General features: G+C 32.1%; 9 protein-coding genes, 1 long non-coding RNA gene and 1 other non-coding gene across 16 annotated transcripts; 5 read left to right on the plus strand and 6 right to left on the minus strand.

Annotated features, from left to right (window-relative positions):
- Nucleotides 1-1,541: 1,541 nt before the first annotated feature.
- On the minus strand, nucleotides 1,542-1,614 carry TRNAR-ACG (transfer RNA arginine (anticodon ACG)). The gene has a single exon. It is a non-coding gene; the product is annotated as a tRNA-Arg (tRNA).
- Nucleotides 1,615-12,633: 11,019 nt separating this feature from the next.
- On the plus strand, nucleotides 12,634-20,705 carry LOC126723657 (annexin-like protein RJ4). 2 transcript variants are annotated; one of them, XM_050427261.1, is made up of 6 exons: nucleotides 12,634-12,771; nucleotides 17,376-17,521; nucleotides 18,696-18,914; nucleotides 19,749-19,961; nucleotides 20,180-20,269; nucleotides 20,356-20,705. In XM_050427261.1, exons 1-6 carry the CDS (start codon nucleotides 12,699-12,701, stop codon nucleotides 20,557-20,559), a joined length of 945 nt encoding a protein of 314 aa, XP_050283218.1. In that variant the 5' UTR covers nucleotides 12,634-12,698; the 3' UTR covers nucleotides 20,560-20,705. The 2 variants fall into 2 exon arrangements, with proteins under 2 accessions (XP_050283218.1, XP_050283220.1); XM_050427263.1 differs by having other exon boundaries at nucleotides 20,180-20,266; nucleotides 20,354-20,705.
- On the minus strand, nucleotides 16,415-55,627 carry LOC126723659 (uncharacterized). Its single transcript, XR_007654409.1, has 3 exons — nucleotides 55,490-55,627; nucleotides 55,214-55,351; nucleotides 16,415-16,548 (listed from the first exon to the last, which is right to left on the minus strand). It is a non-coding gene; the product is annotated as an uncharacterized LOC126723659 (long non-coding RNA).
- On the plus strand, nucleotides 55,503-59,462 carry LOC126723658 (annexin-like protein RJ4). Of its 2 annotated transcripts, none has more exons than XM_050427265.1 (6): nucleotides 55,503-55,655; nucleotides 56,172-56,317; nucleotides 57,431-57,649; nucleotides 58,485-58,697; nucleotides 58,917-59,003; nucleotides 59,093-59,462. In XM_050427265.1, exons 1-6 carry the CDS (start codon nucleotides 55,583-55,585, stop codon nucleotides 59,150-59,152), a joined length of 798 nt encoding a protein of 265 aa, XP_050283222.1. In that variant the 5' UTR covers nucleotides 55,503-55,582; the 3' UTR covers nucleotides 59,153-59,462. The 2 variants fall into 2 exon arrangements, with proteins under 2 accessions (XP_050283222.1, XP_050283221.1); XM_050427264.1 differs by having other exon boundaries at nucleotides 55,504-55,655; nucleotides 58,917-59,006; nucleotides 59,095-59,462.
- A 571-nt stretch (nucleotides 59,463-60,033) lies between these two features.
- LOC126722559 (uncharacterized) lies at nucleotides 60,034-60,827 on the minus strand. The gene is made up of 2 exons (XM_050425709.1): nucleotides 60,670-60,827; nucleotides 60,034-60,628 (listed from the first exon to the last, which is right to left on the minus strand). Exons 1-2 carry the CDS (start codon nucleotides 60,825-60,827, stop codon nucleotides 60,034-60,036), a joined length of 753 nt encoding a protein of 250 aa, XP_050281666.1.
- Nucleotides 60,828-62,016: 1,189 nt separating this feature from the next.
- Nucleotides 62,017-66,538, minus strand: LOC126723660 (pentatricopeptide repeat-containing protein At5g01110). Of its 2 annotated transcripts, none has more exons than XM_050427267.1 (5): nucleotides 66,347-66,538; nucleotides 62,929-65,447; nucleotides 62,760-62,821; nucleotides 62,574-62,666; nucleotides 62,017-62,402 (listed from the first exon to the last, which is right to left on the minus strand). In XM_050427267.1, the coding sequence occupies exon 2, from the start codon at nucleotides 65,217-65,219 to the stop codon at nucleotides 62,982-62,984; it is 2,238 nt and encodes a 745-aa protein (XP_050283224.1). In that variant the 5' UTR covers nucleotides 65,220-65,447; nucleotides 66,347-66,538; the 3' UTR covers nucleotides 62,017-62,402; nucleotides 62,574-62,666; nucleotides 62,760-62,821; nucleotides 62,929-62,981. The 2 variants fall into 2 exon arrangements, with proteins under 2 accessions (XP_050283224.1, XP_050283223.1); XM_050427266.1 differs by having other exon boundaries at nucleotides 62,929-65,431; nucleotides 66,347-66,537.
- A 4,974-nt stretch (nucleotides 66,539-71,512) lies between these two features.
- LOC126723661 (annexin D4) lies at nucleotides 71,513-75,794 on the minus strand. Its single transcript, XM_050427268.1, has 6 exons — nucleotides 75,666-75,794; nucleotides 74,846-75,018; nucleotides 73,823-74,041; nucleotides 72,523-72,747; nucleotides 71,998-72,069; nucleotides 71,513-71,896 (listed from the first exon to the last, which is right to left on the minus strand). Exons 1-6 carry the CDS (start codon nucleotides 75,709-75,711, stop codon nucleotides 71,687-71,689), a joined length of 945 nt encoding a protein of 314 aa, XP_050283225.1. The 5' UTR covers nucleotides 75,712-75,794; the 3' UTR covers nucleotides 71,513-71,686.
- A 4,621-nt stretch (nucleotides 75,795-80,415) lies between these two features.
- On the plus strand, nucleotides 80,416-85,548 carry LOC126723665 (annexin D3). Its single transcript, XM_050427275.1, has 6 exons — nucleotides 80,416-80,722; nucleotides 81,616-81,761; nucleotides 82,733-82,960; nucleotides 83,748-83,960; nucleotides 84,046-84,135; nucleotides 84,888-85,548. The coding sequence occupies exons 1-6, from the start codon at nucleotides 80,647-80,649 to the stop codon at nucleotides 85,089-85,091; spliced, it is 957 nt and encodes a 318-aa protein (XP_050283232.1). The 5' UTR covers nucleotides 80,416-80,646; the 3' UTR covers nucleotides 85,092-85,548.
- A 769-nt stretch (nucleotides 85,549-86,317) lies between these two features.
- On the minus strand, nucleotides 86,318-92,958 carry LOC126723664 (uncharacterized). 2 transcript variants are annotated; one of them, XM_050427273.1, is made up of 12 exons: nucleotides 92,832-92,958; nucleotides 91,638-91,709; nucleotides 90,963-91,352; nucleotides 90,660-90,874; nucleotides 90,100-90,429; nucleotides 89,714-89,927; nucleotides 88,756-88,848; nucleotides 88,562-88,653; nucleotides 88,122-88,239; nucleotides 87,887-87,972; nucleotides 87,060-87,111; nucleotides 86,318-86,942 (listed from the first exon to the last, which is right to left on the minus strand). In XM_050427273.1, exons 2-12 carry the CDS (start codon nucleotides 91,644-91,646, stop codon nucleotides 86,427-86,429), a joined length of 2,115 nt encoding a protein of 704 aa, XP_050283230.1. In that variant the 5' UTR covers nucleotides 91,647-91,709; nucleotides 92,832-92,958; the 3' UTR covers nucleotides 86,318-86,426. The 2 variants fall into 2 exon arrangements, with proteins under 2 accessions (XP_050283230.1, XP_050283231.1); XM_050427274.1 differs by lacking the exons at nucleotides 91,638-91,709; nucleotides 92,832-92,958 and having other exon boundaries at nucleotides 90,963-91,003; nucleotides 91,116-91,212.
- Nucleotides 92,959-97,749: 4,791 nt separating this feature from the next.
- Nucleotides 97,750-98,784, plus strand: LOC126722560 (uncharacterized). The gene has a single exon (XM_050425710.1). The coding sequence runs from the start codon at nucleotides 97,750-97,752 to the stop codon at nucleotides 98,782-98,784; it is 1,035 nt and encodes a 344-aa protein (XP_050281667.1).
- A 2,398-nt stretch (nucleotides 98,785-101,182) lies between these two features.
- Nucleotides 101,183-111,086, plus strand: LOC126723663 (CSC1-like protein At3g54510). Of its 2 annotated transcripts, XM_050427271.1 has the most exons (10): nucleotides 101,183-101,476; nucleotides 102,623-102,763; nucleotides 103,808-103,871; nucleotides 104,048-104,260; nucleotides 105,180-105,374; nucleotides 106,918-107,216; nucleotides 107,618-107,897; nucleotides 108,166-108,444; nucleotides 109,225-109,458; nucleotides 110,750-111,086. In XM_050427271.1, the coding sequence occupies exons 1-10, from the start codon at nucleotides 101,190-101,192 to the stop codon at nucleotides 110,909-110,911; spliced, it is 2,154 nt and encodes a 717-aa protein (XP_050283228.1). In that variant the 5' UTR covers nucleotides 101,183-101,189; the 3' UTR covers nucleotides 110,912-111,086. The 2 variants fall into 2 exon arrangements, with proteins under 2 accessions (XP_050283228.1, XP_050283229.1); XM_050427272.1 differs by lacking the exon at nucleotides 105,180-105,374.
- The last annotated feature ends 2,602 nt before the right edge of the window (nucleotides 111,087-113,688 follow it).

Below are 113,688 nucleotides of genomic sequence, written 5' to 3' on the forward strand. Positions count from 1 at the left end.
TCACCCTTCATCAAGCAACCAACCTCCATCAACCCACCATTGATTGAATAAGTGAACCATTTGTTTGGGTTTTTTTGGCTATCAAGTGGTAAAAGAGGTTGGGTCAAGCAGTGAGTTTTGTGTTTGGTTTAGGGTGGTGGTTTGGAATGAAGGAGAAGATGAAGAAACAAAGAAGGGAAAAAAAACAAATTGAGGAAAAAAAATTAAAGGAGAAGAGGAATCTTATGTGGAGAGAGAAAAAAAAATTATAAATAAAAAAAAAAATAAAAACCAAGGAGAAGAGATGGTATCTTGTATGCAGAGAAAGAGAGAAGAAGAAAGAGAGCAAGAGATATGATTATGGCAAGAAGAGAGAGAAGAAAAGGAAATTAATAAATAAATTGATACAAAGTTACAGTAACCGTATATATTTACACTATTACTATAGTCTATAGCTCCTTTATATATTTGCACAATTATAAACAAAGCTGATGTGGGTTCTTTTCATGCCATATTGTGTAAATTCTATTACTTTTTATCTTTTAGCAGGACTGATGCAATTGCTCTAAGAGTACTACTATGGTCATGCTCAGATAAAAAAATCACACTAGTTGCCCATTTTTAACGTTTCCTTTTTTTTTCCTAACAAAAAAAAAAAAAAAAAAAATCTCTAAGTAACATATTAGGGCCATTATGAACAAATTTCTTCTTGTAATTATATGATGTGTGTGGGATAGAGGACTACATACATAGAAAAATAATTAGGCTATCAAAGAACTCTGAAAGTATCTTAGGTTGAAAGGGATCCAAGAAAATGAAAATTGAAAAACGAAATTTAACCTAGTCTGTATATGAACATTTTATGGTCTGCACATCCCTAGTTAATGATTCTTAAAATAATTAATTAAGTTTGGTGCTAAAAAATACTACTAATTTTTTTTTTTTGAGAAGAAAATACTACTAACATGAATCCAAGTGTCAATATGATTAAAATTATTGATGTTTAATGTAAATAATGTCTTAGGTTGTACTTAATAGTTAATAGCATTTTTTTTTTTTTTTTTTTACATAGGTAAATAACATAGTTTTTTTTTTTTTTTTTTTTTTTTTTTTTTTTTTTTTTTTTTTAAGACAGGCAATGACACTGTATTTGATTATCCATTCATCATAGCATTTCACAGAAAAATCATTACATCACTAATCTCATCCAACAATCTAAACATAAAAAGGGGTTAAAACTTAAAAGCACTTGAAGAAATTGGTAAAATAATGACCACAGTGGGTCAAACCTTACAACTTTCTTTCAAACACCTTTTCTTTTTACCCTTGAGGATTAGATAAATTTGTTTTTGATGAAAAAAATAGTTCAATGAATGGGTAAATTGTTTGTGTAATTTTGTTGTGTCTTAAAAATTAAAATGGGTTTGGAGTGACAAGTTATATACGTAAAACGGTTTTTCTTTTGGGCCTCTCAGCTCACTTTATGGGCCTATTAAGTCTTTGGATTCGCAAAGAAGAAGAAAACGTCAAAAAAGAAACGCAGAAAAATGAGATAAAGAAAACGACTCCACTGGGGATCGAACCCAGAATCTCTGGTTCCGTAGACCAGCGCCTTATCCATTGGGCCATGGAGTCTTTGTTGGTACCAAATTTTGTAATGATTTATATAATGTAATGTCTACTTATTTTCATATTATGCATTTTAATATGTTTACAAATTATAACATTCTCGAGGGCCTTCAAAAAGACTTTTTAAGATTAAAAGGGGTTTTTTGAATTTGTAATGATATGTTTAGTTGCTAAGTGAATGAGTCATGCAATTCATATTCATACTATACCAACCTTTAACCTACCAATATTAATTTATTGGTTACAAACAAACAAAACCACTCAGCAAAAAATCAAATACAATGGTTCTCCTTTGATTACATCAAACTAGGATACGTGTCCATTCTTTCTACAACTAAAAAATAAAAAATGGGAAAAAATTCCCATTTTTTTTAATTCACATGGAACCCCCCAACCTCACTTTCAGTGAGACAAAAGGATATTTTTAAGTATACTATGAACTAATTTGCTGTTCACCTTTAGATACTACCATGTGGCAATATTAGCTTTCTCAAAAAAAAAAAAAAAAAAAAGTGGTATTATTAGTTTAATTAGTGAAGGCATATGATATTTGAACTTTATTTTGAACTTCGTTTTTTAGCTGGATTTATGTTTGAACTTGAAATACAAGAAAGGAAGAGATTCTCTAGGAAAGGTTTAATTTATTTTAGGTTAAAGCATGAAACATTGATTATAGTAGCTTTATCTCTCCTCTTTAATTTTGGGAGGATCAATGGATTGTACCATTATAGAAAGGGAGAACAAGGAGGTGCTTCTTGTATACATAAAGGGTATTTCTCACTGGAGTATTGCAGAGATGATTATAAATATTTTGGATTTTATAACGTGTTTTGAATCATACTTTCTCTTTTTCTTTTATATATAGAGTGGGCAATGTTCCAGCCCATTTTTTAGCCCAATGGGCTGCTTTTGTTAATTGGGTAGGGTCATTTCTCATCTCTAGTGTCTCTCTCTTGATTACTTAGGTTGTGAAGAAAAATGATGCCAGACTTTTCCTTTTTTTATACTCTAATGTTCATAAATAAAATTTTTATTCAGTAAAAAGAAAAAAAAAAGCACAATATATTGAACCTTTGGAAATCAATTTCCAAGTGATGATATTTAAAGAGCCATTTTTAGGTGTTAACTGATAATTATGTTCATACTTCATAGGTAAGTACGAAAGCTTAAATATAAGAAAGTTTCCTTGTCATTGATTTCCAACCAAACCTATACAGTACTAATGTCTCCTTGTCCTTTTTGCGGTGAGCATAAGAGGCCAGAGAGGTCAGTATCTTTGTTACTTATTTTATAACGTATATATGATGTTGCGATGACTCAGCATTAGACATTTGTTATGTTGTGAAAACCCTATATACCCTTCGTAGGGGTGTACAAAAAACCCACCGACCCGCCAAACCCAACCCAACTCAACCCGACCTGCCGGGTTGGGTCGGTTTTTAAGGCTTGGTGGGTTGGGTTGGGTTACAAAAAAAATTTTTATGGCGGGTTGGTTTGGGTTTGGGTCATAAAATTACAAACCCGCCAAACCCAACCCGACCTACCCATATTTAATATATATTTAAAATATATTTTTATATTTAATAATTTTTTTAAAAAATCAATTGTAGGGCACTTATGTGTGTGTATATATATATATTTAAATATATATTATATATTTAATAATTAAAAAAAAACAGTTGTAGAGCAGCATTTCCTTAATTCCTCCTACTAATACTAATTTAATATATATATATATATAATATTATATAATTAATAAATTTTTTTAAATAGCCAGTTCTTCCTATCTTATATAAAAACCAATTAGTTCACACAAATTCTAATAAATTACTATTGTTGTTTAGTCATTAGTGTTGTTTGCCTTTAAGGAGTTGTATTGATATTAATCTTTAGGTTTTTTTAATATTTTAATATATTTTTTTTTTCTACTCAATTTAATAATAATAAAAAAAAATTTCAAACCCATAGGTTCAACCCGACCCAACCCAACCCATGTGGGTTGGGTTGGGTTGGGTTGGTTGGACTTATGTGATGGGTTGGGTTGGGTTGGGTTTTTTTTGACCCACCATAGTGGGTTGGATCAAAAAATCCCTTCAACCCGACCCAACCCGACCCATGCACACACCTAACCCTTCGAAAGAGAGGGACGTAGCTGCCGTATGTACCTTTGGGCCATTTTGAGACATCTGCCCTAGTCATAGGAGTACGTGTCAATCCTAATAAGTTTAATAATATAAATTTTTTAATAATTTTTTTAAACTATTGACATAAATATGACTAGGCTGTTAGGAATGTATTGCGAGGAAATTGCAGTAATTTTTTTTTTTGAGGGAGTTTTTATAAAGAAATAAAAAACTGCAATTTTTTTAATAAAAAAAATTGCAATTCTGATATAGTTTTTTGTTTTTAAATTTTGTTAAATTATAGTTCTATCCTCATTTTTTATTTTTTAAGAGCCAAAATATCTAATTAAATTGAGGTATTTTGATAATTCGGAAAAGTGATAACTAACTTTTCAAATTTTCTTAATATATATAGAGATAAAAGCGGTATATATAGTAAATTTATGCAATAATGATATCATTTTAATCACAACTTATCACCATAATTTTATAGCTGCCTGCATGGCAAAATTTTTAAATCCCCTCATCTGTTGTAAAAAGAAAACATAATTATTTAATAAATCGTGAAAAGAGATGTGGGAAAAAAATTTTGTCTGACATTAATATTGCTTGTGTCAAACCCATTAACTTTTCTCATATATAAATTGTATCAACATTAATCGTGTCAATTTTATCAAGAACCTTAAGAAAACAAAGGTACTGAAAAAATCGTATCCCATTACACGTGTCAACTGCCAATCCTCTAAAAACTATGGGTTATTTCTTATAATATATATATATATATATATATAAATGCTTATAGACAGCAACCTTAGCTCATTAAACTCTGCTCACTGGTGGTGTAAAACACAATGCTTTGATAGACGTAAATAAATGTAATTAGCTAATCTTGCTGTCACAACAAGGACCAGTGTGACTAGATTATTGTGTGACAAGTATATAGTATAGTACTATATAGTAGTATATATATTGGAAATGATAAAATGTGACTACATATGTAATTAATAGTCCTACTTCTATATTTTACTCTAGGGCCAAGACACCTGAACTACGAGGTGATATATGGGGCATCATTATGTGAGGTGGAGATATGTGAAACTGTTATGCACAGTTTCAAATTATGGTTTTCTGCTATCATATTTCATATATTTATGAGGTTGAAGATAATTTTTTTTTAATTGGGTTTCTAGAAGGGCAAATATCTGAGTTCACACATTCGCGAAATGGCCTTTATTCAACAATCTATATGGTTCTTTTGATTTGGGCAATGACCCTCTCTGTATTGTATGTGTATCTGTAATCAGATTGAAAGCTGATTTGATCTCTTTATAATTAGTTTTGCTTTTGAATAAAAATTTACCGGTTCATTTGAAAAACAAAAGGTAATATTTTTTTGTCTATGATGATGATAATGTCATACGACTAGCTTATATGATTCTTTTCCCCCGGCTCATGGTGTGAACTCAACTCATAGATCATATTGGGTTTTGAGCAACATAAAACAAAAGAGTACAAACTTTAACGTAGCCACGAAGATAAAGATAATAATCAAAAGTCTAGTGGGGCTTATATAATAATTTATTTTCCCTTGTTTATCAGAAAAAAATGACTTAGTTTCCTTTATCCCTAGTGTGAACACATAGATTGTATTGGGCTTTGAGCATTGTAAAATAATTAAATAAAAGAGGTGATAGAATAATACCAACCTTCCTCGTACCATGTTGATTCGTTGGAAATTGCCACTATGTTTAAAATTGGGGTGTGCATGGGTTGGGTTGGGTTGGGTCGGGTTGAGGGGATTTTTTGACCCAACCCATCATGGTGGGTCAAAAAAAAATTCAACCCAACCCAACCCAACCCATCACATAAGTCCAACCCAACCTAACCCAACCCAACCCAACCCACATGGGTCGGGTTGAACCCATGGGTTTGAAATTTTTTTTTATTATTATTAAATTGAGTAGAATAAAAAAATATATTAATATATTAAAAAAACCTAAAGATTAGTATCAATGTAACTCCTTAAAGGCAAACAACACTAATGACTAAACAACAATAGTAATTTATTAGGATTTGTGTGAACTAATTGGCTTTTATATAGGATAGGAAGAACTGGCTATTTAAAAAAATTTATTAATTATATAATATATTATATATATATTAAATTAGTATTAATAGGAGGAACCGAGGAAATGCTGCTCTACAACTGTTTTTTTTTTAAATTATTAAATATATAATATATTTTTATATATATATATATATATATAAGTGCCCTACAATTGATTTAAAAAAAATTATTAAATATAAAAATATATTTTAAATATATATTAAATATGGGTGGGTCGGGTTGGGTTTGGCGGGTTTGTAATTTTATGACCCAAACCCAACCCAACCCGCCATAAAAAAATTTTTTGTAACCCAACCCAACCCACCAAGCCTTAAAAACTGACCCAACCCGACGGGTCGGGTTGGGTTGGGTCGGGTTTGGCGGGTCGGTGGGTTTTCTGCACACCCCTAGTTTAAAACTTTAAAGCTAAAAGGTAGATAGAAAATAAGAGAAATATATAAGTGGTTGTAGTGGTCTTTTATTTTTATTTTTAAGATACACTTTAGTTATAGTTTTTTTTAGATTTTTTAGGTGTAGTACATTATGCTATTGAATTAAAATTTAATATATAATTGCATTAAAATTAATAATTATTCCTAAAAATGATAACATTATTTTTTATTTTAAAAAATTTAACGAATATTTTAAAGATATTAGTTTAAGAAATATTTTTAAAATTTTTTGTGGGAATATGAAATATAACTAACATTTTTAACATATTTTTATTTTTCTTATTAAAATTGTATTAAAACTTTCTTAAAATTGTTCATTAGTAAATGTCCTAAGAACACCGATTAACTAATTTTTTTTTTTTTTTTTTTTTTTGTATTTTATTAGTCAATACAGTTGTAGAGGCCTTTTTTGTGTATGGTGTGTCAGGCTGGGCTGCCTTCTGCGGTGATGGGCCCGAATGTTTCTGAGTAAGGGAGTTGGGGCCGGTTCAATTGTAACTCAACTTGGGCCGGTTTGTGCACAAACTTATGCCTTGTCTGCCAGGAGTAAACTTACGGCAAATAGCACTGTTGCAGACGAGTTACGACAGACAGATATGATAATAATAACCAAAACAAAGACTATTTAAATAAATGGCTATGTAATCCCTACTTATAAAGCATGATTACAGTCATGATAATGTCAACCACAGAGAAAGTAAATAAAATAATATGAACTAATCAAATGGGCATAAATCAAGTTTTTAAATTTAGTCTGCCGAAGCAAAGCCAAAGAGGGGAGAACGCCTCTTCTCAATGCAAATAATCTCCCAGGAAAAGGATCCTACCGTGGGAATTAATGGTTTTGAGGGAGTCGGACCTGAATGGTTATTGCCCTAAAAAGGAGTCATTGTTTACATTTTGGAAGAGAGCAAGATTTGAAGGGGGAGTGAGGGAAACCGATCTATCGTGCATGCCCACTGTATTACCTCTCATTCTTCCTTAATTTTCTCTCTTTTTTTCTCTGTTTTATTTCTTATCTTTTTTCCTCTTCTTTTTACTCTGTTTTTCTTTCTACTCCGTAAATGCTCTATTTTTCGATCCCCTTTTCAGGGCACGGCAAGGGCCCTTTTATAGTGCCTGCTGTGACCAATGTTTTACCGTTTTGCTCCTTAACTGCCTTTGTCTAGTCTGGGCGTACTTGCCGACCACTAGGTCTGTGCGACATTCACCCTTGCCAGACAGAGACAGGTTTGTTTCGTTCTTTAGTATACCGTAACACTTCTTTCCTACCACGGTATAAATGCTTTCTCTCTCTACTCTCAGGGCATGCACCCAACGGTTCCCTCTCAAACTTGTCTCTTTTGGGTGGTCTATCATCCTAGCAGGATGTACCTCCCAAAAGGGCTTGGGTAGGAGCCGCAAAATAGATCTTTTCCCCTCTCCCCACCACCAAACCATACCCCCTTTACCTCTTACCTCTGGCCCATGGCCCCACCACGTCCTATATTGGTTGGGTATAGGCTGGTGGTGCCTGGGCCTTGCGCGTGCTTTCCTTTCAGATATGTCCAAGAGTCTACCTGCTGCTCATACGTCTGCTGTGATCTAGAGACTCTCCGTCTGTGTTTCCTGACCTTTCATGTGGGCTTTTCTTTGGTTTCCTGCTCCATTCAGGAGCTGGGCTTTGTATGATGATGGGCCTTACATTTCTTTGGCCCACTCTTGATTTTCTTTATTTCTTGCAACGTTGAACTGTTATTCCTGTCGTAATAACTTAATCCTACTGGACCTCTTTTGGGCCAGCCGTTTATCCCTTTTCTCAGTGGCCTGTCATGGGCACTGTTTTGCTTTTACTCATGGGCTCCTATGTCCCTTTGGGCTTTCCTTTGGGCATCCACGGCCCGATTGCTTTCTTTGGGCTTCCTCGACCTGTTTGCTAATTCCACACTCCCATGGGCTTTTTACTAACTTCATTAGGTTTTCCCGGCCCAATAACCTTATTCTCATCCTTGGGGTTCATGGGCCTGCCATAAACCCCTTACTCTCTTAGTTTGCATTGCCTTGGGCCTGCAGTGGCTCTTTCTCACTTTTCTACCTCATACACTGCCCATGGGATACTATTTCTTTCTTTCCTGGCTTCTTTGAGCCCGCTTGCCTCTTCAAGACCCATTTATTTATTTGTTGGGCTTGTGATCCATTATTCCTACCGCTTAGGCCTAATGAGTTTTTGCTATCTATTTTGTCAATTCTTTGTTGCCCTCATTATTGGGCTTTCTTTCTGTCTGCCTAGGCTTCCACAAATGGCCCTCAACAACAGTTATGTGTTAAAATTTAATTAGAAAAACTAAATGTATAACACCTAACAAACTATTTTTCTTATAAAATAAAAACAGTTTTTAAATTTTCTCTCATAGCACTATTAGTTACTACTTACTCGCACTACTGAAAAAAATTCTAGTGGGAAAGAAGAAATAAAAATTAAGCTTTGGTAGTATCCAGGGGCGGAGCCAAAAGTTTTTATTTGGAGGGGCTGATTTGTGTTGCTAATTTATTAGTCTATACAAACTTTTATACACATACACAAACACATGTATCTATACACACACACACAAAATTAAATGTTTCATAGAATTAAATTAATCTTTCACCATCTTCCATAGTGAAATCTTTACAATTTTCATTTTCAATATAAGTTACCAAATTGTCTACCGTTGTGAGTAAAAAAATTTCAATTGAATTTGTAGGGACTGAAATTGGATTGGATCCAAAATAGGATTGGGTTTTAGTCCAAGCAGCCCAAGCAATAAATTTGTAGAGCGTGGATGAAAGAACTAGATCTATTCCAGAAGAAAAAACGATTAAATTTGATAATTTAAGACTGGTAGACACAAGTAGGATAAGAAAATTTGTCCTCGGAGTAACTCTAAGAGTTTATCTTCTATTAGCTTGTTTGAACAATAATATTATACAAGAGTTCGCCGTCTTGTTCTCAAAAGAAAAGATCTTTTTCTCTTTTTCTCAATCTCCATTCTTAGTACATCTTTCCATGTTATATACTACAATCTTGGTATCATTCCTACCACACACGTGTAGGTTAAATTCGGGGAACTCCTTCCTGTCCCATCCAGCACCTCCCAGATCTATCAATTAGTAGCTGTAAGGTTGCTTGATCACTGTTTAGACATCACTTCCACATTAATACGGCCAGAGAGTTGGTTGGGAGTCATTTAATGCAGAGGTAACAGCTTTTTGAAGATATTTGTTGCCCTTCTCTTTTCTTATCCCTTGTCCAATGTTTAACTCTTAGTGGTAATGTAACTTCGAAGAATATCCATGATGATATGACACTCTTACTGACCATGGACACTTATTGCCGAGATGGCTTTTATCCTCAGACACTCATTGGACTTATCTCGTATTATCTCTACTCTTCTCTTTACTCCGTTCTCCTTATAACCTTATCTGGATCTCCTTGGATGGTCTAATGTCCTCGGATCGAGCCATAGGCTCAGTTAACAATGCCTTAACAGTACCTCCTGATTAATTGGCTTCCACAGAATTAATAAAGTGTTCAAAAACATAAATAATCCAAAATTTTAAAAAATATGAGAACACATTTTACCATAAAAAATGAATTTGAGAAACAATACGTTCTCTATAAATACTAGACAAATTGGACAACTTTTTTTAAGAACATTATTGGACCAACTCAAATTAAATATTTCTATATAGTAAAAAACAAAATTTCAAAAAGAGGGGGGGGGGGTGGGCGGGCATGGCCCCCACACCCTAACAGCTCCGCCCCTGGTAGTACCGAAATATACAGCAGCAACTAGCAAGAGATTCCATATATTGTACTATAAGGCCATGCCAAAAACGATTGTCTATGAAAATCAAAGTACAACATTTTTATTTTTTACGATTGCATGTTTGTCGTTATAAAGCTGTAAACAAATCAAGCCAGGTTGAGCACTAATATGTTGAAGTTTGGATTATTTATTTTATAATCAAATTTGAACCAAGATCCCACTACAAAAAACGCGACTTTAAGCCGTATTTTTTAGCCGCGTTTTTGCAAAACGCGGCTAAAGCTTTTCTTTGAGCCGCGTTTTTCATGAACGCGGCTCAAAGGAAAGGCTTGAGCCGCGTTTTTGGAAAAACGCGGCTCAAAGGGAAGGCTGGAGCCGCGTTTCTGGAAAAACGCGGCTCCAGCCTTTCCTTTGAGCCGCGTTCATGAAAAACGCGGCTCAAAGGAAAAGCTATAGCCGCGTTTTGTAAAAACGCGGCTAAAAAACGCGTTTTTGAGCCGCGAATGCGTTTTGTGATTTAAAACTGCGGCTACGGGTCACCTTTAGCCGCGTTTTTACATTGAAAAAACACAGCTACAGGTTACCTATAGCCGCGTTTTCTGAAAACGCGGCTATAGGTAGCGCTTAAAAAAAAAAAAAAAAATTTTCCTAAGCTTCCCACGTACACAACCTTTCACACCTGCACCCCACTTTCCCACCTACTCCCACTTGCTCTCTTTTCTTCCTTTTCCCTTTCTTTCTTCATTCATCAGATGGTTCGTTCTTTCTTCTTTTTTTTTTTTTTCTTTTTCTTTCTTCCTTCTTCACATCTGGGTAAGTCTTCTTCTTTTTTTTTTTTTTTTTTTCCTTCCTTCTCCACATCCAGGTAACTCTTTTCTCTTTTCTCTTTTCTTTTCTTTTTTTTTCCTTTTTCTTTCTTCCTTCACATCTGGGTACTGCGTTTTTTTTTTTTTTTTTTTTTGTTCCTTTTTCTTTCTTCCTTCTTCACAGGCTTGTGTTCTTTTTTGATTCTGAGCTTGTGCTTTTGTTTTATTGAATGGAATTAGTGTTAGATTTGGTTGGTTTTGTTGAATGAGAGGAGATTCATGGGTTTGTTTTATATTTTGGAACACGTTTTGTTTGATTTTGAATTTTTTCGTTGTGTTTGTATTGTGAGAATGTTGTGTGTGCTTTTAATTTTCCGGGTTTGTGTTTGATTTTGAATTTTATGGGTTTATGTTTGATTTTTAATTTTTTGGGTGCATGTGTTTGTATTGTGAGTATATTGTGTTTAATTTAAAATTTTCTGGGTGTGTTTGTATTGTGAGTATGTTGTATTTGATTTTGAATTTTCTGGATTTGTATTTGTTTTTGAATTTTTTGTATTTGTGTTTAATTTTGAATTTTTTATATTTGATTTTTCAATTTTGAATTTTCTGGGGAAAAATTTACCCAGAATTTTTTTTTGTTTTTTTAAAAACCTATAGCCGCGTTTTTTAAAACGCGGCTATAGCGTGATCAATGTTGCTGGGAAATAGCTATAGCCGCGTTTGAAACGCAGCTCGAAGCTGTCCTGGAGCCGCGTTTTTAGTAAACGCGGCTATAGGTCGAATCCTATAGCCGCGGTTAGAAAACGCGGCTCCAGGTCCGGTTTTAGCCGCGTTTTCAAAAAACGCGGCTATAGGCTTTGAGCCGCGGACTTTAGGCCGCGTTTACAAACGCGGCCATAGGAAACGCGGCTAAAAGCCTATAGCCGCGTTTTTGGGGTCTTAAGCTGCGTTTTTCAAACGCAGCTTTAGACCCTTTTTTTTGTAGTGTCCATTTTTTCAAAATTTTATGTTAAACTTAATTTGATGATTTCTTGAATTAGTTTGATTACAACTTTCATTGACTTAGTTTGGTAAACTAACTTAATAATATAAACCTTATTTAAAAAACCCTAAATTTTTTACTTTGTTAGACATATTAACTACCAAACTATGTTGTAAACTTTTTCTAATTTATTCATTTATACTAATTGTTTAATTTTATAAATCATGAAATAAAACTGCACTTTTATGAATTTTTTTTTAAAGGGTAAGTATTATTTATAGTTTTCATTAATATATAGAGCTGAGCTTGGGGTTGTTTAGACTTCTAATCTAGCTTTAAACTTGAGCTAAAGCTTAGCTAGTTTATTAAATTAACAAATGTGATTGAACGAATATTTTAACGAGACAAATTCAAGTCATTTGCAAGTAACATGATTCGTTTTATAAACCCAGACTACACACAATGAATTTTGAACCTATCATGAACTATCCTTCACTTTGTTGTAAAGGAAGAAAGTGTGGTTTGAGTTCCTATTTTTCTTTTAATTAATTATTGGTGGAATAAAGGATTGTCGAACCAATGTCTATTCTTTTTTTTCTTTTTTCTTTTATATATATATATTAATAGAACCAACGTCTATTCTCTCCACATGTAAAGTAATGTCCAAACATGATCATCGTGAGGTGGCGTTAATTTTAATGTTTAAGGCATAGTATATTATTATAAATAGGAGGCTCATGGTCATGTCTCCTTCACATTTTTATCATTTCCCTAGAGAGAGAGAAAAAAAAAAAAAAAAAAAAAAAAACAATTCTCAAACTGCTCAACAATGGCTACCCTCATTGCTCCTGAACACTTTTCTCCTGTTGAAGATGCTGAAGCTCTCAAAAAAGCCTGCAAAGGTAATCTTTAAACACAAGCATACACATATTTTTGCACGTATTAGTTTGTATAGATCATCATTTAAATCAATACATGTAAATATACTCACATACATTTGCTTGCAATTTCATTTCACTTCCTGACTGTAAGTGTGCCTTCAACTTAAAATTGGGTTAAGCAGTTATTTTCTTCTTCTTAACTTTATTTATTGTGATCATAATCTTTTTATATATATATATATATATATATATATTTTTTTTTTTAAGAAACACACAAGGGAAGGGAAAATAGATTCTAACATAAAAACACAATCTTGTTAAACTCATTTTGTGTAAAAGAATTCATGCAATACAAAAAAACCGGTCTAGACGCTTTAAAAACACCGCTATAGCTCTTGAAAGCTCCGGCATATGCAATAGAAAATGCCTTCTTGTTTGATGTTGACTACATTAAAAAAGGAAGACTACTCAGTTCTTTAATCAATGAAGGGCCGGTGATATTTGCTTAACAGATGAGATCATGACTAGTTCCTTGTTCCAGCTAAAATGAAGACATCTGTGATCTGTGCTTGTCACTTCTCTCGTGTCTTTTCTAAACCCTTGTATAGTTTATTATCACTCTCTAGCTTAAAATGATAATGATTCATAAGAGAAAAATATAAAATACTATGAAAAATTTTGTGGATCTGTTACCTTATAAATGTTGTTACCTTTTTTTTTTTTTTTTTGCTATTTAAGGATTGTTTGGGATGGGTTGAAATTTTTAGTTTATTTGCAATTTTAACTTATTTTTGTTATTATTTATAGGTCTCACTGTATTTTTTTTATTTTTTATATACTATTCATGAGTCCAATTGTATTATTTAGCTTATTTTTCAACTTATTTTTTTTTTTTTTTTTTTTTTACATTTTTAACAAAAAGTTTTTAGTTTCAGTTAAATAAACTGTTTTTAAACAAACCTTTATTATATTTTTTTTATAGACTACACTGGAAACAACTAGGGTCATGGCAGTCTTATATAATATAATATATTACTAGATTTATTTGGTAATATTCACCATTAAAGTATTAACGTTGTTGAGTTACTATGAGGCCCATTATATTACTAAATAATAATATATTTACAAGCATAAGTGTTTGTAGGGTGTGGAGGGTAAGGATCGGAGTTCAAGTCTCTAAAAGTGAGCTTCACACACATATATACACTTAGATTAGATTAGAATAAAATTTTTATCTTGTATCACCAAAAAAAAAAAAAAAATGTAGTTGCTCAAGATTTTCTTAGATCAAGCTAGAGTTCTAAAATTAAGAAATATTTTTCTTTTCTCCATTATCGTTGTCCTTTCTCAAAGTTTCTAAGTCGTGTTTAATTCCGTCAAAAAAAAATTTCTTCCAAAATCAAGTTGTTTTCAAACTTCCACCCTTAATTTTTCAAAGGGATAAAAATAGACTACAAAGTAAATACAATTTTGTATAATGTCATGAACTACCATAGTTTTGTAATACTATTGTAACCCAATATAAATAAATCAATTAGATCATGAAATGGGAATTATTTAAAAATTTCCACTCCTCTTTTTTTTTTCTTTTTTCTTTTTTCTTTTCCAATATTGTTTTTCTCACATCCAAAAGGTGAGACAACTGATGAGCCAACTTTTTGTATCACTAGATTTAAATCACACTAGAAATGCTGACATATTTAGAGAATCTCACTTACTCATACCTCCCTTTATATGATTAAAGAAAAATTATATATAAAGATTAGTGGAGATCACCTGTCTTTGTTCTGGATAATACCTACATTTGTTTTATCTTCCTGGTATGTATGTGTTTTTCACTGTATCTCGCTCTGATTTGAAGTTTTGAACTCTCTCTCCTGCCATTTTTTTATCAGAAAGAATAATTTTTCTATGGTTTGATAATGATTTTGTAGTTAGATTTTCTGACCATCCGATCAGCGCCTGTTTATTAGTCATAATTATGACAACAAATAATCAACTTTAGTTGAACAACCTAGAGCCATCTGTATATTTTAAAAACCATGCTTAAAAGTAAACTGTCGTTGAACAACCTAGAAACAAAAATATATTTTAAATAGCATGATTAAGTAGGTTAAGTAGTAAAGTTGCAAAAGAAGTTGGGTGTTTGGGTGAGTTTGAAAGTTCACTTATATATAGATCTCATCTTTCTTTTTCTTTTTTCTTTTTCTTTTTTTTTTCTCAAATTATTTATTTTTAAAAACAATATATATTGGGTGAGTTTGAGAGCTCGCCAATGAATCTCACCCTCTTTTTTACCATCTTAAATTACTGAGTAAAAAACATGAAAAAGAATCTGGGTGTCATTGTCCCTAGTTCATATCCAAGTTAATTTATTGTATGTCATTGCATGGAAGAAGTTGGCTAATTTTGGAATGGCAATAAAAGAATTAGGAAGTTTGAGAAATAAATAAGTTGATTATTTGAATGTTTTAGTACTTCATACCAATTTACTTAATTCTTCAAATTTTTTGTTATCGAGCTAATTAATTATACACAAATTAAGAGGGGGAAAATTGCATAGAATGCTTAGAAATATTAGCGAACAAATAAAAAAATTTCTAGCAAAATTCATTTAGTTTTTGTGCATGGGAAGACGCCAATTAAGTTACAATTTGAACCATGTTTTTCATTTAGTAATATGTTACAAGATTATTTCCAGTGGTATTTAATGGTTGAACTAAGGTAGCACGAACTATCAAAAGCACCTAATCCATAAATTGCTAAGACCTAACACATTAATTTAATTTAGATTAATCAAATTAAGCTAAGAGTCTAAGACCGAACACATTGATTTTACAATGAATCAAAGTCAACCAAAGCAGACATAGCTATGTACTACTATCTTTTTTGGTTGATTGAACTTTTATTTTTTTGAGAAAAGTTTTTTTTTTTTTTTTTTTTTTTTTTTTAAGAAATAATTACAACATGCTGCTAACCCCGCAGCTCGAACCCTTTCCCCCCTAGACCCCCAAGCACTTTGTGCATGGGGAGGTGCCAATTCAGCTATAAGGCCTTTGGCATGATGCTTTATTGAACTTGATTCAAGACATGTTAAATTTTTATTTTTATTTTGAGAAGATGTTAAGTTATGGCCCAAAAACAAAGTGTAAGGTTAAATAGTATATGATGCTTTTAATATTACTTTGATTTGAGCTTATCTTTTGTTTCTGAATATAATTTTTTTTGGCCTCTCTAAATATATGTTACTCCAAAATAGAAAATCAGCCTTCATGTGCGTTTTATTTAGTTTAAATGATTAACTTACGTTTTATAGAATATTATGAAATTTTAGGAAATGGACAGAATGCTTGGAATAATGGAAAAGACAAAAATGTGGGACAACCAAAAATTATTTAAAAAATCCTTCTTAGTTTTTTTTTTTTTTTGAAGAGCTTCTTAATTCTTACAAACGGCATTGTCAAACAAATTAATTATCTCACTGCATCTTAATTTAATTGATAGTAGTAAAGGCAAAATTGTGGACCAACTAATGTCTTAATCATCATTATTTATGTATGCAGTGAATTGAAATGGTTTGTGCATTCTTTCTCCAAAAAAGAAAAAAAGAAATGGTTTGTTCATTTGATTTGTCATTGCGAGTTGTCCATTTTTGCTTAATTGGGCAGAGAAGTAAATGGCTCAAAATTCAAAGTGTCTCATTTATGATTTAACCCATGTCCTTTTTATGTAAAGGAATATTTGTGCATTTGTAATCCATGCAAAAACAGAAGTGGAATAAATGTGTACTAGAAGAACCTATCAGAGAATGCCAACAATGGACACTGTAATTGTATGAGAATCCAAGCCAACTAATGCATATTAAGTCACATGTATTAGTGGGTAAACAAGTTTTAAAATGTCATTAATGATTCTTAATTCTTAAGTTAAACAAGGCCTTAATAAAAAAAATTTCGTAGCATTATAAATAGGATTGTCATTCTAGAGAAATTAAAATTATCTCTAGTGAAAGATTGAAGAGCTAAACAATGGCTACCATCATTGTTCCTGAAAATGTTTCCATCCATGAAGACGCAGAAAATCTCCAAAAGGCTTGTAAAGGTTAAATTGTTTGTTCTTTGAATATTGGTTTGATTATTAGTAAGTTTTTTCTATGCAAATAAATTGATCTAAAGGTAGCACTTTTCATTAATTTATATGATTTTTGTTGTTCTAATATGAGCACTTTTCATTGATTTGATTATTAGTAACTTATTTAATTTCCTATTTGGTGATTGGGAATACTTTTTTTTGTTGTTGAGAAAATGGTGATTGGGAGTACTAATTGTTCTACTTTTTAATTTTACATAATTTTGTAAGTAATTTAATGGAATATACAAATGGAACGAGAAGCGAATACAATAATACTGAGCCACAAGCCTCTTGAAGAATATATGCATATGTTGATTCCTTTAATTTTTTTTTTTTTTTTTTTTTTGTGTGTAAGTGTTAATATATGAATGTTAGTCTAAATTTTCTTTGCAAATAAAAACATCTAAAGGTTGCACTTTTCATTAATTTATATGATTTTTTTTGTTCTAATATGACTTTTTTTTTTTTTTGGTGTGTGTATGTTAACTTGTTAGGATGGGGGACTGATGAGAAAGCAATAATCAATATACTTGGACATAGAAATGCAATTCAAAGGAAGCAAATTAGGCAAGCTTATGAGGAGCTTTATCAGGAAGATCTCGTCAAGCGCCTTGAGTCCGAGCTCTCCGGGGACTTAGAGGTTAGATTATCATCATAATCATGATCATCTTCATATATTTTTTTAGTCAATGAAGAAATTTTTTGGGTAAAAAACAATGCTTAAGCATATAAATTCACATAATTGTAGCAATTATTTTTTTTTGAGAAAAATAATTGTAGCAATTAGAAACCATTGGTTTTGTCACAAATTATTTTCTAGTGGTCCAAGCGTTTTCATGCTATAAAATTGTCCTGTATTGAGAACAAGAGAATAGGTACAGGGGACAAAACAAAATTGTTTGGGGTCACTTGTATTTCCCAACCCCAACCAAAGGTTAAATGACGACCCATTGGAAATGGGCCCCCAGTAAATTATTAATTTCATTTGTCATTGTGATCTAAGCAACATTGAATCATTAATAATGAAAATTTTACCGAGCAGTCATCTTTTACTTTAATTTCTTTTCTTTTCTTTTTCAATGTTTAAAAGGCCAAGTTACACTTTTGGTCCTTTTATATTTGTTATAATTTATATTTAATCCACATACATTTAATTATATCAATTTTTTCATTCAACTTTCAAATGGTCAACTTTCGTTTCTCCACTTTCAATTTCAATTTAAATTTTCCCTTTAGGAATTGATTTGATTAAAGATATAATTGAGTTGATATTGAAAAACAAAGGACCCAAATTAACATAATTAATAATTCGATGAAATTGATAAAATTAGATGTATAAGAATGAAATTGAAACTGTCAAGTGTAGTTCGGCCAAATTTATAAAATATCATTGAATCGGACTATTTAAAATTGGAAAATTGTTATATTATATCATAGATTAAAATAAATGTATACAATATTATACATTTTTATGTAAATGTGTATAATTTTATATATATTTTGCAAATATGTATAATGTTGTACTAATTTGTTTAGTCTACAATATAAATCTTACATTGAAAATACAATGTAAACAATAATTTTCAATTAAAATTTTGCAATGCATATATGATCAATGAGGTTTATAATTTATTGTGTACACTTCACTCTTATAAATGTGATATTCTATTAAATCCACTTTAAAATGAGGTTTGTTTGATTCAAGTACTTCTCCTTGACCATCAATCAATGGAACATAATTCCTTCTTAATTTTTATTACCAATTGTTTTTGTGATTACTAAGTGAAGATTCCAACTTTTGTGAACACATGCAGAAAGCAGTATACAGGTGGATATTGGACCCAGTAGATCGAGATGCTGTTTTGGCTAATGTAGCCATTAAGAAAGCTGAGACAGAGTTTCCTGTTATCATTGAACTTTCATGCATCTACTCTCCTGAAGAGCTCTTGGCAGTGAGGCGTGCCTACCAAAGCCGCTACAAACGTTCTTTGGAAGAAGATGTGGCTGCACATACCACCGGGGATTTGCGCAAGGCATGTTGTTTGGCCCCTTTTATTTGTCCTTTCTCACTCTTTCTTTCCAAATTACATGATATATATTATATACATCATAGTTTTCTTCATCCAAAAAGAATATAGATTGTAAAGCTTTTATGTAGTTTAAGATAACCAACTTTATGCCGATGCTGTTAGGTCAATTGATACTTCTTAGTGTTTATAATGGAGACAATTAGGTTTGAATCTCCCTCCTCCAATTATTATAACATGTTTTTTTTTAATAATAAAAAGACAACTTGATTGAAAAATGTGGAGACAAAATACTCAAGAAAAGGGAAAAATATTTTATGCGCTGAACATATATGTGAGACCAATGTCTCATTGACATGTGGGTCTAGTGAGACATCAGTCTCATACGTCCAGCGCTGGAGATACTTTCTCTAAGAAAAGACTGATCACTGATGCTAAACAAACAGTCTCCTTATAAAGTTGCCTGTCTTCATCACTTTTGGTGGCATGATATACCTATATGCAACTTAGGAGCTAAACTTCATATAGTATTTTTATTATATGTTAAACTAGAAAAATGTAAATTAAATTTTAGTTTCTAAAATTTGGGGTAAACTCGACACGAAGGACCAAAATTAACAAGAAGGACCAAAATTGAACTTATATCAAATTTCATAGACGAAAATTATAATTTACCCATTAAAAAATTATTATCAAAACACCACAAAAAATGTATTGGGCTTTGTTTTTGGCAAAAAGAAAAAAAAATTAGGGCTTCATAGAATGAAAGAGTAAGATTTTAATGTGCCCTATATTAAGTTAAGATAATTTGGAGCTTTCTGACTTTCTGGACTGTTACAGTTCTTGGTTGGCCTAGTGACTACTTACCGGTATGATGGCCCTGAGATAAATGAAAGATTAGCAAAATCTGAAGCTGATATTCTTCATGAAGCTATCAAAGACAAAATATTTAATCATGAAGAAGTTATCAGGATCCTGACAACAAGGAGCAAGGCACAACTCAAGGCATCTTTTAACCGCTATAGAGATGAGCATGGTACTTCCATCACTAAGGTACAGATTGAAACCCTTCATTATATATTGAAATGTAAGAAAATGCATCAAACACCGTGATTAGATATGCAACAAGTTGTTTCTCAACACTATTAGTGCTTAAAGAAGCAAGTTACCTCAGAGTTCTATGAACTGTAAAAAGAGTCTAAACTTTAATGTTCACTCAAATATTTTAAGCTAATCATAATATTAATCAAGCACGAATTTTTTTCCCCCAGAAATTGTTGAAAGATGAATCTAACGTGCTCCAAAAGGCACTGCATGCTGCCATTCGATGCATTGATGACCCAAAGAAGTACTATGAAAAGGTGAAATTTCATATAAAGTTAGAAAATTTCTCACTTCTTCAGTAATGTAGTACTAGCTGGACTCAGCTTGAGTTGTTTTGCTATAGGTATTGCGCAATGCAATCAAAAGGTCTGGGACTGATGAGGATGAACTCACTCGTGTGATCGTTACGAGGGCAGAGAAGGACTTGAAAGACCTCAAGGAGCTTTACCATGAGAGGAACAGTGTAGCCCTTGATGATGCAGTGTCCAAGGAAACTGCAGGGGATTACAAGAAGTTCCTGCTCACTCTGTTAGGGAAGGAAGATTAAGGTTCTTTCCTATGGGGCATTTTAGAATTTATGTCATGAATGGTGATGTTTATGAGTTGGACTTTGTTGCTTCGAGTCTTTATTTTCCATGGTGTTGTCTTGAACTTCTATGTATTGTGACTATATATGTTATCTTGGCTTTTTAAGATCCCTACGGTTTAGTATGTTGCTTGGGTTTGAATAATTCCTCAGTTGATGCCTTAAATCATATTTTCAATTACCATTTGATGCATCCTTTATAATTAAATGTCCTTGACAACAAATTCCTTGCAAAAATATAGATCCTCCTTTTCCTTCTCCTTTCTCCCCAAAAGAAAACTAGGACATTAATTTCCTCAACAGAAACCTCCATTTCCTTCCCTTCTTAGTTCTTACCATTTGATGCATCTTTTTCCCCCTTATCCAATATTTTTCTCTTACACAACTAAACACCTCAAGGGATGAAACCTTTCCTTTGATGGAACTTGTCATTGAACTAGGGTCTCACGCAATTGAACATATTTACTCACATTAGGCCTAGTCACAACCGAACTCCCTATAATAGTTTCTACTGCCTAAATTTGCCATGATATATTTAAATTAACGTGGATCCACACTATGTCCTTTCAGAATCTATCCATGATGGATAGGAGGAGACCATTCAATCCAAGGTTGAGTGTGCAGAGATTGACTCCATTCCAACATGGACAAACCAACCAGTAACCTTACATACCTTTAATCACCTTAATTCCACTCGGTTATAATGTCACCTTCTTGACCACAGCACCAAACAAGAGCAAATGCTTTTGATGAAGCAGATGTTTGAAATTGCTTAAACAATAAGGTTTCATCTTTAATACTTTAGTAATTTTTGACCTTTCCTTCACCATCTCCACATTCAAACTAAGCCGTCGTAATAAAATTTCATAAGGAAAATAATTGTCTTATGGCATTTCAAAAAAGAAGAAGAGGAAAAGGGGGGGGGGGGGGGGGGGGGGGAAGTCCTAAACCGATGAAGTAGATAATGTTTACAAAAATAAAATTCATAAATGTTCATATCATCCAATTACAAGAGCAAAGAAGGTTGATGCAGATAATACCATTTGTTTTTATGAAGATCAGACATATAAGCAAAGAAAAAAAATTAATAAATGTTCATATCATCCAATTATAAGGCCGAAGAAGGTTGATGCAAATAATTTAGAGATCGTTTGGGATGGACTAAAATTTTCAGCTTATTTACAATTTTAGCATATTTTTGCTACTATTCATAGGTCTAACTACATTTTTTGATACTATTTATGGATCTCATTATACTATTTAGCTTATTTTTCAACTTTTTTCCTATACTTTTAGCAAAAAATTTTCAGCTTTAGCTAAATAAGTTGTTTTCAAACAAACCCTTATTATTAATTTTTTTTATGGACTACACTAGAAACAACTAGGATCATGCCGTCTTATATAATATCATATATTACCAGATTTATTTGGTAATATTCACCAAGTATTAACGTTGTTGAGTTACTATGAGGCCCATTATATTACTAAATAATAATATATCTACAAGCATAAGTGCTAGTGGGGTGTGAGGGGTAAGAACCGGAGTTCAAGTTTTTAGGAGGGAGCTTTACACACATATACACACTTAGATTAGGCTAGAATATAATTTTTATCTTGTATCACCAAAAAAAAAAAAAAGATGTAGCTGCTCAAGATTTTCTTATATTTTTACATGGTAATAGATCGAGCTAGAGTTCTAAAATTAAGAAATATTTTTCTTTTCTCCGTTCTCATTGTCCTTTCTCAAAGTATCTAAGTTGTGTTTTATTCCATCAAAAAAACATTTCTTCCAAAATCAAGTTGTTTTCAAACTTCCACCCTTAAGTTTTCAAGGGGATAAAAATTAATAGACTACAAAGTAAATACAATTTTGTATAATGTCATGAACTACCATAGTTTTGTAATACTATTGTAACGCAAGTATAATATAAATAAATCATATAGATCATGAAATGGAATTATTTAAAAATTTCCACACCTCTTTTTTTTCTTTTTTTCTTTTCCAATATTTTTTGTCTCACATCCAAAAGGTGAGACCACTGATGAGCCAACTTTTTGCATCACTAGATTTAAATTACACTAGACATGCTGACATATTTAGAGAATCTCACTTACTCATACCTCCCTTCATATGATTAAAGAAAAATTATATATAAAGATTAGTGGAGATCACCTGCCTTTGTTCTGGATAATACCTACATTTGTTTTATCTTCCTGGTATGTATGTGTTTTTCACTGTATCTCGCTCTGATTTGAAGTTTTGAACTCTCTCTCCTGCCATTTTTTTACCAGAAAGAATAATTTTTCTATGGTTTGATAATGATTTTGTAGTTAGATTTTCTGACCATCCGACCAGCGCCTGTTTATTAGTCATAATTATGACAACAAATAATCAATGCTCGGCTGCGTTATTATATGTAGGGTCATGTTAATGGGTGTTCTTAGAAAAACTATTAATAAATTATATTAGGAATGTTTTGTCATCACTTTCATGGAAAATATATATGCCTATCAACAAAATTTATTATTTTATCATTTTCCCATAAAATATTTCTAAAAATAGTTTTTAAACCAATGTTCTTGGGCATTCATTGACATTTTTCTTATAGGTACGTATAGCATGCACTCAACTTTATAAATTGTAACACATTTGATTTGAGCCATGTTAGTCTTAATTTTTTTCACAAAATATTCTACGACTTATTAAGATGATAAATTGTAGTTAGAGTGATATAGTTGTCACATGAGCTTACTATTAACACTATTTTAATTTATACACCATATATATATATATATATGTGTGTGTGTGTGTGTGTGTGTGTGTGTGTGTGTGTGTGTGTGTGTTTTTGAAAGAATTTAGATTGATCCATAGAAAGACAAAAAATTATATATGAAGAAAGATGAAGAAGAATCTCGAACTTTAGTTGAACAACCTAGAGCCATTTGTACATTTTAAAAACCATGCTTAAAAGTAGACTGCCGTTGAACAACCTAGAAACAAAAATATATTTTAAATAGCATGATTAAGTAGGCTAAGTAGTAAAGTTGCAAAAGAAGTTGGGTGTTTGGGTGAGTTTGAAAGTTCACTTATATATAGATCTCATCTTTTTTTTTTTTTTTCTCTGTCTCTTCTCAAATTATTTGTTTTTAAAAACAATATATATTGGGTGAGTTTGAGAGTTCGCCAATGAATCTCACCCTCTTTTTTACCATCTCAAATTACTGAGTAAAAAACATGAAAAAGAAGCTGGGTGTCATTGTCCCAAGTTCATATCCAAGTTAATTTATTGTATGTCATTGCATGGAAGAAGTTGGCTAATTTTGGAATGGCAATAAAAGAATTAGGAAGTTTGAGAAATAAATAAGTTGATTATTTGAATGTTTTAGTACTTCATACCAATTTACTTAATTCTTCAAAATTTTTTGTTATCGAGCTAATTAATTATACACAAATTAAGTGGGGGAAAATTGCATAGAATGCTTAGAAATATTAGGGAAGAAATAAAAAAAATTCTAGCAAAATTCATTTAGTTTTTGTGCATGGGAAGACGCCAATTAAGTTACACTTTGAACCATGTTCTTCATTTTGTAATATGTTACAAGATTATTACTAGTGGTACTCAATGATTGAACTAAGGTAGCACGAACTATCAAAAGCATCGAGAAGCATGAGAAACTCTATAGGCTGGCCACCAAGAAGTTGAGTGATGTGGAACTAGATCGAGAGGAGCTCTCTACAATGCTTGATGAAGCAAATCAAACCATTAGAGCTTTGCGGTTCAAGAACAACTTCCTTGCTGAAAGGACAAAGAAGCTTGAAGTGGAATTGTTCCAGGTTAGAGCTCAATTGGAGAGGACTTCCAGTGCAAAGCTCGATAAGATGCTAAGCTTTCAGAAAGCTGCTTCTGATAAAACTGGTTTGGGGTATGATTTCTCTTCTCCTAATATTGCCTCATCTAGTACAACTATGTTTGTCTTACCTGCTGATAATGTTAATTCTAAGAATAATGAATCTAAAATTGAAATAGTTAGTGAGAACATAGATAAAGACAAATCTATTCTAGGAGCACCCCCTAAGGTTGAAAAGAAAGAGACTAGAAATCCTAAGACTAAGAAGGTAAACAACAAAAAGTCTCAACCGAAGAAGCCACATTTCTGTCATCACTGTGGAGCTACAGGGCATACTCATCCAAATTGCTATAAGTGGTTAGTCACTCAACAAAGTAATAGTATGGTCTCATTTGGGAATCAGAATCAGTTTCCATCATCTCTTACTCCTCTTGAAGATCTTCTAAAGGCTCTCATGTTCCTTTCAAACTTGAAAGGTTTCAATTCTTCCCCCTCACCTTCGGATCAAAGATTCGCATAAAGGAAAGGTTCTTCCAAGGTGTGGAAAGAAAAAAGCTGAAAGTGATTCAGTCACTTTTTCTCTCTCTCCCTTTATGGTTATGCATTACTTGTTTGTCTTGCTTTCTTGTTTTGAGTCAGTCTAGTTTTATACTTTGTGTGTTTCTTCATGTTTTTGTTTGGTTGTTTTTCAATTTTTGCTTTTCATAAAAATAAATTTTTTTGAAAAATCAGAAAAATACAAAAACAGTGTGTGTTTATGTATATTGGTACTTGTGTACCTTTGATGGCCATTGAAACAAAGTTTTCTAAACTTTGTATCTTTTGTAGTTTAGATGAGCATCTCAATACACAACTAAGCAAGTGAGTTTTGTGGCTCGTGTTTGTGATGAGTACGATTAAGTAATCTCTTATATTTAACACTCATATCATTTTTTTTGACGGGAATGACTAGAAAATCCTAAGAGAAAGGCATAAATAATCATCTCACCACTAAAGCTCACCAATCATGAATAACATCTATGTGCTTTGGCGTAACAAAATTGTGATGTTTTGGCTTACATAATTGGGTACTTCTTCTCTCTCTTATATGCCCATGCATGATTTGTTCAAAAAAAAAAAAATATGCAAAGAAAAATAAAAGCAAAAAGAATTAAAATGCTTTTAAATATGGTTGCTTTTAGGAGAAGTAGGAGTTATAGGATGTACCTCGAAGGTGATAGTCCCCATCAAGCAGTTATGATTGTGTGTGAGTGTATTTAATTTTCTCATATCTCAAATCATCATAATATAAGGCACTCTTGCTATGTTTTCACACATAACACACAAAATTCTTTGCTACTTTTGATACGTGTGCAGGTATAATGTGACTTGGCTATCATAAGGAATGCATGTGTGAATATATGTTCACTAAACTGTCTTAACTTGTTCTTGAAATATAAAATAGGTTAGACTTGTTTAGTGTGTGTGTGTGTTTTGGATCTGAATGCTTTGCATAATTGTTGAGAGATGTTTTGAGAGCTAAATATGTTGATTGGATCTATGTTTAAGTAGCTTACTTGTTGCATTCATCTTTATGTGTTTTTCCCTTCTTGAAAAACCTTCTTTCTTCAAGCTTGACAGCTTCTCGATAGATCTTTGACAGATTTCATTCCATTGAGCCCTTCTTTATCCTTTTCTCGACAGATCTTGACGGAATTTCGATCCATCTAGATTTCTGGGTTTCTTCTCAATAAATTCTCAACAGCTTCTTTGATCCATCGAGCCAAATTTCTAAGCTCTCTGTCTGGCTGATAGATTCTCGACAAATTCTTGATCCATCGGGGTGATTTTGCCGTCGACAGATCCTCAACAGCACCTTGACCGATTCATTTGTGTTGAGATTTAGTAGTCGACAAATCTCAATAGATACCTCGATCCATCGAGCTGCGATTTCTATTTATAGGCTGAATGCAAATCAGATCTCATTTTTTCTCTTTCTCTCTCGACATAAAATCTTTTCTCTCACTCCAAACACTTCTCTTTCACTCCTATCTCTCTACCCTTGTGATTTTCGGCCTAGATCAAGCCTTAATCCTTTGGTAAGTGCTCTTAAATCCTCATTTACATGCAGTCATGCATTTTAGACCTAAGTTTTGGGGTTTTTGAGATTTTTGTGAAATTGTTGGGTTGGGTATTGTTGATTTGATGTTATATGCTCATACATTGCATTCTCATTGCATTTTAGCAATGTTTCATGCATTTTAGATGCATGTTTGATTATTGTTGAATGTGTGCTGGTAGGCTTGGATTGGGTTTTTACCCATGATGCCTTTAAATTTTGCACGTCACATGTTCATGCATACGTATTCTTTCATTCCTATTTTTGGTTTGTGATGTGTTCTCTCTCTCTCTCTCTCTCTCTCTCTCTTGTATAGACTGCACTATGGCACCCAAAGTGCGTAAATCCACTCTAACTCGAAATCCTCTTGGTTTCGAGTCGTCTTCTTCTGATCCTATTCCTTCTCTTCACGTTCGGTTTCGTAATGAGAAGGCCCAAAAGGACTTCTTGGGGAATTTTCAGAAACGTGGCGTTCATCCGGAGCACCAAAGCTTTTAGCTCGGCATTTACAATCACATTGTGGTTTCCTTTTACAATTTAAATGCACCTACTTGACAACTTCACTTGCATAATATATACGGCTACTGCATAAATACAAGAAAGACTAACAAAAACTCAAGGTATCCAAAAACTCTTAGACTGTCCACAGTACAAAAAGTATCAAATGTCGAAGTCCATTCATATGGGTCTTCAAAAATAAGAATTGATTAAACGGAGTAAAGCACACAATTATATATTATTTACATTCCACACTTGTAGAGAAAAATAGGCTATTGACCAGATTATAATCGCAATAAAAGGTAGAAAATATAGTTTGATGAGTTATGGATAAGACATTTGGAACAGAATTTGATAAAAGGGCTAATAAATTGAGGAATTTACCAATTGCAGTTAACTGTGCAGAGTACAATGAGCAGAGTTTTGGTACTGTGAAAACTCCCAAAAAACCTGAGGCAGCGAATATAGCAGTGTGTCAGACACTAAAAACAAAAAAGTGCAAACAAAATTATATACCAACACATTTTTTATTTTTTGGGATTTTACCGACACCGTAATTTTTTTACCGACAATCTTATAATTTTTTAAAATTTTACAATTCTACCAGTAATACTCATAAGTCATAACTATTCACTTTAACAACTTGAGGTACAAGTGTGGAATGTAATTATGTTATCCCCTTAAGCACGTGAGTCCAAATCCTAAGATCATCATTTGGAGCCTTTTTATTTTTATCCTAACAGAAAAGACATGAAAGACATACATTAATTATTTTATTCTTTCTGGTTGCAGCAAGCAAAAAGATACACTAACCACCATGTCCACACTACACAAATCTCTCTGGTTGGGTTTGATCCAATTGTCTTCAATTAGGGATTTGAATTCCTAATCCATAGAAGATCAAATTCTATCTGGGCTTTGTCTCTTTAAAGAATGGTTAGTGATATTTTTACTTTAATATTAGGATTTTTCCCTTACCATTATATAATTTTCCAATGTTCTTTCACTATCAGATTTTTATTACTGCAAGGGACCAGTTTCTAGTGTATGATTTTTTTGAAATTATATTGCATGGGTTGCTGCTTAGATCTAAACATTTAAGATTTTTTGTTTGGCTGAGGAGGGTCACTTTGTCAAGATTGTAGTAAATATGTGGTTCTAGACTTCAACCCTGTTTTCATTGCTTTTAATTCAGACTTGGAACAGTTTGAATTTGTTGGCTTTCTTTTATTTGGATTTAGGATTAAGGTTGGAAAGTGTATTTAATTGAGTCACTGCCAAAGATGTACTCTAGGTGAATCATCCAAATTTTTGCAGCAATGCCTGTTATAAAGTTTTGAAGATAAAATGGTTGAGCATAGTAGAAAGTTTTATGCATAGTAGGTGAATCATCCAAATTTAGAGCTTGATTTTTATTTTTTAATAACATTTATGATAAGTATTTTTGCTGTATGATATGTGTATCAAACATGTTTGAGGGGTGATATTGCCAAATTTCCATCTGAAGAACTTTGAAATCTTTGTGAACATGTGATTTTTTGCTTTGCCCTCCAGTCCATGACTGTGGCCAGTTCTTTTCATTTTTAGGATAAGGATTAATTCTATAGATTTCTTAGATCAATGCACAAGAAAGAGCCCCTATACATTTATGCTCAATGAGCTCAAAGAACTGATGTATAGTTGCATACATTCCTTTCACAACCAAATATTCAATTCTTATATTATTAGTACTTATCAAAGTAGATGTAAGAGCACTTTTATAGTAATGGATTTAATTAGATATGAATTGCATTCACGCAGCCTAAGTTTTTTGTGATCATTTTCAAGTAAACTAAATAATTTTAATATTTATTTAACATAAAAAGAAGTATTTCCCATATGTGAGTAGAGCATGAATTATACAGCACCGGCAACAATTTTTGCAGGGGTATTGATAATGGTAAGGAATATCTTGAGTTTTCATTCATTTTTTCATGATAACCTATGGTATTTCAGTTGAAAAAAAAAAAAAAAAAAAAAAAAAAAAAAAAAGAAAGAAGAGGGAATGAGCAATTGAGCATCAATGTTGAAGCTGTTATGACCTTCTGCAGAAATTTTATGTTTTGTTTGTTTGATTGCTAAATCCATAATTATTGCTGCTTCTCAACTAAATAAAGTGTTTTGTATCTCTGTTTTATTATAGGAATTAAAATTATATTTAGAATTTTTTTCAGCATGCTAAACACATCTATCAATTCATTAGAAATTGATAGTTTAACATTTATTGGATAATTGAGGATGTTAAGGATTGGAATCCTAATTTAAAATTAAATTTAAGTTTGATTGGTATTTTTCATGTAGTAATTTAATGTTTCATATCAACGATAAGAATTTATGAGATTGGAATCTTAATGTACAAAGAGAAAGAAACAAAGAACTATTTAAATCTTCATACGCAATAGCTTTTTCGTGCATTGTATGGGTTAACGACTAGTTCTATATATAAAAAGGAAAAACTTTCTCATACAATTAAGACTGTGCTGCCATGTACGAAAAAAACTCATCTAAGATTCTGCTATGTATAAGCTAAAAAATGAAGGGATATACTGTTTCGTCAACATCAAAACACAATTTTAATAGTAGTTTCTACTGATAAGACACCTATACCATAAACCAATTAAACACATGGTTAAAATACAGTTTGAAGAAAATGGAAAGGACACGAGAAAGACCCATCCACATTTTATTTTTAAAAAAACAAAAAACAAAGAGAACCCATAAACAGAGTCCTTCACCATTACCAGAAAGTTTTCCTCTTTGCTTTTTGGGTTATCGTTCACTGTTAGGCCTATTTCCTCCCAACGACTAGCCTCCTGCTACCATCCCTTCGGAACAACTACTGGTTAGTTTTTCTCTTGATTTGCAGTTCATCCCCATCCATTAGGCATAAATATGATCAGGTTTTTATAATTTGGCTGAATTGTTTCTTATTTAGCCCTTTGGGTAATATTTGCTTCTGATTAGAGTATTTGAATTAGATTTGGTTTTGTTTTTGGTATTTAGGCTAGACTGATGTGCGGGTATTTATTTATGGTGTCGGGTTCCCAGTCTCTTTTGGTTTTTTTGCAACAATTACTAAAGAAACTTCAAAGGTTCTTGCAATATATGTTTCGTTGCCTGCTGTTGTGTCTGTGTCTATGTCTATGGTGTTACTAAATGGGAGCCGATTTTAATTTTTGGGTTTTTTTGAATGCAGATGAAAATTTGCATTGTTCTGTATATTTTTTTTTTGGTATTCTATTGTAATTTGTTTTTATTGCATTCCACAAGTTCGATGAAATCCCTTTTACTTAATTAGTGATGATTGGATTCAATTTTTCCTGCCTTCATGTCGTGATAAATCTAAATAATTTATTCATTTATGAATAATGAATATGAACAAAAAAATTCAAGGATGAAGTCTTGAAGATATTAGCATGATGGAAAAAATGAATTATGAACCAAATGTGAGGCAATTGGTAGTATTACAGAGCACGTACATATATATTTTTTCATGGCTATGCATTTGGCTGGGAGGCTCTTCAATACTACCCCCCATAGCCCCACTACCAAATACATCCATATCTTGGTATCCACAATATATAAGGGCCCTAACTTTGATAATGACCCATGTAAAATTTGGATGGCAAAGAAAAGAATTTGAGTGAATGGAGTTATTGAAGCTCAAACTTTAGCACAAAATCAGAGTAAAAGAATGCTATTAGTCTTATTTTATTGGTTCCTTCTTGATGAGAAGCAAATGTAGAAGCCACAGAAACAGTTCCATCCTTGGTCTCCACTACTGAGAGATCAGCAAAATCTTAAGCAACTTGGAGTCAACAAGCCTACAGTTTTTTCTTTTATGTTCTTTGCTTTCATGTGTTTAAGTTTCAAGTTCTGTTTTTATTTATTTATTTATTTATAAGTAATTGTGTTTATTAAATCTGAAAAAACATAGAGCTACGGAAAACAAAAAGAGAAAGCTATTAATTCAAAAAAAATATTTCTTTAGTATTGTTATATATGCTTGCCCTTGGTTCTGTTGTAACGGAAAAGAATTTTGTTACCGTTAATTTTTTCTCTTTTTCTTATTTGTTTAATAACAAGCATATGTTGATTTTGAAATATTAGAGGATGACTTTGAAAGGACCAGAGAGCTTTGTCAAAGACTTTTGGACCAATTAAAGCTCCTGAAGGTATGTATAAGCTATACAAAGTTAGACTATAGTGTTTAAACTTTAGAATTGTTTTGTATAGTTTTTATTTTGCTGGGTTTTATGGTCTCTTTTGCTTGCTTGGGTGATACTAATTGATTACTACTCTTTGTTGAGGAAAAATTGTTGACAGGCTGATTACAATTTGGTATTTTTAATGCTTTTTTTTTTTTTCTTGGTGTTTGCATTTGGACCCACAATAAGTATGAAAGCTCAATAGTAGAACTACTAAATTGTTTTATTTTTCTTGAGGATTACATAAATTATAATATTTCTCTCTTGACTTAGAACATGCTTGATATTGTGGAGAAATATAGAAAGTGTGTATTGCATAACTAAGTGTATGAGCTATTTCTGATTTTGTATGAGTATGTACTAGTTTGTACATGTACTCATGAGTTAATTAAGAAATTGATATTTCTTATTTGTATACCCTCTATAGCTTAGTTGAGCACTGTCACACATTGTTATTGCATTTTATTCATTTAGCATAATGTATGCTTTTTGATTTTTGGTCATAACATAAAAACACGATTTTTTTTTTTTTTTTTTTTGGGTATTGCACACCACTAAGTGTGTAATTAAGGTTGACCACTGAAATTTACATTTCATGACTGTGTACCTTGCTTAGCTTTGATGAGTTACTTTTTGCAGTTTATTAGTTTGTGCTATTTAGTGCTTAATTGTGTGAGTTGTTTATAGTCTTTGAACAAATGATCTTGATTTTGATGTCATTTTTTTTATTGTTAAGACTAGAAAATCCTAAGAGAAAGGTATAAATAACCATTCACTCTTGAGGATGAGTAACTCTCTCTAACAAGGTGGGTGTTGTAGAAATCTCTCTCTTTAGGGTTTTCTTCTGAACAATCTCCTTACAATTTTGTGGATAATGAGAGTATATATAGTATGGGTGAAGGGTATAGCAGTCACACTTAAAATCCCAGCCATTAGTGCATCTCGCGAGTCATCTCGTGAGTTGGCCAAGTCGCGAGATAAGTCGTGAAACACACTGACTCTTCAGCTTCCAACATGTGCTTCTCATGTGACTTTCAACTATCTTGATCAAATCTTCACCACTTAACACTAAACCCATTATAATTAAATACCACAAAGTACAAGAAAATAAATTAATGCAATTACAACACTTTTTGTCATGGAATAAAGCCAATATAAACGTTATGTGAAAAACCATAACTGAACACATATGATCTGCTATGTAAATACATTTTTTTTTTTTGGGTTAGATTTTGAAGTTTAAATCTTGTGGTTTTAACTTCTTGACTGGATTTGATGTTTGCATCTAAGTGTCATTATGTTTTTAAAACTTTTCTAGATCATATGCATATGTATTGAGTCTTAAAAACTATTTTTTAAGTTGTTTTTCTGCATAAAATTTCCAGATTTTTAAGTTTCAAAATTTTTTACTGGTTCGATTGATCGAACAAGGTCCTCGACCAATTGAAATTGTCTAGTTTTTAGGCCAAAACTCTCTGCTTGACTCAATTAATGCTTGATTGATCGAAAATTTTTTCGATTCCTTTCAACTGATTGAAACTTGAAAATTTCAATTTTTTTAGTTCTTGATCGACCAGTCTTTTCATGCATCATTTGTAATTAGATTAACATGCATTACATTGTTTTCTTTATCTATCATGTATTTTTTATATAACTCATTGGTTTCATACACAACACGCAGACACTTTGCTAAATTGGGTACTCAACTTGATTTAAAAATTGATTGATTAATTTTTGTGTTCAATACATTTTAGTATATGCTATTTTACATGATGTGTGAACTATTGAAAATTGAAAATATATTTTTTTGAGAGATATGGTGGATTATAAAATGTGCAAATATTTTTTCTACTCTTAAGTTTGGTTTGAGTTCAAAACATCTCAACACATGAAAACACTTTGCATGCTGAATTTTTTCGTCATTGAGATCTATATTATATAGTCTTAACTAATTGTGCCTGGAAGTATTTGCATGCATCTGTTTATGGGTCTCATGCTGTCAAGTTTGCATATATTGAAAGAGAGAATATTTGTATTCATGTGTATCCTCAACTTATTTTTTAAGTTTGGTTTGTGTTTCTTTTCAGTTTTCCTCACCTCCTAAATTTTCTTCAAAACTATTTTTCCCAAAACTTGTTTTGTTTTTCCTATTTTTATAGGAGGAGAAAGCTATTTTTAAAACGTATACTGCTCATAGTGGGAGTTGTTACTCTTCATAGGAGGAGTTGTGTCTATTTTTTGTAGAGCTTTTTTTTTTTTTTTTTTTTTTTTTTTTTTTTTTTTAATGGTTCCTTGATTCTCTATTTTCTCTTGACCTTTGTTGTGTATGTTTTCTGGCTACATTCTACTTAGGTTGTTTTTGTCAATACATGACAAAAAGGGGGAGAAATAGATGAAATTTGTGAATCATGTTTAAAAGGTTTTTCAAATGTTTTTATTTAGGGAGAGATGAAATTGTTTTTGAGAGGGGGAGAAAATAAAAGTTTTTATGTATCTAACTCAGGGGGAGAGTTATTTTACATATTTGTTATCATTGTAATTCATATTGTTTATTTTTATTTATTTCCACACATGTGTTGATGTGCTCTTTTGAGTGTTTCAAGAAAGACAGATACATTCTGATCAAGACCTTTTGCCTCTTCTTGCAACTTCTGAATTAGAAGTACTAGATTGAAATTATTGATGTATTTAGGCATTTTATTGTAATTGGGATATTCTTGTATTTGAGCATTTCATTTTGTATGTAAGTGTTGTCATGGATTGCCAATGCCAAAGAGAGAGATTGTTAGGTTCTAAAAGTTTAGAACAATTGGCAAATCGTAAGCACAGACTTTTCTAGGTATAGATTATAGAGTCTATAGAGTATATTAGATAATGCTCAAGGTGCTACAAATTAGAATACGAGAATAAAGAAGCTACAGGTTTAGAAAATTCGAAACTTGCCAAGTTCGACCGATCAAGACATGAATTTGCAGAATTTAATTAAAGCCTAATAGCTTATTAAGCCTATTAAGTGATTAGGGTTTCAAATCTAATTCACAAAATATTTAAAGAAAACCCTAAGACACGTTTTAAAATGGATTTTTGGAGAGAGAGAGAAGAGTGCTTCTTATGCCTCCAATTGTAGATCTAGGGTTTTTGTACCCAAAACTGTTTAAAATATTCTACTAGTATTATTATTTGAAGAAACTCAAGATCCGGTGTTGTAGAAGTTGCTACCATCACTAGTCATCAAAGGTGCTAGAGATTTAAACCTTCAAGGATGGTCTTGGAGTCACAAACTGGAGAGTTTGTATTGATGATGTAAATCTTTGAGTGGGATCTCAAAGTCACAAACTTAAGTGTTTGTATGCAACAAATTCAAAATAGAAGAGTCCGTAGATTCAGAGCTGCGTCTAGTCATATGAGTAAGTATTACAAGAGGTAGCACTAGATTTAGGGAAAAATCTATTGTAAACACTTCTATTCTATTTAGTGAATTTGTTGTCTTGTAGATTGTTTAAGTTAAATCCTCCCCAAGTTTTTTATCTTGAAACTAGACGGTTTCATTGGTTTTCTTAGGTTTTCATATCGCTTGTCTTCTTTACTTTTTCTTTATTTTGATATGATTTATTATTGTTTAACCTCGATCTGAATAATTAATCTAAGTAACAACTTGGCTAATATAGTATGTTAAACAAACTGTGTTTACTGGGGTCTAAATAGCAAACAATAACTTTAAATATGTGGGTCTTACAAATATGTGTATAACTAATTACAAGAAATAATTCAGATAGGAAAATGTTAGAAATATTATAAATTTTACTTCAAAGCCTATACAAATTTATATGACAATTAATATGATTTGTAGACGTCAACAACCTATTAAATGTATTTATTTATTACTTTTGTAAGCCTCATGTTCTAAAATTTTAATATTCCTAACATCATTTATTTAAATACTTGTTTATTATCTTCTTAAAGTGCCACTAATTATAAACATTTATGAAAGGGTAGTTTTTTTTTTTTGAGAAAGTTATGAAAGGGTAGTTGGTTTAATTTAATTGTGACTTTGGTTATATCTGTTTCGACTGAAATTGATTTAAAAAAAAATATCTTTTACATTGGTGACTAAAATTTTTAGTTAACTAAAAATTATTTTTCAATTAACTGTAAAATAAAGATTTTTCTGGCAAATAATACTTCACACTTTCATTTCATTTCATTTTCGGTCTCATCCAAAACTAATCAATCAAGCCTCCAAGCCTGACCCCATTATCAACACCCAACTACCATCCACGACTAACGTGCTTGGAAGATGAGACAATACCGATCGAAAAGTAGTTGAAAATATATATTTTAAAGCATTTTCATAGAACGTGAGTCACATTTTGTGAATGAGAAATGATATACACATAACATTTTCACAATAAATTTTAAGTATCAGGTTGTTACAAGTAGTTATTGGTGGGGCAAAATAGTAATTTTAATGATAATTAAATTCAAATAATAACTAATAATAACTAACCACCTATGATTTATTTTGAAAATGTTATGAATGTATCATTTCTCTTTGTGAAAGGATCATTTCCCCTTCAACCAAATCACAACGACAAAGTTCCCCATAATCACGACCAAATTAATTAATTAACTGGCAATCTTCGTTTCACATTGTTGTAGTTGCAATAAGTAAGACCGGATTAAGATCAGGTGCAATATTTAGGGTATTGCACCTGATGCAATACCTATAAATGGTTGAGATTGATATTTGCAAAAAGCAACTTTTAATCTCAACAATTGATTCAAAAAAATTAAGAGAAGTAAAAAGTAAGAGTTAAAAAGGTGAAATGTGAAAATATTTGCAAAGAATTTGGGTGAATTGCCCCCTGGTGCAATACCCTAGGTATTACACCATATCCTAATTCAGTAGGACCAATTCTTTGTTTATTCACATGTTAGCATTTGATGAAAAAAACTGAGACAAAGAGGTGAGACTTGGGAGCAAATTTCAGCCACCCAACTCCCATCCATGATTAACGTGCTTGGAAGATGAGACAATACTGAAAAGTAGTTGAAATTATATTTTTTAAAGCATTTTCATAGAACGTGAGTCACATTTTGTGAAAGAGAAATGTTATATTTATAACAAATTTGAAGTGGTAGGTTGTTATAAGTTGTTATTGGTGGGGTAAAAAAGTAATTTTAATGATAAATTCAAATAATAACCAATAATAACTAATTACTTATAATTTGTTTGGAAAATATTGTTCACGGAGAATTTCTATGCGTGAAAGAATTGTTCCCCTTCAATCAAACGATAATGACAAAGTTCCCTATAATCATGATCAAATTAATAAATTAACTGGAAGTCTTCGTTTCACATTGTTGCAGTTGCAGCCAGTAGGACCAAGTCTTTGTTTATTCACATGTTAGTCTTTGTTTAATAATATTTGTTTTTGATATATTTTACTGTATAACGTACCAATTAATTATTATAGATCCTTTATGTGGATCAAGTTTTATAAAAAAAAAAAAAAAGAAAGAATATATTTTATATTTTATCAATGTCTTTTATGATTCCAAACATATAATATATATATATATATATATATATATATAAAAGAAGGGGGCAAAAGGAAAATAAAGTAGTATTTTTAATCTAAAAGGAAAAATACAAATAAATAAATAAAAGAACATTGCCACTACTTTTGAAAAATAAAAAACTTTGTTCTTGTTCTTCTTCAAGTGAGAATTTGTACAAAATCAATTAAATTAAATTAAATTAAATTATATATATATATATGTTTATTAATTTAGTTCTTTCGGTTTCTATATGTTAGTGATTGTACACTTTCTTATGTGATTATATATTTTCTTTGGAACCAATGTAATACTATATATATGTTGTGATATCTACTACATAATGATTGCTCTTTATCATTAGGTTAAGATATTAAAAAGCACTTTCACCTTCCCTTTAAATGCATTATGTGTGTATATAATTTGTTAATAAAAAAATTATATTAATAGTCTTACATCTTAATCCCGATTGTTCTTTGTTTATTTCTAATCCTAATAGTTCTTTTCAAGCGACAAGTGAGAATTATTGGTGATCCAATGATATTTATTATCTAAAAAGAACAATAAATTATTTAATACTAACAAAATCAATGCTAATTTGATATATTAAATAAATAAAACTTAATGACTTAATACTAATGAAACTAATGTTTATTTCATATAAATAGTCAAATATAATTCGTTAAACCATAAAAAATGATTTTTGAAGACATATTTTGAAAAGGAAAACTTTACAAGTTTTCGAAAAGTGTCACTTTTGAATTTTAAAAAGGAAGTTGGGTTTTTGAAAAAGGAAATTATCATTCAATTATTTGAAGGAGAGAGTGTTCTCTTAGATATTTTAAAAATCGCATGAATTTTTCTCTTTGAGATGATATTTTCAAAAGGGACCCAAATAATGATAAAACTTTTTTAATGGAAATGATACTTCGGAGAAAAAAAATGGAATTTTCGGAAAATGGTCTACAACTCATACTTATTTGAAAATTTGTATTTGAAAACAAGTTGGAAAACTAATTTTGAAAACTACTTGTAAAACTTGTTTTAATTTATGAGAATGTTTTTGGAAATTATTTCGAAAAATGTTTTCGAAAGAGAATGTGAATCAAGCCATTTGATGTAGGAAAATGGGATTTAAAATACTAGATAAAAAAAACCCATTACAAGATAATAACAAAAATAACAAAGGTAATAACAACATGCTAGTAAACATTAATCTAAAAAATGAGAATCAAATCAAGTAGCCAACATTATAAATTCCACATGCATATAAATATAAATATAAATAAATAAATAAATATATATATATATATATATACACACACATGTATGTATGTAAAATGGAAAGAATCTCATTCATAACCAATGCATCCAAGCATGTAATTATACGCTTATTCCGAAGTAATATCTCGTTAGAATTTTCTTCATTGACTAAATCTTTGTGTTTAAATTTACTTTTCACTATACCTTAGATTTGACAATTTTTTTTTTTTTGGGAGAAACAAACATACACATAAGGGAAAGGATAATGAGTTCTAACACAAATGCACATCACAATTCCACTCAAAAGCCATGGTAAGTTTTAAGGGAGGATGTGGCAAGTTATACTACACACAACACATTATTAATTGGACCAGTTCAATTGGATTAATTAACAACTTGGCTAATTAAACTAAACTGGGGTCTAAACATTTTTTTACAACACTTACTACATCCTAAGCCTACTCAAAAGATCATGGACCATGAATTACAACACTAAAAAAGTACGAATACCTTACATCTTGTTCTTATAATTTCCTTGTTCTTTATATTCTCTCTTTTTTATTCTATGTCCAAGAATATCAAAATGTTGACTTAACCAAGTTCATCCCTCAAGCCAATGATCCACTTCCTACCCCTTAGGTTGCCCCCATTGCCTTCTAGCTCGTTGGCCCCTTTGGCTCATCTAGATAAGGGTAAGGAGGTCGATCCTCTAATCAACCTTGTATCCCCTTTTGACCCTCTAACAAAGTTTGAGCATGCCCTAGAACATCTTGAGATGATTTTGCAAAAGATGGACTTTACACTAAGTTGGACCTCTTAGGTAATTACATTAATATATATATATATATATATATATATATATACCGCCTTATGTCTTTGACTAAATTATCAATTTATGACTTTTATAAGTTATCATCCTTGTTTTATGATTTTTCTCATCCTGTTTTCCTAGGTTCTAACTTTTACCAAGGACTAGTAGTACAATTTGTTCTCTTTTATTAAGAGAATTATTGTTCAAATTGACTCTCCATTATTATTACAATTGTATTATTAAAAAAAAAAAAAAAAAAAAACCTTGTCCTTGCAATAAATTTTGCATGCGTTAACTTGAGTAGTTAATTACTTTTTTTTTTTTTTTTAATTTATAATAAAAAGATATAGTGGAGGTGGGGAAGGTGGGGTTAAGTATCTATTTACTTCAATAATACTAACTTGCCACACCTATGATACACATTCATTCACAATAGAACCTATCATGTGTGGCAAGAATTTCTCTTATGGGACAGACTAAAGTCCTATTTCTCTTCTTATCACATAAAGACTGAAAGAAAGTGAAGACACGAAGCAAGTCAATCCTAACAACTGCAAGATTTTGACGTGTGGCCCTTCATATCTTAACTCTTTTCACTGGCTCTTCAGGAAAAAACAGACACAGGAAAGTATTCAGTCCTTGATGCTAATGAACTAATTAATGGCAAGTTGGTGAGATAATGGTATGTTTGTGATTGTGAGAATGACACAATTGCTATTACGTGTTTTATGCTTTACTTGTTTGAGAGAGAGTGATCTGGGATCACCCGATAAATAGGGGCTAGTGCAAGAAGATTTTAAGAATTTTTTAGGGAGTGTGTAATAATGAAAAGGGAAATGTTAACAAATGCCTTAAGGGCATTGAGTTATGAACCATTTTTAGAAATATTTTATAGAAAAATGAAAAAGCAATTAATTTGGTTGACATCTTTTTATATTTCTCATAAAAGTAGTATAAAAAATTTTCTATTATAGTTTATTAACAATTGCCAAAACGCACCCATTAATGTGACCCTTAATTAAATTACAAAATTTTTGTTTGATAGTTCTAGCTATAAGTGGAGAGAGACTCAGAGATTCTAATTAGTAGCCTTGCTTCCTTAGATATAATCTCTTGCCGATTGTGCTGTTTCTTGGGGTTAAGTATTCATGCATTTTTCTTTCAAATAAAACTTGAACCTTCTCCATCCCTTCACTTTTATATTTTTTGTTCAAATAGAGCCAAAAAAAGAAGGGTAAAAGTAGATATAGAATTATATCAAAAAAACAACTTATATCACTTCAATCTAATAAAGGATAAAGTTAACAAATGTCTTAAGTGCATTCTTTTAGTAATTATTTTTAAAAACTTTTTATGGAAAAAGAAAAAAGTAATAGATTTTTATTACAGCTTTTTATATATATATATTTTTTTATAAAAGTCGTATTAAAATTTGTAAAATACTAAAGTCACAAACTGCTGATATGGTAAGTGATTATTGATAAGTAAAAAATGATGTTAATGATGAGTTTAGATGAAAACCAATAAGAATTTGTCATATCAATAATTTGTAAAATAATTTATTCATGTAGCATTAATCTTAAAAGTTTCATAAAATTTGAGTAATTTTGTTTTAGTTTTTACAACACAAGGGCGAGTTTCTTGGGGGCACCTAGCAAGTTATCAATTCTATTCCCCAAGTCCTAGTTTTACTCAAAACTTTGGTCCATTCCATGGGATTTGGCATTTTTAAGTTGTTTCCCATCTCTAATATGTTTTGGTCAAATATTACATGTATGGGTTATACTAACGGATACCCTTAGAGCAATGATTAATAATTCATTTAAAAAAAAATTTAATAGGAAAAGAAAAAAAAAACAATTAATAACTTTTTTCATTTTTCATAAAAGTGGTATCAAAACTTTCCTATAATTAGCCCCGAACTTATTTTCTAAAGCATTTAGGTCGAATGATAACTTTATTTACTATATTAACTACTCCGTTAGAATCTCCAAAACATCCCCAAACAACTTTGCCACAAATAGACATGGCAAAACGGGTCAGAATTTTCTGACCCGACCCGACCCGACCCGAAAAATACCCGACCCGAACCCGATTTTTTTGACCCGAAGCAAAAACGGGTTGACCCGTGACCCGACCCGTGTTTTGTGCGGGTCAACCCGACCCAACCCGCGACCCGACCCGAACCCGAACCATTTTTTTAAAACTTTTTTTTTTTTGGGTAAAAAAAATAGTGAAATTAAGACAATATTAGTTTAATTGTTTATTATAAGTTTTAAGGAAACAATTGATACATTTACATAACTGCATGCAAATTAATTGAAAAATAAATGGTTGAGCATTCTGTAATGAGTAAAAAATTTTAGATATCAAATAGCAAAGTACATGCTAAGATAATCTGGTTACAGTAACGTTGAAAACAGATTTAAAATTGTAGATATGTGTGAGACACATTCACAAGTGTGAAAATAGTAAAACCAAAGTATCAAATTAGAATAAATTATGAATGCTTAGATCTATTTTTTAACAATTTATGTTCAAAATAAACAGCTTTTCAAAATAAATTATGATATTTCCTAGAGTGTGTGTTGCTTAACAATGATATGATCTTCATAAAAGAGACTAGGTATAAATAAGTAAGCAATCAAACTTTAATGTATATCTCAAATTGAAATAGAGTGTCAACCACAATTGATAATAGATTATAAAATTAATTTTTAAAATTGTAACTTTCTTATATGTTTTTATTCTTTATCAAATGAGTTATCCAATAAGTCATTTGTAATTTTTTTTTTTGGAATGTTGATATTGTGTAAAAATAAAACTTGTATATTTGTTTTACTTATCTTTGTGTTGTTTTGTTTTAGATAGCAATGTTAGGATTTGTATAATTTTAAAATTATTGAATAAATATTAATAAGTTTAACTAAGTTTATTCTTGATATAAGTAGTGAATTCAAAATAATGCATTTTACATCAAATAATATGTTGCATAACTATCCAAATGGCAAATACATATTGTTTTCTTTATAAAAAAAATAAAAAATAAAAAATTTCATGTGAAAAATACGGGTCAACCCGACCCAACCCGACCCGACCCGCAACCCGATTGACCCGAACCCGATTTCAACCCGTTTAAAATGACCCGTTTTTGACCCGTGACCCGTTTTTGACCCGTGACCCGATTAACCCGACCCGAACCCGACCCGACCCGCCCGTTTTGCCATGTCTAGCCACAAACGTTTCACAAGAACTAGTATTAATTTTTAGCAGCCCCATTAATAAACATCTCAACTACTCCGACTAAAGACTAAAGAGAGATTGATGACTTATTAAATGTTGTATTAATTGAGTGCCTAACTACTTCGACAATCCTAGCTAGTTAAGTCCAGCTATGGCACACATTTATTCACAATTAATGGGGCCAATCTCGTGGTACGCATGTGCAAAAATTCGTGTCTCTTATAAATGCGACAAGCATCTCTTTTTTTTTTGGTAGAAAAGGAATAACATTAAAAACTAAGGAATAACATTATAAATGCGACAAGCATCTCTCTTATTCTCATTGGACGTACTCGGGTCCTGTTTCAATCTTTCTGTGTAATAAGATGTAAATGAATCATATTAATAACTGAAAAAATTATCTGATTTCCTAAAGGTATTGATTTAACAAATAATTTTAGAAACTTTTTATGAAAAAAAAAAAAAGTAACTGATTTTTTTGACAGTTTTAAATATTTGGGTCATATTAATAGGTGCCCTAATGACTATGATACCTAAGGGAATCTCTCTCATACCAATTCCTAATATGTATCCCATTAGCTTTTTATTGTGATGTTTTCCTTGATTTTAGCAACATCGCCATCATGAACGGTTATGGGGACATAATTACCTGGTTACCTCTATCATGGCCAAGATTTAGAGCATGAAATTGATGAATCCACATTGTTGGTTACGGTCCCTAAACATTGCACTAGGCCTTTAGGTTCGAGGCTTCGAACTCGTCATCTGTGGTTGAGTGTATCTTTTGCACTTAAACTCTTTTGCTCAAACTCTTGCTCATCATCATTAATTTCTCGAGTGGTCCTAGAGTCCTAGTCCTCATTCGTCCAAACACGGACTTCATCGAGGACTGTTGGGAGATACTGTGGTTGCATTTTTATTAGGCTATCCTTGTTTGTGACAACATGTCCGAGCTCATTAGATCCGATTGGAGCCCCATTTGGGTTCCCTTTTGTACGTTTCAGGACTCTTGTGGAGAAGCACTGTGACTGTGATGCCCCTTGGTATCATGCTATGACAGCTTTGTCTCCGAAATTGTAGTTCTATGTATCTTAAACTTGATGCATAGTATGTCTACTTTCGTTTAGTAGGTTTATTCCTCTTATGAGTCAAGAAGACTGTTAGTGAGTCAGTGACCTCCGCTCGGATACTCAAGATTCTCAATCTGAGCCAGACTTGCATCTATTGGAAACAGTTTGAGCAAGAGTAACGCTAGAGACATAATAAAAAAATCATAACAATTTCACAATATTCTTAAATTAACATGTCAATTCATACATGGGTCAACTATATATATTAATCTTTACAAAAAAAAAAAAAAAAACTATAGTAATCTGCAATTTAATTTTTTTTAATGATATAACATATTAATTTCGAAATATTGTGAAATTATTTTAACTTTTTGTTAAGTTCATAGCATTACTCTTTGAGCAAATGCAAAGAAAGAATAGGATTGGGGACATGAATCTTATTTCATTGGGAATTTTAATTGCATGAAATAAATCTCAAAAGAAATTTTTTTTTCCTAGGAAGAAGTTGTTAGAATATATTATCATAATCATTTACTATCCCACAACAAAATGGATCGTGAGCTACAAAATTTTAACATCCACACAAATTTTTGATGCTAACCTTCGTGAGGATCATAAATTTTAACAACCACGTGATTGAGGATCTTAACTACTGTGACTAGGAAAGACATGAAGTTCCATTAAGTTTTGTGTTAACGAGTAGGACCTACCTTTGATAATCCCATCTACTAGTATTTATGATAATAATAAATAAATAAATAAATAAAAAACCCTTAACAGTATTAACTTAAGAATTATTTTTAAAATTTTTTTATGTGAAAATTAAACAAAAATCTTTTAGAGGCCTTTCAAAGCATTATTTTTTCTCATATTCGTCGGCAAAGGAACTCTGTAGCTCATAATCTTATTAGACATGCAAGACATGTTAATGGTTTGATAATGTAGATGGAGGATGTTCCATCACAACTTAATAAGATACTTGCAACTGATCTTTATTAATGAAAGCTTAGTTTTTCTTCTTAAAAAAAAAAAAAAAAAAGAATTACAAGGCACTTGACAATTATTACTCTTCCAGTCTTTGGCTATATTATTTCCGCTCTTGTGGATAAGACATTCAGAAAACCGCATAAATTAATAATTTGTGGTTTGAAATGAAAACCTTCAAGTCTATGTCATTCTTTAAGCCAATGATCCTACCATCTCAATAGGGGGTATATGTGGTAGTATCTGATTTGATATCCTTGTATTCCTCAGATTAATGACTAAAAGATTGACGTGTGACCCTTTTATATTATTATTAACTCTTTTCGCCAGCCAGGATGAGGGTGACACTAATCCTTCTTTTATCCAGTTGAGCATTATTGCATGTTGTGGCTTGACACGAATAATTATGAGAGAGTGAGAGAGAGAGCATATCTCATTTTTGAGGGAGACTCCATTAGAAAATGTGGTCATGTATCGTTTTATGAGTATGACAGAATCATAAATCACCACAGTTCCAATTAATACATATATTGATGTGATGATGTATCATTTCTTCCATATGCAAAGAATAATAACGCAAAATGAAAAAGATGAAAGTAAACTATTAATTTATCAGTTGCTTGAATTTGTAGAGAGGAACACTGAAATCCATTATATGTAGGAAAAAAAATTTGGTTGAAATTTTTTAATAATAAAATTTAGTTTTTGTTTAATAATATTTGTTTTTGATATATTTTACTGTGTAACGTACCAATTGATTATTATCGATCCTTTATGTGGATCAAGTTTTCAAAAAAAAAGAAAAGAAAAAGAAAGAATATATTTTATATTTTATCAATGTCTTTTATGATTCCAAACATATAATTTTATATAATAATAATAATAATAATAATAATAATAATAAGAGGGGGGCAAAAGGAAAATAAAGTAGTATTTTTAATCTAAAAGGAAAAATACAAAAAAATAAATAAAAGAACATTGCCACTACATTGGAAAAATAAAAACTTTGTTCTTGTTCTTCTTCAAGTGAGAATTTGTACAAAAACAATTAAATTAAATTAAATTATATAATATATATATATATATATATATGTTTATTAATTTAGTTGTTTTCGGTTTCTATACATTAGTGATTGTACACTTTCCTATGCGATTATATATTTTCTTTGGAACCAATGTGATAATATATATTATATATATATATATATATATATATTTATGTTGTGATATCTACTATATAATGATTGCTCTTTATCATTAGGTTAAGATATCAAAAAGCACTTTCATCTTCCCTTTAAATGCATTATGTGTGCATATAATTTGTTAATAAAAAAATTATATTAATAGTCTTACATCTTAATCCTGATTATTCTTTATTTATTTCTAATCCTAATAGTTCTTTTCAAGCGACAAGTGAGAATTATTGGTGATATTTGGTGATCCAATGTTTGTGGTCTAAAAAGAACAATAAATTATTTAATACTAACAAAATCAATGCTAATTTGATATATATTAAATAAATAACTTAATGACTTAATACTAACCAAACTAATTTTTATTTCATATAAATAATCAAATATAATTCATTAAACCATAAAAATGATTTTTGAAGACATATTTTGAAAAGGAAAACTTCACAAGTTTTGGAAAAGTGTCACTTTTGAATTTTAAAAAAGAAATTGGGTTTTTGAAAAAGGAAATTATTATTTGAATATTTGAAGGAGAGAGTATTCTCTTAGATATTTTAAAAATCGCATGAATTTTTCTCTTTAAGATGATATTCTCAAAAGGGACCCAAATAATGATAAAACTTTTTTAATGGAAACTTGTTTTAATTTATGAGAATGTTTCTGGAAATTATTTCGAAAAATGTTTTCGAAAGAGAATGTGGATCAAGCCATTCGATGTAGGAAAATGGGATTTAAAATACTAGAAAAAAAAAAAAAAAAAACCATTACAAGATAATAACAAAAATCACAAAGGTAATAACAAAATGCTAGTAAACATTAATCTAAAAAATGAGAATCAAATCAAGTTGCCAACATTATAAATTCCACATGCATATAAATATAAAGATAAATATATATATATATATATATATATATGTGGTTGCACGATTTTCCTGGCCCAACTTCTGTTGATCAGGCCTTGGCCCAAAGCACAACCCACAATAAATACTTGTAGAGAATGGGTTAAAGAACTTGGCCTCAGTGAAACTAGCAAGTCTAATGGATGTAGTGTACTGTTTGCAGAAAGGAAATAAGAACCAAAGAAGGATTCCTCAAGTCTGATTTTATTTCTTTCTTTTTCTCTCTTACCATTCTGCCGTCCCTTCTCTGAGGGACTTCATTACATTATATATTTTTCTTCTTTTCATCCCAGCCTTACACCTGTTAGTCATCCAAGCATCCACTCGAGCACCTGTCCCATCAGACGCCATCATCAGACCCTTTGTGAGTTGCAGAGGCCAATGCGGTACTGTTCAGGAGTCTTTTCCTCATTAATGCGGCCAAGAGGGTGGTTGGGGCGCAATTAATGTGGTGGTAGCCTTCCGTGAGATATTTCGAATTTAATTCGTTTTATATGTTGGGGAAGGTGAGCTGACATGGCTGAGCAGAGTTTCTCGTCTGGGTTTCGTGATGTCCGAGGACGAATTACTTCTCGGACGGGTTTCCTTGGAGCTGCTGGGATTGGGTAATGCTGCATACGAGGCTCTTCCTCGGATAGTACGCTCCTCGGACGGGCCTGAGTTTGGAATAGCCCATCATTTTTGGGCCGGCCCCCACAATATATATATATATATATATATAGAGAGAGAGAGAGAGAGAGAGAGAGAGAGAGAGAGAGAGATGGGTTCAAGAGTTACACTATTTATAGACTGTAGATTTATAATTGATCTAATAGTTAAAAAAATAGCATTAAATGCTAATTGACTTACACCTCATTCACTTAATTAATATCAATTTTGTTTCTCTCTCCTTATTTATTATTTAAAACTTTTTACATGTATTCCTTTTTTTTTGCCAATGACTTTAAAAATATATTTGCAATACTTTTTTTTTTTTTTTTTGAGTTCATACTACTTTTTTTTTCTTCTTTTAAGCTGGTCATACTCTTATAGTCTTATCAATTGTGAATATATATCCTGTTTCCTTAAAAATAAATAAATGGCTAAGTGTTGTTTAATGAGGTTTTAAATAAATGGAGGAAACAAAGAAGAAGAAGTAATTACAACAAATGAAGAATTAAGTACATATATAGTTCCTTTTGATTAAAAACAGTTTGCTTAAAATCTACGACTCTGTGGGAAAAGGCACTACTACAACACTTATGTACTTAGATTACCAGTGAAGAGTTGCATCAAACTATATCACTATGTTACCTGGGATCCTCGTCCTTTGTCTAAGTCCTTATGAACATGATTACTGATAATTTTTGGTCTCGTGTCAAAAAGTTGAACAAGTAAGTTTTAAAGAGTTCAAAAACCATTATTATAAAGAACAAATTTAAAGGAAGAATAAGATTGTAATTATGAGGATTGGCCTTGAATGAAGAGAGAGAATTCAGCATTGAACTACTTTATTGCCTAAAATGAGCAAAAGAATGAAAGCTTTCTCTGCTGTATTAAGTGTCTTAAGAAATTAAATTTTATGGTCTTCAATCAGGATTTCCCAAATAAGATTTTCCTAATTGCTTTGCATCCTGTGGAGGATCTTTCTTTCTCAAAAAAAAAAAAAAGTCCCAGCTTCCTTGCCTGTCCTCTATACCTTCAAATTGAAACTGGAAACAAAACACAAATAATATATTTGTAAAGTCATTGGCAAAAAAAGGAATATATGTAAAAGGTTTTAAATAATAAATAAGGAGAGAGAAACAAAATTGCTATTAATTAAGTGAATGAGGTGTAAGTCAATTAGTATTTAATGCTATTTTTTTAACCTTTAGATCAATTACAAATCTTCGGTCTACAAATGGTGTAACTTTTGTCAAGTTACACCAAGTGTAACTTGAACCCATCTCATATATATATATATATATAGAGAGAGAGAGAGAGAGAGAGAGAGAGAGAGAGAGAGAGAGAGAGAGAGAGAGAGAGAGAGAGAGAGAGAGAGAGAGAGTTGGGTTCACGTTACACCTGGTATAACTCTAAGCAATGTTACACCACTCAATATTTTTTAATTGGATGCAAATTTTGACAAATCTACTTTTAGATTACATTATCTTCGTATATTCTCCATGCTTGCAAAATTTCAATGTGATCAAAGATTAATAACTATGTCATCAATCAATTTTTTAAATTCAAGTTTTTCTAGTTTAAAATAATGCATAAAAGATGATTTTATAAATCAAATGGTAAATAACATCCAATTGACATGATTGTTAATATAGAACATGTAATTTAACGGTGCGATTTTCAAAATATAAATTCTATAACAAGTTATTAGGTGGTGTAACATTGTTTAGAGTTACACTGGATGTAACTTGAACCCAACCCATATATATGTATGTAACATGGGGAGAATCTCATTCATAACCAATGCATCCAAGCATGTAATTATACGCTTATTCCAAATAGAAAATCAATTCAATCATACTAACATCCAAACATGTTAATCATGCTTATTCCAAAGTAATATCTCGTTAGAATTTTCTCCATTGACCAAATCTTTGTGTTTAAATTTACTTTTCACTATACCTTAAAAGTGACAATTTTTTTTTTTTTTTTTTTGAGAAACAAACACACACATACAAGAAAGAGGAAAATGAGTTTTAACACAAATGCACGTCACAATTTCACTCAAAAGTTATGATAACTTTTATGGGAGGGTGAGACAAGTTATACTACATATAACACATTATTAATTTGACCAGTTCAATTGGATTAATTAACAACTTGGCTAATTAAACTAAACTGGGGTCTAAACATTTTTTTTACAACACTTACTACATCCTAAGCCTACTCAAAAGATCATGGACCATGAATTACAACACTAAAAAAGTACGAATACCTTACATCTTGTTCTTATCGTTTCCTTGTGCTTTATATTCTCTCTTTTTTATTCTATGTCCAAGAATATCAAAATGTTGACTTAACCAAGTTCATCCCTCTGGCCAATGATCCACTTCCTACCCCTTAGGTTGCCCCCGTTGCCTTCTAGCTCGTTGGCCCCTTTGGCTCATCTAGATAAGGGTAAGGAAGTCGATTGATCCTCTAATCAAAATCAACCTTGATCGCCTTTTGACCCTCTAACAAAGTTTGAGCTTGCCCTAGAACATCTTGAGATGATTTAGCAGAAGATGGACTTTACACTAAGTTGGACCTCTTAGGTAATTAGGTAATTACCTAAGAGGTCCAACACAGTATTATCTTTTTAGGCGCAACACAGTGGTAGTTTTTCTATTCATTTTGCTGCTATGGTCCCTCTGGTATACAACCACCGAGTCATGATTTCAGCACCTGCTTGTAATGTTTTATCTTTGGTCTGGTGACACACGGCCATACATGTACCTGATTATAGTTTCTTACATCAAATAAAGTTCTATCTATTACCTCAAAAAAAAGAAGGTAATTACCTAAAAAAATAATATTATCTCCGACAAAAAAAAAAAAAAAAAAAATACCGCCTGTCTTTGACTAAATTATCCATTTATGACTTCTATAAGTTATCATATATACTTGTTTTATAATTTTCCTCGTCCTGTTTTCCTAGGTTCTAACTTTTACCAAGGACTATTAATTTTAACAAACCCCATAAACAAATGCGTCAACTAGTGTAAACAAAGAGAGACTCATAGCCAAGTGGTGTGTAATTAATGTAGTAGTACAATTTGTTCTCTTTTATTAAGAGAATTATTGTTCAAATTCACTCTTCATTATTATTACAATTGTATTATTAAAAAAAAAAAAAAAAAAAAAAAACCTTGTCATTACAATAAATTTCGCATGTGTTAACTTGAGTAGTTAATTATTATTATTTTTTTTAATAAAAAGATATAGTGGAGGAGGGGAAGATGGGGTTAAGTATCTAATTACTTCAATAATACTAACTTGGCACACCTATGATACACATTCATTCACATTTCACAATAGAACCTATCATGTGTGGCAATAATTTCCCGTATAGGACAGACTCTAATAAGTCCTATTTCTCTTCTTATCACATAAAGACTAAAAGAAAGTGAAGACACGAAGCAAGTCAATCCTAACAACTAAATGATTTTGACGTGTGGCCCTTCATATCTTAACTCTTTTCACTGGCTCTTCAGGAAAAGACAGATAAGTACAGTCCTTGATATTAATGAACTAATTAATGGCAAATTGGTAAGACATTTGTATGTTTGTGATTGTGAGAATGACGCAATCGCTATGACGTCTTTTATGCTTTTCTTGTTCGAGAGAGAGTGATTTGGGATCACTCGATAAATTGGAGCCAGTGCAAGAAGATTTTAAGAATTTTTTATGAAGTGCGTAACAATAAAAAAAGGTAATAATAAAAAAAGGAAATGTTAACAAATGTTTTGGTTGTGAACTATTTTAAAAATATTTTATAGAAAAATAATAAAGTAATTAATATTTTATGAAAATACTAATGGATATTCTTGAAATAATGATTAACAATCCATTTAAAGAAAATTTTTATGAGGAAAAAAAAATTAATATTTTGGCAACTTTTTTCCTTTCTCATAAAAAGAGTGTCAAAACTTTCCTATAATTAGCCTTAAACTCATTTGCTAAAGCATTTAGGTTGAATGATAACTTTATTTACTATTGTAGGGACTCAATTCGTAACGACCCCAAGATAATATTGGGCTCATACGTAAAGAGAGCCCAAATAATATCATTTGTAGAGCGTGGGTTTGAAGGGTTAGGCCTTGATCACTGGTCGGTGGATAACCATGGTATTCATACAATAGTAGGCCATGTTCGCTTCGTGGAGTCTTTCTCCTTGAAACGGTCTGGGAGGCTCTGGTTTTTGGCCTTTTTTCCCAGCCCCTTCTCCGGATTGCTTGCTTCTCCTTTTATATTAGCCTGTATCCCTTATCCTACGTCCACGTATAGGATCGACTTTCCAGGACTGATACTTGTCCCATCAGCCCATACCCAAAGTGGTTGGGGGTGGTTGTAAAAACTGAAGAGCATGGGTCTATCAGGTGCAGAGTATTCAATGGCAGTAATGGCAGTTTTCCCTTTGTCCTTGGTCATTATACTACCCAGTGTTCCCTTCTCTATTAACATAGATATTTTAGATTTTTTTTCCAAAACTGTTCCAATATCGTCCTTGCCCTTTCTTTCAGGGGGACCTCGGATATGCCGATGACAGAATTATCCTCGGCTATGTCTCAAGACTACTTGGACTTTTATTACACGTCCTCAGCTATACCCCTCCTCGGCTCGGACCTTGGGCCCCAATGTAAAAATGGGCCAGGACCACAAATTCTTGGGCCCCACAACTATATTAACTACTTCGTTAGAATCTCCAAAATATATAACTAATAAGAATTTGTCATATCAATAATTTGTAAAATAATTTATTCTCTTAGGGTAATTGTTAATAAACCAAATTAGGAAATTTTTAACACCGCTTTCATGGGAAATATAAAAATTTGTCAAAAAAATTAATTGCTTTATCAATTTTCAATAAATCATTTTTAAAAATAGTTCCTAAACTAATGCCCTTAGGGCATTTATTAACATTTCCCTTAATATTTTTCATAAAACTGGTATTAAAACTTTTCTAACATTAACAAATGCCTGAAGACATGAGTTAACTGGGCCTTATTATTAATGAAAATATTAAGTGCAAGTCTTCATTTCATATAGCATAAGAATAATGCTAGTCTTACAAAGTATTATTTGTAATATACTTTCCATAAATTTTGATTTTTCATTGTTGATTTTGGAAATTAATCGTAAACATTTCTATTTGGGGATGTTTGGTTTGCCGCGATGTTACATTATACCGTAATATTATATTATTATAATCTTAAATTAATGTAATTTCAATACAAGAATGCAATATACATTGTTTAAGAATGTGATAAGATTAAGTTGATGTGATATATTTTGTAATTTTAGATTATGGTAATATTAGAAAAAAATAAAATAAACCAAAAATTCTAATGTTACATCATCGTAATGTGTATCAAATCAAAGACACATCATAGCAAACTAAACTTCCCATTTATGTTTGAGTTACGAGTGTATCTTCTTTTCTATTCAAGCTCTTGTTATTTATTTTTATTTTTTACTTCACTCTCGTCCGAGCTCATTAGATCCCATTGGAGGCCCATTTGGCTTCCCTTTTGTACTTTCAGAACTTTTGCGGAAGAGAAGCACTGTGATGCCCCTTGCTATGACAGTTTGTCTCCGAATTTTTGGTTCTACATATATAGGGTCTTTGTTCAAATATATCTTAAAACTTGATGCATAGTTTGTCTACGTTTGCTTAGTAGTATTATTCCTCCTACGGATACTCAAGATTATCAATCTGAGCCCAACTAGTCTTAAAAAAAAATAGATATGTTACAATGGTTAATTATATATAATTGAAACTGTTTGAGTAAATATACAAAGAATAAATAGAATTATTAGGGACACAAATCTTATTTGATTTGGAATTTTAATTGATTAATACATTCGAGTGAGTGACTAAATACATTCTAGAAATTTTATATGTAACAGCTAGAATTAATATATAAATATCATAGTCGTTTACTATCCCACAACAAACATGGACGTGAGCTAGTACAAACTTTTAACATTTGCACAAAATTTTGATGCTAACCTTTGCGAGGATCATAAATTTTAATAACTCCATGATGAGGGATCTCATCTACCAAGGAAAGACTTGTAGTCGCATTAAATTTTGTGTTAACAAGTACCTAACTTTGATAATCACAACTACTACTATTTATGATATTTCGTCCTCCTCCCCCTACTTTTTTTTGGTTTTATTTAGAGTATTTATTTAGATAATAGAGTTTTAATTTATGGTGTCCATTCTTGATAATTGTTTTTTAACATTAGGTTAAAACACTAATTAATTTTTGGTGTAAACGAGAATTAAATTCTGAATATCTTATTTGACAAGAAGAAATTTTAGGAATATCCCATTCTATTTACATTAATTTCGGATGTTCCATACCAATATTGTAGATAATTCTCCCTATAATCTACATTCATTCACATTGAAACCGATGATATGGTCATGTACTGTGTGTACCAACAGCCAAGTATACATTTTTCAGTGTTAGCTCAAGGTCTAGGCTTAGGGCTCCCATCACCAAAGAAAAATAAAACGAAGGTGATGTGCATATTTTTCTCACCCCAAAATGGCCTCCAAAATATTAGATTAGTAGAAACTCAATCCAATTGAACCCTAAAGAGTTTGGGGAAAAAAAATTCTAAATATGTCAAATCATCAACAATTGTTAATTTTCACTAAAAGCTTTAATTTTTGTAAATTAATATCCTACATAATCAAAATTAGTCAAGTAATCTTCCCGAAGGCCACACATCAAATAATCTTTATCTCTTTCTTAACACTAACATCAAAATTCAAAATTAGATTATAATTTTACTAAACTATGTCACCTTAACACCAACATCAAAATTCAAAATTATTCTTTTTGTTAATTTTATGCTTGAACCACGATATTTGATTCTCCATATGAAATTAACCTTAGTTTGATTAGTATTTTTTTAATTAAAAACTAGTTTGGTTAGTATTAATTCATGAAGGTATGTGTTTAATTTATCAAATTAGCTCTAATTATGTTAGTATTAAATAAATTTATTTGATTGAGATTCAAATATTAAATGTCCCACTTAAATTTATCGCTTTAGATCTCAAACTATATTGAGTCGGCTCTGCATCTCTCATGAGTGTCTTATGCATTTCTCTTATAAAATAAGCTTGGATGCTGCTTTTATGCAAATAAAATATATAGGCCTGTTTGTTTTAGCTTAAAACTCCAATTCATTTCATTACCATCTATTGTATAAGAAATTATTCAGTTTACTGGGAGGACAATGTTAGCAATGTTTGACGACCCACACACTCAATAATGTAAAACCATATGTTCAAGTTAATTGAGTCAGATCTTTGTCACATCATTATATAAATAATAAATAAAACAATTAAAAAAAAAATCCTTCAAAGTACCAACCCTCTACATCAGAGTTGTAAAGCACAGCCAACAAACCTAAACCCAATTTTTTTTTTTTTTTTTTGACAAGCTCTATACCTTCTCCTTCTTCATCCCAAAACTAAATTCATTAATGGAAATCATGTCAAGTTGGATTTGTACAGCATGGTTTTGTTGCAAGTTAGGGATTAAGGAGACTTTGGGATTGATCTTAAGGGCGTAGATTTGGTTAATGCATGAGCAAGTCGACAGATCTATATCTAGAATGGAAGCTTGTGTGTGAAAAAAAAAAACAAAAAAAAAACAAACAAACAAACAAAAAAGCAACGTCAGGAAAGAATAGAAAAAAAATTAATTGAACATGCGCATTTTTGTTCATTAAGTAACCACATTTTCTTCCTTTAGTTTTTCTCTCCATTTTGGAAATAAAACTTTTTGGTGGGCTCGAGAAGAAAACACTTAACTCATCATTTATTTTCCTTCCTCTCCACTCAATCAAACACACGTAAAAAAAGGTTTTCCTTCTCATTTCCTCTCCAAAATTTTTCATCCACCCTATTTCACCTCCAAACAAACACACCTTAAGTCTTAATAATCATTATTTATGTATGCAGTGACTTAAAATGGTTTGTGCATTCTTTCTAAAAAAAAATGTCTGTTCATTTGATTTGTCATTGAGAGTTGTCCATTTTTGCTTAATTGGGTAGAGAAGTAAATGGCTCAAACTTCAAAGTGTCTCATTTATGATTTAACCCATGTCCTTTTATGGAAAGGGATATTTATGTATTTGTCGTCCATGCAATGATGCAAAAGCAGAAGTGGAATAAATGTGTACTAGAAGTACCTATCAGAGAATGCCAACACATGGCACAGTGATTGTATGAGAATCTAAGCCAACTAATGCATATTAAGTCACATGTATTAGCGGGTAAACAAGTTTTAAAATGTCATTAATGATTCTTAATTCTTAAGTTAAACAAGGCTTTAATAAAAGGGTGAAGTTTGGGTTGAGTATCCAGTTGCACCGAACCCGTTGAGATTATAACACGTATCCACTTTTAAACATATGTCACTATCGGAACGAGTCCAGTGCACCATATGCACTGGACCTAAGCCTCACCCTTAGTAAAATTACATTTCTTAGCATTATAAATAGGAGTGTCATTCCAGAGAAATTAAAAGTATCTCTAGTGAAAGATTGAAGAGCTGAACAATGGCTACCATCATTGTTCCTGAAAATGTTTCCATCCATGAAGACGCAGAAAATCTCCAAAAAGCTTGTAAAGGTTAAATTGTTTGTTCTTTGAATATTGATTTTTTTTTTTTTTTTTGGTGACTCTTTGAATATTGATTTGATTATTAGTAAGTTTTTTCTATGCAAATAAATTGATCTAAAGGTAGCACTTTTCATTAATTTATATGATTTTTGTTGTTCTAATACAAGCACTTTTCATTGATTTGATTATTAGTAAGTTATTTAATTTCCTATTTGGTGATTGGGAGTACTAGTTGTTCTACTTTTTAATTTTGGTAGACATAATTTTGTAAGTAATTTAATGGAATATTCAAATTAAATGAAAACTGAACACAATATTATTGAGCCACAAGCCTCTTGAAGAATATATGCATATTGATGCCTTTAATTTTTCCTTCTTTTTATGTTAGTGTTAATATATGAATGTCAGTCTAAATTTTCTTTGCAAATAAAAACATCTAAAGGTTGCACTTTTCATTAATTTATATGATTTTTGTTATTCAAATATGAATTTTTTTTTTTTTTTTTTGGTATGTTAACTTGTTAGGATGGGGGACTGATGAGAAAGCAATAATCAATATACTTGGACATAGGAATGCAATTCAAAGGAAGCAAATTAGGCAAGCTTATGAGGAGCTTTATCAAGAAGATCTCATCAAGCGCCTTGAGTCCGAGCTCTCCGGGGACTTTGAGGTTAGATTATCAATATAATCATGATCATCTTTATATATTTTTTGGTCAATAAAGAAATTTTCTGGGTAAACAAACAATGCTTAAGCATATAAATTCTCATAATTGTAGAAATTAGAAACCATTGGTTTTGTCACAATTATTTTCTAGTGGTCCGAGTGTTTTCAAGCTATAAAATTGTCCTGTATTGAGAACAAGGGAATAGGCATAAGGGACAAAACAAAATTGTTTGGGGTCACTCGTATTTCCCAACCCCAACCAAAGTTTAAATGACGAGCCATTGGAAATGGGCCCCTAGAAAATTATTAATTTCATTTGTCACTGTGATCTAAGCAACCTTGAACCATTAATATTGAAAATTTGACCGAGCAATCATCTTTTACTTTAATTTCTAATTTTTTTTTATATAAAATTTTCAATGTTTCAAAGGCCAAGTTACAATTTTGGTCCCTGTATATTTGTCATAATTTACATTTAATTATGTCAATTTTTTTTTAGAGGAAAATTATGTCAATTTTATCATTCAACATTCAAAGTGATTAATTTCGTTCCTCCACTTTCAATTTCAAGTCAAATTTAACCTTTAGAAATTAAATGGATTAAAGATGTAAATGAGTTGATATTAAAAAAATGAGGTATAAAAATTGACATAATTGATAGTTGAGCGACAAAATTGATACAATTAAATATATAAGAACAAAATAAAAACTGTCCCATTATTGAAGGACTGAAAGTGTAAATTGGCCATAAATTTAAAATATCATTGAATTTGACTATTTAAAATCGAACATTTATTAATTTAAATTATACTATCAAGATAAAATTTACATTATAAACTAAACAAATATTGTACACATTTATTTAGTCAAAAATGTAAATCTTACATTAAAATTTTCCTAAAGATTTTTTAATGCATATGATCAATGAGGTTTATTATGTACACTTCACTCTAATAGATGTGATATTCTATTTGATGCACTTTAAAATGAGGTTTGTTTTGATTCAAGTACTGTTCCTTGACCAATATCAATCAATGGAACATAATTCCTTCTTAATTTTTCCCCATTTTTTTTTGTGATACTAAATGAAGTTTCCGACTTTTGTGAACACATGCAGAAAGCAGTATACAGGTGGATATTGGACCCAGTAGATCGAGATGCTGTTTTGGCTAATGTAGCCATTAAGAAAGCTGAGACAGAGTTTCCTGTTATCATTGAACTTTCATGCATCTACTCTCCTGAAGAGCTCTTGGCAGTGAAGCGTGCCTACCAAAGCCGCTACAAACGTTCTTTGGAAGAAGATGTGGCTGCACATACCACCGGGGATTTGCGCAAGGCATGTTGTTTGGCCCCTTTTATTTGTCCTTTCTCACTCTTTCTTTCCAAATTACATGATATATATTATATACATCATAGTTTTCTTCATCCAAAAAGAATATAGATTGTAAAGCTTTTATATAGTTTAAGATAACCAACTTTATGCCGATGCTGTTAGGTCAATTGATACTTCTTAGTATTTATAATGGAGACAATTAGGTTTGAATCTCCCTCCTCCAATTATTATAACATGTTTTTTTTAATAATAAAAAAACAACTTGATTGAAAAATGTGGAGACAAAATAATCAAGAAAAGGGAAAAATCTTTCATGTGCTGAACATGTGAGACCAATGTCTCATTGACATGTGGGTCTAGTGAGACATCAATCTCATACGTTCGGCGCCGAAGATACTTTCTCTAAGAAAAGACTGATCACTGATGCTAAACAAACAGTCTCCTTATAAAGTTGCCTGTCTTCATCACTTTTGGTGGCATGATATACCTATATGCAACTTAGGAGCTAAACTTCATATAGTATTTTTATTATATGTTAAACTAGAAAAATGTAAATTAAATTTTAGTTCCTAAATTTTGGGGTAAACTCGACACGAAGGACCAAAATTAACAAGAAGGACCAAAATTGAACTTATATCAAATTTCATAGACGAAAATTATAATTTACCCATTAAAAAATTATTATCAAAACACCACAAAAAATGTATTGGGCTTTGTTTTTGGCAAAAAGAAAAAGAAAAAAATATTAGGGTTTCATAGAATGAAAGAGTTAGATTTTGATGTGCCCTATATTAAGTTATGATAATTTGGAGCTTTCTGACTTTTTGGACTGTTACAGTTCTTTGTTGGCCTAGTGACTACTTACCGGTATGATGGCCCTGAGATAAATGAAACATTAGCAAAATCTGAAGCTGATATTCTTCATGAAGCTATCAAAGACAAAATATTTAATCATGAAGAAGTTATCAGGATCCTGACAACAAGGAGCAAGGCACAACTCAAGGCATCTTTTAACCGCTATAGAGATAAGCATGGTACTTCCATCACTAAGGTACAGATATTGAAACCCTTCATTATATATTGAAATGTAAGAAAATGCATCAAACACCATGATTAGATATGCAACAAGTTGTTTCTTACACTATTAGTGCTTAAAGAAGCAAGTTACCTCAGAGTTCTATGAACTGTAAAAAGAGTCTAAACTTTAATGTTCACTCAAATATTTTAAGCTAATCATAATATTAATCAAGCATGAATTTTTTTCCCCCAGATGTTGTTGAAAGATGAATCTAATGTGCTCCAAAAGGCGCTGCATGCTGCCATTCGAGGCATTGAGGACCCAAAGAAGTACTATGAAAAGGTGAAATTTCATATAAAGTAAGAAAATTTCTCACTTCTTTCCAATAATGTAGTACTAGTTGGATTCAGCTTGAGTTGTTTTGCTATAGGTATTGCGCAATGCAATCAAAAGGTCTGGGACTGATGAGGATGCACTCACTCGTGTGATCATTACGAGGGCAGAGAAGGACTTGAAAGACCTCAAGGAGCTTTACCATGAGAGGAACAGTGTAGCCCTTGATGATGCAGTGTCCAAGGAAACTGCAGGGGATTACAAGAAGTTCCTGCTCACTCTGTTAGGGAAGGAAGATTAAGGTTCTTTCCTATGGGGCATTTTAGAATTTATGTCATGAATGGTGATGTTTATGAGTTGGACTTTGTTGCTTCGAGTCTTTATTTTCCATGGTGTTGTCTTGAACTTCTATGTATTGTGACTATATATGTTATCTTGGCTTTTTAAGATCCCTATGGTTTAGTATGTTGCTTGGGTTTGAATAATTCCTCAGTTGATGCCTTAAATCATAGATTCAATTACCGTTTGATGCATCCTTTATAATTAAATGTCCTTGACAACAAATTCCTTGCAAAAATATAGATCCTCCTTTTCCTTCTCCTTTCTCCCCAAAAGAAACAAACTAGGACACTAATTTCCTCAACAGATGCCTCAATTTCCTTCCCTTCTAAGTTCTTACCATTTGATGCATCTTTTTCCCCCTTATCCAATATTTTTCTCTTACACAACTAAACACCTCAAGGGATGAAAAACTTTCTTTTGATGGAACTTGTCATTGAACAAGTGTCTTACGTAATTGAGCATATTTTACACACATTTGTGCAATACCTTCAAATGACTAGTCACAATTCAATTCCATATAATAGTTTCTATTGTCTGAATTTGCCATGATATATTTAAATTAACATGGATCAACACAATGTCCTTTCATTCCAATTTTTTAGCGTGGGATAGAATCCATCCATGATGGATAGGAGGAGACCTTTCAATCCAAGGGTTTTTTTTTTTTTGATAATCAATCCGTGATCAAACTTCATTAAACTGGGCCTAAACCCGAAGATACAATATCCATACAGATCTGATCAGCAATCATGGGTGGGGTGTCCTCAACCCATATTACACAGTCATCAATATTACAAGCATGCCTAGCAAGTAAGTGTGCTGCAAAATTACAGTGTCTACGCACATGGTTTGTCTTCCACTGCTTGAATGCCTTTAGTTTCGTTTGGGCTCCTTCCACAATCTTCTGAATTGAGCTTGGGGAGTGTTCAGGATTCTCGAGGGCAGATATTATTTCCCCAAGTCCCAGTTCCCTTGCAAAAATAATTCCTTCTTCTGCCGCTCTTGCTTCCACCTCTAGTGCACCTAACGGAAGTAGAATTTTCTTAGACATTGCTCCCATCAGTTGCCCTTTTTCATTTCTAACTACCACTCCAATTCTGCTCTGCCCTGTGTCTTTGTACACGGCACCATCTGTATTGATCTTGAACCATCCACGTTTCGAGGGACTCCAAGTTTCCCTATACTGCCCCCCAGGTCTGTGATTGGTGTCGTTGGGGTCATTGCTTTGACGAAACTCTTCCACAAAGTTGGCAGCTTCCCTTGCTACTGATTTGGCCAGTTTCCCCAGGCTGTGGTCGCAAATAACTCCCAATCAGTATCCAAAGCATACTCCCTCATCAACCACAAAATATCAATGAAGTCTCTCTGCGCTGAAACTCTATGAGGGATCTTGATACCCGATTCCTTCCACACTTCAGCAGCCTCCCTGCAATTCCAAAGAGTGTGACCTGATGTTTCTTTCTCTCCACAGTAAACACAACCATCCATTGTCCCCACTTTCCTTCTGACTAAACAATCATTCGTGGGCAGAATATTCTTGCAGGCCCTCCACAAGAAATGTTTAATTTTGCTTGGGCATTGCATCTTCCAAATTGACTTCCAAAAATTGGACATTCTTGAGATATCTGAGCTGTTTCCTGTGTCCCGGTTCTGCTGGCCTTCTTTGAGGACTTGAAGGGCTACACCATATGCACTTCGGACTGTGCAGAGATTGACTCCATTCCAACATGGACAAACCAACCAATAACCTTACATACCTTTAATCACCTTAATTCCACTTGGTTATAATGTCACCTTCTTGATCACAGCACTAAACTAAAGTAAATGCTTTTGATGAAACAGATGTTTGAAATTGCTTAAACCATAAGTTTTCATCTTTAATACTATAGTAATTTTTGACCTTTCCTTCACCGTCTCCACATCCAAACCAAGCCGTCATAATAAAATTTCATAAGGAAAATAATTGTCTAATGGCATTTCAAAAAAGAAGAAGAGGAAGGTGGGAAAGGTCGTAAACCGTTGAAATAGATAATGTTTACAAATCATCCTTGAATACTAAACTCTAAATGGTTTTAGAGTTTTATTTATTTATTTTTCATTCACATTCCAAAGCAATAATAAAATTCATAAATGTTCATATCATCGAATTACTAGAGCAAAGAAGGTTGATGCAAATAATACCATTTGTTTTTACGAAATCAGACATGTAAGCAAAGAAAAAAAAATCATAAATGTTCATATCATCCAATTATAAGGCTAAAGAAGGTTGATGCAAATAATACCATTTGGTTTTATGAAAATCGGACATATTGATAGCGCGATAATTTTTTTGATCAAACCATTAAAGATTGACTAATTCCCATCTTTTTTATCAGCAACCTCTTGCAATTTTCTTGGATAGAGGAACCCCAAATTGGCTATTGTATTCCTGTTTTAATATCCTTCATATCTATGTCTGCTCAGATTCTGATCAATCGAATCGGTGATTTTTGCTATTCTTATCTGCATCCTTCCTCAACGCTGTGTCTGACACCTTTTAAGGAAAATAAAATTGATATAAAAATTAAAACTAAAAAATAAAATAAAATAAATTTCAAATTTGATATCCTTGCACTGTCTCTCTTTACCACAATTCAACATCAAGATGCTAAACAAAAATATTGGTAGCAAATTAAAATGAGTGCTAAAACACTGACATTACTTTCAATAATTGAATATAAAAAATGGCATGTGTGAGCATATGTGCACCTCAGCACCTGCCTCTATGGACAAGGGACTACTATAAAAGATATTTGATAAAGCTCAAAATTTTCAACTAAAATTGTTGAGCTACAGAATCTAGAAAATATTGTCAAGTCTCAATCAGTATCCATTTTAGTTGAATACTTTAGGCTTTCTTGAAACTTTTCATGTGTGCACATGGTCATGAAACAAGCCCTTAGTTAGATCATAATTATTGCATGTTATCTTCAATGGTACATTTGTATCTCATGCATCAAGGCAAATTTCTGATCGACATTCCCCTCGCAAGTTGGCACTGCACAGTTGACATGGAACCAGACCCTGTCATATATATAAAACAAAAAACTTACTTCTTGCATAGATAAATATAGCAATAACAATTACGAAACTGAAACTGTGAGCCCATGCAAAATCACTTGCATCAGATAATTAAACATTGGAAGGGACAAAGACTGTAATCTAATATTTGGCAACAATGACAAAAATTCATACCTCTACAAATGCATGATTGTCAACTCTTCATTTCTGAGAGCAAGTCAATGTGATTGAATTCTCTAGTCCACCGTTCTTTTATCCAAAGTCCCCCTGTAGGACAAACTAAATGTGTAAATATTCAATATTTCAAATATTCATCTCTAAAACAATCATAAGGCTTATCCAAGACATGAGTAACCTCACCTTCATCATAAGCAATTACATGATGCTTATGTCCAAGGATTCCAATTAAGCTTTCTTACCCCCTGCAAAGACTCCTTGATCAATATTCAATACATAAACAAAAGAGATATATAGCCAAAAGGCTTCACAATAATGCAAGAATGAAGAATGTAAACAGAACTCATCCCACCTTCAGTATCTAACTGGCATGCAGCCAAATGAACTCAGTATGATATGATACAGTTAGAATTTATCATCAGGCACAAATCCTCTTTGTAACATTTCATCGTGGAACCGAAATGCCTCTTTCAGGTTGTCCTGGCTCACATGTCCATTTATCAATGAGGTGTATGTGAATCTATCAGGGTTTACACCTTTCTCAATCATCTTCTGCAATATCAGTTCTGCCTCTTTCATTCTACCTTGTCGACAAAACCCATTCAAAATTACATTATATGTAATAACATCAGGAAACAGCCCTTGTTTCTCCATCCTGTTAAGCAAAACAAAAGCTTTGTCCATATTCTCTTCTCTTACATAGCCATTAATTAGAGTATTATATGTAATGCTATCAGGAACAATTCCTTTTGACAACATTTTTCTCAAGAACTCATCTGCCTTTAATGCATTACCTGACCGGCAAAAGCCCTTTATTACAGTGTTGCAAGTCACCAGAGAGGGTTTGATACCTTTTTCAACCATCTCATCCCAGAAGCCGAATGCCTCAGATACATGGCCCATGCTACAAAATCCATTAATGACAATCCCATACGAAATGTGATTGGGAGTAATCCCTCTAGAGCTCATATCAACCCATAACTCCTTAGCCTTCTCCATTTCACCCACTTTGCAAAATCCATCAATTAATGTATTGTATGTCACTATGTCAGGTTTGAGATTCCTTTGAGTCATAGTCTCAAATAAGTTAAGTGCTCTATTCATATTCCCATCCTTACAATACCCATGAATGAGAGTGGTGAAAGTGTAGAAATCAGGAAATACACCTCTTTCCAACATCTCATTGAAGAACTGATCTGCATCAGCAAGCATCTTCTCCCTGCACAACCCATTCAAAATGGTGTTGTATGTAACCACATCCATAACACAACCCCGCTCTAGCATTTCATCCCGCATCTTCAAAGCCTCTGACATAATGCCATTTCTACAATACCCATCTATAAGAATAGTATAAATCACATTATCCGGAACCAAGCCAGCTTTCTTCATATTTCTAAAATGCACTAATGCTTGATCAAGATGCCCATTCCTCATGAAAACCCCAATAAGTGAACTAAAGCTAACTAAATCAGGAATAACACCACGATGCAACATTTCATTAAAAATCGCTTCAGCTTCCAAAATATTATCCTTCCTACAACTCTCGACGAGTAGTGTGTTGTAAGTAGTAGTATCAGGACTCAAACCATTCCACAACAACTCATCCAATACTTCCTTTGCTCTGGCATACTTTCCCTTCTTACATAAACCATTTATGATAGCATTGTAAGTGACAAGGCCTGGTTTCAAGCCCTTTCCTGGCATTGAGTTCATTACTTCAAAAGCTTCATCTAATAGCCCTTCACGACAATATGCATTGATTAATGTATTATAAGTTACAATATCTGGAAAAACCCCCTTTTCTTCCATTTTCAATAAGAAGATCTTCACATTATCAATTTTTTGGTCTTTACACAATGCATTAACCATAATATTGAGTGTATAAACATTCAAATCAATCCCACTTGTAACAACTTCCCCATACACGTCCCATGCCAAATCAACCCACCCCACCTTCACAAGCCCACCAAGAAGACTATTACAAGCATTGATAGAAACACAAAATCCTTTACTTCTCAACACACGAAATGCCTCAGACCCTTCTCTTAACTTCCTAGCTTGCACATAAGTCCTAATTAACAAATCAAAAACTAATGAACTCCACTCCAAATTATCACACATCGAAACCAAAGACTCAACAATCTCACCCCTTGATACTCCGCTCTTCCTAACCATTCTAAGAATCAACGATTGTGCATTTGACAGCCTCCGGCTACACACCAAAACATGAACCATTGCACTCAAAGATTGTGATGAATGTTTAAAGTTTGGACAATTTAACACAATTAAGTCAACAAATTTCTGACCCAGTTGCAAATTTTCACGGCAGCGACAAAGAACTTCAACTACAACTAAAGGGTTTAACCGAAAGAGATAGTTACGCAAAGGACTGGGATTACCTTGCTTTAAGCTGAAAAGAATCTTTTCCACCAAGAAAGAATCTGATACAGAAGGAGTTGATGAAGTTGGTTCTTCCTGGTTTTGGAGGGTTCTAAGGTCATGGTTGGAGTCAGGCTTTGGAGGAGAAGAGAGGGAGAAAGGACTGTGAGAATAAGCTTGGGCATGGAATGAAGGTCTTGTGTAGGCTGTGAAGGTTCTGACTCTGAGAAAGGGTTTTTGGAAAAGCAGCCGTTGAGTCGCCATTTGGAAGTGAAAGATTTGCTAGGTTGGTTTTTTCATTTGAAAGCTGCAAAGTGCAAACAACGATGGAAGAACCAAGACCGGACTCTGGAGCCATTTCATGTTCCTTACTTTCTTTTTGTAGTTGCCACTTTTCCCCACCTTTCCTTCTCTTTTGGTTATGGAAACCCCTTAATATTTTGATTTTCACAATTGACTCAAAAGTAACTTGAGACCTGTCAAGGAAGATCACTGTTTTAATGCTTGTGTAAGTCATTATCTAATCACCAATCAATATGTTCAATATCAAGCATAATTTGGTAATTACACATAAACTTTTGATTCATAATCACATCACTTCACTCACAGCAATCATTCATAAAAAAAAAAGTGACTAACTTTTACACTGGCCATCAGCCCTCCTTTTCTTCGAACTTGTGACCCTTTTTAAACAAAATATATGGAAAAATCTTTTAAAATTTAGTATAATACCTTTACTATAGTAGAGACGGAAAATCTAAATCAACATAATAAATTACTGATAGTACCAAAAGCTTAATCTATTAGAAAATTTTGAATTTAAAATCATCTAACTATTGTTTTAACACAACACACCACAATGATACCTCTAAAACCAATGTTGAATCGTTTGTCAAAACCGTTCATTGTCCAAAGACAATGAAAAACTGCTGTTTCATTCTTGATCACAAGTAATACAACTTCAAAACACTGTAAGAAAAAATTCATAATAAAATTCTTTGTGCAGTAAAAACAAGAAGTGCAGTCCTACACTAATTCTAGTGAGCTACAAAAAATGACTATGTCTAATTAGAATATTCAAAGGAAAAAAATCAAACCCAATTGGAAATTCTCAAAAGATTTACTCTTTCTCCATAAAATAATATCAAAAAAAGAAAAATGGCATATGGGCATATCAGTACAGAACATATCAACTAGGCAACTGGGGAAAGTAAAATACACCATAAATTTTCAGACCCACATAATGTTTTTGCTTTAGTTTTCATTGAACAGGTTTAAAGTTTCATTCTTTAACAAGCAAGTGAAATCAACATATCCTAGATTCATGTTAAGGAAGAGAGAGAGAGAGAGAGAGAGAGAATGAATATATGAGATTCATATCCAATGCTTACCTGAGATTCGGAGGCTGAGACAACCGGCGGCGCCGGCAGAGAGGAGACAGTGACAGACGACAGATGAGAGATAACAGAAGGAAAGAAGGAAGAGACAAATTTGAATTATGGGATGGGTCGGACTCGGGGTGGGTTCGGGTTTTAAGGGGTTTTGAATTTTTCGAGTAGTTGATGAAAATATGTGTGTTTCAAGCTTTTTAGGAAAACTAATAAGTGAGTGTTTGGAGTGCACTAAAATTTCAACAAGCCTGTGTTTGTGCGTTTTGTTAAAAAAATGTGGGTCTTACGACATTGTTCATGGACCTATAAAAGTCATCCAAACATAGATTTCAATATAAATTTGGATTCCACAGTACCATTTACATATTTAAAAATTATTTTATTACAGTATTTTCAGTTTTCAGCAATAAGCGATATTTAAACAGACGTAATCACAATGTTAAACACTTTCCACATTTTTAGTACTAACTAATTCTTAATTAGTGATGTTAGGGTTACAAAATTTTTTATAACTTGTTAAAGAAAAAAGTTATGATTGAAGTAATATTACTTTCATATTGATCCATCATTTATACTATATTTTATTATGCATCAATTAAAGTGGTGAAAAAGAATGTAAATTTTTCTTTGGTTAAAGTATGAGATTTCATTAAGGAACTCCAAGGATACATCCTTTTGCCAAGCAACCCAAAATTTTTAACTCACATAACTTGATCCACCCAACCAACCTAGTCTGACCCGAAGGGTCACAGTCGATTTTGATTGAGTGATTCAATCAATTAGGGACAAATACCTAAGATATTTTTAATTCTTGAGTAGGTGTGACTGAGAGCAAAACTCATTCACAAAAGCTATCCCAAGTACCCCACCATTCATAAATTTACATCTTGGATTTTTTTTTTTTTTTTTTGGGTACATAGTGTAATTATTTAGTGCTTCGAGAACATAATAAGCATGCGTTTGGCAAAAATTATTTTTGCCACTTATTTTACTATTTAGTTTATTTTTTGTATTATTTATGGGTCCCATTGTATTTTTTGATACTATTCATAAATCCCACTAGACTATTTCAGCTAATTTTTACCTTTATCTACAGTACTTTCAACAAAAAGTTTTCAACTCTAGTAAAATAAGTGGATCTCAAATGGACCATAAATGTATATTTTTTTCTCTCATATGAATAGCGAATCTCACAATGAATTTAATTAATGATGTACACTATTATGTGAGAAGGGGAACATGAATTTAGTGTGCTCTCAGACATATGGCAACCTATGATTGGATTAAGATAATCTTGCAAGGATTCTCAAAAGACCTAATTTTGGTTAGCTAGTGAAAATGTTTTCTGTTTTTTTTTTTTTTTTTTTTTTTTTTGATGAATAGTGAAAATGATTTCTATGTAGAAGCATTACAAACTTCCTTATTTTATTTTGGCACGATATTTAAGAATTTCTGATAGGCTAATGCATTTATCAAAATGGATAATTAACTAAACTAAATACAATTAGAAATTATTATATGGCAGGTAACAAAATGGAACACAAGTAAGGTTGTCAAAATCCGAATCTTATGTAGGATCGTGAGAAGTAGGTGGAATCGTGGATCGTAGGTGGAATCGTAAATCGTAGGATCGGATCGTAAATCATAAGATCCTACATATTTTCATATTTAAAGCAAAAAACACATTGATAATGACTTTATATGTTGAATAATCACGTAAATTGTGAATTTATCCATTAAAAAAAATTTTGCATTATATTATGTAATTTGCATGTCTTACATCGTTACGTCTATACTAACGAAACAAATATATTTACGTTTTGACCCAATGTATCTAAAAAGTTCAATAAATATTTAATTAGCAATCAAATACCAAAATATTTATCAACAATATGAAAATATTTTCCTAGTTCTAAGTTTCGAGTTTAAAATCCAAAATAAGTTATCAAATGGAAACTAGCTAACTAAAATATGAAATCCAAAAGTAAAATTAATATTAAGATGAAGTGAACATTTAATTATTTTCATTATAGGGTTCTTATGACTACCGTCCTAATCATCATTAACCATTTTATCATTGTAAGGACACGATTTGTAACGACCCAAAACGATATTGGGTTCGCACGTAAAAAGGCCCAAACAATATCATTTGTAGAGCGTGGGTTTGAAAGGCTAGGCCTTGGTCATCGGATGGTGGTTGGTCGTAGTGTTCATATAGAATTAAATTGTGTTTGCTCGAGGAGTCTTTCTCCTGGAGGCGGGCTAGGAGGCTTTCATTCTTGGCCATTTTTCCCAGCCTCTTCTTTGGATTGCTTACTTTTCCTTTTATATCAGCCTGTATCCCTTATCCAACGTCCACGTGTGGGTTCGACTTTCTAGGACTGATACTTGTCCCATCAGCCCATACCCAGAGTGGTTGGGGGTGGTTGTAAAAGCTGAGGAGTATGGTCCTGTCAAGTGCAGAGTGTCGAATGACAGTAATGGCAGCTTTCCTTTTGTCCTTAGCCGTTATTCTATCCAGCGTCTTCCTCTTTGTTGACCTAGATATTTTAGATTTTTTCCAAACTGTTCCTATACCGTTTTTGTCATTTCTTCCAGGAGGATCTCGGACATGCTGAGGACTGAATCGTCCTCGGCTGTGTCCCAAGACTATTTTGTACTTGTATTACCTATCCTAAGCTATAACCTTCCTCGGCTCGGGCCTTGGGCCTCAATGAATAAATGGGCCAGGGCCACAAATTATTGGGCCCCACAATCATCTATGTCGACATTGTATATTTGTATACTAGAGATCAAGATACAACTTTACACTCAACTATTCAAGTTACACTGCTCAGCAACAATTACAGAGCGTGCTAAAAAAAAATTAATCAATCAATATACAAATACAAGCATACTAATAAAATTATATATAAGAAAAACAATATTTTAGTAATATTATAACACAAATTAGTATATTGATCAAACAAATTTAACAATATTATAACTTAAAATGTAGTAAATCCAATATAAATTCTTCATTTAGAAATGATGAAACATTCCTTCATTTTTATTACAAGTGAACTAAAAACTAGAAAACATTTGCTTAGGTTAACATAATTTTATAAAAAATAAAAATAAAAAGTCATACCATCACAACATAGAAAAATAAAAACCCTTAAAGTTTCATCAAAACCAAATATTTATCCATAAAAAAAATAAAAATAAAAATAAAAATAAAAAAAACCAAAAACTGATGTTTTGGTAGGATTGGTAGAATCGGTAGGATCCCATATGATCTTACGATCCTACACAATTCTACATACGATCTTACCATTTTTACGATCCTAGTGTGATTCTAAACGTTTTGATGAGGTAAGATCGTAAAATCGTGCAATCCTATGATCCAGATCACGATTTTGACAACCATGAACAGAAGAGTACCTGTCGCAAAACGAAGGGATTAACAATCAACTAGGAAAAAATAGATATATAAACCCAATGTTTTTTTTATCATTCCACTAAAGACCAAATTTAATTCCCTTTTTTTTTGTTACACCTCTTTTTCTTTGTTTAATTCCGTCCCATTTGGCTTATTCAGTCCACTTTTTTCTTATTCGGTCCAAATTGGTCTTATTTTATCCACTTCAATTCTATTCAGTCCACTTGGGTTCTATTCTGTCCATTTTGATCTTATTCGACTCACATTGGTTCTATTTGTTCTATTCAGTCTTATTCGATTTACTTTGGTTCTATTTGGTCCATATTGGTTCTATCCAGTCCATTCGGTCTTATTCGGTCCAATTTGCTTCTATTCAGTCTAGTTCGATCTATTCAGTTCACTTTGGTCTATTCAGTCCATATTGGTCCTATTCAATCCACATTGGTTCCATTCGGTCTTTTTCGGTCCAATTTGGTCCTATATGGTGTACTCGGTCCTAGCTAGCCCACCTCGGTCCATTCTTTCTACTTTGGTCTATTTAGTCCACTTTGGTCAAATTTGACATTCCGTCCACATCAGTTCTATTCGGTCCAATCTGGTCCTATTTCTATTCAGTCCACTTCAATCCATTCTATCCACTTTGGTCCTATTCAGTCCTAATTTTTTTCCACTTTGGTCGGTTCAGTTCTATTCGGTCTATTTGGTCCAATTCGGTCTATTTTGGTCTACTTTGGTCCATTCAGTGCATTCAGTCCATTTTTGTGTACTTACATAATGGGTTAGATAGGTTTGAGTTAAAAGTACCTATTCTGAATCCAAATTTATTAAAAAATATATAGATTTCAAACTCATAATATCTAAAATCTTAAGTATTATATTTATTGTTGTTACACTTTTGTTGAGTCACATTAATGTAACATTTTTGTCCATTTTAGTTTGACTAAATTTAAGTGAAAGTCTTTCTAAACATAAAAGTTATGAATATACAAATGTAATTTTTAGGGAAGTTACTTATTTGTTTTAACGTCATTACTTTTAAATGAATTGTATGAGGTTGATTATACATTCAAGAAAATTTTATATATATATATATATATATGTATTTATGTATGTATGTATGTATAATTATTATTTAACTATCTAATGCAACGCATGGGATAGTGAATTGTAAATTGAGATTAAATTCTGTAAGGATGTGATGTAAAATCCATCTTTTACCCTTTCAATCTCAACATATCACATCATCTTATCACATATTTAATAATAAACACAACTACACCCAATCAATTTTAATTCTCATATATAAATCCAACCAAATTGGGAGTTTATTGAGATATTATTATGTATAGTTAGATGTAATAAATCTTAAGTAAAATGCTGATGTGGCAATCACTTATTGGATAATGTAAAATATGAGTTTTACACCTCATCTTTACCAAATTTGAACTTTTGTAAATTTAATTAATAAGATTTACTATCATGTGAGAGGAAGAGTTGAGCATGGAATAATTACTATCATGTGTACATATGACAACCTAAAATTGGATTACGATAATCTTTCAAAGAATTCTCAAAAGAGTTAATTTTGGTTGGCTACTGGCTAGTGAAAAATCTCCCTATGTAGAAGTACTATAAAAATTTCATATTTTATTTTGGCACAATATTTAAGAATTTTTAGCAGACTTATGCATACGTCAAAATGGATAATAAACTATAAATACAACTGAAAATTATTATATGGCAGGTAAAAAAAAAAGGTAACAATGTTTGATTTATTAAATTGTTTCTTTATGATAACACAATTCTCACTCAGGCACAAGAGTACTTGCCGCAGAAAGAAAAGATCAACAATCAACTAGAAAAAAAGGACATATAAATAACCCAATGTTTTTAACCAAATTTAATTCCCATATTTTGTTTTAGCCACCTCTTGCAATTAAAGTGAGCAAGAAATCCTTATAGTTCCCATTGGTTGTATCTTCAATTTTCTTGGACAGAGGAACCCCAAATTGGTTATTGTACTCTTGTTTGATCTCCTTCATATCTGTGTCAGCTCTGGTTACAATTACTCGAGTAAGTGCTTTTTTGATATTCTTATCAGTATCCTTTGTCAATGCTGTGTCCAAGACCTTTTAAGAAAACAATATGATGCACAAAGATTAGTAGAAGTAATAATGAGAAAATTTTCTTATTGAATATCCATGAAATATGGTTGTGGGTTTCATGTTACCTTGATGAAATATTTTTGAGGACTGCATAGACATTGCACTGTTTCCTTTAGCCTCAAATCAATATCAAGTTCCTACACAAAAATTATGGTTGAAAATGAGAAGTTGGAGACATAATTTATCAAAATTTGTTAAGACGATAATTTGTAATTGGAGCATTAGTTTCATATTGACTCACTATTGGCACACTTTTCTCAATTAAATTATGTACCAATAACAACAAATCACATTAATGGTTACGAAAAATTTTGGGTAGCTACATTTATTGTTAGAGTTGAGAATTTATGGTACTTAAAATGTTGTGCTACATGATAAAGACAAAATTACCAATTCTCAAGTAGCATCCTTTTGAGTTGAATACTTTAGCTTCGTATGTGCATATGGTTATGAATCAAGCCCTTAATTAGATCATTACTGTTTTTTTTTTAGTAAAAGGCGAAAGAATAGTTCGCTCTGTGCTCACCGCGTGGCTGCGTTAGATCATTACTGTTGAATGTTACCTTCAGTGGTGCTTTTTTATCTCATACCTCATCAATGTTCTTGCCAGAAATCTCATTGTAGTGCTTATATATTGCTTGGAGATGGGGCTTGCTTCTTGTTGATAGTATCCTTATCACCTCATCGTCCTCGATGGGCTTCCTGTTATCAGCTTCTTTTATGGCATTAGAAAGTGTCATAGCCTCAGATTTTGCTATACCTTCCTTAACCTTTGATCCCTCATACCTATAGGCGCTTACAAGTGCAACAAAGAGCTGCTCAAAGTATAAAAGAAAAGATATATTTAGTTGCCTTATTTATATGCACATAATATATAATTGAGAAGTGTTAAGCACCAAACGATATTTATAAAACTGAAAAAATGAGATAAGACTGTAAAAAAGACAAAAAAATTGTCAAAAAAATTTCAAAAAAGTTGTTAATGGGCATCTTGTAGTGCCTATTAACACAATCCTATATAATTATATATCATCATGCTTTGCTTCCCGTTCAAACTTTTTTTTTAATTAAGCTTCTAGTTCAAACTTCAAACTAATTCATATGATGATGTTGTGATGAACCTTGATTTGTTGGCAACTGTTTAGCAAAAAAAAAAAAAAAAAAATTTGTTGGCAACTTTGAGGCCTATTGGGCTTCTCATCTATGGTATATTCGGGCTTGGGTTTTGTTTATTTTTCAGCCTAGCCTCCAGTCTTGGGTTTAATGTTGGCATCAAACTTTAAAAGCCTAAAAGTTTGATCTTAACATTCCCTTGTTTGAAGTTCAATTAAGTCCAATGCACCACAAAAATGGATGAACCGGGTTTGTGTGAAAATGAGATTAAAACCCATTTTATATTCTAATAACTCAAATAAAATTTTTGAACATTCTTTTGATCTCATCTTCAGAGATCAAAATATTCATGATTATAAGCCAACTATAGATGTGAAATGTCGAGTCTTAAGTTTTAGGCTTGTCATTGAACATGCCAAGATGGGATTCAATTATCAATTATCAATTATCAATTATCAATTATCAAATCTTCTTTCTTTCTCCCTCTCAACTAAAAGACTATTTACCCCACTAGAGTGTTTAGGTGGTCGGTTCATTGCTCTGAGATATAATATAAATTCAAAGGTTGTAGGTTCAAACCTCCACATACACTATTGATAATGAGATTTTCAAGATGTCTCATGAATAAAGAGTGAAATAATCTATCTAAAGAATGGAATATAAGATTTCTACACTAACAATATATTGAGCCCAATAAAACTTTGGGCTCTTGAGTGGGCTGTGGGCACACAAAATGGTTTATAGAGCTAATGGTTCTAGACTTTTAGTAGTACTCACCTTGCGTTCACTGCCATTGACGTGGTAAGCAACATCTTCCTCAATGGAGTGGTCAAATAGGGAATGATAGGCTCTCCTTGTTCCTAATAGTTCGTCAGCTGATCTGGTGCATGAAATCTCTATGAGGATACCATAAGATTGTGGCCCTTTCTTCAAGGCCTCCTTCACCAAACGAGCATCCCTTTCCCATGGATGCATGGTCCAAAGTACAACAGCATTCTGATAATCATACAAGGGCATCCCACATGTCACTTTTTTCTTATTACAAAAAAGGATAATTTATGCATTTTATTCCAATTTTTACCCTTAATAAATCATTACGTTTTGCAATATATCTAACGTTGGTATATATAGTAAAGCAAACTAAATTTGAAAAATAATAATTAATTAATGGTAATTTGTAAAGTCCGATGAAATCAAGGGTTCAAATCCTCCTCTGGCCAACTATTGAATTAGAAGGAAAAAAAATGATGAAACCATTATGTATATATAATGTTAATTATTATTATTATTATTTATTATTTATTTTTGGGATAAATTTGATAGTAATAATGGGAGAGGGGGCTTTGAACCCTAGAGGGTCTGAACATTTTTCACTAAAAACACTAAAATGTGCCAGTTGGTTTTTAAGAGAAATATCATGTCAGTAATATTTTCACAACACTTTCATAACAAATCCTAAGTAGTAGGTTGTTATTAGCTATTATTAGTAGGTAAAAATAATTTTAGAACTTGTAACAAGTTACTAGTTAGCATTTAATATTTGTTGTAAAAATGTTATGAAAATGTTGTGAACCGAGCACTTCTCTTATTTTAATAAACATCATTTTTTTTTTTTTTTCAATATATGAAACTATGAATTGATTCAAGGATTTCCTTGCTTGCTATATATAATCCCCCGTTTAGATATTCCCTAAAGGTTTTTTTTTTTTTTTTTAATATTAAATATTGGTTAATAATATTGTCATTTTTTCTTGAAATAAATGAATTCATATTTTATGTTAGAATGAACAACAAATTTACCTTAAAACGCATGAATTCATGCTTGAGAAGTCTAACATGCTGATCATCCCAGCGCTCAAAGTTACGTTCGTCCTCTATGAACAAGTTGGGATTTCCTTTCCGGAAGGATTTCTTTTCCTCCGGCTGCCATTTTCCCAATATTGATATTAATGCCTGCTCGTGGATTCCATGTCCTGGTTAATTAATTATAACAGCATTAGTAAAATGTTAGGAAATTGTTTTCCACTGATCACTTCTCTAAGGAGCAATTCATTTCTGGAAAGAAAGAAAATAATAAATGGAATTAAGCTAGCGATATAAAGCTTTGTCAGCATGTAAAACATTGTGTTTATGGGAGGAAAAAAACAAGAGGGAAATGATGTAGGATATAATTTTAAAAAGGAAAATATTAAAGCAAAGAAGAAAATAAAGAATGACTTTGAAATACTTTATACAACCATATATAAAGTATAAAAATAATTGTACAGTGTTGAGTAAATTCAGTGAAAAAGAGGATCTATATATAGATATAAATGTGTGTACGTATGTATGTATATATATATGTGCAGCAGAATCCTAATTAAGGAAAAAAGAAAAAGAAAAATTGAATGAAAAGGTTTTTGAGAGTGAACATTGTGAACTGGAAATGTTAATCAAAATATTGCTAAAAATTCAAAAGAATCAATTCATTAGATTAATCCCAGTTTGTATGCCATTACATTACACCTCAAATGAAAAGAAAATACACTTGACATTTGATTAAGATATATAATATATATTATGCAAGAAAGTTGAAGTATTAATATATATATTTAGCGCAAAAGAGAGGATGATTATGAACCTGAGAAGGCCTTGGTTAGAGTTTCCAACTCATCAGGGTGAGCCATTCTTTGTGTTGGTTTTGGTGTTGGTGTTGGTGTTGGTCTTGGAGTTAGGCAATGGGTTGGATGGAGACCATCTTTGCCAATCTACATTTATATAAACCCAAAAGGTCATTTTGGTCACTTAAACTTTAAGAGTTGTCTTGGGGCATCTCAGCCATTACCAATATAGTAATGAGATTTGTTAAAACTGAAATAAAACAGACTTAAGAGTTAATTGACTTCCTCAAAAGAGAAAAGAAAAAAAGAAGAAAGAGAGACTTAATTGACATGTAGCTAGAACTTACAGTTTAATGTGCTTAGCAAACACCACACCACCCCCCCCCCCCCCCCCCCCCCAAAAAAAAAAAAAAAAAACTTTACAATTTAAGGCTTCACTAGTGGCTATCATGTGCATCTTATAAGAGATGTAAATTAAAAATAAATAAACACCTGGATAAAGTTTTTTTAATTTATTTATGAAAACACCTAAATAAAGTTGATTCTTTTTTAACATTACACTCTTAAATAAATAATAATATGTTATGTTATAAAATAATTAAAGAGACAATAAAAATGGTGATGTTATTTGTAGATATTAATAAATGAAACATTAGATAAAGATTAAAGGGTAACGCTAGCTGGAACTTGAAAAGCATTGATCTAAAAAAGCAAGTATTCGTTTATTAGTTTATTAATGATATTATATGTTGCTGTGATGCCCTTATATTCTATTGTATAAGTTACATGTCCCACGATTTTGTCACAATTTAAAGTTTTCACTAACTAATATTTGATATTAAATAGGTGCCCAAATAAGAGTTAGCTACATAGAATATGAGTATGAATACAATTAAAGAAACATAGATTGTGTAGCATATAATAATATATATGGCTCATGCAAACGTGGATCTAATAGACATTTTTAATTGAAATGACTTTATCTTCTTAGATGGGTTTTCTTAGGAAGTTTCCCATTTCTTTATAGAAGTTTTGTCATATTGCAATTGGCCCTGGTTTAGGGTTTTGGTTTTTTGCTTGTGTTTCGTTCTGTTTTTGCTCGTTTGCCCTAGTAGGCTAGTAGCATGGGGTCCGGTGTACCAAGTTAAACCTATTAGCTTGTTCTCTTGCTTATTATCCAACTACTCAAAATTGTCCCCATGGTGTGGATATAGGAGGGCCCTCTGTTCTTGAGGCCCCTTGTCCAATAAGTGATATATACATTGTATGAATTGGGTAAACTTTCACTCTCACATATTGAAACAGTTAAAAACAATAATGATAAATGGAACCTAGGTAAAATGTCTCAGATTATGTCAAGGTCCCTAATATCAATAAATAGATCTAAGATGATAAAATAGGCCTCATAGATTAAAAAGATAATAATACAAATACAAAATTGAAAATGATAGAACTAGTACGATATATATAATTAACTAAATTTGATTGGAATTTGTGAAGGTCTAGGACTGAATAAAATTTGCCATGAATATAAGATTTTGGGTGACATTCGAAAACTCATTGGAATGAGTTGATTTTTCAAGTGCATGTTTCCAATTATTTTTATAAGATGGTGGATCTTGATGTTTTTGTTTGCTATTAATATGATTTTATTTTATTTTTCCAACTGGAACATAACAAATTTCTGTAACGTAACCTAACATAAAATACTTTTTATTTAGTAAAAACATAATTAATTCCTTCTCTTCAACAACTATAAACAACACTTATTAGACACTTTTTTTCTTTCTCTTTCTTTGTCTAAGCATCACGTCTAACATGCTGCATGCTTATTCGTACATGCATTATTGTTTCCAACTAAGTAATACATTACCCTTGTCCACAAGTTCCTGATTTTACACTTAGGTGGGGTTTGGACTTATTATTTTGCACTTACCTCTTTGTCTCATAAGCCTGATTATTCTGAGAACAAAATGATATTATAGATCTTATATATGGGTAGTGTTGTGATCTAGTCATTGGCCTCTACGTGATACACGACCATTATTGATCACTCTCTCTCTCTCTCTCTCTCTCTCTCTCTCTCTATTTCTTTACGTAATTAAGGCAAAGTCACATTGAAATGAACCTCATAGAATCAAGTAGAACAGCTAAGTGTGACTAAAGTGATCAGTTGCTCTTTTTTATTGCAATAATATATATTAAAAAAAAGAGTTATGTACAGCTTGAGCTGGCCATGGACCAATGTGATGAGCTATCATCTTTACTTCTTGGTGGATATCTGTATTTTTCTAATTAATGGGTATGCATGGATGATCCACCATGTTGAACATGTGGTTTAATACTCTAGACCCATTTCCAGAAATAATTGAATTCAACTATATATATATATATATTCCCTCATCTCACTACGTATCCACAGCCACTACTTTGATCTGTCTTTTTCTTTTTAGGTCAGATGTCTCACTATTTCAAAATAATTATTGTTCGTGGACAGTACTTTGATTTTTAAAAAAGAAAAAGCTTATACTTTCCCATCTTTTTGTTTTTTAATTTAGCCAAAAATCTTTCTAGTACCTGCAAGGAACCCACTACATCTTCCAAGACTCAAGAACAAAGTGCATAAATTATTGAAGCCTGTGATGGAACCATGGAAGAAGAAAGTTCCAAGTGTGTACATCAAGATAAGCAAGTCACTGATATATAATTAAATTGACTTAATTATTTGTTAGGCGACTCATGTGATAGAGATTGAATAGAAAACACAAATCAGTAATCAGAATATTAATACGATTTTGATGTGTGACAGAATACTATCTCTTTTAAGTTGATAATTGTCCACACTCAAAGTGGTTTGTGGTGAGGTTATCACTTATTACAAGTAACTCACCTTAAGCATTCAACAAAGTTATCAAACTGCAAACAACAATTCTGAAATTCCCCATTTTAAGTTCTCTTACAAAATTATGTACAATGTCTCAATGTTCTTCTTTCATATGTAATAATGGTTATTGTTAATGAGCTATAACTCAATTAACAAAAAAAAAAATAGAATAGAGGAATAGGTCATGATGAATTCACTCATCAACTGCATGTGTTACATATCAATATAAAAGAAGAGTTTCTATTTTGCCTTACAATTATGGAGTCAAAATTATCACCCAAAAAAAAAAAAAAAAAAAAAAACTATTATAGAGTTAATATCTAATAAGGTTTTAAACCCAATGATGCTAAACAACTACACATGTAAATACTAAACAAACAAACAAACAAAAACTATTTCTTTGCTGCTAGTGCTAGAAAACTACACATGCACGCATGTAATAATTAAGGATAGCCCGGCAATGTTTATTTGACAATTAATATTAAGTGACCACAATGTTGAACCATTGTATACCACAGAAATAATTCCTGTCGAATTCTACATCATATATATATATATATATATATATATATGTAGGCTACATGCATGGATGCATCTTATCTTATGAGAGAGAGATTCGTCCAAGAAAATATTTAGCTATCATATAGCCATCATAGCTGGTTTCACATCCCAAATTATGCATAAAAATAAATAAATAAATCAGAAAGAGCAATGCCATCCATATTGCCATACATACAGAAAATTTATACAAAAATTAGAATGAGCTGGGTTATGTTACACCTATATATCGATAGAGTTACAACATTTTTTTTTAGGGAAAAGTTAGAGAGTTCCAACATTATTTGATTTATGGAAATCTTATATGATTCCAGAAACATTTTCAAATTGGATTTAATTTTTTTAATTTTAATTTTTAATCTAATAAATTATTTAATTTCAAACATCTTGATGAATGCAATTAAATATCTGAAACCAAAAGACCTTTCACATAGTAATAGAGTTGTTCCATTAATCATAAAGCCAGTCTATAGCCGCGTTTTTTTAAACGCCGCTTAAAAACACGCAGCTAAAGCTCACGTTTTTTGTAGTGCATGTGATGCGGCAGGTAGATTGTTCATTGAAACTGATATATTTCTGTAAGGAGTATTTAAGTTATGACTAGTTAAGATTTATTAATATCAAAGGCCTATATATATTCTTAGTAAGTGAAAAAATTTGACCTAACAAAAAATAAATAAATTAAAGATACTATTCATGGATAATTATGATAACGAAGTAAATTATTAGCTAAAATACAAATTGCACCCTCTAAATTTGACTAAAATTAATTTTAATCCTTAACTTTATTTTCCTTCAATTTAATCCTTTAAATTTCAAATTTATTCAATTTATGATTTTCTTCTAATTTTGTTAAAAAATTTCTGTTAAGTATCTAAATAACTAATGGGAAAAAAAAAATCTCACATAAAAAATGTATAAAATATTTTTATTAATTTTATATATTTTTTTCTTGTGAATTTTTTTAATAGCAATTTTTTAATGAAATTAGACAAAATATCTGAATTGAATAAATCTGAAATTTAGAAAACTCAATTGAAAGAAAGTAAAATTAAAAAAATAAAATGAATTTAAGTCAAATTTAAAGAGGTTAATTTACATTTTAGCCTAAATTATTTATAGAAATATACCAAAATAGTAGTCCAAAGAATAATATCATGAACATAAAGACCCAAATCACAAATTGGATAAATATAAAGGACTTTTTCTATAAACTGACTCCCATAATTTCATATAAAAATATCAGTAACCCCCCTAAACATTTATAAATTCATAGGGAATTTCAATAAAAAGTTGTGGGTATTTTCGTCCAATAAAAAAATGATGATTTTATTACAATTTACAAGTTTCCTTCATTCAAGCCTACGAGGAGGGAAACTTAACTAACTGAAACAGAAAGAAAGTGCTAAGAAAACATAATAAACAGCTAAACAAAACAAAACAAAACAAAACAAAAAGGCTTACATAAAATCTCAGTCACATTGATAGAACTTGAATCTTTGTAGTGCATTTTTTAGTTCACTGAATTTTATTTTTTAGAGAAAAAAAAATTTTAATTCATGGGTACACTGAGAGTTCCAGTTGTTGTTCCTTCTCCAGACCATGACTGTGAGAGACTGAAGAAAGCCTTTGATGGTATGTCTCTATGACACTTTGTGTGTGTTTGTTTGTGGTATTGAGTTCCATGGTTTTCTTCTTGTGGTATTTTTATGTTATGGGGTTCTTTTGGTTTTTATGTTTAACATGTTTTTAGATGCATATACACATAAATTTTATCAAAAAAAATTGCAGTGATCAGGGTTGCCTGAGAATGAAATATGATGATCTTCATCCATATTTTTCTTTTTTTATAATTGTTGGTTTGTGGGTCATTGGTTAAATTTTCTATCTTTTGATATATATTTTTTGTTTTTTGTTTTTTTTTAATAAATATTTTCCTTGTAATGATATGGGATTTCTGAAATTAAATTTATGATAATTTTCATTTCAAAGTCTATAGATTTTTTAGATTTTTGAAGTTATACGTTTTCAGTGAATTGGATACTGTATGTAGCTCTATTTTTATGTATGTTAAATCTCTTTACAGTTTCCTTCTGGGATTTCTGATGTTCTCCTTGAAATGTACATGGAAATTATTAAATTTTAATTTTTTAGCATTTTCCAATAATTTTGAGTATTTTTTCATGAATCATTATATTATTTCCAAATAAAGTGTGACTGAAATTTAATTATTAAAATAATGTTGATCCATTGTTTTAATTTTTTCCCCTATTTCTTTCAAGTTCAGTTTACAATACATTATATTATTTATCTGTGCATCAGTTTCTTTTCTGATTTCTTTATGGGTTCCTATTATTCCTTTCAAGGATATGAGATGTTTCATGTCTGTAAAACTGTAAATAAAGAATTGACTGTATCCATCTTTTTTTTTTCCTTCTTTGGAGTGTTTTTGTTTATGGATCATGAGTAGTTTAATTATTTTTGTCCTATAAATCATGGTTCTTGTGTTTCTGTGTAAACGTATCTAGGATGGGGAACGGATGAGGCAGCGATAATATGGGTTTTAGGCCACAGAAATGCAAGCCAAAGGCGGATAATTAAGGACAGATATCAACAGCTTTACAATGAATCACTCATTGACAGTCTCTATTCTGAACTCTCTGGTGATTATAGAGTATGGCTCTTGGCCTTTGGATCCCTCATTATTACAATACTAGAAACAGGTTCCTAAAATTTCATACAAATGATAAATAAGTAATTTATTTATGGATTATAAGTAATTAAATTATAGACCAGATATCCTTATTTTAGTGATAATCTTCTTGTTGTTGTGGTGGTGGTGGTGGTGGTACTATGTATGTGAGATGGGGTATGTGTGTTTTGTTTGATATAAATCAGAGATAGTATGTTCAAACATGATTATACTGTATGTTAGTTTTCTAATAAGAGAAGTAGTTTGAAAGATAAAATTAATATTTACATAATCTTTACTAATTCATTTATGGCCCGTTTGGATTGAGGAGAGAGGGAGGGGGAAAAGAGGGGAGTAAAGTAGAGTTGGCTAAAAATAGACTAATTTTGGGCCAACTTTACTCTACTCCCCTTCCTCCCCCTCAATCCAAACAGACTATTAAGGCTGCTGTCTTACATGGAATGATCTTGTGTCTTAAATTTAATTTCCATCTCCAATTCCAAATGTAAATAATTCAAATAAATAAATGGAACAATTCTGTTTTTAAGAACATATGGTTTGTATTATGTTTCAATAGAATGCACTAATAGAGTCCATCTGGTTGTGCTAATCAGTTTTCACTACACGACTGTCTGCATAATGAACTTGTTTAAAGGTAAAACTAGAGGATGGTTTTTTTGAATCAGCATTTTTTTTTTACATATAGATGTAATCTAAAATGGCAGGACTTGTACAATCTACTATGGATCAACAATGTTCACATATTATTACAAAGCTGTTCTTCTTATTGTTCTATATGGTTTAGCAACTGGAAAATGATTTAGAAATGGTCCTTAAAGTTATTGAATGACATTTTTTGTTAAACAGAAAAATGCCATTCTTATTAGCTGATGCTTTCATATATGTAATTCATGCGTTAACATTTAATAATTCAGACATTTTATGTGTAACAGAAAGCAGTGATTTTGTGGACACAAGATCCTCCGGAAAGGGACGCCAAACTGGCAAAGGATGAATTAAAGACAAAGAAGGAAGGAATCAAACACCTACAAGTGATAGTTGAGATAGCATGTGCATCATCTCCTCACCATCTGATGGCAGTCAGGCAGTCTTACTGTTCTCTCTTTGATTGCTCACTTGAAGAGGATATTGTGTCTACTGTTTCTCCACCACTCAGAAAGGTAAAGCAAACTCATTCATAAACTTGAGATGCAAACACTTAATGAAATAATGATCTGATACTTAGGATCAACTAAGTTTAGAGGTAAAGCGTTAACTTAATGAAGTACTAGTTTCATGAGATCCACCCATAGTATCATTGCTTAGGACAAAGGTGCAATGGTGTCTGCATTATTTAGTACTCGGGTCACACTTAATTAGTTTAGTTTCATGTAATCTGCCCATAGTAAATTTAGCTTATTCTAGAAGTGAATGAACAATAGGGGCTCTGCAACCTCTACTAAGTGCCCTTCAACTCAAACTTTTTGTAAATAATGAATGACAATGGGGAAGATTCAATCATTGGAAATGAGCAAGCTGAGAGAGAGAGAGAGAGAGAGAGAGAGAGAGAGAGAGAGAGAGAGAGAGAAAATTCCCATAAATAGTTGCAAAGGGTCATAAAAGGTCATAAAATTACCTTTTGCACTATAGTGATCAGTCTTCATGTTAAGCCTTGAAGATCTCCCTTAGCCTCGAATCTTGGTGTAACTCTTGCACCTTTTAGTACACTTGGTGGCTCTGAAATGTTCTATCCTTGCATTAAAAACACATGTAGTTGTCGCTATGCCTTAGTCTATACTATGACTCCTTTCTCAGTCCGTGTAGATCTTAGGTTCACATATTACTGAGAAACGAAATTGAGAAACAGAAAGGCATGCAGTTTTGGATTTCATATGAATCACACCACTAAATCTATGGTCTAAGGGGTTGCATAACATCCAATTGACTCATAAAATGGGTTTTGAACAGCTTCTACTGGGTCTCGTGAGCTCATACAGGTATGACAAAGAATTGGTGGATAATATGATCACCAAATCAGAGGCAGCTACACTACATGAAGCCATCAAAAGAAAGCAATTAGATCATGATCAGGTTGTGTTAATACTCAGCACAAGGAATGTCTTTCAGCTCAGAGCTACTTTTGACTACTACAAGCTACACTATGGAAAACCCATTGACGAGGTTTATTTTCTATACTTAGCTACTCAACAAGAACTTTTAATTCTTTTTCATCTTTTGTAATATGTTTGTGCAATTTTCTTGACAGGATATTATGAGTTGTGGGAAGGGAGACTTGGAGTCTCTTTTGAAAATGGTAATTTGGTGCATTCACTTTCCTGAGAAACATTTTGCAGAGGTGAATTCCTTACTCCATACCAAGGAAGAATTATATTGTTTCACATCCTTGACTTACTATATATTAAAGACAATTCCTAGAGAAATAACCTTTTATCAAATTCTATACTAAATTTATGTTGTTTAAATTAAGTTTCTTTCAGCCTTGGCCTCCCATGAGGAGGAGGGGGCTTAAGATCTTGTGTGATACTTTTCATAATCAAATGTAGAGCTACTTGAATGACTTTCAAGTGTTTCTACTGTTGCCCTTTTTATCGCTTTAAAACCTGATTTGAAAAAAATTCTGCAGAACCAATTCTTTACCATTTTTGTGGGTCAAACAAATATTAGTCACTGATTTGAAGCTTGATTCTTGGAAGGCAAATGGGTAAGAACCATTCCAATTGGGTTCATGACTTTCATGTTCACCTTGCCAAACTCCGCAGCTTCCATAATGTGAGGAAGTGAATGCAAATTTCCTTTGCGTCAACTTCAACATAAATTTTCCTCCAAAGTAGCCCTTTTGCGACTCTGAAAACCCAGTTGTACTTGCTTTGCTTCAGAATCATTTGGCTCTTAATATTAATAACCCTTGAAGTGGAACGTGATCTTAGCACCTTTATAGAAGTCTGGTTCAAAATCCTGTCTAGATAGTTATTCTTCTTTGATGCTCTATCCGATGTTTACCTTAACTTCTTGATATGAAGAAAGTTTAGCTGTTTGGAATTAGCAGTTATCTTTAATACATTTCTCTATTGCTTGAACTATGACCAGGTAATTAGAGATTCCATTATGGGGTTAGGGACAGATGAAGATTCTCTAACAAGAGCAATTGTAACTCGAGCTGAAATTGATACAATGAAAATCAGAGGGGAGTATAACATGATGTACAATGACAGCCTTGACAATGCAGTTACTGGTGATACATCAGGAGACTACAGAAACTTCTTAATGACTTTGCTTGGAGCAAAAATATGAATCACTCTCTATCTACACCCATTTCTGTTTTCATTCATCCATGACCTTCTATTGTTTTTTTGGCCTCATTGGAATAAATTTTGTTGTAGGAGTGTTGCTTGCAGAATCAAAGCTTGAGACCTTACTGTTTGCCTGTCAATCTGAATTGATTGATGTACATAGAGAATATTTTCTTCTTTTCATGGAAAATTTGCTTTCCTCTCCTCATACTTGGTTTATATGACTGTCATGGTTGTGGATGAGATTCCTATTCTGAAAACTGCTGCACTCACTTGGGAAATTGGTTATTGATAAGTTGCCATTTTTCAATCAAAATGTAACTTGAACTTGGGCAATAAGGCTACCTACTTTCTGACTTGCTAGTGTGAATTTTGGGCTATTGATAAGGTGCCATTTTCAATTAATTTGTTGGGACAATGTCTTTGATAAGCATGTTAGTGTGAAAGTTTGGGTTTCAGTTTGGTTCGGAAAGTTTGTAAGCATGACATAGAGATTAGCCCCTATTTAACCTGAAAAATGAAAACTACAAAATAAGGGGGACAATATTTACACCAAATGAGTTTTGAAAAAAAATCCTCCAATCCACTACCTAGGAACAATTTTCCAAGATCATGTACATGCTTTTTTAATCGCATGACCTATTTAATAATCATGTAACACTTGGATTACTTAAATGCTTAGATGATCAGGCTACATGTAGATGATGATCTAAATCTTCACATAATGGTTTAGATAAAAAAAAAAAAAAAAAAAATTAAATTTTTTTAATTTTTAAAGAGTTACAATCTATGACGTCCGCTCTTGATAATAGTTTTTTATCATCAGACCAAGATACCAATCAATTCTTAGTATAGGCGGAGATTGAACTCTAAATTTCTTATTCAACCATCAAAGACTTTACCAGTTAAGCTAACTAGAAACTTGATCTAAAAAAGAAGAAAACTCATATGAGAACATTTTAAAAAAGAGATCCTCCATGGTACTAGGAATCAAGTCAAGTGTAAATGTAAATAGAAATGTACCTATAAAAACTGTAATAATAACTACAAATTAGATTCATTTAATAAAATTTCTTTCCTCCATATAATTGGTTTGGCCAATGGGATATCCAAGAAGAGAAATCAAAGCATGTAGCTTCTCTTTTTTCTTCTTTTTTCCCTAGATCTTTCATGGTTTTCAGACTAACTAACTAAATTCCATCTTGACAAACCAAACAAAGAAACAGCTGCATGTCACCAGTTAATGATATGTCATTTACTGATAAAGAACCATTTACATCAGGATATATACAACAACAATGAAGCCTTAGTCTATATATTTGGGTATATAGCTTCTTTAAATGCCTTCCAAAACTTTATCTATAGCTTCAAAAATTTTAGAGGCTAAATTCTCATCACCAGCACTAATGACAGTACTCGTTCCTATTTCAATCAAAGCTTTTTTAGGTTCATGGACGTGTACTACACAAGCTTTTTCTGATTCACCATTGCCCATGCATTGTTCTACAGATCCATTAATGCCAATATTTGATAATATATTTAGAAGTTTTTCCAAATCAGGTGAACCCCAGTGTAGCAGTGGCCTTATCTTGGAGGATTTTGCCTGCTCACTTCCAGAGAGTAACCGTTGCTTGCCATGATATACCGAGAGCTCTCCTTTTAATCTTGTGACATTCATGTTTTCATGCTTTAAATTTCTCCATTGGAACTGGAGAGCCAAGTCAGTTGCAATTTCTAGTTCTGAACTGTCCTTCAAGCTTGGTATACGTATCGATGCATTTTCAGAATAGTGAATGACAGAGAATGAATTAGCATTTGTAAATCTGGTTTGTTGCCTCAAATCCTCAGGTAACTACATAAAGCAGGAAAAAAAGAAAAAAGAGGAGAGTGGACTGATTAGACTGATAAATAAAATCTTATGCAGCATTAAGAAAATATATGAATACCAAGAGAAGTAGGATAAAATTACCAGAACAATTTTTGGCTGCAATATCTTAAGCAAAGGCTGAACTTTTTGCAACCTAAAAAAGGATAAAAGTCAAAACAAAGTAGAAAAGTTGAAGCCAACAGTTAAGTTCAGTGGAGTTGCAAAAAAATTAGGCCCAAAATTCGAGATTGCTTGCTGCATAAGAGTGGTATGGCAGTTCAACTTCTGGTACAGAATCACACTTTTTTGAATTGTTTCAAAACAACATTATGTTGATAGCCTTCTGAACAGCAGAGTATTCAATCAAGACAGGGCACTTATATAACATGCAAATAGCTGTTTAATGCCTCAGCTTCAAACGTAACTCATGATTGGTGGTGCAGGGCCAAATAATAGATTTCTTATACTCAATATTGTTCATTACAAAGAGCACAATATCCAAATAATTATAGACTCCATTTTGGAGACCTGCTTATGTCCCTGAATTCTAGAATAAGTGGCAACACATAGTAAAGCCAAGTGGTGCAAGAGTTATTGAACATTGTAGATATTTTCAGATAGTTGCACTTAGGTGGCACTAACAGTTTCAATCCTATTAAGTGCAATGCACCAAATATAAGTGCATAGTGCTACTGTCTTCAGGTTTTAATATGTTAACCACCCCCCCAACCCCCCTCCGTTTCCAAAAAAAGGAAAAAAAAAAAAAAAAAACAGAAAGAAACAAAAGAAAAGAATGTATGTGTATACAAGAGGATGAGGAAGAGAAGGCGTGAGAAAGGAGACAATAAGAAATAGGCAATGGAGTGTATTCCCACAAAGTAAAGTAATACAGCACGTCAGCACCCCATACAGAGGACAGAAACCCTTACTTTATTCCAGAGAGAAATGAGCACTGAAGAACCTTCATTGCCATTGGCTTGAAAGGCAAGAGCGCCAACTCAGCATCCAGTCTACTCTGCAGAGTTGTACATTCGTGTTTTGGTTTTTAATAAAACTATCCCAATTATATCAAATAGTGATAGGTTTCAGTCCAACATGCAATTTCAATAAAATATAATTAAATAAGAAACACACAAGTCGGTGAAGTTATTCACAACATTGCACCTCTAGGACAAGCAAAGAGTTTGGATCCCCACACCAACGTCGAAGAAAATGAACAACTGGACCAAGCCGTAGACTCCAGTGAGGAGCAAATACAATGCAAGGTTCCTGCCAATTAGTTCTATGAACAAAATGTCAGTTTGGTGCTGTGAACACAGATGACATACTGATACAGTACATGTTGGTGATAATGGTAAAGTAACCATTCAGTGGTGTTTAACTACAAATTACATTTTTAGATTCATTAACACAGATACATGTTGTCTTCTGATGTGTTGCTACCTGAATGGTGTGTAATAAATGATCCACATGGAGAAGAATATTAGACCAAAAGAGAAAAATAATACCGTATGAATTAATATTAATGAAAAAATTTCAACAATGCCAGCCGGTAAGTTCACAATAAGTATTCAAACAAAGAAAAAAGGGAGAGAAACACTTACAACAATTGAGGCGAATGAACAGCAGGAAATACATGAAGCTTCTTGTCTTTTATGAGCTCAACATGTGAAAACAATGGCTCACCAGAAAACAACTGCGACACCAATCAAGATAGTATGATGTCTAACTTTAGAATGTTGTGCATTAAGAAAAGCTCCATGCAGCTGCAAGCAATAAGTCTATAGATCTGTTTTACCTTTTCTTGCCGCTCTTTGCATAGCCATTCTGGAATGACATTGGTGTATGCCAATAGTTCTTCAGCTATAGAAGAAATAACATATATAGGAACCTACAACATGGTTAATGATTTGATTAGAAGTTAGGAATCATCAATCTGATATAGATAAGAAGCATGTCCTACTCATAAGCCAAGGCATTGACATCAGTAATGCACATTTTTACATTTCTTAAATGGATAAGTGTTTAAAATGAAGTTTCAACCTTCTATTTATTGCAGCAATAATTTCACTGGCCAATTATACCTCTTTAGTTACAGCAATATAACTAATTTATTCCTATGACATTGCTGAACCACCAAAGGAATTTCACGTCAGACTTAAAAACAAAAGAGGGGGTATTTCACTCAGAAGTTGCAAAGGGTTCAGATTACAGCCTTGACCATACAGCTGGCACTCCATTGAGAACTTCGATGAATGATTAGACAAAAGAAAGTATTATCCAACCATATGCAAAAGGATTATGTAGAAATGTAGAATAAGCAACATTAGCTTAATGCAAAGGAGACAACCAATCAACTAGACCTTTTATAAAGAACAAAGTGATAGGCACAAAGAGGGCCTCCTAGATTTGCTGTTGTGGTAACATAAGAATCCGAGAATTCAAATTGGGTATGTGATAGATGTGCAGAAAGGACACACACTTCAAAAGAATAAACCAAGGTTATTCCACCTAAACACACCTAAGCTACATGTCTCCTAGTGAGGTTTGATCGCCAAGGCATCTCCTTTATAGTTTGTTTATACCTGGACTACATTGCTTCAGTTCAGGATTGGCTCTTATCAAAAGTCAAGAGCCATCAGGAAAAAGTTACCTAATCTTGTAGCATAATTTACAGCAACTGTCTATACAAGTCTGACCAAACACCCCCCCCCCCCCCCCCCCAAAAGAAGAAAAGAAAAGAAGGTAAGAGCTACCTTCAGAGTTGAAGATTCTAGTGAAGCTGATATCTGCTCCAGAAGCTGCAGAAGAGTTCCAAGTCGATTGATGGGAATGAGGACAGAACCACCAACTTTAAGAGAATCTATAGCACAGTAGCAGAGATAAGACAGTTTCTCCTGTTCTTCCAAACTATCATCTGTATAAAGTAAGGATTCAACTGACTCTTCCCAATTGTTGTTGTTGTCCGTGCTATGCAAGTTAATTGCAAAGGTAAAAAATGTTCAATATCTCCATTTAATGATAAATAAGAACTCCATAAATTTGTAAAAAATAAAATCAATATAATAGCTACAATAAAGCATCTAGTAAAAAACATAGAACCTAACAAGATAGCTAACAAAACCATGGAAAGTGATAATACCTGAGAGTCGACATACTGTCGGTAGTTGGAATAGAGAAACCATCATCATCCTCAACATTTTCCATGGCATCCAAGGATGAGAAATCTGAATATAATACGATATCATTCGATTGAAGAGAACGATAATCAAATTTCATTGCATGAGCAGGAAGAAAGATAGAGTTTGAAATAAAAGCAACATCTCTTTTTGGACCATTTATAGTCCAATTACAAGTGCCTATTTCTAAACCAGAGCTGAAAGCTTTTATGATCAATGTGCCATTGTAGCAGGTCTCTTCAGCATATCTAAGTGTCTGAACCTTCTGTGTGCAATCTGTCACATCAGCTGCACTGAGAAGTTCCACTTATTTATTCATTTATTTTGATAAGAAGTGATAAATTATATTAAAAATATACACTGAATACAACAAATTGACAGAGCTTTTACTTGATAATAACTTAGTACTTGAAAAATTGATATATAAAAGTACTAGTTTAAGACAAAGACGCAGTGCAAGTATGCATTGAAAAAATTTCATCAAGAAAGGACCCTATAGACTATCAAATGAAACATCAGTTACCTGTACAAGGGCACCCAAGCACCTAGCTCTGTCCCATCTTTGCCTAAAACTACTTCTCTTAGAGCAGATGGAAGCAATTCAAGCTCTTCCCAACTCATCCATTGAGGGAAACTAGACCCCTCAGGCCCATAAAATTGCCTGAATTCCATATGCATTGAGACAAGCTCCTCCATCATAAGCTGCCCAAGTCTAGCTGTTACTTCAGTTACATATATCTGACAAATTCACCCACCAAAATTATGAAAATCTTATCAACATTATTGGGAAAGACTAAATTAATATCACCACCCAATTGTGTCATACCTTAGCAGAAAAACCCTTCATCCGAGTAAGAAATGGTAATCCTAGCATACCCATTGGGCTTGAGATTAATACAATATCAATAAAAGACACATTCCATAGGTGCAAGTTATTAACAGTTTTGTACCAAGGCACTGCATAAATCAAATCATTTACATCAAGGGGCTTGTCGATTTTCTGCCTTTTTCTAGCAACAGATTCTGAACTTGAAGAACTAGAATCTTGAAAGTCAGAAACTTTAACATCCACCTCAGCATCAAAGCCAGTGGGAACAGGAGAGAAGATTGAAAGAGCTGAAAGGTCCATGGGGCAATCGAATAATATCCTAAACCCACATACATTGAACATGTGACATGCTGGGAAATGAAAACCCCCACCTCTGCTCAAACATGTCTGCAAAACAATGAAATTTAATCAACCCCCATAAACCAGAATTTAAATAATACACACAAACAGGTACATATCTATGTTAAAATAAGATCCTAAACTGAGATACATTGACAATGTGACATGGTGAAAGATATAAAACCCCCAACTTTACTCAAACATGTCTGCAAAATTATGAATTAAACCACACACCCAAAAACAGAATTTCAATAATATATACATGCAAACAGAAAACCAGTACATATCTAGCTCATATTCTTTAATTATGCAGAAAGAAAGTAAGAAACTCACAAACTTCATGGGGATGAAATTTTGCCACTGCAAATACTGGTCACTCTCTCTTGCTACAACAAGTATGTTCACCTACAAAGAACATTCATATTCATCAAAATAAATAAAACCCATTATTAAGCACGTACCCATTATGTATGAACATACATACATACATACTACTTAGTGACCCAGAATTTTGTTGTGATTTGTTTAAAGTTTTGAACTTTGTCACACACTTCCAACATCAATTCATGAATCAGACGGTAATGAGTAGACAAAATTATATTATAGGTGCTTTTTAATTTCTCCAATTTATAGTCTGAGACTCTGAGTTACATAACTTTTTTTTTTTTTTTTGATAGATAACGTAAAAGTATTATTAATAATAGTGCCAAACCGAGTACATTGGTGATGTACTATGGGGGCACAAATCAAGAACCAAAATTACAACGATCAAGAAAAACAGGAAAAGAAGAACAAGAAAAATGAGGAAAGACCACACTCCACTCAAAGGGAGTGTGCAAGAAAAAAGACTTAATCTCTAGCAAAGACGCTGATTCATTTTAAACCCAATATTCTCTCTGAATCAGGAAAAAAAGAAAAAGAAAATTTACTTGGTCCTGTAGTTTACCATGAACATGCAATCGAACAATCTGCTGAGCTTGAGAGCTCTTTTATGTAGGTCTGGGCTAGTTTATGCTTATATGTGTTGAATCGTTTATCAAAACTGTTCATTGTCCAAAGACAAACGAAACTGCTGTGTCATTGTTGATCACAAGTAACACAACTTCAAAAACACTGTAGAAAACATTCAATAGTAATAAAATTGTTTGTGCAGTAAAAACTATAAGTGCAATCATGCACTAATCCCAGTGGGCTAAAAAAATGACTATGTCTAATTAGAATATAAAATCCAAACTCACGACTATGATATTAAAAAAAAAGAAAAATGACATATGGGCATATGAGCATATGAGCACAGAACATATCAACAAGGCAACTGGGGAAAGTAAAAATTACACCATATCTGTTCAGACCCACATACTTTTTTTTGCCTATCAGTTTTCATTGAACAGTTTGAAGCTTCGATTTTAAAAGCAAGTAAAATAAGCATATGCTAGATTCATGTTAAAGAAGAGAGAGAGAGAGAGAGTTACGGAATGGAAGAAGAAATTTCACAATGAATATCGGAGAGTCATATCCTATGCTTACCTGAGATTATGAGGCTGGGACAACCAGCGGCGACGGCGGCGAAGATGAGATGAGATAGAGACGGACGACAAATGAAATAACAGAAGGAAAGAAAAACGAATCATGGGATGGGTCGGGGGCGGGTTCGGTTTTTTCTTTGGGGTTTATTTTCAAATTTTTGTAAGTACAAATTTAAATAGCTTACTTGTAATTTAAAATTTGACACTTTACACACTTAAGGATGATTGAAATTTAAGTTACTTACATATGTTTTGAAATCTTATGTTAGTGTTATGCTATATTGTTTTTTTATTTTATTTGATTTTGTATTTTTATGATTTATTTTAGTGTTTTTTAAGGAGAAAACATAAAAGTAAAGTAAAATTACATATTTAATCATGTTTTAAATAGAAATGGGTTACGAAACTCTGATTAAGCTAATCTTAGATGAGTAAAATGTCAAATTTCAAACCATAGGTAGGTAGCCTCAATTTCGGCCAAACCATATGTAGGTAAATTGTAATTTGTCCATTTAATAATTGATATATCAATTTTTAAATATAAAATTAAAAGATATTTTTTATATTTATTTACTAGTATATGTTATGTTATTGATGTGATACTAATTATACTAGTTTTTGACTTTTTGTATGAGTTTATAAAATTTCTTATAAAAAAAAATGATAGTACAAAATTCAATATTTGGAATTTATGGCTCCAAAGAAATAGATGCAGCTTTCAAAATTTTCATATAAACCCTTCTTTTATTAGGGATGTTGAATTCCTTGCATCTAAATTTTCTTGCTTGGTTTCCAACCAGGGGACAGACAGCCCCAAAATTGACATTCTAGTGAGATGGGAATTCCCTAGACAAAACTAGCTCAAGCTAACAGCATTGAAGCTGAATAGTGGGCAGTAAGGGATAGCCTAGTCCTCTGTTTGCAATTACAAGTCCAAGCTGTTGAAATTGGGCTTGACGTTGAATATGTGATCCACCTTCTGTCAACACAAAGGTGTATCTTTTGCTGACTATGCACCTATTATTGATGACTACAGGAACCCACTGAACTGGTTGCCCCTTTGGAAAATCCAACACTGCTATAGAAAGGCGAATACCTGTGTTAATGCTCTGGCCAAGAAAGTTGTATCCCTTCAACATGATTTTTGTATCTTAAGACTCTTCGCCTGTGGAGTTGTCTTATCTTTTAATGCATGACCTCTCTGATCTTTTTTGTAACATATATTATGTAATAACTCTACCCCAATGGCTAATTCCTAGTTTCTAAAATATATCCTTTTAACCAAAAAAAAATATATATATTGAATTTTCGAGCAGATGAAAAATGTTTTACTATCAAATTCTTTCTCAAATTTTTTAGGAAAACTAATAAATACTAACAAATTTGAGCATCGATTCTTGATGAGTGATGGTAGGGCTACAAATTTGTTTACAACTTGTTAAAAAGACAAGTTATGATTGAAGTAATATTATTTTCACAATTGCTTACACTACACCACTTTCATTATGCACCAATCATAACTTGTGAAATGATTGTGAATTTTTTTGAGTAAAATATAAGATTTTATTAAGAAACAACAAGGATACATCCTTTTGCCAAGCAACCTAGATTTTTTATGCCACTACATATATACACAATTATACACCAATTTTTACTTATTACTAAATAGGTCTCTACTCTCTAGTACTAAGAGTGTCTAATAACTTGCAAAACTCAAATCGCCCATCTACCCTGGTTTGACCTGTCATAGGCAATTTTAATTGAGTGATTCGATCATTTAACAAGAACATATAATAAACCTACAAAACTTTTAGTTGTTTATGCTTCTAGACTTGTATTTGACTAGAAGAATGTCCTCCCACTCACAAAACAGTTAAAAACACAAAAGGGTCCTATGGTTTTTGGGAAAAAAAGATTATAAATTTAAACAAGTTAATGCTCTTACAATTTTACATTCTTACCATCCACATAAAATACACATTAACCAAAACACACACACACAACTCAACTGGGACTATCTATGTGAATCTGAGCAAAAGAGCATCAGACACTGAAAATCAAAAGTACCCCTTTACATAATAAAACCAATTCAACAAAACCCAAAAACCATATACTTGCAATTTTTCAGGTACAACAATGAAATCAGAAGTTTGATAATTCATACTAAGCCTCTGGAAAATCTAGATAATGCAAACAAAACAAAAAAAAAATCCTTAATTATATTAATAAACCAAAAAATAAAAATAAAACAATAACAAAAAACAAAACACGAATACATACATAGAACAAAAACTAAAACAAATATTTCATGGTTACCTGTTGTGTTTGTGGCGATGTTGTTGACTATGACGCTGAGAGAAACAAAAGGGTGCGTTCATAGAGTCAATAGAGGTTACAGAAGTGTTTTAGTCTTTTATTCTGGATGGGCTGGGCTTTGTTTAGCCCAAGGGCCCAACCTAAATTTCAGGTTATTAGTTTTGTTTTTAATTTTTAACGTTTCACTAAAAAAAAAAAAAAAGTTTTATGTACTTTTATTTTTTGGAAATACACAAAATTAAAGTAACTTTATTGTAGATTCTATTTAGTTCAACTGGTAAAAATTTTTATGGTTAAATAAGATATTTGGGGTTCAATACTCGTCTACATCAAAAACCGATTGGTGTTTTAATTTGATAATAAGTTATCATCATAAGCGAACGTCATGAGTTGTAATTTTCTTTTAAAAAAAATAATTTTATTCTAATTTGAAATTATTAAAAAAAATAAAAATGACCAAATTACAATGTAACCAATCTTTTACAAAATCAATGTGTAATTGTTATGGAAGTATGGTCAAAGCCTATTCTTTATAAACATGTAAATGTGTAATTATGGATGCATTGTAAAACTCAAACATTTTTTCATATTAAAAAAATGGTAATTTTGTCAATTATATTGGACTGTAAAAAAAATCTAATTATAAAACAATATTTAATAATCTAATTTGTTTTAGAATTCATTTTTTTTTTAATTCTTTATCTCTCTTATTTTTCTTCTTCATCCACCAAGTAGTCATAACCTTCCAAAGCCAACTATTTATAGCAAATAAAAGGAGAGACTGCAAGGAAGGAGAAAGAGTGTTTGAGTGAAAACAATAATAATAATAATTAAATTTAAAATTTTTAACAAGTGCTATAGTTCTCTTGTAATAGCTTTTGCAAACTTTTTGAAAAGTATGCAATGACCAATATTGTAGGGATTTTTTTTTTCCTTTTTGAAATTTGATTAATAGGATATTCTCCATTTTAGAGTTTTCGGTATTTTACTTTACATGATCAAATGAGAATGCTTTTACATTATGATTCTTCGTTGTAGAATGTTATTTCTTTTCTTTTTACACTACCTCTCAATGTCAACCTAAATGAAATATGATTAAAAAAAAAATTCAGCATGTGTTAAATTATCAATTCTCCCTAAATTTATTTTGCTCTGATCCAACGCATAGATCATATTAAAACAAATTCTGTTAAAGATAAAAGTAAAGCTCCAACTCTAAATTGATAGCATGGCTTTTAAAGTTTATACTTTATATGGTTTAATTTCAAATGTTTGCCAAGCTATATAGATATGGATAAATTGTATATATAATAGATAAGCTTATTACATTTTCTATTATAATCTCCTTTTCAAATATCTTGCTTGTAACATTGCTATTCAAACAAGAAAGCTTTGCAAATGATTGGAAGGCTCCATATATATATATATATATATATATATATATGACAGTTTTTTTTTTTTTTTTTTGAGAAATAAACACATACACATACAAGAGAGAGAGAGAGAAAGAAGTCATAACACAAAAACACGCCACAAATTTCATTCAGAAGCCATGATGGCTTTTAAGAGAGTGTAAGACAAATTATACTACACACAACACACCCTCTTTTATGAGTTAGAATAACAATCTATATCCTTAGTGATTGCCTTTTATTTTATGCCCTTAAAGAAATTTCATGAGTGGCTCTCCCTTAATAAATCTCCAACTATTTCTGTTTCATGTGCCATTTTTTAAGGATCCAACTTCGTTCCAAGTTTTATATCTAATAATTCTTATACTTTCTAGTTTGTAACTAATAATTTTTATACTTTCTAGTTTGTTCAAAAGATTTTTCAAAAATCAGAACCTGTACCTATATTATGGGCCTACATTACATGGTCCATATTCTAATGATTAAAATTCGTAAGAAAAATGCTAAAATCACAAACTATTTTACAAACTATTTTATAAACAGCTGATATGGTGAGTGATTATTAATAAATAAATAAATAAAATGTTAATGGTGGACTCAGATGAGATCCACTGAGAATTTGCTATATTAATAATTTGTAAAAATATTGTAAATTAGTCTATAACTATAACATTACACAATTCTTAATCACATGATTAAATTGAGAAGGCAATGGCACAACTCACAAGGAAAAGGAAAAGGACATGAAGGTAAAAGATGATCCAATCTTTCTGCCTTAATTGTCTCTCCTCCAATAACTCATGTTTGCTTAATCTGCTTTGACAGTTTCCCTTTTTGAGCAGTTTACTCTTTCTACAATTGAAATATTCATCCTCATTTAATTTATCATCCATGAATGTAATAATATAATTGAAAAAGTAATACTAAAGATACAAACTATTTTACAAATTTTTTTACAAACTGCCAATATGGTAAGTGATTATTGGTAAATGAAAAAATGATATTAATTGTAGAACCAATAAGAGATTGCCCACATCAACATTTTGTAAGAATATTGTAAAATAGTTTGTAACTGTAGCATTACTCATAATTGAAATGCTCCCTAGCTAGCTATAGTTAATCACCCATAATAATTCAATTGAAAAACAATCCAATATATTCTCTCTCTCTCTCTCTCTCTCTCTCTCTCAAATGTTTGATCATTCAGAACCCACCACCCCATCCTCCACCTCGACACCGACCTCAGAACATGCACCCTCCATATCATTGGACTCCCTATCTAAAACCAAATCGGCCGTTGAATCTCTCTCCTCCATTCTCTCCTCCTTTCCATCCAATCTCTCCTTTTCTATCTCCTCCTCCAACCCTAATCCTACTTTCTGTCTTCTCCATGACCCCCAAGTTGCCTCCCAAGTATCCTCCCTCCTTCGTGAACCTAACTCTGGAGCCGGTGACAACAACCTCTGTCGTTGGCTTTATGACACTTTCCAATCCGGTGACCCTAACCTCCAACTCGTTGTCCTCCGCTTCCTCCCCATTATTGTAGGGATCTACCTCTCCCGTGTTGCACTCCGCAAACCCCTTGCCGGATTTGAGGCCATCCTTCTAGCCCTCTACGCCCATGAGACCACCTCGCGTGCTGGCCAACCCATAACCATGAACGTACCGAATTTGTCACTTCCCAGTGTTTACCATGAAGCCAAAGCACCCATTAACAACAACTCCACAGAGCTTAACCTAGCAGTCATATCTCCTAGTTTGGAGCCACATGGGACTGTAAGGTCTACGAGAAGAGCCAGAATAGTTGGGGTGGCCTTAGAACTATACCACAGCAAGATTTATCATATGCCAGTTGGGTCCAAGATTGATTTCTGTGACTTTTGTGTGGTTTGGGCTGGTCAAGACAATAATGATGATGACAGGGACTTGAACAAGGAGAGCGAGTCAAATGGTCGTAAAGAGGGAAGGATTCCATTGCCATGGGAGTTGCTACAACCTGTATTGAGAATTCTTGGTCACTGCCTTATGGGGAACACGAAAAACAAAGAACTGTTTGATGCGGCATGGGCGGCATGTAATAGTTTGTATGCAAGGTCTATGCATGATATCAATCCTAAGGCACTTTTGGCCACTGGGAGTTTGCTTAAGCTTGGCAAGAAGGCTATGGAGCCTTCGGAAGATTTAGATCCAACTGAAATACGAAAGTCTAATGTCCTCGTCATCTAAGATATGTACTCCTATCATAGTATATATCCTTCCCCATAAGAATCCATTTTACAAATACTTGTGAAATTATATGTGAATTTTTGTCTGTTCTAGTAAAATTGTGCTATTGTTGATCATTTTCAAAGGCAAACTTTCAATCAAAGCTTTTGGGTAATGGCTAGTACACACTTACCATTTTTCACAAAGTGTGCACACTCATTTTTTTACACTAAACTCGTGATTTGCAATATATAGCGTGTGAGAAATAAACACCGTTCTAAATATTTTCTATTTATCCGCATGAGTTAATACTGACTATCCAATATGAGCAATATTCCATGTTGGATAGGTTAGAATTGTAGAATTATACACTGCATTTTGGACCTAGACCTTTCTTCTTCTTTTGCTCATTCCTTGTTCTCTCTCTATCTTCCTCTCCTTCTAAACAACTTTTAATAGGTTTCTCTATGAATCTTCATCTATACCTCCAAATTAAGCACCCAACTTTATGCTTGGGTTAGATAAGATCCTTTTGTCAATGATCCCATAAACTCACGCTCTATGAGATTAAGTATTAAGCATTCTTAATTTTCCTGTTTTCACTCAACCCCTTTAAATCAAACCAGCTAATTAATTTCATCCCACGTGTCACACTTGATGCATATAGATGACATCATGATACATATGCTCTCAATAACCAAATGCTAATTTAATTCATTCTCCAAAAAAAATGCTAATTTAATTCATTTTGAATTGAATATCATTTCAAGAGAGAGTAAAAATTAATTATGTAATTGAATATCATTTCAAGAGAGTCAAAATTAATTATGTAATGTTTAGTAATGGGCCTAATGGGCTGTCTACCTCCTTCACGCATAGTCGAAGGACAAATTGTAATTCACATTTAGTTCATTCTTGTACTCCAACGTTAATTAAAAGGTAGAAATACTACAAGCAATATGCCATGAACATGTGTGTGTGCGCGTGCATGTGTGTGTGCGCGCGTGCGTGTGTGAGACCATTGTCCATGGGGTTGGGGCAACTCAACTCTACCATTGAATAGCAAATAAGTTAATAGGTTGAAAAGTAACACTTCGCCCATCCAAGATTGGCCCTATTATGTGGCCGTTATTCACCTTATCACTTTGACAATTAAAAACATAATATAACAAAAACATAGAACTTAAGATCTAAAAAGAATATTTGTAGATATTATGGAAGTTACTTATACTTTGACTTAGTAACTTCATGAGAATCCTTAATTCCAAAAGAAAAATCCTGAGATCACTTATAAACCCGAGATCTATGTGGAAAATACCTGATGTGAGGCTTAGTACATGCTTGCATAATACACATCCAAATAATTCAATCCAATCAAATGTGCACAAACAAACATATATATCTTGACAGCATTGTTGTCCTAACTTCAAACTGACATATCTTAATCATTTAAAATCCAAATTATGTCAAAGTTTTGTATATTTTGAAGCCCTAGATATCTTATTAATGGAACAATTCTTACAAAAATTGGTTGAGTTTCAAGAGATAATATTTTTTTAAAAAGTGAACAAATGTCATGTTCAGCAATGTAATTGAAGCGATTTTGAACATTTTTGAGTTGTGGTTATTTTCGAACTATTGAAAATACTTAATTACCCAAACTTCCTTATTAAGGACTGATGACTTAAGTTATACTAGGATACAAAATAGGATGTCTATAGGTAGGTCCTCCTCCTTCCCCTAAGAGTGAGGTGTCCTTAGGACCCTATGGCCAACTCCCTTGTATATTAGTCCATTTTCCTTTCCTATTTGGGATTCAAATAAATATACTAATTTTATCCATAATCAAATAGGCACTTTAGGATTTCTAACTTTATATTAGGGAAACGTAGGTACTTTTGAGTTATTTTTTCATTCATTTCTTAATAATTTAAAGCAAATATACTCTTCTTATTAAGTATATTCAAGTTAGCTCAAGACCTCACAGATTATGAAACTCTAAAAAAAAAAAAAAAAAATCTTCTTAAGAAAAAGAACATGTCCTAACTCAGACGCACCCCAAAGAACATACTAGTCCTACTTTTATTTTGGTCCAAAGTTAGCCACAAAAACAATTATCAAAACCATTTTTTCTACAGTTAATTATCAAAAAAATATTTTTTTTCTTTGAAACAGTTATTATAAAAACTGAGCAAATTCAATGAATAATCACAGACTTGAATTTAGCACGCATGCAGGCAAAGCAGTTACGCATGTCTTACGTTGTCCTCAACGTGCAACTCTGCCACGTATATCACCAAAGGTGGCAAGTGGCAACCTCTGTGTTTGTCTGTGTGTATGTTACACTGTTACACTTTTTAACTTACAAAGCGAGAGATCTCTCTCAGTGTGTGTGTGATTGTGAAAGCGAAAGAAAAAAAAAAAAAATGAACCCCCATAGTCTGTTTGCTTCGGCAGCCATTAACATAGGCTTGGCCTTAGTGACTCTCACCCTCTTCTCCATCTTCAAGAAACAGCCCTCATTCGCTCCCATATTCTACGCTCGTCGCCTCTCCAATGGCCAACAGATTCACTTCCATGATCAAACCTTCTCTTTCCGTCGCTTCCTCCCTTCTGTCTCCTGGATTCCTCGCGCTTTTCGCGTCACTGAAGATGAAATTCTTGACTCCAGTGGCCTTGACGCTCTTGTCATCATCAGACTCTTCAAGTTCGGGTCAGTTTTTATACGTTTCTGAATATGTTTGCTTTTTTATGAACTCTCATTTACTTAGTACTGCTTTATTTTGTTTATACAATTCAGTTTTGTGGGGTTTCTTTGGATTTCAGACTGTAAAGATATTATGGGAAAAAATAGCTAACCTTTAGTTTTTTGTTCAAGGTTGATTTTCACAATGTGTGTATTTTTTGGGTGGTTGGAATATTTTTGGGTTCTATATATGTAAATGATATGCAAACAATTGTTGGGTCAATGTTGTTTGTTTTAAAATTTGAAGTGTTCAATGTGTAAAATTAGAGGGTATATAGCTTTGACACTAAACTGCTTGATTTATTGAACCAATGAGATCTCTACTGATTGTTAACCATATGTTAAACAATAAAGATTTCTGGATCGTTCAGGGGTAATCTCAATTCATTGGAGTTGGAACGAAAATCTATACTTATGTTGTTGATTTTGTTTTAAGCCCAAAAGAAAAAGAAAAAGAAAAAGAAAAAAAAAAAAGCTTATATTTTAAGGGCACATTACTGATTATTGTGTACTAGTTAGTGTACATCGTCTGTACACACCACCCATTTCATATGTTACATGTGGACATGCTTAAAAATGTGGAAGCTTGTGTGAAATTATGGATATTGTGTGCAAGGAGTATACAGTAAGGAGTGTGTAAGAATATTTACCAGTATTTCAATGGCTCTCCAAAAATAAATCTTTTGTTATTTTCATGTCATGCTCCATACTTGCGATTTGAATCACTGAATGCTGAATATTTTCTGAATTACAAATGTTTCACCATGCTCATGTCTAAAGTGTGAACTTCCTTTCCTGTACTACAAAACAGAAATCTGATTGGTTGCATTTTAAAGAAAATGTGTCAAATCTTGAGTGTTATAAGTTTATAACTAGAGTTATTCTATGCGTTCAGTTTTTTATGGGGTGTGTTTTTACTTGAGCAGACCCTTTTGGGCAGAACATTCCAGAAATTAATGCAGTTAGTTCTAAGAAATTAATGATGGGATATTTTTGTAATGACTTATGAAAAATGATTTAGCATATCAACAATGCTATGTATACTCTAGTTACAAATTTTGTTGATAATGATGCTCTTATATTTTCATTATTCTAATTGTACTTGTTTTGCAGTATCAAATTTTTTGTTGTATGCTCTCTTGTGGGGTTGGTGGTACTTCTCCCAGTAAATTATAATGGCCAGGATGTACCATACCAGAGCTATCACTCCTTGGATTCTTTTACAATATCTAACATTACTCCTGGTTCTAACAGGTGAGACTCTCTTAACCTTGCACATAAAACATTTACAAAGACTGGCATGAAGTAAATTTTGCACATCTTGCTATAGTTTTTTTTCCAAGTTATTTTCAGATTTCAGTTCCAAGTCTAAAACATAAGAATGTGTGGCTATCATTGTCAACTCTGGCTATTGATCCTAAAATGTTGGGAGTTTTAAAAAAAATAATAAATAAATAAATCTTATGCTCCAGGATGATGTTTTGATATTTTATGTTCAAGAGAAAAAAATAAGGACACAAATTTGTGGATTAATGCCAAATATGCAAGATGATTTTGTTAAATTGACTTAAATAAATGGATTCAATAATTTACTGAGTGATGTTATCTCACTTCTAATGTTAGATGGAAACATTTTGTAGCATTTTGTACCTGATATGGACAGTTGGATATTGTTGACCATGTAATGCTCAGCAGAGAAATTCTTTTACGATACCATTGTAAGTGGTGAATTAATGATTGCCATTTTCCTTTAAATGAAATTTTGTGAATGCAAGTTTTAAGAGTAATTCTGTGTCATCCTTTGGAATTTGTTATCATTAAAATTTGTGATGGCAAGACCATTATTGTATCAACTTAATTAGAGGAAGGCAAGAGTGGTATTAATAAGACTTCTCTGAACAATGAACACTAATATATACATTTCTAGGACTGATTCCACAAGTAAAAAAAAAATTACTTAGTGAGCATCCAGAACCAAACTCTCTGGTTTCAGATTATTTATGAATTTACTAAAAAAAAAATATGGTTTTAGCTTAGCAAAAAATAAAAATAAAAAGTTTAATTGTGCTTCTAGTACCAAGAAGCTACCTCCATGTTTTAATTCATAATGCCTATATGCATGGTGTTAAAGTGCATATATGTATTCAAACACAACTATAAAACATAAATGCTTGTATCATACTTGTTTAACTCTTTTTTTCTTTTGGTAGCATTACATATTATCTTATTTATACAAGCTGAACTGACAACATTAAAAGAAAATTTGCTTACCGAGTTTCTTCCTATTCCAATCTGCAGGCTTTGGGTGCATTTTTCATGCTTGTGGATTTTATCTTTCTACGGCTTATACCTACTATATCAGGTGAGTTTTTCAGTTAGATATCTAGCTATATAATTAGTAGTTTACTCCACAAAACCACTTAATGCATGGTATTTTGGATTGGAGGAATGCTGCTGACGGTCACTGCATAAGCAACACTCACTCTTTCTATTAAGTGAACATTACAGGTGACTTCCTAATTTTTTTTTTCACCTCAGGAATATGATGAAATTTTGGTTAAAAGGATTCAACAACTTCAGAAGATTAGGCATCGACCTGACCTGTTTACTATTCTTGTTCGGGAAATTCCCATTTGCTCAGAACACAAGGCTCGTGGGTGTTCTGTTGATCACTTCTTCTCTAAACATTATCCATACAGTTATCATTCTTATCAAATGGTATACAAAGAAAAAGATCTTGAAGTGTTGTTGGTAAGTTTTGAATGGTTTGAAGGTGCTAATTATTGAACATCCATGTTATTGGCTATGTCAGTATTTGCAGCATTTGCCTTCAGTTGTCCATGAGCCCACAACTTCCTTCTTGCAGATCTATATTTTCCATCTACGACTCTATTTCTTAGTTATTTTTCTTCAACAGTTGATGGATAGTTGTTGAGGATGTCATCACAACCGTTAGTCTCTTAAAAAAGTATCTATATTTTTTTGGGGTGTTTTTCCAAGAGGCTCTGAGACCTTCACTCTAGAAGTGTGGATATGTTGGAAAACCTCAAGAAATATGACCAATAAAATTTTTGAGTGAAGAGTTTATTTTCTTCAGTTGATAGTTTTCTGTTGGGTGGCACTGACATCATCCCTGCAACAACCTGTTCAGGTTATTATAATTCGAAAAAATTACATATATATGTGTGTGTGTGTGTGTTTGAGTTGTGATGGGAGGGTCTCTTAAGCTGAATTTTCAGTCCATTTACATAATCATACTGCTGCATGTAGGGCTCTAGCCTTGTTTGCATGAGTGTTTTCTACGTTTAAGAATAGCCATTGTAATTAGATTTTAGTTTTGGTCCAGCAGAATTGGCCTTAAAGAGTGTCGTTTTACTTTCTTTTTTTTTACATTTCTAATGAAAGATGTAAAATGACAAGTGCAAATCAGTGGTAATACATCAAATGATTGCAGTATCTTACAACAAAAATCAACTTTTGTCGTTAGTCCTCTGGCTTAACTTTTTGAAGATGGTGATTTTGTTTTCACTGAGTACGTGTGGAATTTTCAAGTAAAAATATGATATTTTGTGAACATCCTTATTTTATCTCAGCAACACATGAGATATCCTTCCCTTTCAGTTTTTTCCTGTTTGTGATGGGCACCTCTTACAGATATTATTAAATGTAGAGCCAGGCAGAATCTATTGCAAGAAAGATAGAGGACTTGAGAGAGAGGCCCACAGCTAACAAACATAAGAGAGAAACTTTGCTCTTGGATGGATCTAGAGAAGATGCTGTGAAGATATCCTTGCACGAGGACAGCCTTCAAGTATTTTGTGAAAAGATACGCCAATTACAGCATGAAATTGTGATCAAGCAAAAGGTAATTATGTTGGTGGCAGTAATTATGATTTATTCCAATGTTGGAGACATGGACATAATCTATTTTGCTCACAGCTAATGTTGGTGATTCATATTTGGTCCCAAGACCCCCCCCCCCCCCCCCACAAACAACAAAAAAAAGAAAAAAAGAGAAGGGTTGCAATAGGTTTAGTCACTTTATTATGAATGGATCCTGTACAGAACTGTGGTTAGTCTGTTGAGGATCCGTAGCTAACCCTAATGTTTAGGACTAAGGTTATGTTGTTGTTGTTGTATGTCATGTACTTTTCTATTCAAATTCTTGTATGGTTTTGGCATTTCGTCTCCTATGCTTTCAACAACATTGCAGTTTGTATTTGCAGCATTTTCTCCATTAAGCTAATTGGATAGGTTTCCTTGCTCTTTATATTTCACTATACTTTGATTTAGAGAAGTGTGAAAAGTAAATTACTGCTCTAATAATTTGTAACTTTAGGAAGTTTGTGAAGGAATAGTTTTCACTCCTCCCAGATGTAGTCCTTTTCTACAATGGGCGGCTGTATCTTTTATTGAATCTGAAGTTGCTGCCTTAGTGAACTTGAGTGGTGTTTTCTAGAGTCATTTAAAATGTGATAAAAATTAAGCATCTGTTGAACTCCTCATAGTTAAATATAATTGTCATGATCCTCTGGTTTTTCAAGCTTAGATACTTGTGGAGTACTTGATAAGCAGAATAAAGTGAATGTTTTAGGTATAGCTAAAGTCACTCTACTTTTTAATAATCTGCTACACCTCTATAGTGAAATTCACTGTTCATGATCTTCTGGTTTGGCTAGCTTAGATACTTTTGGATTCCTTCATAAGCACAAAACCATGAGTATTTTAGGTTAAGAAATATTGATATACCTATCTTTCAATACATGCTTAAGTGGCCAAGAGGGAAATTGGGAACACCATTCATATATACATATGGTACTGTAACTCTTTGTTTGAATAGGTATTACTCATGCATTTGTCTAGACTCAGGCCACTTAGGTAAAACTTGTAGGGCATTGCTTGAGGCTTGAGAGGGATATGATAAGATTTGAAGAGTAGGAATTTGCTTAGGTGGTTGTATTGCAGTAGTGCTGGTGTTGGTGGTTGAAAGGCAGTGGTGAAAAATAGGCACGTATGGTTCTCTAAACAATATAGCCCAACTGGCATTGTGATGGGTGTTCTATGGAAGTTGTAACGGTGCAGGGATACTCGTCATGATGAGGTTCCATCGAGAAACTTCATAACAGCATGCATATGATTCTTTTCAAATACTGTTTTACGCCCGAATCATCTAGTATGAGCAAAAAAATGTTTAATAAAATCATCTTAGATCCCCTTCAAAAATAACCATTAAGATTGTATAAAAAAATAAAAAATTTACCTAAGGGATTTTGTGTCCTGTGTGGTATGAAGTCAAGGCAGCTTTGCTCAAACTATATATTTTTAGGAGCATAACTGTATTGTGAATGTTCTTTGCCTTTCTGAAGATATTTCAAATATACATTTCCTGAGTTATTGTATTTTTGTAGGAGCTACCTGTTGCCTTCGTTATATTCAAGTCTCGTTGTGGTGCTGCACTAGCCGCTCAATCTCAGCAGCACTCACATCCACTTCTATGGATCACGGAAATGGCTCCAGAACCAAGGGATGTATCATGGAGGACTTTGGCAATTCCATATAGAATACTTCCACTTTACAAAATTGGAGTTGTTCTTGCAGCATCACTTCTTACAATTTTCTTTGCCATCCCAGTCACTGCTGTTCAAGGAATTGCCAAATATGAGAAACTGAAGAAATGGTTTCCTCCAGTCATGGCTGTAGAATTAATGTAATGACTCTGTTCCTGCTGTGCTTCTTCTGGGATAAATAATATCTGTGGAATCTTTTCTACTTATCGCTTTTGTCTGCAACCGAGTAACAGTTGCTAAAAATTCTTCAAACTTCAGTGTGACATGAACACAAAAATTAAGAACGTAAAATAACTCTATTAGTTTTTGTGTGTGTGTGTGTGTGTGTGTGAGAACTTTGTTAGGAGGCATATTTTGTAACATTAGCTTTTGTCTCTATTGAGTGACACTCGTTTCATTTGCGTGCATTTAGTCTATATATTATCAGGCTTATCAGTATCACCGAGGAATGTCTATAACTTGCATAAGTTTATAATTCCTTGATTGTTTCATCTAATGTTCACCAAATCTCCTTCAACTTGACACATCTATTTTGCTGCAGACCAGGATTAAGCTCTGTCGTGACAGGGTATCTTCCTAGTGTCATTCTTAAAGGATTTATATACATTGTCCCCCTTGCAATGTTTGGGATGGCTAAATTACCTGGTTGTATCTCAAAGAGCAAGGAGGAGATTAAAGCTTGCAACATGGTCTTCTATTTTCTAGTGGGAAATGTTTTCTTTTTGAGTGTGTTATCAGGATCATTACTTGATGAAATTGGAGAATCTTTTTCTCACCCAAAGAATTTTCCTAGTCATCTGGCTAGTGCTGTCTCTGCTCAAGTAAGCTTTGTTAACCTTCATTCATTTTCGGTTTTTCTTTCATGACATCTTTTTTTGTTTTAAACTATTTTCTGTGGCTGTGATGAAAAAAGGACATCAAAAAAATGAACAAACAGAAACTGAACCAATTTATTTTACATCTGTATTGGTATAGTTTTACATTTTACATAAAATTGGGATTTCTGTCAAATTATTCTAATTATTCTGCACTTTTTTCTTTGAACAGATCTTTTTCTATAGATTTGACTGCTAATATATTGCGTTTCAGGCAGATTTCTTCATGACATACATCTTAACAGATGGGCTTTCAGGGTTTTCTTTGGAGATTCTTCTGCCTGGCTTACTCTTCTGGGATGTTATAAAGTCACACACAGTTGGCCGTGGGACGGAGAAAGATCCTTATCTTTATTCACTACCCTACTTTAGAATTATTCCTATGGTGTCCTTGTCAGTACTGATTGGTACAGTATACGCGGTTGTCGCACCATTGTTGCTTCCATTTCTTATTGGCTACTTCTGTCTTGGCTATCTTGTTTTTATCAACCAGGTTGAATTTCTTACCCTTCTGACCTTCTTATATCAACCAAGTGTATTGTTTTACATGTAAATGACCACTTCTATGCCACTAGTGTTTCAACTCCCTCAAGCTATGTTATTACACTAATGATGTCATTAAAACCTAGGCAAAAATTATAAGATGGGAGAAAGGAAGAAGAAAGATTTTGTTAACTTCTATATTTTTACTCATCACACTCCATCCAAAAACATGTTTAGGCATGTTAAAACTTCCTTTCATGCCCGTTCTTCATTCAATATTTGATTATATACTATAAGACCTAGCAGAAAATCTGGTTTTTTAAAATTCAGGTAGTGCTTTGGCCATTTTTCTTTTCTTTATTCTTTTCCCCTGAAAAGGAGAAGAAAAAAATGCCTATGGAAGAAGTTATCATTGCAATGCTGATGTATTATACATTATTCCTACTTCTGCATAAGGTCCATAACCAACCAAAAAATAACTAATGACCCTTAGGGAACAATCATTTTATCATCAAAACTTTTGCTAAGAAGTCCTTAAAATATTATCAATTTTTTTTTTATAATGGATAAATTATCTTGACATATTTTACTTTCCATTATGTATTGAACATTTTGTCTTGAGTTAACATCAAACTTGTTTCCACACTTCCACGAATGGAACTATTAACATTTGTTTCAGTCATTGTGAGGATTGATATACATTTTGAAAGTCAATGATTTTCTTTTGTTAACAACATTATTTTTCCAACTTACCAATATCAAGGCTTATAAATAAAAATATGTTTTGCAGATTCAAGATGTATATGCAATTGTGTACGAGACATGTGGACAATACTGGCCATACATTCATCACTATATTCTTGTTGCAATTGTTCTCATGCAAATTACCATGATTGGTCTTTTTGGACTCAAGTCTATGCCAGCTGCTTCCATATCAATAATTCCACTGCTCTTGCTCACTTTGATGTTTAATGAGTACTGCAAGAAACGTTTTCTCCCCACATTCCATCATTACTCTATCCAGGTATATTTGGTCCTTCAAAATATTTTTATATGATTCATATAAAATGATTCCTCAAAAAGCAAAGAAATTCATCACTTTATGCTGATTTATTTATTGAACTCCTGACCTTACTTCAATTGATGTCTCGCAGTGCTTATACCACAAATATTAGGTCAAGAATCAATTAGTATTTTTGTATACTGTGCTTTTGACGTCAATCCATATCTATATACTGCTTGGTTGAAAAAAATGATTTCTAGCTGAATGGCGCTTCTCAATATTGCATTTTGTGCGTTAAGAAACTGAAAATGTTATACACTAGATATTACCACCTGAGAATTAGAAACTCATAGGGAATGTCATATCAGTAAGGTTCTGGACTAAACATGATTTATGTACTAGTTGAACCTCTCCACATCAAAGCTTAACCTTTTGGGTTCAACTGTGGGGCCAAAATGAATTGTGGGAGGGAAATTGCCTCCCCAACCTTTCAACAAAAATAGGAAAGAAAAAACCAAGGAAGAGAGTCTAGTAGAAGTACAAATTTTCCCAAGTAGAAAATTTCCCCTTAACACAAGAAATCCCTTTTGGGAATTTTGGGTTTCCAATGTCGAACTAATATTTTGAATAATTAGGACTTAAAGCCAGGGTAGAGAGAAGAAAATATGGGTTTTCTATAATTATTTAAAAGAAATCAAGCCCCATGTAAAATATTTTGGAAACTTTCAACTTTCAAGTATACTATCATACTAATTTTTACTTTGATTTATTTTCTTAATTTACTTTTAATTAATCCAATGGCCTTTTAAATTGATATGTTAATTGATTATTTATATTGACATTTTTGAATATAATGATTATGAAGATACCTGGGTATAAAAATTGCTTTTATGTTAAATCTTACTTCTTTCTTGTTGGTTAGCTCATTTTCTAGATGGCCTTCATTTATGTTTCTTAGTTATGTGTTCCGATGATTCTGTTTTGCTTGCATATTTGTATCTTCTAATATGGCAGTTGATCTCTTCTACAAAAAAAAGAAAGAAAAAAGATGACAGTTGATCAAACGTTACTCACATACATGCATCGCCATTTCCAAGATTAATGTTATCATGCTCTTTCTCACACGTCTAATATATGAAAATTTTCTGGCATATGAGGTCATATGGTTCATTTAGCACATCATAGTGTGCGGTTATTGCAGTACCTCCTTCAAAAGTGTGGCCTATTGCCAGAACTTTATCATGGAATAAGTGTAAATTGAATTTGCTATATCTCACCTGTAACCTGATAAGAATTTACTCTTTCTTATTAGAATGCTGTTGAACATGATGAATTAGATGCGAAGAGCAGTCAAATGGAAGTTAACCATGAGGATGTGATTAATGCATATTGTTCACCTTGTTTGCGGCCTGTAAACTTCCTCACATCAGAATCGAGTTCAACACAACCATTGGTTTGCTCATCATCACTTTAATTCTAGCTTTTTTGTTTCCCTACATTCGGTAGTAGTACTCAAGAAAATTCATTTTAGATTCTTCATGTGATGTTGGATTACTTGATTATCAAGTTTGTTTATGATCTTCTTAATTAGTTCTTCTGTGACATGTTCTTATGGGACAAATTGATTTTTATGGAAAATATTGATTTCGAGAATAAGTAATATCAACAAAACAAGTTTTTGGTACTAGGTTTGAGCTTATTTTATCCATGACCGCTTGCAAAAAAATGCATTGCACTGTGCTTATTTATAAACTATTGTCGACATTCACTTATTAATAATGCGTACATCCAACATACATTGTTGTTAAAGAATAATATAATTTTGTACATTCATCATACACAATTTTTCAATGAATTGTTTACATTTAACGTACACAATTTTTCAAATGAATAACAAAATTTTGTACATTCATCATACACAATTTTTCAATGAATTGTTTACATTTAACGTACACAATTTTTCAAATGAATAACAAAATTTTGTACATTCATCATACAAAAATTTTCAATTGTGTACATTCAACGTACACAAATTTTCAATGAATTTAAAAAATGAATATACACAATTATGTAAATTTAACACATGCAATTTTTCAAAGAAAATATAGAATTAAGTATAGAATTTTGTACATTCGACAGACACAATTTTTCACTAAACGTCACAATCGTGTAAATTCAATATACTCAATTTTTCAATAAAAGTACAAAATTTTGTATATTCAACCTACACAATTTCTCAAAGTGTAAACTATTATAAACTTACACATTACATTTTCAAACAATGTAATGAATTTTGTAGATTTAACGCTTTCAAATGTTGTATAGAAGTATGTAAATTCAATGTACACACTTTTTAAATGAATGTACAAATTTTTTTTACATTCAACATACACAAATTTTCAATGAATGGACAAAATTGTGTATATTCAATAAATAGAATTTTTTAATATATGTACAAAAATATCTATATTCAACCTACACAAATTTTCAAAGAATGTATACAATAGTGCATATTAAATGTACACAATTAATTAATGATTGTACACAATTTTATACATTCAATGTATATAATTTTTCAATAATTGTACAAAATTGTGTATATACAATGTACAAAAATTTTCAAAGAATGTCAATAATTTTGTCCATTCAATGTTCACATTTTTCAAAGAATGTACTCAATTTTGTTTATCTAACGTACACAAATTTTCAAAGATTATATATAAGTTTGTATATTCAATGCACTTAATTTTTCAATAAATGTACAAAATATTGTACATTCGACATACACAATTTTTCAAAAAATGCACAAAATTATATAGATTTAACATACACATTTTTGAATGGAAGTACAAAATTGTATATATTCAACTTATACAAATTTTCGAAAAATATAACCAATTTTGTACATTCAAACACACACACACACACACACACACAACTCAACTGAGACTATCTATGTGAATCTGAGCAAAAGAGCATCAGACACTGAAAATCAAAAGTACCCTTTTACATAATAAAATCGATTCAACAAAACCCAACAACCATATACTGATATACTCTCAATTTTTCAGGTACAACAACGAAATCAGAAGTTTGATAATTCATACTAAAGCCCTCTGGAAATCCAGATAATGCAAAAAAATAATTCCTTAATTATATTGATAAACAAAAAAAACAAAACACGCATACATACATAGAACAAAAACTAAAACAAATCTTTCATGGTTACCAGTTGTGTTTGTGGCAATGTTGTTGGCTGCAGCGCTGAGAGAAACAAAAGGAGGGTGCGTTCGTAAAGTCACAAGAGGTTAGGGATGGGTTGGGCTTTGTTTAGCCCAAGGGCCCAACCTAAATTATAGGTTATTAGTTTTGTTTTTTTACTTTTTTACGTTTCACTCAAAAAAAAATATATGTAACCTACACAAATTTTCTAAGAATCTACACAATAGTGCATATTAAATGTAAAAAATTAATTAATGATTGTACACAATTTTACACATTCAATATATACAATTTTTCAATAATTGTACAAAATTGTGTATATACAATGTACAAAAATTTTCAAAGAATGTCAATAATTTTGTCCATTCAATGTTCATATTTTTCAAAGAATGTACTCAATTTTGTTTATCTAATGTACACAATTTTTCAAAGATTATATATAAGTTTGTATATTTAATGCACTTAATTTTTCAATCAATGTACAAAATATTGTACATTCAACATACACAATTTTTCAAAAAATGCACAAAATTATATAGATTTAACATACACATTTTTGAATGAAATTACAAAATTGTATATATTCAACTTATACAAATTTTTGAAAAATATAACCAATTTTGTACATTCAAACACACACACACACACACATAACTCATCTGGGACTATCTATGTGAATCTAAACAAAAGAGCATTAAACACTGAAAATCAAAAGTACCCTTTTACATAATAAAATCGATTCAACAAAACCAAACAACCACATATTGATATACTCTCAATTTTTCAGGTACAACAATGAAATCAGAAGTTTGATAATTCATACTAAAGCCCTCTCGAAATCTAGATAATGCAAAAAAATAATTCCTTAATTATATTGAGAAACAAAAAAACAAAACACGCATACATACATAGAACAAAAACTAAAACAAATTTTCATGGTTACCTGCTGTGTTTGTGGCGATGTTGTTGGTTGCGGCGCTGAGAGAAACAAAAGGAGGGTGCGTTCGTAAAGTTACGAGAGGTTAGGGA

This window comes from Quercus robur, chromosome 4, assembly GCF_932294415.1.
Source record: "Quercus robur chromosome 4, dhQueRobu3.1, whole genome shotgun sequence".
Classification (NCBI taxonomy): domain Eukaryota; kingdom Viridiplantae; phylum Streptophyta; class Magnoliopsida; order Fagales; family Fagaceae; genus Quercus; species Quercus robur.

Excerpts from the sequence above, each read along its gene's own strand:
- LOC126723660 (XM_050427267.1), bottom strand. The coding sequence starts at position 65,219 with ATGGCGACTCAACGGCTGCTTTTCCAAAAACCCTTTCTCAGAGTCAGA.
- LOC126722560 (XM_050425710.1), top strand. The coding sequence starts at position 97,750 with ATGTTTGATCATTCAGAACCCACCACCCCATCCTCCACCTCGACACCG.
- LOC126723663 (XM_050427271.1), top strand. The coding sequence starts at position 101,190 with ATGAACCCCCATAGTCTGTTTGCTTCGGCAGCCATTAACATAGGCTTG. Across the intron at positions 101,477-102,622 it reads ATCAGACTCTTCAAGTTCGG|TATCAAATTTTTTGTTGTAT; the intron begins GTCAGTTTTTAT and ends CTTGTTTTGCAG. Across the intron at positions 107,217-107,617 it reads GTCATGGCTGTAGAATTAAT|ACCAGGATTAAGCTCTGTCG; the intron begins GTAATGACTCTG and ends ATTTTGCTGCAG.
- LOC126722559 (XM_050425709.1), bottom strand. The coding sequence starts at position 60,827 with ATGGATGGTTGTGTTTACTGTGGAGAGAAAGAAACATCAGGTCACACT. Across the intron at positions 60,629-60,669 it reads ATTTTGTGGTTGATGAGGGA|CCTGGGGAAACTGGCCAAAT; the intron begins GTATGCTTTGGA and ends TTGCGACCACAG.
- LOC126723661 (XM_050427268.1), bottom strand. The coding sequence starts at position 75,711 with ATGGCTCACCCTGATGAGTTGGAAACTCTAACCAAGGCCTTCTCAG. Across the intron at positions 72,070-72,522 it reads CTGGCAAGAACATTGATGAG|GAACTTGATATTGATTTGAG; the intron begins GTATGAGATAAA and ends ATTTTTGTGTAG. Across the intron at positions 71,897-71,997 it reads CTCAAAAATATTTCATCAAG|GTCTTGGACACAGCATTGAC; the intron begins GTAACATGAAAC and ends TTTTCTTAAAAG.
- LOC126723657 (XM_050427261.1), top strand. The coding sequence starts at position 12,699 with ATGGCTACCCTCATTGCTCCTGAACACTTTTCTCCTGTTGAAGATGCT. Across the intron at positions 18,915-19,748 it reads CCACCGGGGATTTGCGCAAG|TTCTTGGTTGGCCTAGTGAC; the intron begins GCATGTTGTTTG and ends GGACTGTTACAG. Across the intron at positions 20,270-20,355 it reads CAAAGAAGTACTATGAAAAG|GTATTGCGCAATGCAATCAA; the intron begins GTGAAATTTCAT and ends GTTTTGCTATAG.
- LOC126723665 (XM_050427275.1), top strand. The coding sequence starts at position 80,647 with ATGGGTACACTGAGAGTTCCAGTTGTTGTTCCTTCTCCAGACCATGAC. Across the intron at positions 80,723-81,615 it reads ACTGAAGAAAGCCTTTGATG|GATGGGGAACGGATGAGGCA; the intron begins GTATGTCTCTAT and ends AAACGTATCTAG. Across the intron at positions 84,136-84,887 it reads CTGAGAAACATTTTGCAGAG|GTAATTAGAGATTCCATTAT; the intron begins GTGAATTCCTTA and ends AACTATGACCAG.
- LOC126723664 (XM_050427273.1), bottom strand. Across the intron at positions 90,875-90,962 it reads TGAAGGGTTTTTCTGCTAAG|ATATATGTAACTGAAGTAAC; the intron begins GTATGACACAAT and ends TGAATTTGTCAG. Across the intron at positions 88,240-88,561 it reads GTTCATTCGCCTCAATTGTT|AACTAATTGGCAGGAACCTT; the intron begins GTAAGTGTTTCT and ends TTTTGTTCATAG.
- LOC126723658 (XM_050427264.1), top strand. The coding sequence starts at position 55,583 with ATGGCTACCATCATTGTTCCTGAAAATGTTTCCATCCATGAAGACGCA. Across the intron at positions 57,650-58,484 it reads CCACCGGGGATTTGCGCAAG|TTCTTTGTTGGCCTAGTGAC; the intron begins GCATGTTGTTTG and ends GGACTGTTACAG. Across the intron at positions 58,698-58,916 it reads ATGGTACTTCCATCACTAAG|ATGTTGTTGAAAGATGAATC; the intron begins GTACAGATATTG and ends TTTTTCCCCCAG.